General features: G+C 37.1%; 5 protein-coding genes, 1 long non-coding RNA gene and 1 pseudogene across 19 annotated transcripts in view; 5 read left to right on the forward strand and 2 right to left on the reverse strand.

Annotated features, from left to right (window-relative positions):
• The window catches only part of LOC130214947 (uncharacterized), a 10,690-nt gene extending 2,668 nt beyond the window's left edge, over nucleotides 1–8,022 (forward strand). Inside the window, exons 2-6 of the long non-coding RNA XR_008835645.1 lie at nucleotides 1,964–2,017; nucleotides 2,363–2,411; nucleotides 2,671–2,736; nucleotides 4,681–4,751; nucleotides 7,997–8,022. This is a non-coding gene — a long non-coding RNA (uncharacterized LOC130214947). The remainder of the gene's footprint in view (nucleotides 1–1,963; nucleotides 2,018–2,362; nucleotides 2,412–2,670; nucleotides 2,737–4,680; nucleotides 4,752–7,996) is intronic.
• A 1,947-nt stretch (nucleotides 8,023–9,969) lies between these two features.
• Nucleotides 9,970–18,536, reverse strand: LOC130214835 (uncharacterized; annotated as a pseudogene).
• A 5,615-nt stretch (nucleotides 18,537–24,151) lies between these two features.
• Nucleotides 24,152–81,914, forward strand: mark2a (MAP/microtubule affinity-regulating kinase 2a). Of its 11 annotated transcripts, none has more exons than XM_056446197.1 (19): nucleotides 24,152–25,283; nucleotides 46,192–46,347; nucleotides 50,968–51,021; nucleotides 51,367–51,415; nucleotides 51,675–51,740; nucleotides 53,687–53,757; nucleotides 57,010–57,066; nucleotides 57,170–57,406; nucleotides 58,209–58,328; nucleotides 61,711–61,849; nucleotides 62,449–62,561; nucleotides 64,830–64,950; nucleotides 65,039–65,163; nucleotides 65,248–65,336; nucleotides 69,847–69,984; nucleotides 73,234–73,494; nucleotides 75,057–75,083; nucleotides 79,094–79,132; nucleotides 80,440–81,914. In XM_056446197.1, the coding sequence occupies exons 1-19, from the start codon at nucleotides 25,233–25,235 to the stop codon at nucleotides 80,873–80,875; spliced, it is 2,349 nt and encodes a 782-aa protein (XP_056302172.1). In that variant the 5' UTR covers nucleotides 24,152–25,232; the 3' UTR covers nucleotides 80,876–81,914. The 11 variants fall into 11 exon arrangements, with proteins under 11 accessions (XP_056302172.1, XP_056302174.1, XP_056302175.1 ...); XM_056446199.1 differs by having other exon boundaries at nucleotides 79,097–79,132; XM_056446201.1 differs by having other exon boundaries at nucleotides 24,153–25,283; nucleotides 61,711–61,813.
• A 1,966-nt stretch (nucleotides 81,915–83,880) lies between these two features.
• Nucleotides 83,881–87,666, forward strand: zgc:77262 (uncharacterized protein LOC402952 homolog). 2 transcript variants are annotated; one of them, XM_056446169.1, is made up of 3 exons: nucleotides 83,881–83,966; nucleotides 84,164–84,264; nucleotides 85,062–87,666. In XM_056446169.1, the coding sequence occupies exon 3, from the start codon at nucleotides 85,143–85,145 to the stop codon at nucleotides 86,136–86,138; it is 996 nt and encodes a 331-aa protein (XP_056302144.1). In that variant the 5' UTR covers nucleotides 83,881–83,966; nucleotides 84,164–84,264; nucleotides 85,062–85,142; the 3' UTR covers nucleotides 86,139–87,666. The 2 variants fall into 2 exon arrangements, with proteins under 2 accessions (XP_056302144.1, XP_056302143.1); XM_056446168.1 differs by lacking the exon at nucleotides 84,164–84,264.
• A 2,679-nt stretch (nucleotides 87,667–90,345) lies between these two features.
• zgc:110782 (uncharacterized protein LOC541358 homolog) lies at nucleotides 90,346–93,771 on the forward strand. The gene is given in 3 exon segments (XM_056446170.1): nucleotides 90,346–90,419; nucleotides 92,636–93,476; nucleotides 93,479–93,771. Coding segments are annotated over 2 exon segments (861 nt in total). The 5' UTR covers nucleotides 90,346–90,419; nucleotides 92,636–92,809; the 3' UTR covers nucleotides 93,673–93,771.
• Nucleotides 93,772–95,825: 2,054 nt separating this feature from the next.
• bada (BCL2 associated agonist of cell death a) lies at nucleotides 95,826–98,050 on the reverse strand. 2 transcript variants are annotated; one of them, XM_056446134.1, is made up of 4 exons: nucleotides 97,641–98,050; nucleotides 97,363–97,499; nucleotides 97,051–97,265; nucleotides 95,826–96,965 (listed from the first exon to the last, which is right to left on the reverse strand). In XM_056446134.1, exons 2-4 carry the CDS (start codon nucleotides 97,493–97,495, stop codon nucleotides 96,879–96,881), a joined length of 435 nt encoding a protein of 144 aa, XP_056302109.1. In that variant the 5' UTR covers nucleotides 97,496–97,499; nucleotides 97,641–98,050; the 3' UTR covers nucleotides 95,826–96,878. The 2 variants fall into 2 exon arrangements, with proteins under 2 accessions (XP_056302109.1, XP_056302108.1); XM_056446133.1 differs by having other exon boundaries at nucleotides 95,826–96,968; nucleotides 97,641–98,047.
• A 4,027-nt stretch (nucleotides 98,051–102,077) lies between these two features.
• The window catches only part of slc8a4a (solute carrier family 8 member 4a), a 125,052-nt gene continuing 112,364 nt past the window's right edge, over nucleotides 102,078–114,765 (forward strand). The window contains exons 1-2 of one of the 2 annotated variants that reach the window (XM_056447095.1): nucleotides 102,078–102,506; nucleotides 102,738–102,829. The gene's annotated coding sequence lies outside the window, so the exon portion shown is untranslated. The remainder of the gene's footprint in view (nucleotides 102,507–102,737; nucleotides 102,830–114,765) is intronic. The other variant, XM_056447096.1, reaches the window with a different exon arrangement.

Genomic DNA, 114,765 nt, shown 5'->3' on the forward strand with positions numbered 1-114,765 from the left:
AAACATCGCGATGGATGATGGCATCGTTGTGATAGGCGTCGGTTAATTAATTATTCATGAATAATTAATTAATTCATAACAAATTAATTATTTGTAGCCTACCGTTTCAACTACCTGACCCGCATGGTCTTTGTTTTACCCATAACCAAATCCTAAATAAATAAAGATAAGTGACACACAAATTACCGCCTGTCAATCACTTTTCCGAGGGACTCTGGCATGAATAGGCAGAGTGATCTGTGTTGTTATAATGGCGTTGACAAACTTGGTTGCTAAAAAAGGTGCACAACCAACCAACAGTATCTGAGGTTTTCACTAAGATTAATTAGTACAAGCATGAAAGCGAAAGATTAAAACTGTGTTCTGACGCTGTGACATGTTACCTGATAGACTCAAAAGACCGAAGAGTCGTTGGATAGAGACAAGATTAATTAAATATCATGTTTAACAACTATAGTGAGATGCGATCCAGCAGTACATCCTTAATAAACTGTCTGACGTGCAGTGCTCAAAGCATCCGCTAAGCTGGAGCTCAGACGAGCGCATGGCTGTGTGTGTGTGTGTGCGTGCGTTTGGATGGAGGGCTGTTCAGAAATGCTAGATGAAACGCCAGTGTGAATATGAATCGTTTTTGTTCTAAAATGGCATTTTAAAACTAAGATGTATTAGTGTAAAGGGGCCTGAGTGTGTATTTTTCACAAACGGGTTTGCGAAAGGGGGCGGAGGATCGCGATGCTGGCTCAGCATCGTGGCGTCTATCGGCCATCGGCGATGGACGATGGCATTGTCTATCGACCCAACCCTACATCCTCACATACTTTTTAATTTACAATCTTCTCACTGGTGCTATACGGCACTCATTGTTCGCATGTGTTGTTATTTTGACCTGAAGTGGCAAGCGTGAGCGTGTGGTTTTCTTGATTATTACAATGGGCTTTGCGCTCACACTCCCCTGGCGTCTCTTGTAACTAAGCGACTATCAATCGTTTTCTCAGAGGATGACAAGTTAATGGAGAAAAGTAAAATGCACTGCAGTGTTTTGCTGCGCTGTGTTTGTTTGAGGTAATTAGTCTGCCGTTATTACGGAAATGTGTATATTTCATACTAAATGTGAAGCAGATTGGTGAGTTCTACATGCATGAATCACAGTGTGCTTGCCGAAATTGGAAAAGTTCAGATGTTTTCAACTAGGTGCGCCAGGAAAATGCATGTCATATGTGTCGCTTGCACAACATGTGCACGTTGCTGGCATTTGCGCGTCATGCAAGTCGCGCGCCTCTATTGGAAATTACAAACTACACCCTAAGCTTATTAGCATTGTTTCCAAGGTGCACGCTCGGCAGCCACATTTTAGTAAAACTATAACGCTTCATAGCAAAACTACATACCTAATCTTTTTTTTTCGATAATAACAATGGTGATCGTTCTGTAAATAACGATACCGATTTTATTGCCCAGCCCTACTAATTTGCATGTAATTTATGGGAAATTGCCAGCTGTGAATGCAAGCAAATGCCATTCAAGTTCAATTCACCCATACATGTACACTGCGTTGTAAATGAGCTGTTCTTGGGACATTTTCCAATGTAGTTTTCATTCAGTCTCTGATTGCTGCAGCGCACTTAACATTCAGCCAGGCTTGTTTTTGGATCTCTGTGCCTGCAAATATGAGACTGCCTGGTGTCTGAGACACCGATAAGACACCATGTGACTCTTGGCCAAAGAGGTTTAATACCGATAGAGAAAAGGGGGCGAAGGTGAAACTCTTGGTTGGTGTATGTGTGTGCGCGTTCGCCACAGGAGCAGCTCACTTTAATCTCCTCAATGCAGCGCTGTGAATTGTTTCCTGATGATGTGAGATTGTGATCAGTATGAAGGCAGAGCGAGGCTGTTGTGTGTGCCTGCCGCCTCGGGGCTTTTCCCAAGCGTTTACCCTAACCGAACTCTTCACCCTCTCCTTCAGGTGGCAGTGAAAATCATAGACAAGACTCAGCTCAACTCCTCCAGTCTTCAAAAGGTGAGCGGGACCCGTCCTCCTCTGGTTCACTGGGGTCAGATTGCAATTTCAGAAGTTATCGTTTGTTTTCTTTCAACTCTCCCACCCCGGTTAAGTTGTGTCTCTTCCTGTTGCTTCATGACTTTCAAGACGCAAAACGTTTTCTCTGTAGAGCCCACAGCAGCTAATTATAGGAAATTAGACTCAAATACTTCCTGAAATGAAGAGTCTGTTGGTTGGGGGGCCGGTGGGGAAGTTTATAACCACATCTTACTCATGTGTTCACAAGCCTGAAATATTTACTCTGTGAAGGAAAAACACATCATCTGTTTGCCACACATTGACATCTTCTGTCTCCATTTTCAGCTATTTCGGGAAGTGAGGATCATGAAGCTCTTGAATCACCCAAATATCGGTGAGCTTAGCAGACAGACAAATCGCCCTTAAGTCTCTCAGCTTGAATCTCCAGGTTTCCCCTTTTTATTTGGGTTCATTAATCCTTGTCCAAATGTCAGTGTTTTTTTGTGCAACTGGATTTGGTGAGCGTGAAACCTCTTGAGAATAACTCTAATACAATATATTTTTTTAGAGTTTATCCAACAATGCTGATTTGTACATTTAAATAAAGGAAGATGTCACATTTTCACATTCTTTTCCCTCTTGTTCTCATGCAGTGAAGTTATTTGAAGTGATTGAGACTGAGAAGACCCTCTACTTGGTGATGGAATATGCCAGCGGAGGTCAGAGCTCGTCCAAACTCATTCTAACCTCCTTTTGTCCACCCCCTCCACAAGCAATAATGTTTCTTTCTCACTATGCAGGGATGTTCAGCTGTTCTGTAAACACCTCGACAGTTTACAATAAACAGGATGTGACTATAGTTCTGATCACTGTCCCTGTTAAATATCAAATTTAGCTTCTTTTTTTTTACTCAAATCAAAATGCACTGTGAAATGAAGAGCAAATATTACTGCAAATGAATGCATGAGATTCTTTAAAAGATCAATCTAAATCAAATCCATCTGGAATGTTTAACCAAAAAGTATAAGGATAGTCTTCTCAGAAATGGTCATTTACACCACACAAGCTTTTTTCAGTCTTGTGCAGAAAATGTGGTAACTAATTGTTTTGGTTCCCATTTACGTTTTTTTAGTTCCATTCATGCAATGCAAGTTATTGTGAATTGAAACCAACCTGCTTTGTTACCAACATTTCTCACAACATTCCTTTTACAGATTTAGACATGCATACAGTTTTGGAACAACATCTATAAATCCAGGGTGACTGCAGGGTCTTAAAGTCTTAAAATATCTTAAATATCAAAAACTACATTTTAGGCCTTTAAAGAGTCTTAAATTGACTGAAATATTGGGCTGCAGGTCTTAAATCATTTTAAACGGGTCATAATTTTGCTTTGTCCAAATAAAGCTACTCAATCTATCCAATGATCAGCAATACATCTCAATAAAAGTTTTAATGTTCACAACAGCTTTTGGACGTTTTACAGCAAAATCCCCAAACAAAATTCCCTAATCAGGGAAAGGAAACTAAAAATGATTACACGATTACTCATGATAATAACGGGCCATTAGATAAAAAATGCTTAGTGTTTAACGCTGTGTAAGTCTAAAATTTCATTCTTAAGCCCTGCTCACACTGTGAGATTTCAGCCACGATTTAGTCATCTGAGACAAGTTTGGGAAATCCTAAAAGATTCCTGAAATCTTAGGCTAAAATCTGTGATCTTTGAACGTTGGTTTGACATGGTCACAGACAGCCGCTTGGTGCCCGTTTGACAACAGCTGCGATGAGCGTCAATCCTAGAACCAATTGGAGCTCAGAATTATGTGACGCAGACCATGCGACATTTTCAAACGACTGCAGGGAAATGTCAAAACAGTTTTTTCTTCCTGGTTTTATTATTGAGACACTCCATGTGCAAAAATGCCACTACAGATTGTTTACGTTTGCTGTGAGGAATCATTTCACAGCGCAGGATAGTGAACGTGTCACGGGTGGATGACATCAAACTTTAGGGGCGTTTTCTTTTGTCTTTGGCGCATCTTCATTGTCGTTCAGTCTGACTTTATGACAGCTGAGATCAGTGTGACATGGGAGCCATGTTTGTGCAGTCTGACATGCTACAATCATTCATGATTATAAAAAAAATGCACAGTTTGAGGCGGCCTTTAATGGTCTTAAAAGGGTCTTAAAAAGTCTTAAATTTGCAGAAACCCTGAAACCAAATAAGTGATATAATACATATTTTGGGGTGGGATATCTGTAAGAATATCTAAAATTTATTCTATTTGTGTGGTTCTATTAGCTCTAAATGTTTTTGTTTTCTTTACACGAACATTGAGAGGATCTTTAGGGAACAGCTGCAAAAACATCCTGCTTCAGAGACAGCATTTCATTGGAAACTCAGAGACTCTATTTTGTATGTCATGTAAATACAGTTCAGAGTCCAATACTTTGAATTTGACAACTGTAAGTTTGTTGCGTCAGTCACCTAAGGCTGTTTATTTGTTTTTCAAGTTCATAGTAAAGTACTGCTCATAGTAAAGCTTAAAGTAAAGTAATATGGGCTTGGATCATGCTAGAGCCAGACCTTTGCTTACTTTTCTTAGTTTGTGCAGCTGTTTCTTTTCTAACCGTGACTTGTTCCTCATCTTGGTTTGCAGGTGAGGTGTTTGATTACCTCGTAGCCCACGGCAGAATGAAAGAGAAAGAGGCCCGAGCCAAATTCAGACAGGTGAGATGCTGTGCATTTGGATTTTTATTCGCTCGCTTGTGCATATTTGATATTACTGTTGCATGAGAACAAAGCACCATAAGGCACTATAAACACATCAGCGGTCTAGTTTTAATATTTAATGCTGATATAGTGGATGTATATGCATGGTATAGTTGGTCTGATCACAGCTAAATGTAGTTCAAACAAGATGTAATAGTCTGAGAGTTCATACTTCTTTTTTCAACCAATAACTTAGTCATGCCAATAAGTTGTAATCGTTTGGGTTTTTGTTTTGGCAAATTGAGTGCTAATGAGAGACTGATGTTTTAAAGGCACATAAAACAATGTTGGACGATATTAAAGGACAACTTTTTGTTGAAAAAAGTTATTTCGGTTAAACAGCTTAGTTGAAAAACCTTTTACAAACTGCTCATTCATTGTATGCAAGAAAAATTGGTCTGCATTGGTATAGCGAACAGGTTACACATTGAGGTTACTGATTTAAAATGTAGCCTATTGATTTCTTCATATAAAGCAGTGATTCTTAACCTGGGGGGTTGAGAATTATTTCAAGGGCTCGCGAGAGTGCTTTAAAAATTGTGCAATGTTCAGTGATTTTAATATATATTTTTCAGTATTACAAGTAACAGCTAATATTTTCTGATTTTTTTAAAAAATATATTACTGATGAATTCATAAAGTATTTAGGACACATTCAGGCAGAATGCATCTTTGCACTTGAAACGCAGTACTCAGGAACAGTTTAAAACTGTTGTCATGTCAACTTGTTGCAGTAAACAAAGCCCACAACGTTTGCCCCGCTCTTCTTATTGGCCCACTGCTCTAGAACTGAACGCGAATGGATTGGTTAAAATCAGTTGTCAATCACTCAGTCAACGCCTCCTGCCTTCAGATGATAGGAACTACAACCGCAAAAATGTAAAGCACAGAAGATGCAAATGAAAACAACTCTGACAGATTAAGTTTTAGAAACCACCTAAAGCTACAAATAATGGCACATCTGATTACTGATCATGTGCTGAATGTTAATCCACCATCTACACTTATTGAAGAGTGGATAAAAGACTTCCATTGGCTTCAAGTCCGCTATGAAATAACTAAAGCATTCACTGTAAAGTCTGTGGGACGGAAATTTCAGGTAACTGTTTGCCACATCTACACATTTTAAGCACAAGAGGTTCTGTTTAATCCTTCATTTAATTGCCAGATGCTGTCAGCCTTGAAAGTGGCAGTTATAGATAAATTTTAATACCACGTACACCATCGCAAAACGGCTTGCACTGACTAAGATTAAACTAATATTGCAGCTCATGAAAAGAGCGGTATTGCTATTAAAATTACGTATGCAAATAAGGTATATGTCAAAAGCATCTGTGCAATATCAGACACCACCCGTGAGAACAGCACACTATCGTTAACAGATTCATTCATGTCAAGCTGTGCGTGCAGGGCCGGTGAGCGGTCCGTGTATCTTTTGGTCACTCAATTATGTTATAAAAATGTATTTTCTTGTGGTAACAGGATTTCGTTAAGACATAGTTTCCTCATGCATGCATATATTTTTTGCTTGTTAGTTTTGATTATTGATTTCAAATGCAATAAATCTGTTTATAAAACTTGTAGTAACGGTGCGACAAAATTTTGGCTGGTGCGTCTACATTTAAAAAGTTAGGAGCACCAGTGCTACCAAGCCAAAATGTTAATTTCGAGCCCTGTAATGTATAGTAAATATAGTTAAAATATTGGGAACAGCTTAAAGTTACTTTTATTGTTTGTCTATGCTTTGGTATTAGGGGGTCACGAGTTCTTGACGATCTTACATTGGGGGTCGCTGGCTTAAAAGTTTGAGAATCACTGATATGAAGGAACACTTCTTTCCAGTCCTATAATGGCCTATTTCCACTGAGAGGTACAGTACGGTATGGGTCGATACGGGTCACCTTTATCAGGCTTGTTTTTACTGCCAAAGGGTACCCTTTTAGTGGGTGTGGTGTATGACAGAAAGTTTCAGACAATGTCATTTTTACTTGAAGAAATGTCACAGTAAAGCCGTACGGGTCGTTCACATATCATATAAGAAGCACTTCTCACAAAACAGATGCTTTATACACATAAATGCATATATATTTTATATAACAAGCTGTCTGTATAAACACACACACATAGACACACAGCCCACAGCACCACGCTCTCTCTCATTCACACACATACACACACACATAGACAGCACCAAGCCAACGATGCACATCATCACGCTCTCTTTCTTAGGGATGACCCGCATGTGAACGCACCCATCCATAATATAAAACCACAGAAAATCTCTGGTAATAACTCGATATGAAATGTATTTTATAACCTCTCATCTGTGTCTTTAATCTTCAGCAGCACATGTAACTCTGTCAGAGAGTAATTCCATCATTCTGAGTTCATAATAGTCCAAAAGGCTATGATAATAGTTAAACATGGCAGTTTGTTAATGTTTTATCTTGCAGAAAGCATCTTCTGCTGCAGTTTTTTTCCGGCTTCTCCTTTGTTTTTTCGCACTTCACTCTCGCGTATGTCCCTTTCTAAAAGAATCGGATGTCAGAAACGCTTCAATAATCACCTTAATAATATGAGCTTAAGAAGTTTATTTGAAATATAGATGTGCGGCGAGCTCTCTGGAGATCGTGAAACCGCTCGCAACAACAGAACACGGCATATTTTGTTCTTTTTGGCTTTGTGGCTGTTCATCAGGATGACGACAAGGTTTGTTTGAGCTCGGGTTGACCATAGCTTGTTATTATATGTATATAGTATTACGATGTAATGTCACGGCTGTGTTTTTAAAAATGCTGCTTCCTTTGTTTTCATTCTCCTGCTTCTGTGAGTGACGTATCTCTGTAAACCAATAGCATTTAGCTGCGTGTCTAGCTTCGCCTTTTGGTACCCTTTTTACCGTGGCAGTTACCCTTTGCAAGTGGTGACCAAAAAGTAGTATGGTGCGGTTTTCTTTTAGGTAGCCTTTAACAGTGGAAACGACCATAAATGTGCAACGAACCATACCATACTGTACCACTCAGTGGAAATGGCCCATAATTCCCTTGTCTCTATTTCCAATTCAAAGCTCTGCATTTAAATGGCACCAAAATCTGCTGGTACGGTAGGTTACACTGGATTTCAGTATCAAACTCTAGCTTGAGCTATTCGCTTTAGAAGTCCGCTTGTGTGCAGTAATCCTTTGTCTGTGCTTGTGTGTTCAGATTGTATCAGCCGTGCAGTACTGTCAGTTGCCTTAACTTATTGGGTTTTACAGTACTCAATTGGTTTTAGTTCTCTTCATTTATTGGGTTTTACTGTCCTCAAATTGCCTCATTTACTCAAATGGATTAAGTTCACAGAACTCATTAGGATTTTTAGTGAACTTAAATGGTTTATTTCAATCAGTTTGCACAATGGTTTGAGTTACCTTAACTTTTTGGGTTTTACAGTGTGAGTAAATAAAGACAGAATTTTCATTTTTGGGTCAACTATCCTTTTGAGCAGCGAACAGAATATAAAATGGTAGCAAACCTCAATGCTTTAAGCTACACCTGCACACTTTCACTTGTCATGCAAAGTTTGCATGAACTACACATATCTACCTATCAACTTGATGTGCAAGTCTAAATGTAAATCCAAACAAATCTGAAGAGAGAGAGAGAGGGTCATGACGATGACTTGGCTTGGACGGCTCCAATCACAGTAATTCGCACAGTAATAACAGTGTAGATATTCCATATTACACCAATTTGAAACAGCTTGCTATTTGAATCCACACATCCTTCTCCTCCTAATTCCTTAACATCATATGCAGCTAAAAAGCAATCCCAGCCAACAACTTTGTGTTTAATAGACATCTAATAGAGCTTGGCTAATACAGCTTGGCTAAAACAAGGCTGAACTTGGGCTGTCAGTGAAATCTAATAGACATCTAAGATAGCCCAAAACTAGACTAGTAGAAAACTAGAAAACTTAATAGTCAAATAGACAGATTAGACAGACTTAATAGTGTAGTCATTCATTTCTGTTTATTTGACGACTAGTTTAGTTTTGGCCTTCTTAGACGTCTATTAGATTTGACAGCTCAAGTTTGGCCTTGTTTTGGCCAAGAGGACTATGTTTAGACGTCTATTAGACATCTTTTAAAAACAAAAAATGCTTGCTGGGATAAATCATACAGAAAGCACACAAAAATAATCTGTGTAAATGTAAGCCATTGCACTGCTTGCACAAAGTAAAATCACAGTAATAAAAAGAATATAAACAAATTGTACTGTTTTCTCTATTTGCTCTAAAATGTTTTTTCATAGCACAGTGCTTAGTACAAACTGCCCTCTGTCCGATTTCACAAGCAAATAATACAAAAAAAAGGGTTTTTGGATTTCATTTGCCATAAATGGCTGGTTCATGCCCCATGAAAAATATGTCCATTAGTAAAACTTAGTCTGTGCAAATATAAATGAAATCACTTCCACTTCTACATCAACATTATCATCAGTCTCTATTGCAACATCCCACACAAAGACGCCAAAGATAAAGGATGCGAGATGTAAATCAAGTAACAAAATAGCTGTATCAAAAAAATTCAAAGGCAAAGAATTTCATGTCATTGGAGAATTTTATAAATAGTTGGCAGCTAATGCGAAGGTAACCCAAAAAAGCACTTTGAACTGATCACCGAAATCAAATATACTCTGTCTAGAAAAGTTCTGTGCACAGTGGAAAAGGAGTTTGAAGTTTGCTACAGCTTTTGGGTCTCAAATGCGATGCATGTCACAGTTCTGAGAGTCTCAAAACATTGGATCTTCTTCTGCGCTTGACAGCCAGAGAGTTCTTTGATTGCAGTTGTTTTTTCTCCAAATACCTTTGACAACTTTTGTGTTTAGCCAAGCTTCATAATAGTAATACTAATTTAAGCAAATCAGGATATTATTGTGGATTAAAACTTGACATATCATTAGCAGATTAGAAGAGTTGGTTGCCAACTGTCTGTAAGTGCTATTTATATGAAACCGAAAGACTTAAGAGTGGATATAATTTAATTAAATTGACTACGTTCCGTTATTTCGTTGAGACTCTTTTGTTATTTCTACCATCTCTCTCTATGTCTTCAATCTCAAACTGCTTTTATATTTAATCTCACTCTCATCTAATCCATTATTACCTTCACTAATTTATCTTTTTTAATTTGTCTTCCATGCTCCACAGTTTTAAACTTGTGTTTCCAGGCCACTCAGTTTGGGGGTGAGGATTCGAGGTGTTACCCCAGAGTTGAGGTCCCTCTCGAACTCTAGCAGCTGGCCCATGAAGTTGAGGTTGGGTGACACTATTGGTCGGCGGCCCCGCACATACTTATAGGCATCAGTCATGGTCATGAGTGTGTGCTTCATCAGGTAAGCAATGACAATAGTTGCTGAGCGGGACACACCTGCTTGGCAGTGAACAAGAACACCCCGTCCACACTGGTGAGCTTCCTCTGAAATAAAATAGGGAAAATAATGAATTCCTATTAGCTATAAAGATGTTCTGATATTTATTAACATTATTTTCCAGAACACAAACCTACAGTCTTGATGACTCATCTTGCACTACACAAATTGTCATCCAATCAAATGCTATCTATGCCAAATCAAATGCCCTACTTCCATAGTACCACCTGTACTGGACTAGCCCAAACATGTCCAAAACTCTTCCTGGTGGGTGGATGTCCAGCAGAGTTTACAACCAACACTAACAAGCCTGAATCTGCTAATCATGGCCTTCAGACTTACTAAAACTTTCAGGTACATGTGTTGGAGCTAAATCTGCAAAATTATGTCCCATCAGGAGCAGCATTGGACACCCCTGAACTAAAAATCATTGTTCCATTGCCAAAGGCTATTAACAGTTTTAAAAAAGAAAGAGACGTGCATTTTGATACACTTTATCCATACCAGGACATTGTAATTTGGTCTGGTAATGTTTAAAATACAAAAGAGTTGACAAGTTCTCTTACCGATAAACTCAAAAACCTCTTCGAAATACTGTCGCAGGTTCTGCTTGCTGTTGTCAGTAGCGGGGAGCCTTTTGTAACGCACCAAGCCTGTGTCCAGATGATAGAGGGGAAGATGGGTGGTGACATTGACCACAAAACCAATATTGAGATGAAGAAGTAGATCCAGATCCTGTGCACTCTCTCGTTGCCCAGAAAAAGGAAAGGTAGGATGGGACTAATCACAGCATTCTCCACATCAGGGTCATCACACTCTCCTCAGACAGTGATGCTGGGAGTGAAGAGGAAAGAGGGAGCGAAAGGTGCACTGGCAAAACAAATAATAAAACACAACGTTGCTTAAATTATTTGTATAATGAGGTAAGGATGTAAGGTTTTTTAGACTCTTTTCAATGGTTTAGATATGGCACAGGTTAAAATGCAGCTAAAACATGATGTCATAGAGCCCTTATGTAAGAAATCGAATAGTTCTACTAATTTTAATCCCTCCTCCTTATCTTCCTGTTTGAAGTCTCTTTGCCATAGAATGGCTATTATCCTTTAGTTCTTTCAAAAAAAACAACTTAAAACCTGCAGACTGAACTTAGTTATATAAATACATCATCAAGGGTAATGTAACTCTAGCAATCTTTGGAAGCTAGGCTAACAAGGATTATGCACCCAACAGATTAACAGAATAATTTTAATTTGAATACTATCAGTGCATAAAGCCATACAGCCTAATGGAAGATGAGAAAATGAAATCAGGGTCAGTATATTCATGTGGGATTGACAATGTGGAGAGACTGTGCGCGTCTTTCTGAGCAGTAAATCGTTAAAACCACATTATATAGATTTCATTCAACCTGATGTATACTTGTACATTAGTGTCTTTACCTCTTCCATTTTCCTCATCTTGTTCTCGGTTGAGTGAGTTCAGGACCAAGTGGAGCGACTGTGTGGAGGGTAAGGTGTGTCCTCCTTCCCGCTCTCTCTGTTTGGGCTTAGGCTTGATAAGTGTGGTAGGAGCAGAGGGTGGGGGCGAGAAGGATGGAGGCGAATCTGGAGAAGGAGAGCGCAGGGATGGGGATTGTGGAAGCACTTCATCATCAAACCCGTTGCCATCCCCCATGCAAGCATCTGCTCCTTTGTTCCATAGCCTCTTGAGGGAATCTCTGCCCTGGTCCCCACTACTCCCTGATCCAATAAAGTCTAAAACTGCCATCTTGCCTTGCTGGAGCCTTCTTCTTCCTGCTTGATCTGTTAACTGGGAACGAGTGAACTCCATAAGATTCCGGCAGTCAAGGATTACAGGATTGCCACCATTGCCACTATTTTGGTTGTGGCCCATGCAGGTCCTCCCTGAGCCCATCCCTGAATTGTGGTGGATAGGTTGGGTTTTCGAACGAGTCATCTTCTTTGCTAGTTCCTCTGGCCAAATTGTGCGTACACTGTAATCGTCATCATCAGGCTGATATCCTCCCATGGTGTGTGCACCAATATTGTGGCCCATGTTAGGAGGATTCCCTCTGTGTGGGTTAAAGGTAACTACAATGGGGTCACTACTGCAGTAGCTGCATGTGGAGCTGCCAGTTTGACTTGCTTTAGGATTGCACCCACTGACGCAACTCTGGAGCGCTCGAAGAGGTGCAGATGAGGACAAGGGGGCACAGGGTAAACAACCCCCAACCAGTTTCTTACGGAAAGCAGCAGGGCTCTCAAAGCCTCCCGCCTCCCCAGAACAGGATGCACAACCTAAAGGTCTAAGCAGTCCTGTACGACAATCTGAGACAGTGCTGTTGGAAGAGGAGGTGTTGGTGGTGGAAGCAGTTGATAGACACCCTCCTAAAGTCTTCAGTCCCATGGTTCCGCCACCTCCGTTGGTAGCACTTGTTCCTTGGGCGTGGGAAAATGAAGACGATGGGCTTGTATTATGACTGTGGCAGCCAGCCGTGTGACCTCTACCTCTTCTACAACGCACCAACCTCCAACAGCCACAGGGGTGGGAAAAGTCAATCGTACATGTATGGTCAGGACTGGGGAAGCCTCCCCGGGAAGATGTAGGTGAGAGAGGCAAGGCGTGAAGAATTTGTGGCCGATGTTCTCTAATTCGTGACGAACGGGGCTGACTGATGGCTGGTAGGAGGAAGGGGCTCTGGAAGGGAGTGAGGGTGGGACAGCAGGGTACTGAGGGTTTAGGATGGCAGCATGAGGTAACGGGGCTGAACTGTGGTGACGGGATAGGCTGTGGGTGTGGGCAGCTGGTGGCCGGGTCCCAGTTTGGAGTTTTCTTTGTTTCCAATAGATGATGCGTCCCTCTCACTATGCAATGGGTAGCTGGCAGTTGCAGAGCAAGACTTTAAAGACAAATCTCTCTCTCTTGTAGGTTTGGATTTTAACTGCTGTCTTTGAGCTGGTACAAACTCCAATATTCCTCCAGGATACTGTAAGTTGGTTCGTAAGATGGCTACTGTGCGGAGTCCTGTTTTGACTCTGATGATGGTTCTGATGCTTCTCCACTAACTCGGAAGACTTTCCTTTACATTTTCTGTCGCCTTGCCCAGAATCCAAGTGCAGGGACACCCTTTTAGTTCTGCTCCCTTTGATGCTTCCACTTCGGGTAAGACTACTGCTGCGACCTTTTTCTATGTAAGATCCACCTCTTCCACCTTTGTCCAAAGACACTTTAATGTCAATGGTATGTGTGTGTGAGGTCTGGGACCTAAAGTTACAGTCCCATTGCTGTGACAATGACTAGCATTGTGGTCGCTCTCCTCAAAGAGAGCACCTCGTTCCCCTTTATCTCTCTGAACATGGGACGCTGCCTGCGCTTGCATTCTAGAGACAGGTAGTTGGAACCTGGATAGGAACGGGGTGGTGGGGGTTGGGGTTGTGGTAAGCGGGGTGGAGGCTCGTTGTGAGTGCCTGGGCGGTGTGAGGAAGACTGTGATGTGGTTGGAGGAGAGGCCACACGCAAGGCCAAACTTTTAGGGCGCTGAATAACCACAATGCGCTCGTCAAGAGGGAGTGGAGGCATCTGGGGCTGAGCAAAGCTGTGTGATTTGGAAAAGGGAGAAAAAAGACAAATGGATCTTACAGTGCCCATTATTTTTGTACTCATATAATTATAGAAATATGCACATAAAAGACATATTTGTTACTTGACTACTGCACACACAGTTAATTTTAGTCACAGCACACAAAATTACATAAACAATTGTGATGAGTTCGACACAGAAGGCAATCTTCTGTTTTCAGTCATTCACAACCTTTCTTGTAATTAAACACTGCGAAACAATAAAGAACAGCACACAGGGTACATCACAAACTTGTCAAATCCTGATATAACAAGAAAACCCATTACCCTTTTAAGATCTATTAAAAGCATAAAGTAGGACATTCATTACGACCAACACATGCAAACCATGTGAAAAAAGTATAAATTAGGGGACAGCTTCGTAATGATGTTGCATCAGGAAAACACTGACATAATTTGATATAAAATTCTGTAGTTTATATTATCACCATTGTCTTGATATGAATTTATACAGTTTATCTTGAAAACATGTTAAAACATGTTCAAACTTGTAATGGAATGGGTTATTGTTATACTATGTCTAATAATAGATACATTCTGGTGCTCTAATAACCCCTCTGCAAAGCAGAGCACTTCAGCTCATTATTCTAAATGATGACCATTTGAAACATTACCATTCAACATTATGGAATGTCAATGGAAAGTCCATGAGAATGTTAAAGTAATATATCAGTCACCATTTACTCCCCTCCAAACCCATAAACCTTTCTATCCTCACTGAAACAGAAGAGGTCTTTTCTGAGCAACTGCAATAAATGGAGTCTTAATAATGATGTAATTACATGAATTTGACATGAAATATAATGTACAAGTCATATTAACCACTCTAATAATGCTTTAGTGTCCTTTATGAAAGTGTGAAAAACAGGCTTGACTTTTCTCAGTGTGTATTCTATGGAAGAAAGAAAGCAATTTAGGTTTGGAATGGCAGGAGAATGAATGACAAGCGTTTTCAATTTTATTCCTTTAGGAATAAGTACCAACGGATAAAATCCAAAAGAGAGAACAAAGAAAATGTGTACGTAAAGAAAAACAAAGCAGCACAGAGAGAACGGTTACATGATGTGACATGGCTGGATCATCCATTGACCTCATGTATGAGGGAGGCATGCACAACAGTACTTCAGACATATACCCACCACAACACACCCACACACACACATAGACCCCAGGACAGAGCCAGCACATGCATACATTCACGCACAGAGCCTGATGATGGTATCCTCATCCTCTTTGCTTTTTTCAGTCTTGCCTTTTGTAGCCTGTGGTGGTGAAGGGGGTGGGTGGTTACATTGACCCAGATTTGTCATATTGCAAGTCAACATCACTCCAATCACTTTAAATCACATGAAACACCTTATCAGCAGTATTTCACACACAGACCCCATGTGTAATGTTTTTTTAAGTGAATCACGTTTGAGCAGAAACAGCATCACATGCTTGAGCGTCAGCCTCTGTCAGAGATGTACAGCATCAGCATTGATGAGCTCAGGTATCGGCTGAGTACCAACTACAAACAATGATTAGGTTTCACTGATATCACCACAAAGAACAGTGTGTGCGTGCTTGTACAAATACAGCAATGTTGCAACAAAATGATAGCTGATGAATGAAAACAAACATGATCTGATTTGGTGTGTGATATTACAGAAAGGCAGTCGTGGCTAAATGTGTCCCTTCCATTTTATAATATCATCCATGACTGATGTAAACAGAGAAATGGAGAGAAAGTTTCATATTTGGCAAAGCATAGAAGTTCATATATGAATATGTTCATTTTTTGAATTAGTAAAAGGGTAGTTAATTTACTCTTCTTCAAGGCATCCGAGCTGTGAATCCTTTTTTTCTTCAGTAGAACATTAAAGAAGATTTTTAGAATATACACTACCTGACAAAAGTCTTGTCGCCTGTTTAAGTTTTAGAAACACCAAATAATAACTTGACTTCTAGATGATCATTTGGTATAAGAAGTGGCTTATATGAAAGGCAAAAGCCTCTAGAATATGCTGATTTTAACAAATAAAAATATGATAATGCCTTGATTTTTTATTATTTAATTATGACAGGAAGGTCTGACTTTGCTAAGACAAAAGTCTTGTCACTTAACAGAAATAATGTACAGTATAGAATAAAGTCATAGTGCAGTGGAAAATTAATATTGTGTTGACTCCCATAAGCATGACGACTGCATCCATTTATTCTTGCAGGACTTCTAGAGCTCATCTTACCCATTACATGCTCAATAATATTCATGTCTGGTGACTGGGCTGGCCAATCCCGGAGCACCTTGACTTTCTTTGCTTTCAGGAACTTTGATGTGGAGGCTGAAGTATAAGGAGTGCTATCCTGCTGAAATATTTGCCCTCTCCTGTGGTTTATAATGTAATGGGCAGCACAAATGTCTTGATACCTCAGGCTGTTGATGTTGCCATCCACTCTGCAGATCTCTCGCACGCCCCCATACTAAATGTAACCCCAAATCATGATTTTTCCTTCACCAAACTTAACTGATTTCTGTGAGAATCTTGGGTCCATGCGGGTTCCAATAGGTCTTCTGCAGTATTTGTGATGATTGAGATGCAGTTCAACAGATGATTCATCTGAAAAATCTATCTTCTGCTACTTTTCCAAATGATCAACTAAAAGTCAGGTTATTATTTGTTGCTCTCACTACTGGGATCAATGACTAGACTTTTGTCAGGTCGTGTATTATGCAAGTCAAAAATTATCAGCATTTTGAAATGAAAAGGTTAAAACAATACAGAAAAAACAAAACTAATGCCTGCTGATACATTGAGGTCTTATGAAGTAAAAATTATCATTACATTCAATAAACTGAACATCTTTAACCCGTTTTCAAGCAGTCCTGAGAGTGTTCATGACAGTCTGAAGCACAAGCTTCATGATGCATGATGGCATAAGCCCATTTGAAATGCTGGGAATCTGTGAAGCATCAGTCTTCCTGAATGTAAGCATACATGCATAGGCTGCAGCATCCCAGATAAAGACAAGCATACTTGACAAGCAAGTTTTCTTCTTCTCCATTGAATGCTAATATCATCAGTTCACAAACTGTCATAAGCATGCTCAAGATCATGAGGTGAGGCTGTGGATTAAAAGTAGTCATGTTATAAATTATGTTCAGTTTCTTGCAATGATCGATCGTTTTGCTCAACAATTCACCAAGGAGTGATGGGTTTTTATTTTACGTTTGTCAGTAAATATACATATATTATATATCTATATATAATATATATATATATATATATATATATATATATGTTTTTTATTTATTTATTTATTTATTTTTTTACTGTTAAAGTGCCAGTAGCCATTGACTTAAATTTTAGGAATTGCCAAAGGATGTTTTTGCCACAGTTTTTGCTAAACATCTACTGAAGAAAAATCGGCAACTACATCTCAGATTGTTGAAGATTGTCTGAAGGTGAGTAAATTAACATAACATTGTCCTCACTGGCTTCACTGTCCATTTTAAAGCTATATTAGGACAAATTAAAAATGACAATATGTCACATGAGTTCACGTGAATTAGTCAACTAGAATGACCTCACACCCAAATCAATGTGTAATTACAATTTTAGTGTTTTGTCAAATACTGATTGTTAATTTGGCCTATTTCAACGTGTAAGCAAGCTTCATACAACAAAGTGCCAGAAAGCCCAGATAGGCTACTAACGATAAAATTAACGTCTTAAATCTGCACACACATTCACGTGGATCATTTCCAGGCATGTTTTACATTGAAGTCTGCGACAGAAGAATCTAGGCCCGCTAACTATTCGCCTAATTAAATGGCTGCTCTTTTAATCCATTATAAAATTGTGGAAAGAGGTAAACATGATAAGGAGGTGAAATCCAGCGGAATGATTTCGCGCATCGTCACACGTCATTACGTTCATTGCCCCTAAATTTACAAATTCTCTCACTTGAAAGCAGAATCACAGCAGTCAACACGAGCCTTTGTTTCTCCAAGCAAAATTGCCCCTAATACGACACCTAAAAATACGCTTATACAGACGGTTCACAAAATAAGTATTACTCATAGAACAATGTCATCTAAGCCGAACTACTCACTGAAATAGAATACAAGAGCGTCAGCCACATAATTCCAACTGTATCGACTGTCACTTTGTTAGGCCATACTGAAGCTGTCGCGCAATTTCGGATACGCTATTAACGTAACTCAGTGTATTTCCACATCTGGGCTCAATTTTACCACCATTTAAATTTGTATTGCTAAGATAAATCATGCTAATTATATTACCGATGGAGCTGCGTTATAATTATAACGATTTGCTAAACATTTTGGTGCGTTATTTGCTTTATAGCTAGACAAGGTCTAGGATTTCCGTTGTATTTTATTATAATTCATTATTAATAAAAACAATAGCTGCATATGTTTCCCCTTAACGACATTTTGTTGAAAACAATAACAAATAAACACAAAATAAGTAGCCATTAAGCATTCTTTATAACCAGGAAACACAAAGCATATAAGGCCTAAAAAAAATAAAAATAATAAACGACTTACGTTATAATCTGTACGTCCGCTGTATCGTCATTGTTTGTGATAAATTAGGTCCTTGTGTTTCTCAATTCCGCTCCAGTGCCGCGAGACATTTACATAGCTGCAGTTATCTATGGTCTGCCTTAATGTGCGGGTTACGTTTTAAAAATCCAGCGATGACCATCAGCGTATGACATGGCAGTTTATCCTCATAATGCTCAAAGCGCTTGTAATGATCAGTTTGCACAGTTAACACAATAACAATGTGTACGACAGCGCAATGCAACGTGCGCTTCTGTGTACTGTGCGTGTGCATGAGACAGCGCGCTGTGTGGGGGACGGGGGCGGGGTTTCTGTGTAGATGACATCATTCTAGGCCAATGACAAACTAAATGTGATGAAATGATGCCTGGTTAACGTAGCTGCTTTAAAATATTTAATTAATTAAAACATTTTTACCACATAACTATTTTTCTTGTTTTTTAAAAACATAAGTATGAAATTTAGAATTAAAAATAATTTATAAAATAATAATAAAATCAATAGACATTAATAGATATTCGTATGCTTCTCAAATAAATTCTTGAAAGCATGTTTGAAAAAAAGATTATTACTATTATTATTATTATTATTATTATTAACAATATTGAAATTAATTAGAATAATAATAGTCAGTAAGGCGGTAAATTAATAAAAAAAACAACATTTCTTCTTCTTATTACTGTCATTATAATCATAATAATTATTACTATTTGTTATTGTTGTTGTTAACAAATTAACAACATATTATAGATATTAATAATAATTGTCAGTAAGACAATAAATGGACAAATAAATAATCATTGTTATTGCTGATATTATTATTATGCTATTAATAATAATATTAATAATAACAACAAGATGAAGGAGGATAAGTATGGCAAAAATGTATAATAACAATAGAAATAGTAAAGTAGCCTATTATTTGGATATTATATTATATTATCTCATCTTATCTCATTTTCATCTGCTTTTCCGGGGCTGGGTTGCGGGGGGCAGCAGTCTTAGGAGAGAACCCCAGGACTTCACTCTCCCCAGACACTTCCTCCAGCTCCTCCGCGGGATTCCAAGGCGTTCCCAGGCCAGCAGAGAAACATGTCCTGGGTCTGCCCAGAGGCCTACTCCCGGTGGACATGCCTGGAACACCTCCCTAGGTCCAAGAGGCATCCGAAACAGATGGCCCGATCCACCTCAGTTGACTTCTCTCGATGTGGAGGAGCAGCGGCTCTACTCCGAGCTCCTCCCGGGGTGACCAGCTCCTCACCTTATCAATAAGGGTGTGCCCCGCCACCCTGCGAAGGACACTCATTTCGGGCCACTTGTATCTGAGATCTTGTCCTTTCAGTCATGACCCAAATCTCATGCATCATAGGTGAGAGCAGAAACGTAGATTGACCAGTAAATCGAGAGCTTTGACTTTTGGCTTAGCTCCTTCTTTACCACAACGGACCGATACATCGACCAAATACTGCTGCCGCTGCACCAACCGCCTGTTAATCTCACGTTCTATCCTTCCCTCACTCATGAACAAAATATTATATTATATTAGCCTATTATTATATTATTTGGATAATTTTTTTGTTATTTGGGCCTTCTGCTAAAGTAAAAATAGCAAGGTGTCTTGGCACCAGGGGTTGTGGGGAATTACAGAGAGCCTCTAAAGACTGTGTAGAATCTTAAAACATTAACCTGGCCTTGTCCAAATGGGTTCCTCAATGGAAAAAAAAACACTAAGGAATATTTTCTTTTGCTTTCCATCTTAGTTTATTCCCCCAAACGCCTAGAGATGGCAGCAAAGTATTCAGTCTTTCATTCACTGTCCAATAAAAGCAATGATTAGATACTGTGTTCTTGAATGGCATAGAGCTGAGCTACAACACATAATATACATGACAGAAAATGTGTGTGTAATGTATCTAGTTTAGTACAACTGTTTAATCTCTTAATATCTCGGTTGCAGTAAAGCAATAGTCAATCCAAGTCAGTCAGACTTCGGAACAGCTTCAATCTCCAGACACTGCAGGTAAGACTGCTAAACTGCATATACTGCAGTCACCTTTAGTAAACACTCTGACCATATAGGCTGAATGATCATTACAGACTGATTCATTGGCTTGCATTTAGCATGAGTTATGACATATTCCTCCGGAGATCTGAGAAACGATGCAGTTTACCCACAATTGTGCATTTTGTTTGCAATTACTGTGCATTTGACTTTACTGAATAAGACAACACGTTGAAGTGGATGTATTCACCTGCTAGAGTTGTTCATTTTAGAGTAGATTGCTTAGGCAGTGTTCTTATTTCCTAATAGACACATAAATCCACTCTCTGTGTGTCAGATGTGAATGATGTGCATCTTTTGGCTGTAATCCTAATGAGTTTTCCCCCTTTTTCTCATTTTACATTCCACTGGCTCATATGACAGTAGGATTTTACATGCTGCTGTGGCAGGAGAATCACAAAAATGCAAACAGAATGCAAAAAATCTATTCACAGGTGTATTTGTCATTCATGATTTTTTTTACAGCGGGGAAAATAAGTATTAAACATGTCATGTTTTTCCATGGGAATAATATTTCTAAAGGAGCTGTTGACATGGAATGGAGCCAGATTTAGGTAAAAACCCAAACAATACAAACATTAAAATAAAACAAAAAAAATCTGAAAAATTAGTTAAAACATTATTATGTTTAAATTATTGTTATTATGTGAAAAAAATATTTATGTGTAATAACAATGAAATGACACAAGGAGAAAGTACTGAAGTACTGAAACGTATTTAATACTTTATATAAAAGGCTTTTTTGGTGATGGCAGCTTAAAGATGCCTCTCATTTGGAGAATGAAGTCACATCAATTGCTCAGGTGTGAGTTTTTCACAGACTTCATCAAAGTGTAAAAATCTTGATGGTTCTGTGGCTCTCGTTTAGTTTGTATTTTATATTGGATTCAAGCCAGGTGATTGGCTGGGCCATTCTACAGCTTTATTTTCTTTCTCTAAAGCATTTGAGAGTTTCCTTGGCTGTGTTTTGGATCATTGTTTTGCTGAAATGTCCACCCTGGTTTCATCTTCATTATCCTGGTTATGTAGATGTTGGACTGAAGCAGCTAATATTAATTCACAAAGAGGAAGAGCAGATGGTTGCTGAAGAACTAGGTACTAAGAGATTTCGGGTGCTGTCGGGCTGTTGGGCTTTCACTGCCTTTCTACACCTCCATTTCTTCATGTGTTCAATACTTTGAGTCATTTAATTTTATTATGCATTACTTAATTCGTAAAATTAATTGTTATTTTCTTCTTTGCATATATGGATTTCTTTGGTTGTTACCAACATCTGGGGAAAAATTCAAGTCGACGGCACCTTTAGAAATAAGTTTTCTGAGAAAAATGGTGACATGTTCAATACTTATTTTCCCTACTAGTGTTCTAAACTTGATGGCCACAAAGAAAGAATACATTTCATCAAGAATAAAACTGCTTAATTAGTACTGATCTGACACATCTGAATCCATGTGGAAGTTAATAACTGACTTAAATATTTGAAACAAAAAAGTATGTTGCACTGCAAAAGATGAAAAAATTGCAGTGCATGAAAAGTTCTTTCATTTAATGTGTTCAGGGTTTCATTTAGCATTTTTGGACATAAATTCCGCATTGTTATATGTATTAAGGTCATTATTATACATTCAGTAAATAATATTCACCCTCCGGAAGTGTAAATGAAAGAAAGTAACTATTCATAGTGTGGCGGAAGTAAATTATTGAAAGAATTTGTAACAAAAAAGGGAACTTTATTCTGCATGATTGTACAGTATTAAGCAGTAAACATTTTCATTGAAAGGTGGCACGGTGACTCAGTGGTTGCACTGTCGCCTCACAGCAAGAAGGTTGCTGGCTTGAGTCTCTGCTGAGCCAGATGGCATTTCTGTGTGGAGTTTGCATGTTTTCCCTGTGTTTGCGTAGGTTTCCTTCAGGTCCTCCGGTTTCCCCCCACAGTCTAAAGACATGCGTTATAGGTGAATTGAATAAACAAAATTGGCTGTAGTGTATGAGTATGTGTGTGAATGTGAGAGCGGATGGGTGTTTGCCAGTATTGGGTTGCAGCTGGAAGGGCATCCGCTATGGCGACCTCTGAAATGGAGACTAAACTGAAGGAAAATTAATGAATAAATCAATATTCACCCTCCTCTACAAAATATTATATATGTCTAAAACTGATAATCTGAAAATTTATGGCACAATTTTGGCTACACAATTTTAGTGACAAAATTTTGGCAGAATATATAAAATTTCACATTAAAACTGAATTAGAGACCCACTAAGCCACACAGTTTAATAAACCCCTGAGTACTGTATGACTACAATCTGCACATTTGTCCTTGGAACAATTTTTCTTTTTTACATGGGCCGATTACTACAAAATAGATTTGTCTGTGTTTTAATGTTGTAATTCCTCTAAAGTCACACTTAAATGTTAAAATGTTGTTTATCCAAAAATAAAAAACTCTGTTATTAATTACTCTCATGTCATTCCAATCCCTTGAGACTTTCATGTATCATAGGAACACAAATAAAGAGGTTTTAGATTAAATGTGAGAACTCCCTCATCCTCCATTGACAGCAAGGTTTCCGACACGTTTAAAGTTCTCAAAGTTCAAAGATACCAAAAACATCATCAAAACGAACCATATGCATTCAGTGGTTCAATTGAAAATAATCATACATTTGTGCACACATGAACAAAAATAACAACTTTATTCTACAGTTTATTTTTCTCAATGTCAGTATAGAGTTCGCAATCACAAGAGCGTTTGACTGAACCTCTGATGGATACCTTGGATGCACCTGTGCTCTTTTTTTTCAGTTATCTGGCAGTATACATCATGACATAGTGCACCGGAATGTGGAGAAAATACTAACAATGAGCAGAAGAAACGGTTAAATAAAGTAATTTATTTATTTTTGTTTTTATTTTTTAACCAGTCTGGAACCTTGCTGTCTATGAAGGATGAGCTCTCAGATTTCACCTGAAATATCTTAATTTGTATTCTGAAAGTGAATGAAGGTATTTGGAACAACATGAGTGTGATTAATTAATGAATTGGGTGTGAATATTTTTATATAATATTACATATTGGGTGTAATAATGATATCAAAAGTTCACACAGACAGAAGGTTTTGGTGACTTGTGTAGATTTTCCAAAGACCTCTGTTGTTTCTATAATGACGAAACAATATTTTCTATCGTTGAACCCAAACGTAGAACTATTGTATACAGAAAACCTGTATGTTTTTTTTTTTTTTTACTTAAAGTTAATTCTTTTAGTATGTGTAATATTTTTTCTCTCTTCGGTAACAACGACTGGTTTTTACTGTGTCAGTCTGGGCATTGTAGAGATTTGCACTTTTTTTAAAATCAAGTTATCGGGTTATTTAAAGTATGCAAAGCACTACATTTAAATTAAACACGATTTGATAATTCTTTAAATTAGTTGCCATAAAGTGAAAATACTTGGTTCTCATAGGAATATCCTAACAAGTACAGACACACACACCGATGTTAAACTCTTATTTTTTTAAGAGGTGTCCTAAAACTTCATAATAATAAAATTCTTATTTTAAATGTCGAACATACAAACAAACAAGACTTTAATAGTAAAAGTGCGTGTGAATGAGAGACTTTTATTTTAAAGCGCTGAGTCTGAGGCAGAGGAAGTCGCTCCTCAACCTGGTCTGGTTTCACATTTCTCTTGAACGCAAACAACACTGGCGTCCGGGCGCTGCTGCTGCTGCGGTACCAGTCGTGACCGCCCGACTGCTCGGCTTTTCACGGCTCACAGATGTAATTCGTCGCCTACCACCGACTGGAACCGACCAATTTACAGCCATTCACAGCCTGGCTACGGTTAGGACAGATTCTTACTATCACACTGTCTAAATATCAGCGACTTTTTCGAAGTCACCCGGCCAGCTAACGCGCGTTAGCAGGTTAGACGTGATTTTCAGAGGCGCATAGAGCCAGTATACGAGCATCTCTCATGGTTCTGGGCTTGGATTGTTTAGTTTGTTATCTCGAGACGACATCTGGAGTTTAATCTGCTTTAAAAACGGACATGTTGACACCTGTGTGACGGACATTACTGCGAGTAACGCCGATCTGAACGCTGCTGAGTTGGCTAACTTAAAGGAGCAGCTCGATAACTTGCCCTGAAGTTTTTCTCGTGTGTGTGCTAAGCAGGACTTTTCATATGCGTTTCCTGGAACTTCGACAGAAGAAAACAGGAGCTAACTTTTGAGATTACAGATGCACATCTATTTAAAGCCGAACATTAATAGTTACGGCTGAATTTGGGACCCTTTGCCTACCGGCCTAATAAAACTTGTGAGTCCTCGGACTCGATTTTGCACAATTGTGCTGGGGGCAATTCTGTTGATTTTATTCACTAGTAGACGGGTTTAGATTGTTTAATACTGTAATTTCCCAGCAAATTCGTTAGTTTAACCGAAGAAAAATCACATAGGAAGTTCACATTTAATGTTGACTACCGACTATAGTGTTCGTCGATTTTTGTTTCAAATTAAACTCGTGTTCCTGCCGAAAATAGTAAACAAACTATGACTTAATGTCAGCATTTAACGTAATTTAAAACCTACTCTGTACTGGTTTTGGGGTCTCACAAAGAGCTCAGGGGGCTCTTTACAACTTGGACTTTGGATACTTCTCATTGTGCTCTGTCCATGTCACATCTGATTGAATTGTGAGACCTGTGAAGACGTTCAGTTTCTGATTATAAACTGTCTAATTCATCCTCAAAACGATGTCGACCAGGATACCACTTTTAGCCATCCATGACCACTCCTCTGGCCAGGTGAGTCGAATTTAGGCGTTTAAAAACATTTGTAAACATATTGAGGTCAAGTTGGTTTAATATTCACACATTCAGACTTTCTCCTTAATAATATAAATTTAGAAAAATATTATTTGCAAATTCTAAATAGTGAAATCATATTCTCAGCCAATGACTATGAAAGTACAACATTGTCCAGTCAAAGAAATAGTTCTAATGTGGTGTTGAAGTTATACTTGCATGTGATTTCAGACCGAATATTCACAGTACCATAGTAAACAATATAGAGAGCATGTCACATCAAGTTGTCACTGAACGAATGTGCGAATGTGAAACCAACTTTACCTCAATTATTAACATCTATGATCAATTTCCTTCTCTCTTTTACTCTGTGCAGCAGGCCATGTCTTAGTTCATTAACATCTTTAGCTGCTTATTTTCTCTGCAAAAACTGAGTAATGCAAAAATGCTGTTTAGATTTGTTGTGTAAACCGGAAACAGTGCAATAGTGTTGGCTAATAGCTCTCCTCTTTACCACAAACTGAAGAGACGTCCGTTGTCAAATATAGTTTTGAGATGTCAGGTATTCACGATTTGTATTTGCCATATTGACTACATTGTGATTTCTTTAGTGTCTGATGATAAGATAGAAATCCCTTAGTTTACTTAAAGTAATCTTTCAAGTTCAAGTGGTCGGGAAGATTCCGTAAAAAAAATTAGTTGATTAAAGTACAAGTCTGTCATATTAGTGTAGTGCTATTAATAAGACACATTGCTTCAAATCAGTGGCTGGTTATTAATAATATTAACTATTATAAAATGCATGCTCCCATTCTTCTTTTGCTGCACTTTATTGACTTTTTTTCCCAACAGTAAATGTTTGAAAGTGCTAGTTTACACCAAGGTAACAGTTCTGGCATAGTTTGAATGACATTATATGTAAACATGTCATTCCAAATCCTGTAAGACTTTTGCTGAACACAAATTAAGATTTTAAAAAATCTGGTAGATTATTTTTTTTTAGGTTATAAGTTTTAGTTTAGGCTTGTATTTATGTTCAGACAATCAGATTTACAGAAACTAAATCACTTTATTTTACATTAATGTGAACAACAAAGTAGGGCTGAACAGTATATCGTTTGAGCATCGATATCGCAATGTGTGTATCTGCAATAATCACATTTCAGGATTAGATTATTTATTAAAAATTGAAATATAAAGGTTTTATTAAATATTATTATTTTAAAAATGATGTATACAATGATGACCAGGTTATTTTTTTACGTTTGATTGTTCAATTTCTGTACATTATTACTGTTAGATTCTCCAGAAAACCATAAAGCACTGTTTATTTATAAATTTTAATTTTTTTTTAATTATATGCACAATATAGAAATAGACTTTATCATCTCAGTTGATCTAAATAAATGAAATCTTTTCAAATAGAGCTATTCAAATCAACTGGTGAAATTATATTCATATCGGGATTTATATCGCAGCAGAACAAAATATGGCAAATTGTCCAAATTTTCCAATATTGTGCAGCCTTACAATAAAGCATTTGAGATTACATGGTGGATCGCCCTGTTAATTTGTGTGTGACTTTGGATCAAGCATGTAAAAAAAAAGCTACAATTGTACTTTTTTGACATTGTTTTAGGCACTTGTTGAGGTCAAATTGATGCTTGGCGTTGGAGTAATTTTGTAGCTTTGCACACTTGGGATCAAATCTTGAAATTTTTTTGGTTCTTTAGTTCTCTAAAATCATGGAAGGAACCTCAAAAGCTCTCTCTAAAATAAATAATGGTGGGTAGCTTGTTTCTGTGGTTGGTTTTAACCAAAAAAGACTGATCCTCTTTCAGTGACTCACTGGCAGAATAGTACCAACACTAAGCAGCTTGCAGTTGAAATCTCATGGGACTGATTTTGAGTCAGTTTGAGTGTGTGGTTTGTTTATAGTGAAGATGAAATGTTTGCTAAAATGTCTCTGTTGCCAAGTTGTACCCTGTCTTACTGTGCTTTTCAGTCTGAAAAGGTTGGTCAGCATTTTTTTCTCTCAAAAACTTCATGTGGTTTAAGGGAATCATATATAATCTGTTTGGCCTGATGTTGTTTAAAAAGTTTTAATCATCCCGGGATGCTATCCATGTAGATTTCTTTTTCAAATCAGATATTGTTTTATTTACTCTGCAAGCATTGATAGGAGTTGTGGTGTAATGATTCTGGAGATTTGTGATCCACAACCATGTCAATCTGGACTGGCATTTCCAGTCGGGCATGATTTGAGGAGTGTCATTAGAAGAGGTGTTTATATTTTAAATGTTAATCTTTGTGCGCAATGCTTTGCAAACTTTAAACAGATACTGCTGTGATGGGTGAAAATCACAGTTTTGTGTACATATTCCTTAAAAAAAGTCATGATTTTTGTCTTTTTCCAGTTGTTGTTTTAACCACTTTATTACACATTCACACACATTTCTTACAGTCATCCATACACATCTATACACATTCCTTACAAAATAGTCATGATTTTTGCCATTTTCCAGTTGTTGTCCTAACCGCTATATTACACATATTCACACTTGTGTTGTCACGATTAGGCATTGACTGCTGTCTTCATTTGATTCAAAAACACAGATTACAATTTAAAACGACATCTTTGGACATATTTTTCGCTGGAGAAACTGTTGTCCTAAAAAACAAAGCGTAAAAAAATCGAACCGTTAGAATGGTAAATAAGAACGGTATAGCAGAAAAAAAAAGGTTTTAAAACCTTAACTTTTCCAAACTACTGTATATCTTAAAAACGGTTATCGTCCCATGTCTATGGGCCGGTAAAAGATTCTGACGGTATGAGAACCTTGGATAAAAATATCACGGTTTCACGGTATTGGGATTACTGCTCTAAAATATATTTTTTAAATGTTTGAGGTAAATACAAAAACATTTTTTCTTTTTGAACACTATATATTTTATTTTGAGAAACATTTAGAATATTTTGGAAGAGTAAACATGTCAGGCTGAATGAATTATAGACTTCTGCTGCCTTCATTTGTTTCAAAAAAAGATTTTTTTAACAGGTTAAAATGGCATCTTTGGATATCTTTTCTGCTGAAGAGACTGTTGTCCTAAAATAACATAAATAAAACAATCTTACACATACCTTAGGAATGGTATTGCAGAAAATTTTTAAAACCTTGTCTTTTCCAAGCCGCTGTGTATCTTAAAAACGATTATACCAATGCATCATCAAGATACTGGAATTCGGTACCTATTGGTACTGAAATTTTAAACGCATCCATTTCCGGCTAACATTTGAGTGCTGTTGAGCACATTCACTGCTTTAGAGCACTTCAGTGTGTTTACACTCAGCTGTGAATTTGTGAGTGAGTGCGTGCAGCAGTGAGTTTGGTGAACTGATGACCTTCATGGCTAATCACAGTAATTTCTGTTGAGCACATGAACACAATGGCAAATCAGCGCTGTTTAAGAATGTGCTTAAATGTTCAGCGATCAAATGTTAGTGGGAAATGGACGTTTTTAAAATGTCAGTACTGATTGGTGCCAAATTCCAGTACCGTGCCAACACTAATTTGCATACATTCCTTACATACACATATTCATCCATACACATATTCATCTTTACACGTCCACACACATATTCCTTACATAGTAGTCATTATTTTTGTTGTTTTCCAGTTGTTGTCTTAACCACTGGGAAAAAATTGTTCTCATTTGATTAGAAGTTTATAATCTACAACTAGAATAGGCCATAATCATGTCTTGAACGTTGAGGGGGACCCATTAGTTTATGTTTTGTTTAAAACGCAAAATGTATTTCACACAAACTATTAATCACATAAAGTATACCATTGTTAAAATTCAGATGGTGAAATTTGAAGGAAAAGAAGTCAGTGTTTTCAGTGTTACTTCGTTTGTCTTCAAAAGAAAAATGAACCCAAACTGGTTTGAATGAAGTGAAAAGTGAGTAAATGTTCATTTTTGGGTGAACTATCCTCTTAAAAGTACACATTGTGCTGGCATTTGTGCTCTACTGTAATCTCTGCCTACTAATGCGATTGGCCATTTCTATGATTTTGAGGAAAAGAGCACTGTTAGACTGATGCAGACCACATGTAACTTAGCTCTTTGTGTCATCTTAACAGCAGAGGGTGGGTACAATTTGGCCATTTGTAACTACTGTGGTAAATTGTCTCATTTCTGGTGGTTACAGGCATGTTTCTAGCAGATCACCTGTGGTTTGAGCTTCACATGCTCACAGTCTCTCTGAGGCTGGAGTGTCGTAGTCTTTCACCAATGGGGGGGGATGTTCAGCTGGCGTCTATTTGTGTACTGGCTGCTGCCTCCCTCCTCTTGAAATAGTCATGTTGTGATAAAAATACTGATAAATGACAAGCTGGCTCACACCCCTCCTTTATTCCCCCTCCCCCGTGTGCCAGCGTACCCCGCTGTTTTCCCCCAGCGTCTCAGACAGTTGGCCCTCAAGTGGAGCCTCTGCTTCTCCATGACCTTCTAGTCCACGAACCATCCATGTTGAACACGGTTGTGATCTATTGCTCAGCAAAATTCCCGCATTCGGGATCCTCTTTTGGGTGTGTTTTGTTGCGTCTTCAGGGTGGGTTTTGTATCCTTGTCAGATATTAGTCATTCACATGGACCTGAATGTCTTCCTTTAAGACTCTGTAATTAAAAACCAGCAATTCAATGGGATGTGTGCACCATGTGTAGTTGCTCCTCAACCAATAGCACCTCATTGACACTACTGTGACAAAGTTGTCTCCCAGCCAGCTTGTTGAGTTCTGTTTACAAATAGGGGAGAGTAGGGCAAGATGTGCTACTTGTTTTTTTTTAACCAAATGTTTTCTCTGTGAAAGAGGAATGAGATTTAGGTTTTCATTGTATTAACTGAAATTAGATTAAGCAGTTTTGTGCATGGCTAGAAATGTGCCTAAAAATATGATGTAACTAGGATATATTCCAAGCATGCTTAGGTTGTTTATCCAAATTTAGCCAAATCAGATGGATTGTTTGGTTTAGGGGCTTACTATCTTTATATCTGCCTCCCCAATAGGTATTGCTATTGGCTAGACCGACCCAAAGGTGAACCTAGAGCTTCAGAGCAGAGAGCTGAAAATAATTACTAATGGCAGAGTAGAGACAAGGAAAATAAAGGAATAAGAATCTGCATATTTGCTGAGGTTTTCATGCAGTGTTTTGAAGTCAATGTTTGTACCTTAAAATCTTTTTATCTTGATTCTGAATGATATTTACTTTTAGGTTATTACTTGAGGTTATTTTCCCTGTTTATTTTAGGACGATCTTCACTTAAATAAATAAACAATCTAACTAAATATGTAGCTAGATATTTAAATTCATTCATTCATTTTCCTTCAGCTTAGTCCCTTTATTAATCAGTGGTCGTTATAGCAGAACAAACCACCAACGTTTTCAGCATATGTTTTACACAGCAGATGCCCTTCCAACGGTAACCCAGTACCGGGAAACACCCATACACACTTATTCACACACATACACTACCAATTTAGTTTATTCAATTCACCTATAGCTCATGTTTTTGGACTGTGGGGGAAACTGGAACACCCAGAGGAAACTCACTCGAACACGAGGGGAACATGCAAACTCCACACAGAAATGCCAGCTGACTTAGCCAGGACTCGAACCATCTTCCTGCTGTGAGGCGGCAGTGCTAATCACTAAGCCACCTTAAGTGTCACCCTAGATATTTAAGTAATATTTTAAAAGCATTTCATTAGGGAAATGTATCACAAGAAATATGATGATGATGATGCAATACTCAGCAGCAGTACTGCATATTTTACCAGTATCGTGCAGCCCTAGAACAAACAGAGCTGTGTCGTAATCTTGTGTTTATTAAATGAAATAATCAGTGAATTTGTTAGTGGTTTATATATATTACATACTAAGTTCATACGTGAGAGGAAAGAACTTATAAAATGCTCACAATCCCATTCAACTTATTTTTACATCAAGTACATATGATTGAATCTTCTGTTTATGTTGCTGATCATTGTTTATATGTGAATAAATGGCAAAATGTATATGTTCAACTTATAAAGTGATGGCGCCTCTTCTAAAGACATGATTAAACGGCTCTGTTCATTTGGATTTTTATTGTGTTATCAACATGTCAAAAGAGTTGAACAGACATTTAATAGAGGAACTAAAATGGCTCCGATTTTTGTATTTTTTATTTATATATATATATATATCACAAACACACAATAATTATGTATAATTACACAATTGTTTAGTAATATTTGTAATGTTGTACTCTTCAAATGCTGGAATTACTGTCACTTTTAGTTGCTGTAGTAGCAGAGCTCATTTATACATGTCTACATGTGTATAATATATTTCACCAGTTTCATGCATTACATATATATTAGTATCTGTGTGTGTGTATATATACAGTGCTTTCCACACATAGATTTTACTTGGGCGGGCTGTACAGGTATATTAATGTCCGCCCAAGTATATTTGGTGACATTTTATATTTTTATTAATATCATCCTTTTACACTTTTTTTTTTTTTGGCATCTGCCCAATATCCAAACATCCGCGATCTATTAACTAGTGGAAAATCTCCTCTCACCCTGCACGTTTCCTACTTCTCGTTGTGTGTGCGCAAGATCAATACTTCCACAGACAATATCATGTGCTCTGCAGAGACCCACAAAGACGTGCCTTTTTGCGACTTAAAAATGCATCCGTCCTGGGTTTCTAAATCTCCTAAAATGTCCAGGATTCTGCTTTTGCTTTCATTTCTAAGCTGTTGTCATTTTTATTTTAAGTCTGATTTACTTTCAATTGGCTACGCAGCTGACAGCGCATGCACAGCCGCGAGATTGAGAGAAACATTATAATTAATTATTTAATCTAAACGACTCTGATAAACTTTTCTCTATACTCAGAGAGGACGAAATAACATCTAAACTGGCTGCAAAATATATGCACACTGTTAGAAAAGATTAATCAACTCAATTGCCTTAAGTAATCTACTATTTTTTTCTTGTTATTATTATACTTTTTAGATTTCCTTTCTGTCATTTATTTCTCATTTTTTATGTATATTTTTTATTTGATGTTGATATATTACATATTTTATACATATATAATATGTTTGGCAATACTGTACAAAATGTCAGCAGCAGATTTTACCTGTCAGTGGGTGCACAATTGCTCCTGAATAGAATAAAAGTAAAACAAATAGTGGATTTTTAAATAAATTAAAAAAATTCTACCCATTGAAAAGAAACAGTGTTTAATAAATAAAAATATTGTTAAAAATCACTTGTTTTTGTCGTGTAGGTAACCATGTGCTGCGGGTTAGGTATGTTTCAATCCGGCTACCACCACAAGTATATTTCAAACCTGTGGGAAGCACTGTGTATTAGGGATGTAACGGTTCTCTGTAAACTTTTGTTGTCCACTCACAGTTCAGTGTGATCCGTGGTTCAGAATATGCATTATTAATATTGGTTTGTCCAATCAACCATGTCCAATCACCTCTTAGTATGTAAATCTGTTTTTTGAATATATTTTCTGAAAAGTCTGAAAGTACTGTTAAGATGTGTTGACAGTTATTATCTGCATAATTGGTTGAGACTGCTGAGTCAAGATGTAAAACAGAAAAGAGGGGAAGCTTTTTATTTTTCTTAAGCATTTTATTTCAACATACAATTTTTAAAATGCCCTATTTTTATTTAATAAATGAGAGAACATGCAAATCTAGTCATGTGTGAAGGCTGTTGTCAGGTATTTGTTTTTCAATAAATATCTATATTGTTTTTTTGTGTGTTCTTTTTTTAAAATAATTTTTCAGAAAAGCTATTTTTTTCTTAACATGGCACATTCTGTACCATACAAAAACCATGACCCTAAAACCGTTATACATACCGAACCGTGTGTGGTTTGAACCGTTGCACCCCTACTGTGTATATATATATATATAAAATAATTGAAGCAAGTCATGCACAATTTGTTTTAAGTAGATGATACTAGCTTACGCTGTCACATTTTAAACTGCTTTTTCTCGAGTATGTTTGGAAAGTCAGATATCATGTTGAACTGCAGGTCTCTTCAGGTAGACATTGAAGACTGAGGTGAGCATGTATTATTTTGAGCTACAGGTCTCCATAGCAACACAAAGCTTCATAGTTGTACCATGAAGGTGAATGCAGTCTGATCATAGTAACTCTACCATGACCTCATTTTCTGAAATATAATGGCTTTTAGCTAGTTTGCACACATTACCGTCCCAATAAAACAAACCTCTCCTGGATGTTTGTCAGCTCTGACGTCTGTGACCGGGCCCTAAACGTCAGCAGCGACAAGCGATGAAACCAATCTTGCTCAAAACACTCTGATTGTTCAGCGAGGAGTCGGAGAACTCCAACCGGTTTGACCGATGACATAATGAGGAGTCTCAAGTCCATGTGAACTACATTATTAGTCTAGTTAGCTGAATGGCCTAAATGAAGGGTTTTGTGTTGGAGATGTGGAGCAGGATCATCTGGTTGGTTTTCCTATTGGTTCTAGGTTACAGGAAATAAAGGTGTTGGGCGAAACTGGTTTTTCTAGGAGACAGGTAAAGCTAGTTGATCTGTAGCTCAGGAAAGCGCACTGTTTATATACTGCTTGCTTTCTTTGGGTTGTAAAGATGGTTAAATTGATAACCGTCTGTCCGTTTCATAGTGTTTGATTTGTCTTTGAGTGATCAGTAATCTGTGGCACATGTAATGGCTGTTTAATGTTTACTGACGGGTGTGGTGCTTCAACTGTAAACGCCACTGATTTGGGCAGATGTTGTGAAATCACTGCTGAACTCATTGCGTTTGTCTTGTTATAACACATCAGATGTTGTCAGTTGCTGTCTTTCAGAGATCCCAGAAAAAAAAGCCCACGCACATGGACCATGTGTCGAAGATACAGTTTGTTCTGTCAGCTCGGTTGAGGTGGCTAAAGGAAATTGGTTGGAAATTGTAAATATTCATGTTAAAGTTGTTGTCCTGGCGAAATCATGTTCGATCCTGGGTTTAAAAGGATTACTCTACTCATGGGTGACTCACAAAATTTCCTCTGTTGCACCGTGGTAATATTTGGAGAGTACAGAAGAGTCAATATATATATATATATACATGTCTGATCTCATAACATGCTCAGTATTTTTGTCTGATCTCATAACATGCTCCATTTAAATATCACAGAAGAATTAATTTGCGTGAAAATGAGTCCTGGATAGGGCCAGACAGAATCTGCGGACATTTTTTTGCCATTTCTGCGCAGAATTTTGTAAAAAATCTGTGGATTTATGCGGAATGATTTTAGGAGTAACATAACTAAAACCTTAGTATATAAAATAAAAAAATAATAGCTTTTTAACTTATTTAATGTTTACTATCCAAATCCAATTAGATCCACTTTATTTGGTAAACAAAGCAAGTCTCTTATATAATATCTCTACTAAAAGACAGAAAAACATTACAAACTGTATTGTAAATAAATCATATGAATATTTTCATATTAGTCAATAATATTACTGAAATAAATAAAAAAACTGAATAAATATAAATTTACATGATTTACACAAGTAAATAAACAGAATCAATGATGGGCTATAAATCTGCATAATTCTGCATGCGCAGATTCCGTGTGGGCCAAGTCATGGAATAAAAAATGATTGCTTCTATTGTTATTATTAGGATATTATTAGTAGGATTATTGTTAGTAGGAATTGAGGCAGGAGTGAATGAGTTCAAATTAAAGTGACTTTCACTGTCTAAGTTGAACTATTTTATATTAATAGGTCAAGAGAAAATGAAAATGTCTTTTTAAAATCTAATTTTAGCTAGTTCTAGGCTATTGTACAGCTTTTTACTGTTGAATTGTTTTTGATAGACTTAAGTAATGAATGGTCAAATAAAATAATAACGAAACAATTAATTGTAGGTAATTTTGAGGTCTTTTTCTTTAGTCTAGAAGTTTAAAAGAGCATTTCAGTAATTACTCATTTAAATGTGTTTATTTATAGGTTTTAAAATGTATTTGTAGGTTATTATTAATAATTAGACAATTATTAAAAATTATAAACAATTAGTTTTATTTAAAATGGGGGTAACACTTTACAACAAGGTTCACTAGTAAACTGATGTTTATTAAATACTTTATTAAAATCCAATGTGGTAATTGTTCATGTTAAAATGAATGTTAACTAAAATGAATGCCTTCCTGTAGTTAGTTTCCTGTAGTGTAGTTAACCAATGTTAAAAAAATGAAGCCTTATGGCTAGGGTTAGGTGGATAGGCGATGCTAGCATGCATTGCAATCCTCCGCCCGCCCCCGTCGCAGCAGCAACCCGCTCACGAAAGATACACACTTAGGCCCCCTTTACACTAATACGTCTTAGTTTTAAAATGACATTTTAGAACGAAAACGATTCACGTCAACGTTGGCATTTCACCTAACATTTCTGAAAAGCCCTCTGTCTACAATATACCACTGAAAATGCACATCACGTGACCACACACACACACACACACACACATACACTCTCTGTCATGTGCTCTAACATATGCACACATCTGAGCTCCAGCAGTCAGCAGTTGCTTTGAGCACAAAACCCCAGAGAGCAGTGCACGTCGGACAATTTATCAAGGATGCACCGCTGGATCACGTCTCACTATAGTTGTTAAATGTATTTAATTAATCCTGTCTCTATCTAAGGACTTTTCAGTCTTTTGAGTCTATCAGGTAATGTGTCACAGTGTCAGTACACCGCTTCAATCTTTTGCTTTCACGCTTGTACTTAGTCATTTTAGCGAAAACCTGTTGGTTGGTTGCTGTTGGTTGTGCACCTTTTTACCAACCAAGTTTGTCGACGCCACTAACGACACCGATCACTCTGCCTATTCATGCCAGAGTCATTTGTTTTTGATTTGGTTATGGGTAAAAAATGACCATGTGGCAGAGGTAGTCGAAACCGTAGGCTACAAATAATGAATTCGTTAGAAATTAATTATTCATAAGTAATTAATTCACCGCTGCCTACGACGCCATCTATCACGATGTTTCACATTAGACATCGTACAATGCCAAATTGGTCGACATCGCCCAACCCTACTTGTGGCTGAATTATACTTCTGCATTGAGTGATCGCCGTAACTCAGTGCATGCCTTGCACGTAGCATTTATATTTTTGCGTTCTGTTTGTGTTGCTCTGACAGCAACACTTCTAAAACACTAGATGGAATTGGGCTTTCTATGTTCTTCTATGTTGAGTTTTGTTTACACTGGAAATACCTGTAATGCTAACTTATTGTTCAAGTAGCCTATAGCCAGGAACTATGCTTTTAAGTACAGCTTTAGAGGTGTAGTTGCAAGTATACAAGTTTGCGATGCAGTTTGTGAATGTTTGTTGGAACAACGGATTTGGTAAATGCCAAATCAATGAACTATGTAGCGATGGAACTTGTGACCTTACTTGGCTAACGATGGTTTTCGGAAACGCACCTCTGATTGGCGAGTACCGATCAAGTCATTAAATGTGATTATCGGCGAGATACCGATCTTTAGCCGATTGATTGGAGCATCCCTGTCAGGTAGTTTAAAATATTAAGCCAAAATATACTTTCTTAGTTTTTCTTTTTTTCACAATACATATACTTGTCAGCAATCAGTAGGGTAATTTTGTTGCAGACCAATATAATTCTGCAGTCTTACTGGTTAATGTAGTTTCTCCTTCATTAGACATGTATTTCCCCCCCCTAATGCTCTTCATTTAGTCTCAGATAATTGCATATGACATCCACTTTTAATTACGGTAAGCTCCTTAATCCCTTCAATTCCTCTAAAACGCAGCTCCACTTCTACGCAATGATGACATCATTGGCGTGTCATTCTTGTATCCTTGCCTCAGTGCTCGAGGATCAGATGAACTGTGGAAACCTTCAGAAGGGCTCAGTCTGTAGTTTGTCTTCTCTCACTCCGTCCCATTGTCTTGTTTCCCAGCTGTCCGGGCATGTCAGCTCTCGTTTCCAGAGAGATTCTTGAAGGCTTCTTTTCGCTCCAGCAGCCACTCCTCCTGACAAACCCAGACACGTCGCTTCCTGTACACCAACTGAAACCCAAACCATTTTGGCTCTTTTCTTTCCTTTCGTGTGTCTCTCACTCTCCTCTATCACTGTACTTCTGGGAATTAGCTCAACTTCCTGTTGTGCTACGGTTTGTGAGGAAGCTGCTTTTCCCAGCTTGGCTCCCCTGGGGTGGTCAGCATGTGGATCTTATTTTAGGCTGAGACCTCCTGGCCCCTGAAGCCTTCCTCAGGGTTATTCGTCTATGGCTATCAACGCTTGGCTTTTGTTTTGAAACAGTCCTGGAGTATCTGTCTTCACCTCTGTCACGAGCCTTAGAAGAGATTAAACTCTTCACGGCGGGTATTTTTATGGACCCCGACATCTAAAACTAGAGGTACATTTGTGTTTTTAATGATTTAGTCATTTAGTTTAGTGGTTTAGTTTTGCATTTTAACAAGGTGAAATAATATCGACGGTGAAATTTAACTGCAGTTCATTTAGTATGTTCTGTGTTTTTGTTTTATTACGTTTATATACAAACTGACACATGAGACTCTTTGGTTTTACGCCGTGCTGGTATGACCCAGAAAGAGTTATATCCAAGTGTTTTAGCCAAGTTAGCATGTCTTGTCATTTTGTGAGGATTTTTTTCCAAGATTTATGCCCGGTTTTATGTTGTATTTAGACATTTTTTCTGGATTAACTACTACAAGTACTTCTATTTATATATTCTCTTTAGTTTTCAGCCATGAACACAAGCAAAGTCATGACATCCTTGTATGAATTGGAAGGAGGGGATGTTCAAATGACATGTTCTCTCCTGTTTATTTCATTCTTGGTCTATTTCTGGCTTTTTTACACCATATATTTTCTCTTTTTATTTTCTAAGTAAGTCAAAAACAAACGCAATATAGCTGCATGACAAACTAAGTTGTTTTTGAACTATTTGTTTCCGAAGATGTCAATACTGGCATATTTAGAGTCAGATTAGAAATGGAAATTCACTGTATAATGGATGACCAGCGGAGGATTTTGAGTGGAAACTTTACAGATACATTGTGCTGATACCTGAGAGTTGCATTACATTTTGGAAAAGTGATTAAAAAAAAGGTTACATGCTAAAAGTAGTCTAATGCTTAACAAATCTCTTGTGACTTTACATTTTTAAGATTGTCTTTTAGTTGTGTCTGAATGCTAGAGCACATCTTATGTTTAAAATTTTTTTTAATAATTATTTCTTAGGGGTTTTCACCTTTATTGGGATAGGACAGTGGAGATTGTACTGACAAGAAAGTGTGGGGAGGAGAGATTGGGGAAGGATCGACAAAGGACCTCAAGCCGGGAATCGAACTCGGGTCGCCGTGAACACCTTGGTGCTATGTGTTGACACATTAACCACCAGGCTATTGACACAGACTACCACATCTTTTTTTCAAAAATGCAATCTCGATAATTTTTTCCATATTGAACGGTTAGAATATATATATTTCGATATAAGTGCTTCCAGTTTTAAGAGTATCTCAACAATGGCTGAAGCCACAAAGACTAGCCGCTACATTAAATAACAATTTAAAGTATTGTTTATTAACAAAACCGGTTTACACATTACTCAGATTTTTTTTGGATATTTCATTTTTCTGTAATATAAAATTAAATATTGTGAGGAACTGCAACTGAAAGCATATATACAGTACACAAACAAAAATATACTTATTAGGGCTGCACGATTAATCGAAAAAAGATCATCTCGATTCCACCCTACACACAATCTTAATGAATCTTTTCTACGATTCAGCCAATTATATTTTCAAGCTCAGAAGAGAAGCATAAAGGGTGTCGCACAAGTCTTCACATTGTTTTACATACCATTCTCAGCAACATGGACACCTCCAAATGGTGTTAAAAGTGTCACATACTGTATAATTCACCAGAAATGTCATTTCTGTCTTAATGTAATGATGTATCCGCGGTCGCAAAATCGTCAAGCACAGTTTGTTTACTACCTAGATGACGCGCAAATGCCTGCCATGTTTACTTTAGTGAAGAGAACCGGCTGTGAATAACAGGTAATAATGTTGCAAATAACGTTCAGTTTGTTGCAAAATGAACTCCAAAATGATGGCAACCATGACATGAACAGCATTCTGCACATCATTTACTTGATCATTTAGAGTTATTATTATTACAAGTATTTGATGTTATTTTCTTTCATAGCAAACACAAAGTGTTGTGCATGAAAAGAAGTGTTTACTGGGTCAGTTTGACTTCTCTAGCCTATATAATATTGAATCTAATTCATGGGGGAATCTGAAAATGACAAATGCCTCATTTTACCAGTGGAAAAAAATGGTCTAATAATGTTGTCAATGACAGATTGCAAGCACATTTCTCAAACATAATAATTCAACTTTATTATTATGTTCAGTTGTATACTGATGTCATCACTTTATTGTGAATTAACAACCAGGACATATTTAAAGTCTGTTCAAGTCCACCGTTCCAAGACTATATAAAATTTAGCATTTTAAACCAACAGTAGACCTACATATAGGCCTAATATTATTTTTGTTGTTTTACTGTATGTTTGAGAATTAACAATAATAATAGCCTACTTATATTAACTTTTATTTTACATCTACAGTGTCATGAGAAAATCGTGATCTTGATTTCAAGCAAAATAAATCGTGATTCTTATTTTAGCCAGAATGGTGCAGCCCTATTACTTATTGCGTTTAAAAAATATATACAATTACAGAAACATTTTAAAATTAATGTTTTACTTCATTAAAAATCGTAAAATTTGTCATTTAAAATAAAGAACAGTTAACAGCACATGCTGCTGGTGGGAAAGTGAATCGAGCTCGCTAAATAATATTGGGTCATGCAGCATCTCTAATTTCAACACAACTACAGATTCCTGTTGTTGCGCATGTCTGCTGTGTGATTGGCTCTTAGATCAATATCAAGTAAAAATGTCCAAAGCTTATCATCGTTATCGACATAAATTTTATCGCGATTCGATATGATATCGTTTATCGGCCCAGCCCTACGTTATATTCAGATATCTGCTTTGGATTAGGATCTATTGTTAGTATGTATTGAATATTGTTATTTGAAGTGCTGGATTCTATTATTATTATGATTATTATTATTATTATTAATATTATCATCATCATCATCATTTTGTTATGTATAGTAGTTGTTAAAGGAATAGTTCACATCAAATATATTTTTGCCCTCACCGCTATGTCAGTCTTGGTGGTTTGAAAAAATGGCCTCTTTGAACAAGGAAAATTAGGTCAAAAGAAATACTGGGCTCTATTGAAAGAGGGAAGGTCATGTTTGGGTGACACGAGGGCGATTGTATTATAAATAAACTACTATGTAAAGTCAATTTCAAGCTTCCAAAAGATTGTTCTGTGTTAAATGTTTTTTCACATTGGTTGGCGAGTTGTCGATGTTTTTCTAAATTCATTCTGGGGGCCTCTTAAAATGCCCGAAGTGTGTTGCTTATTTACCTCTATTGTTATTAGCTTCTGAGAGGAAGGCAGGTCTCTTCCTGTCGTGTGTGTGTTGTTGCGTCTAGCCATTTCTCTCATAGGTGTTAAATGTGCAAAATTTATGCACTAAGATTCATGTTGGCTTTTCCTGTGCTGCATGTGCTATGAAGGGTTTTCTAGATTTGGTGATGTGAATCTGTGTGTAAAATCGGTGGTCTGAGCAGCAGTGCCGGCTGTTCTGAAGGGTCAGAGCTGTGTTGTGTGTGTGTGGTGTGTTCAGTGTCACTGCAGACCTCGCAGCACACATCAGCTCAATGTGACGTACTCCTCTGCAGGATCATTACACTTCCCTTTTGTCATGAAAGAGGAAAACTTGCTTGTGTGAAGCGGGTGATTGTCTGTATGTGGGTCATATTTCACCATGGAAAAAAAACTTTAATTATTGTTTACATGTAATTAAGATTGATTGAGAATTATGGATCTTTGCATCTTGCTAATGTTTGAGTTACAATACGTAATTGTTTTATTGACTGTTAAACAGATTTATGTCATTCTAATGTTTTAACAGTTAACCATAGTTTTTAATCTCAACAAGTGAAAACGTTTGTTACTCTTCAGTTGTTAAAGGAATACTCTGATATAGGGAAATAGGCTCATTTTACAACAAGGAAAATAAAAGTGTTTTTTTTTGTGATCATTAACCACAAAACCAGTCGTAAGTGTCATTTTTGTGGTTGTGATGTCAAAAATGAAGTCCTCAGCAGTGCATATTAGTACTAAATGGAAATTGTTTAAATGTACACTGATTTAAAACCAAATAAACCTATATATTTTTTCCTCAACAAACTCCATAATGTGGATGAAACATTCTGCACCGTCCAAGGCACCCACGGTAGTTTCCAAAAGACAGAGGATGATGCGAACCATTGCACAAAAAGTTGGACTTCCTGGACATGCTAAAGGAAGGTAGAAGTTACAACGAGTGTTTAAACGAGAGAAAAAAACGTGAAAATGTCTGAGAAAACAATCTAGATTGCAATCTAACAATTAGATTTACAATCTAAATCTAAAGTCACATCTGACCTTAAACCACCCCGACTCCTGTTCCTGGTTAACACAGCTCACTATTTTCGTAGATAAGCTATTAAGGAATTTTTGTGACAGACTTACTGAACTTGAGACAGTTTTAACCACTCAACCTGCTCCAATTCAAAATCTTTAGGGAAAACTTTGTATTCCAGTCATAGTGGTCTAACTATTGATCAATTTTGCCATCTTCAGGGCATCATCCTATACAAAGATGGTCTCTGGATTTTCTGTATCATCCTTTAAATGATTTTCTATAAATTAATTTAGGCTTGTAAGTTATTGGGGTCATTAGCATTTAAATTTAGCAATAATCCATGGATTGTTTACACTGTCAACAGCCAATCAGAGCTACTGTAACTGGCTGTTGCTAAGAGGAAACTAGTTTTGTTGATGCAAGATGGGTTTGTTTTATGCCTCTCTATTGGCTTACCACTGTAATGACATTGTGGAGAATAGCTAGCCTGAAAGGGGAATTCCCAGCTTTACATAGATCCCAAACTTGAGTGGGTAATTCGCAAAGTGCGGGTATCAGAACGCTTTTGTCCTATTTTTGTTTGTGATTTTTGCAGGATCCTCTTACACAATTGTTTTTAATTGGAAATGTTTAAATGGGACCTATTATACAAAACCCCTTTTATAAGGGGTTTAAGCACACATATGTGACAACAGTCTGTAAATATAACCAGCTTCTAATGATAATTGTTCATTTTGTTATAATCACACTTCATAAAAACAGTCTGCAGCAACACTTTGATTGACATACTCCCATTGTACATGTAATCAGAAGGGGAAAGCCATGCCCATTAGTGACGATCTCTCTCTCACTTGCATAGGATCTTAGTCTTGTTCTTCAGTCTGCCACTATGCTGACACACAGGCATTTGGTAGCTCCGCCCTCTATTGAAAAAGTGCTAGGGCACAATCTTATTTAAATTTAAAGCGATAGTCACCAAAAGGGTATCTAAGCCTAAAATTGGCAGTTTCAAATAGTTATAAAAAATTATTTGTTTGGTAGTTTGAGCTGAAACCTCACACACACAAACCAGGGATATCAGAGACTTATTTTACATCTGAAAAAGTGCCCTCTTTAAGAATAAAACTTGCAAAATGTCTTTATAAAACATGATTCTTAATATACTAATGATTTTTAGCTTAATAACAGAATTGATAATTGTGACCCATACATGCCGTTTTTGACTTGTGCTGTAAATTTAAGTACTTTTTGCTTAGCTTATCTTTGCATAGATCATTGAATCAGATTAGACCATTAGCATCTAGCTCTAAATGGTTAAAGGTTTTGATAATTTTCCTATTTAAAGCTTGACACTGTGTACTAAGACTGATGGAAATGATTAGGTAAGGTAAAAGTCATTCAGGATGATTAAAAAAAAAATCTCTATCAATTAATTTTCTATTGGTAATACATATATTATTCGATGATCACTATAAGATAGCAGAGAGGTATTTGTTATGTATATGTACATTGTGTAATATTTAAATAGCACTTTTATAGCTGTTTTCGTAGTACCCTATGGCTGAATCACTGGTAATGGGTGTGTTGAACAATAGTGAAGTAGCTTCATCCGCCTCCATGAGGGTGTTGTGAGAAAGATGCGTCAAAACTAAATCTCAGACATCACCCAATGCATTTTAAGTGCCTTGAAATTGAGTTTTTTAAAAAGATATTGCTGTCCATAGACAAAAGGCACCTTAAGCACACTGACGTTCAGACGCAGACATGTCACATGGTCTAATGTGAACATGGTGGCATTAACCTTGTCGTGAACATGTGCAACGATCCAGACAATAGAGTATCTGTTTGGAATGATGTGCTCACCTCGCCGGTCAACAAGCTGTCCTCATACTGCAGCTCTAATGTGAGTGCACACACACAGGCACAGGCCACAATTGATGCTCTGTTTCCCATCAACACAGAAAGAACCGAGTGTACCTCGCTCAGAGAAATCCCCACTGTTAAACACACTCTCGCTCTCCCATCAGCTTTTTTTTTTTCTTCCCATGGACTAGCGGTCTGTTTTGTCTGTATTTTGACCAGTGCAATCCTGCATTATTTCAATCTTTTTTCTCTCTCTCGCTCAATATGTGTATATATATCAGCTGGGGATGCACTCAAAGTGAAGTTAATTTTAAACTAGCCTTTGTTTGGAATGACTGAAATTGTCCTGCATTATTTTTCACTGACATTAATGAATATTTAAGGTTGCTGGAGGCTGTTATTGTAGTGAAGTACCATGTAGGTGTGAAAACAGTATAATTATTGAAGTGTTGTTCATAGAAATATTGATCTTAGCCTCTATTCTAAATAAGGGCAGCTTTAGTGCATGGCAGCTGTCATACCCGCTTTCCCAGTAAATCCAGTGGATTCTGAAATCGTAGAATCCAATCATAAAAATTATCAAAGAAATTAGGTGTATAATATGGAATGTGACACAATTTGTTACATTTTTTATATTAATAATTCAAAGGCAATGCAGTACACTTAATTACAACTCATAGGCAGTTTTCTATTAATATTAAATGCTACAAGACTCTATTTAAAGGGATAGTTTCACCTAAAACTAAAAATTCTGTCATCATTAGCTCATATTAATTTGAAGAAAGCTGAAAAAACCGTTATCATTGACCTCCTCTATGCAAGACTATGGTTTTCAGGTTTCCACAAAATATTTGTTTGTGTTCAACTAAAGAAATAACTCAAAATGGTTAGGGAACCAGTTCATGGTGAGTAAATAGTCATTTTTGGATGAACTATCTCTTTAATAAGAAGTCTGTGTGTTCCTCTGTGAATGAATGGCACAGTTTGTCGTGCCCATAAATTAGGGTATCTGCAGGGTCTTAAAAACTATTAAAATTTCTTAATTAAAAAAAAACAAAACAAATGTTTAGGCCTTAAAGTCTTAAAATCACTGACATATTGTGTTGTAGGTCTTAAATAATTTTAAACGGGTCTTAATTTTTCTATGTCCATGTGAAGCTACCCATTGGGGCCAGCACCCACTAACATTCCATCTCAATAAACGTTTACTTTTATTAACTCTGTTACCAATATGGTTTGATAATCTTCCTTACATTAAAAAAGCCACTAGTTAACCTTGTAATGTAATTCATAATGGTCTTAAAAAGGTCTAAAGTCTTAAATTTGACTTGATGAATGCTTAGATTAAATATGTTTTATGATTTCAAATTATCTGGACTTGCTGTTTGTTTAGTAACTTATGTTTTAGCTAATAAAATGAGTCCAGAAAACTTTAAAATGGGGAAAATAGGAAATGGATCTCCCAGGACTCTGTTGACTCTTTATAATATTTTGAAGGATCATGTAAGCCTGGAGTAATGGCTGCTCAAAATTCAGCTTTGTCAACTTTTTAACTGACCCAGAAGGTTTGAATGTGGTGTAGAATGTCATCCAGAATAGTAGAAAGTCATACTTTTGTGTAGAAATGTTTGTATACACAGATGCTTCTCTCCCTTCTCATATGAAAGATGACTCCTCTTCTGACGTGCCAGATAAGATGTGCTAAATTGTCATTGGAAAATTCTCTTTAATAATAATTAATGTGCTAGTAATACCAAAAGGTTGAGTAGTGTGTGTTAGTTGCCATTCGGACACAGTTAAGATGTAATATAAACTGGATTGTTAAATATAAAGAATACTCATGCATTCATGTTTAATAGATTAACTGTAGAGGATTTTACACATTATGCTCGTCTGAGGAGGTGTGCATGTCTAAACGACATGAAATTTGTCTGTGCACTTGAACCAGACCTGAAGCATTTTATATTTATTATTTGTCAAAGTGTTTTCTGTTCTCATTTTTGGCCAAGATTTCTATTTTCTCTTTCAGTCAAAAACCAAGTCATTTTCAGCTGAAATTGTGGTGCATCCTTAATCTCCGCTCTTTTTCACAGCCTCTTCCCTTTTCTACCTCACTCTTCATCTCTGCCTCCCTCTGCATGTCTGCTTAGTGTGAGAATCAGATGGCGACTGGCGACAGTCCTATCCAATCAGAATTACCCGAACTCTGATAAGGATATTATTACAGCAGTGCTCTGCAAACCTCCCCATCTGTGCATTTAGGTTCAGCCATCATAACTGTTCCCAGGTGAAGAGCTGTGGTCTGGAATAGTCGGAAAAAACAAACACGGGCCTAAACTGTTTTTCTTTCTCTCTCTCTCCTTTTGCAGTCTCACTCGGACTCAAAGCCCGGTGGGCGCAGCACTATGCCCCACTCCACAGCAGACGAGCAGCCACACATCGGCTGCTACAGGCTCCTCAAAACCATCGGCAAAGGCAACTTCGCCAAGGTCAAACTGGCCAAACACATCCTCACCGGCAGAGAGGTGAGGACTGCATTGAGCCCTGAAGAAAAATGCTACTAATTACACTGTTTAAAAGGCATGTTGTTTATCTGCTGGGTGGAATGTGCTTGAATCATTTTTCTGATCTCCATAATGCAAAATAGAAACCAACATGCTGTTCAGTTAGCTCATGTCTGATGCCTATTAGATCTGAAAGCAACAGCAGCAGCGCCACCTGAGCCCTCTCAGGAAAAAAATAAATAAATAAAAATAACTAAAACAGGCTGCCTCTGCTGTACACTGAATGTGATGATGACATTGACCTAACTCTTGCTTTGGCTGTTGCTCAGGTTACTAAGAATGCTCTGGTTATCAGGTATCTGTCAGGTGTCAAATAAATCATGTGCACATAATTGTTTGGGGTGTAACAGTAAGTCACCTTTTCTGTACATTATTATTAGGCTCAGACCGGATCTGCGAACATTGTTTTGCTATTTCTGCAGAGAATTTTTTTTAAAAATCTGAGGATTTATGCGGAATGATTTTTGGAGTATCATAACTAAAAAGTGAATATTTGAAATAAAAAATAATAGATTTTTAACTTGTATTTAATGTTTACAGTGCAAATCCAATTAGATCCACTTATTTGGTAAACAAGGCAAGTCTCTGGAATAATATATCTACTAAAAGACAGGAAATATTACTTTACAAACTGCATTGTACATAAATCATAGTAAATTTTTTATGATTATATCATAATAATATTAGTGAAATTAATTTAAATAAATATAATAATTGAATAAATATAAATGTAAACATATTTACACAAGTAAATACATAGACTCAATGATGGGCTAAAAATCTGCAGAAATCTGCAGATTTCTGCATGCACAGATTCCATGTGGACCTAATTAATATTAAAGCCTACAGCAGATTCTAAATCTATAATATGTTAATTTCTTTTTTTTATTAACACCCTAAATGAGGAAATGAGACATGAAATAACAGGAAAAAGGGTAATGCTAAGCTTCATGAACAAATAATTATTCATGGATTGATTTCACAATTAGGGGGAAATTAAAGGAATTTGTTTGGGGGATTTGTCAATTTATTTCAATTTTATCTCTTATAAATGCATATTATTGATCTTATTATGATTTATACATAAGTGCATTTAATTTTTGTAAAAATCATTCTATCTTGTGACAGTTTATAGCCAATCAGTTTTTATCAGTTCTGAATCTCCAATCAACAAGTATTATCCTTTCATTACTTTACATTGTTAATTTTTTATTTAAACATTGTCATACAAGTTGATAAAGATTTAATTTTTCGGTTTGGCAAAAAAAATACAAAAATAAAAAAACATTTTTATAATCTAGATCAAAATTATTTAATACACTTTGAAAGAAAATAGAAATAAATAATACTAATATTAAATAATACAGCAATAACCTATTTGTCTAATCTATATACTTTCAATGCCCATCAGTTCAAGAGAAGAGTCACCATCTAGATTCTCCAAAAAATCATAGAATATTTTTCAAATAGACCAAAATATATGAATTTTCTTTTTTTAAAAATAGGTTCTTTTCTAAAGCAAGGCAAGGTTTCATTCTCTTTATCCACTGAGATACACCAGGAGTCGTTTTTTTTTCATGCAATTTAAGGTGCTTTGTTACTCTACTTCTCATCATCGAATAGATCAGCTGATTTGCTGAACATTGTGCAAAAAATGTGGTACAAATTTGAAGGGCTGGGTGATATTGCACAAAAAAAATCACCATATCATGTTTCATATCATTCGATATCGATAATTCTTAAAACCTTTTACCAATACATTTAGGAATATTAAGATTTTTTGTTATTTAAGCACTTAATTTTAATTTACCAACATTACTAAGGCAAATAGTTTTATTAGTCAAAAACAAAAATATTTAAACAAAATATCTGATCTGTTTGTAATAAAATAAACATAAGCGTTAAAGAGACTCTTAAACTGGATACATAAAATCTGTAAAGGTGTGAATAATGATACGGTAAATCTCAAACTCTATAAATTACTCTATTACAAAACAAATGATAATCAAATCTGAGCTTGGGTGACGCAGTGGTGCAGTAGGTAGTGCTGTCGCCTCACAGCAAGAAAGTTGCTGGTTCAAGCCTTGGCTGGGTCAGTTGGCATTTCTGTGTGGAGTTTGCATGTTCTCCCTGTGTTCTGCGTGGGTTTCCTCCGGGTGCTCCAGTTTCCCCCACAGTCCAAAGACATGGTACAGGTGAATTGGGTAGGCTAAATTGTCCGTAGTGTATGAGGTATGAGTGTGTATGGATGTTTCCCAGAGATGGGCTGCAGCCGGAAGGGCATTTGCTGCGTAAAACATATGATGGATAAGATGGTGGTTCATTCTGCTGTGGCATCCACAGATTAATAAAGTGACTAAGCTGAAAATAAAATAAAAAAGAATGAATGAAATCTGAGCTTTCAAGTAAAGGAACCAGCCATCATTATTCAATACATACTGAACATTAAAAATTGAGAAGTTGGATGACTATATTATTACCCCCTATGCTAAAAACTCTTCAGATGGGGACCTAGTCTCTGGGATGCACAATAAAAGAAACCAAAAAGCCACTCTGGGGACATCCTTATAGGGTTGGGCGATGTCGATCAATTTGGCATCATGCAATGTCTAATGTGAAACATCGCGATGGATGATGGCATCGTTGTGATAGGCGTCGGTTAATTAATTATTCATGAATAATTAATTAATTCATAACAAATTAATTATTTGTAGCCTACCGTTTCAACTACCTGACCCGCATGGTCTTTGTTTTACCCATAACCAAATCCTAAATAAATAAAGATAAGTGACACACAAATTACCGCCTGTCAATCACTTTTTCCGAGGGACTCTGGCATGAATAGGCAGAGTGATCTGTGTTGTTATAATGGCGTTGACAAACTTGGTTGCTAAAAAAGGTGCACAACCAACCAACAGTATCTGAGGTTTTCACTAAGATTAATTAGTACAAGCATGAAAGCGAAAGATTAAAAACTGTGTTCTGACGCTGTGACATGTTACCTGATAGACTCAAAAGACCGAAGAGTCGTTGGATAGAGACAAGATTAATTAAATATCATGTTTAACAACTATAGTGAGATGCGATCCAGCAGTACATCCTTAATAAACTGTCTGACGTGCAGTGCTCAAAGCATCCGCTAAGCTGGAGCTCAGACGAGCGCATGGCTGTGTGTGTGTGTGTGCGTGCGTTGGATGGAGGGCTGTTCAGAAATGCTAGATGAAACGCCAGTGTGAATATGAATCGTTTTTGTTCTAAAATGGCATTTTAAAACTAAGATGTATTAGTGTAAAGGGGCCTGAGTGTGTATTTTCACAAACGGGTTTGCGAAAGGGGGCGGAGGATCGCGATGCTGGCTCAGCATCGTGGCGTCTATCGGCCATCGGCGATGGACGATGGCATTGTCTATCGACCCAACCCTACATCCTCACATACTTTTTAATTTACAATCTTCTCACTGGTGCTATACGGCACTCATTGTTCGCATGTGTTGTTATTTGACCTGAAGTGGCAAGCGTGAGCGTGTGGTTTTCTTGATTATTACAATGGGCTTTGCGCTCACACTCCCCTGGCGTCTCTTGTAACTAAGCGACTATCAATCGTTTTCTCAGAGGATGACAAGTTAATGGAGAAAAGTAAAATGCACTGCAGTGTTTTGCTGCGCTGTGTTTGTTTGAGGTAATTAGTCTGCCGTTATTACGGAAATGTGTATATTTCATACTAAATGTGAAGCAGATTGGTGAGTTCTACATGCATGAATCACAGTGTGCTTGCCGAAATTGGAAAAGTTCAGATGTTTTCAACTAGGTGCGCCAGGAAAATGCATGTCATATGTGTCGCTTGCACAACATGTGCACGTTGCTGGCATTTGCGCGTCATGCAAGTCGCGCGCCTCTATTGGAAATTACAAACTACACCCTAAGCTTATTAGCATTGTTTCCAAGGTGCACGCTCGGCAGCCACATTTTAGTAAAACTATAACGCTTCATAGCAAAACTACATACCTAATCTTTTTTTTTCGATAATAACAATGGTGATCGTTCTGTAAATAACGATACCGATTTTATTGCCCAGCCCTACTAATTTGCATGTAATTTATGGGAAATTGCCAGCTGTGAATGCAAGCAAATGCCATTCAAGTTCAATTCACCCATACATGTACACTGCGTTGTAAATGAGCTGTTCTTGGGACATTTTCCAATGTAGTTTTCATTCAGTCTCTGATTGCTGCAGCGCACTTAACATTCAGCCAGGCTTGTTTTTGGATCTCTGTGCCTGCAAATATGAGACTGCCTGGTGTCTGAGACACCGATAAGACACCATGTGACTCTTGGCCAAAGAGAGGTTTAATACCGATAGAGAAAAGGGGGCGAAGGTGAAACTCTTGGTTGGTGTATGTGTGTGCGCGTTCGCCACAGGAGCAGCTCACTTTAATCTCCTCAATGCAGCGCTGTGAATTGTTTCCTGATGATGTGAGATTGTGATCAGTATGAAGGCAGAGCGAGGCTGTTGTGTGTGCCTGCCGCCTCGGGGCTTTTCCCAAGCGTTTACCCTAACCGAACTCTTCACCCTCTCCTTCAGGTGGCAGTGAAAATCATAGACAAGACTCAGCTCAACTCCTCCAGTCTTCAAAAGGTGAGCGGGACCCGTCCTCCTCTGGTTCACTGGGGTCAGATTGCAATTTCAGAAGTTATCGTTTGTTTTCTTTCAACTCTCCCACCCCGGTTAAGTTGTGTCTCTTCCTGTTGCTTCATGACTTTCAAGACGCAAAACGTTTTCTCTGTAGAGCCCACAGCAGCTAATTATAGGAAATTAGACTCAAATACTTCCTGAAATGAAGAGTCTGTTGGTTGGGGGGCCGGTGGGGAAGTTTATAACCACATCTTACTCATGTGTTCACAAGCCTGAAATATTTACTCTGTGAAGGACAAACACATCATCTGTTTGCCACACATTGACATCTTCTGTCTCCATTTTCAGCTATTTCGGGAAGTGAGGATCATGAAGCTCTTGAATCACCCAAATATCGGTGAGCTTAGCAGACAGACAAATCGCCCTTAAGTCTCTCAGCTTGAATCTCCAGGTTTCCCCTTTTTATTTGGGTTCATTAATCCTTGTCCAAATGTCAGTGTTTTTTTGTGCAACTGGATTTGGTGAGCGTGAAACCTCTTGAGAATAACTCTAATACAATATATTTTTTTAGAGTTTATCCAACAATGCTGATTTGTACATTTAAATAAAGGAAGATGTCACATTTTCACATTCTTTTCCCTCTTGTTCTCATGCAGTGAAGTTATTTGAAGTGATTGAGACTGAGAAGACCCTCTACTTGGTGATGGAATATGCCAGCGGAGGTCAGAGCTCGTCCAAACTCATTCTAACCTCCTTTTGTCCACCCCCTCCACAAGCAATAATGTTTCTTTCTCACTATGCAGGGATGTTCAGCTGTTCTGTAAACACCTCGACAGTTTACAATAAACAGGATGTGACTATAGTTCTGATCACTGTCCCTGTTAAATATCAAATTTAGCTTCTTTTTTTTTACTCAAATCAAAATGCACTGTGAAATGAAGAGCAAATATTACTGCAAATGAATGCATGAGATTCTTTAAAAGATCAATCTAAATCAAATCCATCTGGAATGTTTAACCAAAAAGTATAAGGATAGTCTTCTCAGAAATGGTCATTTACACCACACAAGCTTTTTTCAGTCTTGTGCAGAAAATGTGGTAACTAATTGTTTTGGTTCCCATTTACGTTTTTTTAGTTCCATTCATGCAATGCAAGTTATTGTGAATTGAAACCAACCTGCTTTGTTACCAACATTTCTCACAACATTCCTTTTACAGATTTAGACATGCATACAGTTTTGGAACAACATCTATAAATCCAGGGTGACTGCAGGGTCTTAAAGTCTTAAAATATCTTAAATATCAAAAACTACATTTTAGGCCTTTAAAGAGTCTTAAATTGACTGAAATATTGGGCTGCAGGTCTTAAATCATTTTAAACGGGTCATAATTTTGCTTTGTCCAAATAAAGCTACTCAATCTATCCAATGATCAGCAATACATCTCAATAAAACAGTTTTAATGTTCACAACAGCTTTTGGACGTTTTACAGCAAAATCCCCAAACAAAATTCCCTAATCAGGGAAAGGAAACTAAAAATGATTACACGATTACTCATGATAATAACGGGCCATTAGATAAAAAAATGCTTAGTGTTTAACGCTGTGTAAGTCTAAAATTTCATTCTTAAGCCCTGCTCACACTGTGAGATTTCAGCCACGATTTAGTCATCTGAGACAAGTTTGGGAAATCCTAAAAGATTCCTGAAATCTTAGGCTAAAATCTGTGATCTTTGAACGTTGGTTTGACATGGTCACAGACAGCCGCTTGGTGCCCGTTTGACAACAGCTGCGATGAGCGTCAATCCTAGAACCAATTGGAGCTCAGAATTATGTGACGCAGACCATGCGACATTTTCAAACGACTGCAGGGAAATGTCAAAACAGTTTTTTCTTCCTGGTTTTATTATTGAGACACTCCATGTGCAAAAATGCCACTACAGATTGTTTACGTTTGCTGTGAGGAATCATTTCACAGCGCAGGATAGTGAACGTGTCACGGGTGGATGACATCAAACTTTAGGGGCGTTTTCTTTTGTCTTTGGCGCATCTTCATTGTCGTTCAGTCTGACTTTATGACAGCTGAGATCAGTGTGACATGGGAGCCATGTTTGTGCAGTCTGACATGCTACAATCATTCATGATTATAAAAAAAATGCACAGTTTGAGGCGGCCTTTAATGGTCTTAAAAGGGTCTTAAAAAGTCTTAAATTTGCAGAAACCCTGAAACCAAATAAGTGATATAATACATATTTTGGGGTGGGATATCTGTAAGAATATCTAAAATTTATTCTATTTGTGTGGTTCTATTAGCTCTAAATGTTTTTGTTTTCTTTACACGAACATTGAGAGGATCTTTAGGGAACAGCTGCAAAAACATCCTGCTTCAGAGACAGCATTTCATTGGAAACTCAGAGACTCTATTTGTATGTCATGTAAATACAGTTCAGAGTCCAATACTTTGAATTTGACAACTGTAAGTTTGTTGCGTCAGTCACCTAAGGCTGTTTATTTGTTTTTCAAGTTCATAGTAAAGTACTGCTCATAGTAAAGCTTAAAGTAAAGTAATATGGGCTTGGATCATGCTAGAGCCAGACCTTTGCTTACTTTTCTTAGTTTGTGCAGCTGTTTCTTTTCTAACCGTGACTTGTTCCTCATCTTGGTTTGCAGGTGAGGTGTTTGATTACCTCGTAGCCCACGGCAGAATGAAAGAGAAAGAGGCCCGAGCCAAATTCAGACAGGTGAGATGCTGTGCATTTGGATTTTTATTCGCTCGCTTGTGCATATTTGATATTACTGTTGCATGAGAACAAAGCACCATAAGGCACTATAAACACATCAGCGGTCTAGTTTTAATATTTAATGCTGATATAGTGGATGTATATGCATGGTATAGTTGGTCTGATCACAGCTAAATGTAGTTCAAACAAGATGTAATAGTCTGAGAGTTCATACTTCTTTTTCAACCAATAACTTAGTCATGCCAATAAGTTGTAATCGTTTGGGTTTTGTTTTGGCAAATTGAGTGCTAATGAGAGACTGATGTTTTAAAGGCACATAAAACAATGTTGGACGATATTAAAGGACAACTTTTTGTTGAAAAAGTTATTTCGGTTAAACAGCTTAGTTGAAAAACCTTTTACAAACTGCTCATTCATTGTATGCAAGAAAAATTGGTCTGCATTGGTATAGCGAACAGGTTACACATTGAGGTTACTGATTTAAAATGTAGCCTATTGATTTCTTCATATAAAGCAGTGATTCTTAACCTGGGGGGTTGAGAATTATTTCAAGGGCTCGCGAGAGTGCTTTAAAAATTGTGCAATGTTCAGTGATTTTAATATATATTTTTCAGTATTACAAGTAACAGCTAATATTTTCTGATTTTTTTAAAAAATATATTACTGATGAATTCATAAAGTATTTAGGACACATTCAGGCAGAATGCATCTTTGCACTTGAAACGCAGTACTCAGGAACAGTTTAAAACTGTTGTCATGTCAACTTGTTGCAGTAAACAAAGCCCACAACGTTTGCCCCGCTCTTCTTATTGGCCCACTGCTCTAGAACTGAACGCGAATGGATTGGTTAAAATCAGTTGTCAATCACTCAGTCAACGCCTCCTGCCTTCAGATGATAGGAACTACAACCGCAAAAATGTAAAGCACAGAAGATGCAAATGAAAACAACTCTGACAGATTAAGTTTTAGAAACCACCTAAAGCTACAAATAATGGCACATCTGATTACTGATCATGTGCTGAATGTTAATCCACCATCTACACTTATTGAAGAGTGGATAAAAGACTTCCATTGGCTTCAAGTCCGCTATGAAAATAACTAAAGCATTCACTGTAAAGTCTGTGGGACGGAAATTTCAGGTAACTGTTTGCCACATCTACACATTTTAAGCACAAGAGGTTCTGTTTAATCCTTCATTTAATTGCCAGATGCTGTCAGCCTTGAAAGTGGCAGTTATAGATAAATTTTAATACCACGTACACCATCGCAAAACGGCTTGCACTGACTAAGATTAAACTAATATTGCAGCTCATGAAAAGAGCGGTATTGCTATTAAAATTACGTATGCAAATAATAAGGTATATGTCAAAAGCATCTGTGCAATATCAGACACCACCCGTGAGAACAGCACACTATCGTTAACAGATTCATTCATGTCAAGCTGTGCGTGCAGGGCCGGTGAGCGGTCCGTGTATCTTTTGGTCACTCAATTATGTTATAAAAATGTATTTTCTTGTGGTAACAGGATTTCGTTAAGACATAGTTTCCTCATGCATGCATATATTTTTTGCTTGTTAGTTTTGATTATTGATTTCAAATGCAATAAATCTGTTTATAAAACTTGTAGTAACGGTGCGACAAAATTTTGGCTGGTGCGTCTACATTTAAAAAGTTAGGAGCACCAGTGCTACCAAGCCAAAATGTTAATTTCGAGCCCTGTAATGTATAGTAAATATAGTTAAAATATTGGGAACAGCTTAAAGTTACTTTTATTGTTTGTCTATGCTTTGGTATTAGGGGGTCACGAGTTCTTGACGATCTTACATTGGGGGTCGCTGGCTTAAAAGTTTGAGAATCACTGATATGAAGGAACACTTCTTTCCAGTCCTATAATGGCCTATTTCCACTGAGAGGTACAGTACGGTATGGGTCGATACGGGTCACCTTTATCAGGCTTGTTTTTACTGCCAAAGGGTACCCTTTTAGTGGGTGTGGTGTATGACAGAAAGTTTCAGACAATGTCATTTTTACTTGAAGAAATGTCACAGTAAAGCCGTACGGGTCGTTCACATATCATATAAGAAGCACTTCTCACAAAACAGATGCTTTATACACATAAATGCATATATATTTTATATATAACAAGCTGTCTGTATAAACACACACACACATAGACACACAGCCCACAGCACCACGCTCTCTCTCATTCACACACATACATACACACACATAGACAGCACCAAGCCAACGATGCACATCATCACGCTCTCTTTCTTAGGGATGACCCGCATGTGAACGCACCCATCCATAATATAAAACCACAGAAAATCTCTGGTAATAACTCGATATGAAATGTATTTTATAACCTCTCATCTGTGTCTTTAATCTTCAGCAGCACATGTAACTCTGTCAGAGAGTAATTCCATCATTCTGAGTTCATAATAGTCCAAAAGGCTATGATAATAGTTAAACATGGCAGTTTGTTAATGTTTTATCTTGCAGAAAGCATCTTCTGCTGCAGTTTTTTTCCGGCTTCTCCTTTGTTTTTTCGCACTTCACTCTCGCGTATGTCCCTTTCTAAAAGAATCGGATGTCAGAAACGCTTCAATAATCACCTTAATAATATGAGCTTAAGAAGTTTATTTGAAATATAGATGTGCGGCGAGCTCTCTGGAGATCGTGAAACCGCTCGCAACAACAGAACACGGCATATTTTGTTCTTTTTGGCTTTGTGGCTGTTCATCAGGATGACGACAAGGTTTGTTTGAGCTCGGGTTGACCATAGCTTGTTATTATATGTATATAGTATTACGATGTAATGTCACGGCTGTGTTTTTAAAAATGCTGCTTCCTTTGTTTTCATTCTCCTGCTTCTGTGAGTGACGTATCTCTGTAAACCAATAGCATTTAGCTGCGTGTCTAGCTTCGCCTTTTGGTACCCTTTTTACCGTGGCAGTTACCCTTTGCAAGTGGTGACCAAAAAGTAGTATGGTGCGGTTTTCTTTTAGGTAGCCTTTAACAGTGGAAACGACCATAAATGTGCAACGAACCATACCATACTGTACCACTCAGTGGAAATGGCCCATAATTCCCTTGTCTCTATTTCCAATTCAAAGCTCTGCATTTAAATGGCACCAAAATCTGCTGGTACGGTAGGTTACACTGGATTTCAGTATCAAACTCTAGCTTGAGCTATTCGCTTTAGAAGTCCGCTTGTGTGCAGTAATCCTTTGTCTGTGCTTGTGTGTTCAGATTGTATCAGCCGTGCAGTACTGTCACCAGAAGTGCATTGTTCACAGAGACCTCAAGGTACACGTGATATATTTTTCACCTTTCAGAGTCTTCTGTGCTAATTTGTTATTTGATTTCACCCCTAAGTACATAATCACTAAAAATCCTCTCTCGCTCACAGGCAGAGAACCTGCTTCTGGATGCAGACATGAACATCAAAATTGCAGACTTTGGCTTTAGTAATGAGTTCACACTGGGCAACAAGCTGGATACTTTTTGCGGCAGTCCTCCTTATGCTGCCCCCGAGCTCTTTCAGGGGAAGAAGTACGACGGGCCGGAGGTGGACGTCTGGAGCCTTGGGGTCATACTGTACACACTGGTCAGTGGTTCTTTGCCGTTCGATGGACAGAACCTAAAGGTGAGCACAGAGAAATGGGAGTGTATGTCAGTATTTTTGAATTTTTTATTGATTTATTTTGACATTGACATCACAATTACACTGGACAACTAAATGCATTTATTTTAAGGGTTTTAGCACATGTCCACGGGAGGCTTGATATAAAATGAAAATAAAATAGATCCATATACACAACATTCTAATTACCTAAAATTGCATAAAAAGGCGGCAGGATCAAACAAACTAATAGTAGGCTCTTTGTGTAAACACTGCTGTTTTATTTTTAACCACTTTTTAAGTACACTACTAAAAATATTTATATTACTTTCTAATTTTAGGCTAACAGGTAAATCATTCCACAATTTGGTTTCCTTAACAGAGAAAACAGATTGACCAAAAGAAGTCTTACACTTTAGTATAGGGCTGTCACAATTAGCAATTGCTTGTGTGACGCTGTGAGAGGTTTGATGCCTACTGATTGGATCAGAAAACAGCATTGGAACATCATTTAAACATTTAAAAAACAAATTAAGATAATGAAATTTATTAAAACAATCAAAACTAAAATGGTTATGTTTACATAAAACCTCACAATGATACCATCGCATAGGCTTTAAGTCCATATTTTTAACTGCTTGTTTATATGTCGAATCAATAGGCTTCAATGTTGTTAAAGAGGCTTGTGACCATGATGTAATGCAATATGACTAGTGTGAGAATATCATTGTGTGCATGTGTAATCTTGCAGTTTGATATGTTAAATATCTTCTTCTAATAAAATGAAACAATTCAGCAATGAGTGATTGTGTTGGGGTCATCTTAGGAACTTCGAGAACGGGTTTTGAGGGGCAAGTACAGGATTCCCTTCTATATGTCGACCGACTGTGAGAACTTACTGAAGAAATTCCTCGTTCTCAACCCATTCAAGCGAGGGAGCCTTGAGGTTTGTTTATGAGTAAATACTTAATGCAAGCTTGTGTTTTGAGGTTTGGTGTAGAGTCTATTTGTGTTGAGTTTGGACTACAATCAGCCAATTCTCACCAAGAACATAATGGTTTTCCTTGGATTTTCATCACTTTTAGTTTGAGGTCTTGCTCATGGACTAAATATTAGATACACAAGGCACCAAAAATTTAAAGCATTTGTTTCAAAGTCATCCTACTAATGGTTGATTTTTGCAGGATTTCAGCGACAAATGATGCATTATTTAAAATAGCTTGCCTGGAAACAAAGCAGAAGTACAATGAAACTGCTATCATGTTTGCAAACATGGTGCAGCCCGACAGAATTTACTTCCAACACTGCCCCAGTTACCTGTAGGTTTCAAACAAGCCTAAAGGACGCAGGTAGTTTGATTAGGTGTGTTTAATTAGTGTCAAAGCTAAACTGTGCAGTGCTGCGGCTCTCCAGGAACTGAGTTTGACACCTGTGGCTTATAAATAAATAACGTGAACTAAATAACCTGTTTCAAAAGTATGACACTTTTGTTTGCTAGTATATACACTTAAAAGCTAAGTTCACTCCCACAACAAAAATGTAAAGATCATTTAATCACTTCCTTGTCATCCAAGACTTAAGTTTTTCTTTAAGTCATAAAGAAATTATGGTTTTTGACCAAAATATTCCAGTATTCTTCTCTATATAGTGGAATTCAATTGGGCTCCTTCCAAAATGCAGTTTATAAGGGTTTCGCAAAGCAAAATGATCAGTCATGTTCTAAAGAAATTTACAGTTTGTTTATTGCCAGTTGCTATGTTGTAGTCCAGCACTGCCTTACTGTGTGCGGGCATTGCTGGTGTCCCCTCTGGGTTTCTGCCAGATCTGCATCTTGGTCTTTCAAATCTGTACAAGCTGAAATGACAGGATTTTATACATCCCATATATGTTACATTGAGAGATTGGTTGATAACACCTTGACTTACTAAACCGAACAAACACCACAGACTTGCGCAGACTGTAATTTGAAATGGTCTGTTATTGTGCGTTGAAAACAACTTATGAATACAATGGTGGTTCCGCATATGTGACCAAAGGTGTTTCCGCGTAATTCATGTATTATTCATGCTTAGTATTGGATCCCAGAGCTTATGCGAGATGAGAGTTTGTGATTAAAAGGTATATTTGTTTATTTTTTTTCAAGAAAAAACAAGAAAACTATTGATCGTTTCACTAGGTGATGTACTTATTACTCAGCTTGAATTATTTAGATCCTTTTGAAGGCATATTTAATATACATTTTGGAAGTTCAAACTAGGCATCTCTAAGTCAAAAATGAAGTGAAAATTCCTGAGTCGTTCTCCTCCAAAGACATTTATTTTTCCATTTAATATAGCATGAAATGATCATCTGATTGCATGGTATCCGTTATTGTAAGGACAATGATTTTTTTCAACATGATGCTTAGTCAATTGGCTTGTGGTCTCGTCTTGGCTAATGAAAGCTGCAAAGGAAGTCTAGACATTTTGCTGTCAGTAGGGAATGCTGGCTATTCAAGATTAAGTCACCTTTATTATTCAGGGTTTAAACATTAAGACTTAAAGTCTTACACTGAAGTTAGAAATTTTCGTATGCAAATTTTTCGTATTCATATGCGAAAAAGCTGTAACGTAAACAAACCTTGCAAACCGAGTCTGAAGCGTATTAATTTATCTACTACGAAAAAACGCAAAACATTTCAGAGTCAGTTCAAGCAGAGATACTTTGTTCTCTCTTCTCCAAAGTAGGAATATTCTACATAACGTGTTCATTTAATACTGCATAGAGAGGAAGGAGAGTTCAACTCATTATTAAAGAGCTGTGCTATGATTATCTCTAAATGAAAGTTTGTTTCAGGAAATCAGTGGAATTTTGATACATTGCTTGTGATACACACATTCACGTACGTAAACAAATCTTCAACAGAGACAGTACCTATTGACCTTATTCTACAATACGGAAGTGCGCTCTTTTTTGCGATTGTTTTAGAATTTCCGATTCAGTTGCCTATGGGAGAAATGACTAGAAATAATAAACGGCAGAAAACGATCAAACTACTCGCTCTACAAACAAGTGTTTGCATGACTATACATAAAAAGTAGAATAATATAATATGAAAAGATCAGTTTGCAACATCAAGCAGCAGAACGAGATGTTTTTAACCTCTAAAAATGAATGGAAGTGATTAAGACTGGAAGTTTCGAGCCAAAAAGATTCAAATGGCTGCGCCCGCTCATACGCGGAGAATAAGGTGAATTGACGTTATAATAGATAGTGGTCACGTTGATGTGTCCAAGCAACAGACCAAAAGCGGACCATGCTTTCTATTATAGTATCAAATGTATGGACATACACGCACACATACATATGCCAATCATTGAATCCAGCATATAGGGGTTTTCAACTGTCCACCACAGTTTGTCTTTCTTTTATGCACTGTGTTTGTCAAAGTTATCTGTAGCTCAAATGACGGATTTCTGTATTTAGCTTTTTGCTTGTATGGTGACTCTGAACTGTAAAAAAAAAACCCTCTTAAGCACTTTTCGGATGCGAGAAGTGTGAAAAATTGAATCTGGTTTGAGTTTTTTTTTTTTTTTTTTTTTCGGGGGCAGTGTGTTGATACGATTCACACAATGTGAGGACGAATTTATTTTTTAACGTGCGAAAATTAGGGACAAATTTCGGATTCAGTGTGCAATAACCTTTATTGTGTTTCTTTGTTTTACCATTCTCTTAAAATACTGAACTCTGTCATAAGCAACATTTATAACATTTAAACAAATAGATTCAAATCTGTTATTTAAAAAATATGTGATGAATTTTTTTTTATTGTGGGAAAACTTCCAAACAGATATAATTAAAACGTTATTATATAACTATGATTCCCGCAAAAAATACTATTAATGAATTGACCTTTTGAGCATCTTATGTATGATTCAATGTAGTGCTCAAACTATTGCAAATCTAGTGTTTAGTTCTTCCTGTGTAGCCACCTGGTGAACGCAGTTGACAGATTTAAACCTTGATTCCTGGAAATTACATAAAAGCCAGCCGATCAGATCTGGTGGTTTCAGGCAGCTTTTGCTATTTTTGTGTTCAATATGCATCAGACTGTTCATGGGCAATCTGTAGGCGTACAGTCTAAGGCTTAGACTCTGCACAAGCAACTGTTTGCAGATTGATGTGTTTTCTGATTGAGTGATTCAGCTTTTCACCATTGTTTTTGTTGTTGTTGAATAAGTTTTGATTATATGCGCTTTTCTTTGATAACCAACTGTTTTTGCATCACACTACTATTTACCTCATCTGACATTTATTACCTTGTATCTTTTCTCTGTGCTTCTACTCAGCAGCAGATCATGAAGGACCGATGGATGAATGTGGGCCACGAGGACGAGGAGTTGAAGCCCTACATCGAACCCCAGCCTGACTACAAAGACCCTAAGAGGACAGGTCAGCACCCCAGCAGTACAGGGGTTTGGAGAAGAGGTGGGGTAGATGCGGCCGAGGGCTTTGGTGATGGTGGTGGGTGGGGTCTAAGACAGAGATTGGTTTTGATTGGGTAATAAGTCTTGGTTATGGGACTGGATCTGAATTCAACCGAGAGTCTTATAAATATATAAAGTTATAAATAATTTTCCTGCTTTCTAACAAATCTCTTGTTTCTTTTCTCTCTGTCGTGTGTGTGTGAGGTTTGTGCATGATTAAGGTTTTCTTTTATTATGGTTGTAGCTACTTACAAAATGATTGTTTAGTTTTATTACATATACTTGGGATTAGGGATGGTAATCTCCAATTTTAAGTATTAAAATTTGGTGTATTTCAAATTACAGTATTTGCACTGCAGATATGCACGATGCACTAAATTATATTACATTTTAAGCAAGCAGAGTTTTTTTTATAGCTGCTGGATAGCAATATAGGATATATTTAGGATAAGTAAGGAAATCGTCCACCAAAACTCCTTACAATGCACATGAACTACCAATGAAACCCCAGATGTTTGGTGACGGGCTATGTAAATATAAAACACTGTTGTTAATCTTGTAAGCTGTTTTCTTATTGAACTCTTTGGTCTGTCGTCTTAGATATTATGATACGGATGGGATACTCTCTAGATGAGATACAAGACTCCCTTATCAACCAAAAATATAATGATGTCATGGCAACTTACTTATTACTGGACTATAGGAACTCAGAGGTATGTTATTCTACAGATCATGTGATTATCTGTTTGTGCATGCAGTTTTAATGGATGCTATAGATTTTTGCTTTTGTTTTATTGTTCTGTATTTTCTTGTTTTGCTTTTGATTTCTGTAGTTTTGATCTACTTTTTGTTCTATTTAATTTCATTTGTTTATTTCCTCTTTTTTTATTTATTTTTATTTTTATTTTACTGTTCTAATTTTAGATCCTTTTCCACTGTACGGAACGGCACTGTTTGTTTTTTTATGGCTTTCTTATAGGGGCTTTTCCACTGCGCACCATACTTACCACCTGCTCCTTTTTTTAAATTGGAACCTCATCCGAGGTTGTACTAAGCTGTATTATTACCAAAGCATGATGTATACACACTTCAGATCACCCTCAGAGAGAATAGTAACTACTAGCTTCAGTGGATTTGAGACCTCAAACCTGATGTATGAAACAGTCAGCCACAACCACTGCTGAATTGTTGGTTTACACAACTAAAACATTTTATACCATGATAAGAAAAAGCTGAAGTAGCAGCCTCATGATTAACTTTTTGGTAGCCAAGAGCTGGATGGGATGACCTGGAAAATTTTTCAAGAAGTCACTGCAGTAGAGGTGGCACTACTCTAGCAGTAATCCCACCCACTTTAACATGTACTAAATTACAGTGGTAATGCAAACCAAAGTGAGCTGAGCTATGCCAAATCATACTGTTGGAGCCATTTGTACTTTTTATATTATTTAATATTTTGCCTGGTATGATTAGTATAAATAAATACGATTAATTATAATGTTATGTTGTCATTGTCACGTATCTTTGGTGATATGGGTTTCACAGCTCCACCTAATTTTCCTATCTGCTAACCTAAGTGCATAATTACACATAGGTGAGGGGGAAATCAGCTTGCAGGAGTAGTAGGGATACCATTTTTTTTTGCCCGGGTCTTTTTGGGGATATTTTGAAGACAGTATAAATATTTTGTTCAATAAAAGATTTTGGCGCATCATTAAACAGTACTGGTCCTGTCAAAGTGGGTCTGTATAAAACAAACCATGTTAGAGACCACAACACATACCATACCATGAATTGGAAAAATGGCTTCAGTCACTTGGTTCTTTTTGTATAATTGTTTTTTTTTAAAATTATTATTATTACTGTAACTAAAATTTTACCAAGTGATAAGGACAGGGTGATTAAAAATACCAGATTTTTTTCTCAAATAAAAAATAGATTTACGATTTAAATAAATAAAAATAAATAATTCATTAAATTAATTAAAACATAAAAAATGCTTGGAGTTGAAGGTAATTAACCTATACAACCTTATCATAATTATAATTAATAATAGGATATAAAAATGTTAAAGAAAAAAGCAGTCATTTAAAGATCAAATTGAATAGCCTCTATTTCTAATCGCAAACAAGACTTATATAATAATATCATTTCATTTCCATTTAATTACTGTGAAAGAAAGCTCATGATTGTTAAAATGAGACCTTTCTTAAGATGATTTATTTTATAAATTTTTTCAATGAAGATGCATTCAGAGCTTTGTTCGTTTTTATTGTGTGTTATATCAGTTCATATAAATTAGCCATATTAGGCTAGTGGTTTGCATGTTATTCCATTTATTTGCGTCAGGTTGCTGGATCTGGTAGATAAGTCTAGTGCACGGAGCGAGTTTTGTCAGTGTTGATATTAACAGTAATGAACGTCAATACGACTGGGTCACATCATTTATCCGGAAACGGCATCGTTGATTCCAAGAGCAGATCGGTAACAGTTTCTTTCATATCCACGTTTTCTTCATTACTTCTTACCGTGCATGTGCAGGTTCAAATGCGCATGTTTGATGGTGAATACCTGACTGAGAGCCCTGAAGTAGGCCTTTTTTTGGCAGGCTTGCTTGTGTTCTGTTTAATTTTAAAGAACGCAACATTTCTCAGAGTTCTTCCCAGCTCGCTTGCCTGTTGTTTGTGTATTTTTGTGGCAAATGCACAGGGAACTACAGGAACCTAGAGGGGATTTTCATTCAAACAAATCGATGTAAACTACACACTCGAGTTATTCTATAAAAAGTTACTTATCGTCTAGCCCTAAAACTGATACTTCAAATTTTCATATTTAGACTTCATTTTTAGATACTTTATGGATTTGCATACCAAACTGTAAGGTTCCAAATTTATTTCTGATCATTTTAAGATTTGAAATGCCTATCGCATGTTAATTACTTGTTTCCCTGAAACTATTTCCCCCCGTTCTCTCTTTTCTAGCTGGATGAACTCTCAATAAAGGCTCGTCCTGGCACTGACCTCACAAACAACGCCCAATCACCTTCTCACAAGGGACAACGCAGTACCTCCAACCTGAAGTCCCGCAGATCCACAGACCAAAGTAAACCATCATTCCTTTACACCATATCAACCAAGCACCGGATGGACATAAATCTCACATGTTTTTTTTTTCCGTCTCTGCACCACAGGCTCCGTTTCCAGCAAGCGTCCTCAGGGCGACAGTAAGCACATAGGCAGTTCAGGCAGCTCCAGCAAAGTCCCTCCCAGTCCTCTGATCTCCGGAGACCACAAGAAAACACCCACCCCTTCCACTGTGAGTTAAGAGACTCTTGAGGAGCTGATGAGTGATCTGCAGCATGTCACTGATCTCTGTGTGCTTTTTCAATATGCCCTATAGAACAGCATTCTGTCCTCAGGCACAGGCCGCAGCAGGAACTCTCCAATCACTGAGAGAGCCACTCTGGGTGTACAGAACGGCAAGGACAGGTACTGCCTTTTTTTCCCTCTATTCATGCAACGAATCACATGGAAGAACTCCTCAAACTCATTTCTGCACTGGTGTTAAAAGTAGTGTATGCGTGTATGTGTATATTTAGACTCGTTTGGAAAGCCGCTCTGCTCTCGTCTCATTCTGTCAGGCTGTTGCCCTGCCAGCATGGGAAACATAATCCTGTTATGCACACACATACATTCACACATTGACAATCGCACACATTCAAGAACACATTGGAGCACAACGCAAAGTTGAAATCTGTTCAGCAAGATTTGCAACGCCTTCGGGAACTTGGAATAAGTACTAGGATTTAAAAGGAGTGATTAAAAAGCTTGTCAGCTTGAGTTTCTTTAAATACAATAAAATTATAAAGTTATTTCTAAAGTAATGTCTGACAGTGGCTTTTAACATGGTGTCCGCGGGGTCTTAAATCTCAAAAATAGAATTTTAGGGCTTAAAAAGGCTTACATTTACTCAAATATTGTAAGGTAGGTCTTAAATCTTTTTATCAGGTCTTAATTTTCCTTTGTTCATGTATAGTTACTCAATCTGGCCATTAACACCCATACAATCAACAATCCATCCTAATAAAGCTTTTAACTTTTTATTTAAAAATGTCATTTTTAAAAATTTCATCATAATTATATAATTATTTTCCTAATAATAATATTTATTTAAAAGTTCCCCATGCATTTACCGCAGAGGACACCGACCTGGAGAGACTGTTGTGCATACGTTTAGTTTATTTTAGTTTTTCAAGCTTTTAAAACATTTGTCCGTTTTTTTTTTATTTTTTATTTTTTTATTTTATGTTGAAAACAAAGTGTATGTTTACAACTAGAGCTTGCTTGAGCTGACACAATATTTAAAATATTTTGCTAAGTAATATTTAAAATATTAAAAATTGTATTATTAAATGTATTCAATTATAATAATTTTTTGATATGGCAAATATAGATAGTTTCCATCTGGACCATTTGAAAAACTCTTTAGCGTTGAGTTTAAAATATGATTCATAATAGTTTTAAATTTAACTTAAATTCAACTGTTTTAAGCAAATTGCACTGGGAAGCTGTAAAATGTAAAGCTGTATGATTACAATTGCAGCACATTGGATAAAGCTTTACAATGAGAATATTTTAGACTCTAGCATTTTAAAATTGGCGAATGGTTGGATTTTTGTGCATTTATTTTTTTCATTGTTAAAGAGTTTAATTAGACTGCTTTTTTCATCCAAATTGGAGTAAAAGCAGATGTATAATTTAAAATGAATGTATTAAAAGTGATACTTTTAAAATGAACGTGTTGAATAAATGAACTCTTTAACTGCCCCACCAAGAAAAAATGTTGGATTGCTTTTCTTAACTTCTAATGTTGCTAGTTAACACACTCAATGCATTTTTTCCAACACATCCGACTTAAAAATTTGCCTCTACTAAATGGTTGATATGTGGGTTTATGGTAAAACTACCGGAATTATTACATTTACTATGAAAAATCTGAAATTATGAAGTGTAACACCCATTTATTTAAAAAAAAATATTCAAAATTGATTACTAAATCATCTTTATTTTTTTAAGTATGCCATCAAATATTTCAGATTCTCATTTAACATGATTTTGGGTTTATTGTAAAGAAAACCAGAAAACAAGTGTAGTAGTGCAATGGGATTTGTTTGAGATATATATTATTTGTAGACCAGCAATATTGTGCGTGTAAACCATTATTTAAAACAGTCATTCTAGGTGAAATGACTTTAACAGTCATCATTTAAAACAGTGAAATATGGTCAACCATTTGGTAGGGCAGGCAGATAAAGGGTTATTTATAAGCATTAATACTCTTTCGGTTTTCTGATTTGATGCTCAAAGATATTTATTACAGACATTCAAAACATTTAGTGGGAACTGAAATGCATTTTTTTCCAGGAACCTTTGAATATAAAAAATGCATTTATTTCAAACAAATCTTACATTATAAATATTTTTCTGATATTTTTGACTAGTTTAAAGTGTCTTGCTTAATAAAAATATTAAAAACTAAAATAATCCCCAATCTTTTGAAAGTGTGTTAACGCAAGTCTAATGTGGCACATTTGGTTTTCAGACAGTGCCTGTCCGAAGTTGGATGCTGGCATCTTTTAATTCATATTATGACCAGCTAAATGATAATCTGGTTATTTTCTCAGCAAACAGAAACAGAAGTTTTGCAGACTCTGTAACAGGAATTTTGATTCTCTTTGAAAAATAGTTCCACCCCATAAAGATGATCTGGATAACTGCACAATTTAAGCAGACAACTGTAAGTGTTTTTTACAGAAATGTGATCTGCAAATGTCCCCTTAAACCGTCTGGGCTTCGTGCCAACTACTGTAACTGCGTTAGTTCACTTTTTTTACAAACTCGGGGACAAGTGGAAATTATTGTCTGTGGTTATCGACAGAATGCCATGGATACAGTCGATAAAGCCTACATTGTAAATTGCCTGGAACATTGATCTAATGGTTCCTGTAAAGGGTCCCATAAATATTTTCTGTGATGAATTCCTGCTATTAGACCACTGCAGATTAGGCTTTTATTTAAGTGTCACGTAGATACTAAAGCAAAGGTATGTGTCAGATTAAAATATCTAGTCATGCTTGTGTGCATAATGGTTAATGTTTATGACAACAGTATAGCTTAGTGGATCGAAATGAGAGCATTCACTACTGTCATTGATTACTCACTTTGGAAGTCGTTGACGGCTTGCTTTGAATTTATTGACAGCTAATGTACAGAATTACAAGTGAATTTAACATGTTAATGTCAATGTTATGTAAAACCTGCTTGTGCTGAGCAATTGCATAACTGTTCCATTCATCAAAGTGGTAAATCAGTTGAATTTATTGTTAAAAATTCATAAAAATAAGTTCAATTATTTAATATTTTGTCTAATTTGGCTCAGATCTCGAATATTACAAATGAGTGAGTAAAACTTGGCTACAGATAAAGATTTGGGCACTTGCTGACTTTTAACCTTTTTTTTCTTTCAGATATAATTATATTTATTTAATTTGATGTCCTTACAATTTTAATCTACTCTTTTTGCTTAAACTTTTTTTTACTTCTTGTCTGCTTTGAAATGAGAACAAGAGGAAGTCTGCTTCAAAGCATTTAAGATTTACTACAGTATGTTGCAAATTACATTTAAAGGTTTGTGCTTAAAAATGGTAATAAATGGATTAGAACTACTACATAAATGTAACTTATTACAAAATCACCCAACAAAAAATATATTAAATGAAGAAAATGTGTGTTTGTGTCAGGCATCGGACGATTACCATTTTCAAGGTATACCGTGGTTTGGAAAATCAAGGTTTTAAAACCATCAAAATTGTCAGCTATACCGTTCCTAAGGTATATGTACGATATTTTATTTACATATTTTTTTTTTTTTTAGGACAGCAGTATCTTGAGCAGGCAAGATATCTAAAGATGCCATTTTAAATCTGTTTTTGAAACAAATGAAGAAAGCAGAAGTCAATAATTCATTTAGCCTAACATGTTTACTCTTTCAAAATGTTTTAAATGTTTCTCAAAATAAAATATATTATGTTCAAAAAGGAAAAAAGTTTTAGTTTTTTACCCAGACATTTAAAAATAACTCATTTTAGAGCAGTAATCATAATACCGTCATACCATGAATCCAAGGTTATCATACTGCCAGAATCTCATATCGGCCCATGCCTAGTTTGTGTATATGTATTTGTTTACATATGCATACGTACTTACAAACATATTTCAACTACTGAATTGAATGCCTTTAGTTAAAACTAATTGATTAATTTGAAGTGAAACTCCTTCCTTAATAATTTTGCCTGACCCCGTTAATCAGATTACACAGAAACTAATGCGACAAACCACAAAACAGTACACAAATTATATGGATGTTTAACTTTGCTTAAGGTGGCAGTCAGAACGCTGACTCAGAAAAACTTGTATATGTGTGTGTGCAAGGTCATGCAAATAAAAAAAGCCATTATGACAGCAGATCACCCCTCACAGATGTCGTCCATCTGCTTTTATCGAATGCACAATGATGAGTTGATGAACTGTACCTATTTAATAATTGAGATGCGAGTCGCTTTTTAAATGCACATCATGCCCATGAGGCTTATGCTGTCAGATGCTTTTGATCATCACAGCATCTCGTTTCAAATTCTCCCTCAGTACACAGAGGCAGAGCGAGCTTTCCAGCGATAATGCAAGATTAATCCCACTTTGACAAGCTTTGATCTTTTATAAATAGAACCAAAACTTGCATTATCGAAATGCAGAGTTGTATTTTTATCTCTTGCTGTGTGCGTGTGTGTGTGTGCTTTTTGTGCTCTTCCATCACTTTCTCAAGCATCCCTCCATCATTGCTGACTCTAACCTGTCTGCTTTACACCTCACCCACATCTCCCTCCACTCTGTACGTGGGGGTGTCCATGCGTGGGGGTTGTTATTCATCTTCCCCCCCCAGCCTGCACACTCCAGGGTCCCGTGCCTCCACTGCCTCAGCGGCCGCAGTCCTTGCCGCCTCATCCCGCACCCGACACCACAAGTCCCTGTCCACATCCGCCCACCCCAGTCCCCCTGACCTCCATGCACATCGGCCAAGGCAAGTGGCAGTCGAAACAACTTTTTCCGATTGGGGGATTCGACTTCCAAAGATGAGCTGTTTGATGTTTATTTTAGGGAGATGATTAGAGAGAGATGCGAGATTTGTTGGATGGAGTACCGAAAAAATATACAAACCTATTTTTATTTATTTTTTTAACAACCCTGCCTACTTTTCTCTCACTCGTGTTCCGTCAAACTAATAATGCTCCGTCTCACACCGCCGTCCCACTTTCCCCTTCGTAAAAACACATGGTCTCCGTCACATATCTGACAAATCCATTCTTTTCTAACCCATAATGCACATGCATGCTTTAAAGGGACACTTCACCCAATAAGAACATTCACCTTCAAGTGCTAACTTTTATGACTCGTATATTGACAAATGTTGGGAACTGGTAGCCATTGACATCCATATGAATATGCTATTTGAATCATTAGATCCCAGTTTTCAACCTTCAAAGTATCTTTTGTAATCATGTTGAAAGAAAAAAAAAATAGTGAACAAGTTTCTATTTTTAGGTGAACTGTACCTTTAATTCTGTGTTTTTTGTCTCTTCATTTCTGCATGCGTTTTGTGTGATGTTGCTTTCTGTCGTTTGGCAGTCTTTAGGTCTGTGCCTGTCTCTCTCCACCCTTTCTTGTCTGCTGAAAGACTACACAGTGCAAATAATATCTTCTAAAACCTGTCTCACCACTTAAGTATCTTTTATAAAGATGTTTGTGCCACCCTGGAACGTTAAAAGCTTGTTTCACAGATGATTGTGTGCATGCTAACAATGGTTTTGTCTCTCTCCCTGAAGATTTCCTTCAGTTCATAAGGTTTCTGTTGTTTGTTTTCGATGTATGTTGTTGCATTATAGCTGGTAATGGTGATATGTGTAATTTTAGACTCTGTCTTGGCAGATTTCGCTAGCAAAAACAGCCAATAATAAACTAAAATTTAAATGTAAATAAAATAAGCCACATAAATTTTGCAACCCATCAACATCATCTTTATTAAATCATTGAGCTGAATGGCTGAATTCAAAAGACACTTAAAATGTGTCACTTATGGTATTAAATGGAGGATCATGACATTGCTGTGATTACAGCGGCCTTCTCATTGCAAATTCAGGAGTGATTCATGCTCTGTACACACTTGGCATAATAATTTGGAGGAGTTACTCCTGAATTTAAATGCGAGCGTCACTCCTGAAATGTTACAGAGGATATATTGATATTACTTCAAATAATGGTTTTGTCTGTTAATAATTGAAAAGAGGAGTTTTATGTTTATAAAATAAATAATATATCAAATGTGACCTGTTTGTCTAGATGAGGGGTGTCTAAAGTTTTTTTCTATAAAGGGCTAAAAACCAAACCTGATTGACGGTTGTGGGCTGAATTTATAGCGAACCGTATTACAATATATCTGCCAAGGAGAATTTGCTATTTTTTTCCCCATAATATTATTAAGCAAACTAGAAAATGTTGCTTTAAATCATATTAACTAACCCAGTATCATTTTTAACATTTTTTAATGAACTTATAACTGTAAAAACATAATTCCATTTATAACACAACGGAGTTCAATCAATCAAGCTTTTAGCATTTATATAGCATTTTGCTAAAGTGCTTTACACAAGTAAAAACAAATTATACAGCACAGCAAAAGAGCAGACAATGCAAGAAATATCAATAAAACGCAACGAACATTAAAACATAAAGAAGTGTCAGTGCCATGCATTAAAAGCTAATTTAAACAAGTGGGTCTTAAGCTTGGCTCTGAACAGTGGCAGGTGAGTGATTGCATGAAGCTCAGTGGAAGGGTACTCCAAAGTTTAGAACCTGCCACTGCAAAAGAGCGATCACCCCACTGCTTGTGTCTTGACTGAAGGACTTCAAGCAGATGTTGGTCAGCAGACCGCAAAGCTCTGCTGGGTTTGTGAATGTGCAAGATTTTGCACAAGTAGGAGCAAGGCCATTGATGGTATTAAAATGCTGAATGCACTAGTCGAGCTTCTCCTCCTTGATTTGCTCATGGATGACTTGTGCATTGTCCTCTATCTGTCAAGTGAAAGTATTTACATTTTTAAAAGTCTGATTCATTTACAACATTTAATTGAATCATTTCATTTCAAAGAAACAAAAGGTTATGTTAAATTTGAAATGACGTACTCTGCCAAAGGCAATCGCCTTAACCACCTCCCCATCATTCTCCCTCTCTTTTCAGATGGGATGGTGGGCCAAATCAAAGGTTTCCATGGGACAACTTTGGGCATCTCTGGGCTAGTTAGATGTTGTAACATTTTCATATCATGAAAAGCATTCATTTTTAAGTTTGTTAAAGATTACAGTTAACTGTGATGTTTAGTTAGGGTATTGGAGATTAAGGGAGTTTTTGGATTACTACAAATGTGCCGAACCCTTAACTATCCCATATTGGCTGAATAATAAGAAGATCTGAAACATGCCTATATTTAATGAATTGTGAAGATTATTCTGGAAAGTAATTTTACCTTAACCTGTTTGGTCGCACAATATGGTTAAGTAGAAACGATTCAATTCTTCTTTATTTCTATTGCGCTTTTACAATGTGAATTGTCAAAGCAGATTAGCATAGAAGTTCTAGTAAATTGAAACGGTGTCAATCCAGTTTTCAGAGTTTAGACTCAGTTTAGTTCAGTGTGGTTTATATTTCACTGCTGAAAGTCCAAACACCGAAGAGCAGCAAATCCATTTATTACACATTCACCATTGACTGCTATGTTACAATTAACATTAACTTATTTGGGTATGTATGGTTTTGTATGTGTGTTTATTTATATATATATATATATATATATATATATATATATATATATATATATATATATATATATATATATATATGTATATATAAAAACAATGTGGTTCTCATGTGATTTAAGCCTGCAGCTAGTCACATGCCTTGCATGATGCAGGACCAGCGAATGGTGGAATTATTCTTGGATTTCACACACTACTGCATGCTTGGGTTTTATTCCATCACATTTGAAAATCAATCTCAAATTAAATGCCCTTGTCCACTAGGATTATTTATCTGCCATCAACAACGCATTAGCAGCAAGAGCTACAGTTGTGATCATAATGAAATGGCCTGTTCATGCTTTTGTGCTTGATTATTGTAGCTGCATGTTTTAATATTACTGATGCAATTTTAAAGGCAGCTTAACTGAACTTGAATAAATGAGCTAACTTTCTTTTCACCTTTAAAAAACCACTACAGCACAGCCAACCAGAGAGCACCAGTGGTGTCCCCCTCGGCTCAGAACATCAACATTTCCTCAATGGCCGACCGCACCAACTTCTCCAGAGGGGTGACGAGCAGAAGCACTTTCCACGCAGGCCAGCAGAGAGCTACACGAGACCAGCAAGCGTCAGCATACAATGACCCCTCCGCCTCCCCATCCCTTTCTCATGGCAACAGCCAGGTGCGCCGTCCCGGGACGGGCATCTTCAGCAAGTTTACTTCCAAATTTGTACGCAGGTGAGATTCCGATCCATCCACAAGGCGACACTATTAGGAGAGCTATTAGTTGAGGTTTACACATGCTCGCATTCACCAGTGCTCCCTCTTTCAGGACGAGATGGTTTGGACTGGCACTGTTTATAATCGCTAAGATCATGAACTCTGAAACTGAGGGCTGCTGGAGCAGAGATGGTTTTAAGTGTGAGAGATGTAAACTGACTGATAACTAACATCTCGAATCCAGGGTTCCCATAGTTAGGGAATACCTAGAAATATTAGGAAGTGATTTCCATGCCTAGGATAGTCATGGAAATTAACTGCATTTGCATAGATATTGCCGTTTTTCTATACAATTTTAAAAAATCTGAATATCACAAAGGAAGTGTGGGAACCCTGCAAACCGGACACTAACATCCATCATTCATGCAATGCATTTACAATTCACAGATTCTTCAGCAATCCCAAGTGTAACTCATAAAGACTATTAATTCTTTAATCTGACTACAAATGCTTTCCAGCCCCCACAGCTAACAAAAATACTTTTAAAAGACCGTTCGTAGGTTTCTAAGGGTGTTTTCACACTTGCCTTATTTAGTTCAGTTGAATCGCACTAGAGTTTGTTTTCCCTCTTGGTCCAGTTCGTTTGGGCAGGTGTGAATGTAGCAATCGCACTCGAGTGCGCGCCAATAGCGAACCAAAAAAGCATAGGTCTCTGTACACTTTCAAACAAACCCTGGAGCTGTTCGTTTGTGGTGAGAACATGATCCGAACTAGAACATACCCAACTGCAAAAAGTACTGTGCTATAGTCCAACTAGTCCAGCTGCCATACTCTGATGCGCAGTGCATTATGGGCTGTGGAGAAAAAATATTTGTTGACAGCGCTTTACCAACTGTTTTAAACCGAGAGAAAGGAAGGGTAAAACATTATTTGACCGATCGTTAGTAATATTTCTGGAAGATGACCATGTCACTGTTTAGCAAAATTAATTCAGGCCTCCTCCTGAAGTCACTTGTGATGTGCCTTCGCCATTTGCAATGCATTAAAACATTGTTTTCCAGCCGCATTCGCGCTCCATTCACAAAATGTATAGTTTGTCTAAAGTGATGTATACAAGCTAAATAGTATACCATGACCAGGGATACAATCAGCCAGTGCAGTTGTCCCTTTATAGTAAAAAGCAACATTTTTGTGTCTGCTGGAGTTTCATTGGCATTTTCCCGCACGTTAATTCTGACCAATCGAAAAGAAGTTTAGGAAATGCGTTCAATAACATCTGGCCAATGAGTGATGTGGATTTTGTCACATGACGGCATTTTGGTTCTTTTCAACTGGTTCGGACCAAATCAGTCAGTGTGGTGTGAAAATGACCCAAAAACGACAGAAAAATGCTACATTTGTTGCGATTGGTCCGCACCATATGAACCGAACCACAGATGTGAAAGCACCCTAAAAGTACTGTTTTTAACCTCTATACCTGTCATCCCAACAGGAAGTATATCCTTATTTTTGAGAGATTTTGAAATGGTTCATGCATTTGTAAGAAGAAACACCATTTTCTTTAATCTTTTTTTTTTTAGAAATCTCTCATTCAGATTTCCCAGAAGGTAGGCAATAACGCTATCCTTGTGTTTTTTTTCAAGACAGTGTCTTTTTTTTCCTCCTGTGCTTTATATTCTTTCTGTGGTGTCTTGTGTCTGAAACCGACATCTATATTTTTGTTGTACATGCATATCTTTTCATGGTATTGTTCTTTACTAATGCTCTGCGTACATTGCCTGACTCACTCCTCCGCCAGCCCTCTCTTCTTCCTCCTCCTCCTCCCTCGGTGAATAACACATCCCTCAATTGCATCACATCCCTGCTTCTTTCTCATATGAACTCATGGAGTCCGGTCTTGTACATTGTGCTGCAGATCTTGTGAATGGTCTTCCTGCGCCCTCGTCTGTGCTGTCATCATGCAACATGACTACATTCCTACAATGCAGTTAAACAATAGCGTGATACATTCTCCAAACCGCCACTTTTCATCGATTATCACATCAGACTAATGTATAAGTATTGAAAAACTCATGGTGAACCTTTTAAGCACCTAAATTCTATAAGCAAGTTTTTTTTTATAATGGAAGGTTCTATTTAACAGTTTGTGCATATCCAGTGAAATACTAAAGGAAAATCTACTATACCAAAAACAGCAGTCTAAATTTAATGTATTATAGAGGGAGAGAGTGTGCTGCTATAAATAGACATGTAAAAACTATTTCTGTTGATATGTCCACAACCAACAAAATTTGTGACGTGGTATAATTTGTGAACAAAAGATTATTGAACTGCTTCTTTTAAAGAGCCCCTATTTTGCATTTTAAAAGGTCATATTTTGGTTTTGGGGGTTTTACCAACAGGCTGATATGCATGCAAAATCAAAAACGCTTTCATTGTCTTGTAATATGCATTTATTTTTACCTAATTATCCTAATTATGATTCGTTCAGCGATTCATTTGTTCCCAAAATCTTCCTTTGCATCAGGCTAATCTGCTGTAATTAGTCCGATGACGCAATCTGTTGTGGTTGGTCGACTGGGTTCAGTGTGAGACAGAGAGAAATGCCCACCACGGCTTTGAAGTAGCACAGAGTATGCGAGAGCCCAATGCAGGAATTCTATAAAGCAATGCAGTTAAACAGCAGCATATTACTGTACTCTTAACCCTAACTCAACCTAATATTAACGACACACTTTCAGTATTAATCCACACAGTGGCAAAAGTTGAACTATTTAGAAAATTGACTGCGCCGCGTGTGTAGGAACAGCTGATGGTGGCCATAGCAAAGACAAATGGCAGAGGATTGCGACCTCAGAAATGCATTTAAATCAGTAAAGGAAGACATGCGTCGTGTTTTAATGTGGTTTTGGATGCAAACCCATAGATTAACCTCAGAGATATATTACAAGTACTGATCTATAAAAGATAAATGATTACAAGCCGTGCGGAGCGATTAAAAGTTACACAATTAAACACACAATTAAATACATATTTTGCAAACTATACAACACGAAGCAACAATTTTAATCAACAATTTTAATACGGAGAAAGAAGAAACTGGTCAATATGAACTGTAACAGTTACTGACAAAGTCCCTGTTAAAGTCTGACAAAGTCCCATACACAATAGTCTCTGCTGCTCCTTTAATAGCAAACCACCGGCAAATCCCACGTTACAACGTGGGTTATTGTATCTAAAATCTTAAAAAATGACAGAAAAAAACACAGCACTTGGTTGGCTATGACGTGGTATTGTTGTGAAAATCAACTTTAACCATTTATTGCCTGCAGCTGAATCTCTGTTTGTAAATGATCCTCATCTTTACGTCATGACCAGTCCCGTGATCCCCCGTGCTCCGCTAGTGTCAAAAAGGTGCGTTCACGTTTTACCGGATACGGTACTACATGTACCGTGTCGACATCGATGCTTTCAGGGGACGATCCAAACCCAACACGATTCATTTATTAGATTATTTCGTTAAAGAATCAGTAGTTTTAATCACAGTGCACGTTCAGATTTAAACCTGGATGTTTTCATTCACTTTAATGCTGTTTAACACACTGCATGGAAGGTCATTTTCAAAAACCTATAATAGGGGCTCTTTAATGAATCAGAATGAATCATCTTAAATGACTCCAAAGTAACATTTTGGGTCAGTTGGACCAATAATTATGCACTTCAAACCCATATTATGTTGTTTCATCTTTGGAACACAGGTGAATATATTTCTAATGAATTCCTACAACATTTCACTCTCTCCACCTAAAGTCTGTTTCGCCAAAACTTTAAAGCTTTAAACAGTTCATAAATATGAAGACAAAATATGACGCAGTATATGATTTTTGCAGACACTTTTAGTGGAGACAGAGAAATGTATAACGTTTACTTTGGAAAATTGTCAATTCTTAAGAATTTGTAACATATGGGTTGAAGATTTTTGTTTTTTGGTAACTGTTGAAGGCATGAAAGACTTTAATCATTGTGATTTGTAGCTAAATTGAGAGAGTGTTTAAAACTAGTGTGGTTTTTAAGTGGTTTCTTGATACTTTAATGTCGTTAACAAATGTTTAATAGGATCATCGCATCAGATTGTTTTAATATTTCTGTTTAACAAAGTGGAATTGGAAAAAGGAATTGTTCAATCCTCTTATTCTCAGCCATTTCATAGAGCCTCTTGAACAGAATATGACAAAAATCATATCTAAGAGTATATAGAAATGTCAGACAAACGATTCTTTGTGTTTGTATTCTGTTGATGGGAACTAAACACTCGCCCAAAGGAAACATTTGATTTTGCTATGGGTTGGGTAGGTTCACAGTTGGCAGATTGAAGCACAGAGGCTGGTAAAGTGAATTGAGGACGTCAGTCGTGTTTTCATGGTGAGGGTTTTAAAGGGTGACTCCTGCTTCTCTCCTCTTACGGTCTACTGCTTATTCCTAAATGGCTGCACTAAAACAGACGTGCTGCTTTTGTCCCTTCGTCCTCGTGCTGGAGGTGGCTGGTCTCCCCGTCCGACTGCATCAGTCAGCACACACTCCACTCAAGTCACTTGTCACAAAATTCCCACGAGTAGGCAAAATTATAAACTGCCTGCACCAGAAGCACATTTTTTTGCTTCATCTTTGACAGACAAGATTTTAATTTTAGTAAATAGGAATTAGGACAGTTGGTAGTCTTGATTTAGATACTATACAATGAGCTTTTATTAAGTTTTTAATACATATTGTTTGGGGGGTCATTTTTAATAGTAACGTCAGAACATAAAACATGTCTGTCTCAGATATAAACAGATTTCCACATACAGTTGAAGTCAGGATTATTAGCCCCCCGTAGAATTAATTTTTTCTTTTTTTTAAATATTTCCCAAATTATGTTTAGGAAGGTAATTTTTGCTGTCTGATAATATATTTTCTTCTGGAGAAAGTCTTATTTGTTATTTCGGCTAGAATAAAAGCAGTTTTTTAATTTAAAAAAAAAAAACCTTTTAAGGATAAAAATTGTTATCCCCTTTATGATATAGTTTTTCGATAGTCTAGAAAACAAACCATAATTATACAATAACTTGCCTAATTACCCTGACCTGCCTAGTTAATCTAATTAACCTAGTTAACCTAGTTAAATCTTGAGAAATATCTACTCAAATATTATTTACTGTCATCATGGCAAAGATAAAAGACCTTAGAAATGCGTTATTAAGACTATTATGTTTAGAAATGTGTTGGAAAAAAATCTTCTCTCCGTTAAACAGATATTAGGGAAAAAAATAAACAGGGGGTTAATAATTCTGACTTCAACTGTATTTCTAGAGCACTTGTCTGTTCGTTTGTTAATTCCAAATAAGAGAGTGGCTTATGTGAGTGTGTGTTGATGCTAAAGTTCAGAATTTAAGGAAACTTGACCAGAAGTTGGTGAAGGCAGTTTGCTTATGCTAAAGTTTTTTTGCCATTCTACTGATGGAATGGGATATGATTAAGACGTAATTAAACAGTTACTGATACTAAAAATGAACAGGACAGATATTTAGATATTAAGATAACTTGAATTGAGGGACTAAACTTGTTGGTTTTCTTTGAGGAGTCCGTATGAGGGAGAGGGTCGAGATGAGGCCAGCAGGTGAGGACAACAACTAATAAAATTGTCCAAACGTGTACTGCTCAAATCACTGAATCATTACTTAATTACTGACAGATTTTTAAATTGAATGATCTCTGTTCTGTTGAAGCTCAAAATGAGTATGACAAGACCATCAAATGTACACTACTGCTCAAATGTTAAGGGTCTGTAAGATAAGAAAATTGAGTTGCCTGCTATGCTTAACAAGGCAGCATTTATTTAAGAAAAATACTAATATTGCCATGTTGTGAAATGATGATTGAGACACTAAATCTATGTATAAAATGTTTTTGAGCTTGTCCACTTTCTACCATTTCTATAGGTAGTTTAAAACACATTTGACTGGACTGCTTTCAGGGTAGACCAGGGGTGCCCAAACTAGATTCTTGAGGGTCAGTGCCCTGCATTATTTAGCTCCAACTTCCTTCAACACGCCTGCCTAGAAGTTTTTGTATACCTAGAAAAGAGCTGGTTCTGGTGTGTTTAATTGAAGTTGGAACTAAAATATGCAGGACACTGGCCCTCCAGGACCGAGTTTGGGCACCCCTGGTGTAGACACTGAATTAGTCACGTGTTACTGACAGCAAACTTTTGAACAGTAGTGTTTTCTTTTGTTAATTATACAAACTAGTATTCAAGAACTTCACATTGTTTGATTATAGGTGCTTGATTACTTCTCTTAACCCAGATAGATTTTAATTTATATGGATATATTTAACCCCCGCCAAGCATCTTACAGATGTCTGATTAGATGCCTTTATTTTGACTGCATTGTAGTCTCACCATGGCACCACATTGGTGTTTTGTGTTGATGATGATAAAAAAAACATTTAATCATCATGATTTAAGATATCAAAACAAAATATCTAGTATGTAAGTCAACCAAGCCCAGCAATTTTGTGTTTAATAGACTTCTAATAGACAACCAAACGTAGACAACTTGGCTAAAACAAGGCTAAACTTGGGCTGTCTGTGAAAATCTAATAGAAATCTAAGAATAGACTGCTTTCAGTGTAGACCAGGGGTGCTAATCATCTGACAGACAGATTAGACAGACTTAATATGTGTAGTCATTCATTTCTGTTTATTTGATGACTAGTCTAGTTTTTCGCCTATTCTAAGATGTCAATTGGATTTTCACTCACAGCCCAAATTTAGCCTTGTTTTAGCCAAGACGACTATGTTTAGACGTCTGTTAGACATCTTTTAAAAACAAAGAATGCTTGGGAGCTTTTTGTGTGCATCCCTAGACTTCCTTATGTTCACCTTTTAATGTTCATATTTGTGCCTCTCTCCCCTCACCAAAGACCCATGTTGAGCACAGCAGACAAGATGGAGAAAGGTACCCAGGGAAACCCCAGCGACGAAAACAAGGACTCCTTTTCCTCCTCTTCTCAAGCGTCCAGCATACCCTCCTCCACCCAGGCCTCCAAGGATACCAAGCCACGCTCTCTGCGCTTCACCTGGAGCATGAAGACCACCTCCTCCATGGAGCCCAATGAAATGATGAAGGAGATCCGGAAGGTCCTGGACTCCAACAGCTGCGAGTACGAGTTGCGCGAACGCTTCATGCTCCTCTGCATGTCGGGAAACCCAGCGCATGACGACTTCGTCCAGTGGGAGATGGAGGTGTGCAAGCTACCTCGCCTCTCCCTCAATGGGGTGCGCTTTAAGAGGATCTCCGGGACCTCCTTCGCCTTCAAGAACATCGCTTCGAAGATCGCAAATGAGCTTAAACTGTGAGGAAGACGACGGCTTCTGCGGAAGATATCTTGAGCCCTTGTTTTGGGAATGAGGAGGCACTGTGAGGAGAGTCTACGGCAGCAATGAAGAGTCTCGAGGCTGTAAAGGGGGAAAAGGTGTAAGACAGGTTCATGGGGGACATTTGTGCATATAGACATTTTTCAGGGGGTTTCTTTTTTGGGGGAGGTGTTCTGTCTTGGTTTGGGTTTTCTGTTCCTTTCTCAGCTCCCCCCCTCGAAAACTTTGTTGTTGTCTTTATTTGTGGCAATTTCGTTCAAATGTTGTGGTTTTTCTTGGAACTCACAATTGTCCTCAATTCTGACAGCGACAAGAGGTTGGTGTTGATAAACTGGAAATGTTTGCCAGTGGTTTCTTTTTTCTATGAACGTAAGCCAGCTACTGTCTTGGAAACTACCCCACCCCCCATACCCTGGTCCTTATTCCTCGTTCATCCCAAACCACAAACAATGGTAAACCCCACCACATTACTTGATCTTACTTCCAGATCCAGGTTAGCTGTGATGAGCAGAGATTGGCGGTTGAATTGACGGTCTGAATGTACTACACAAAATCACGACCCAAATGGCTAGGCACATTCAGTAGAGCTGTAATTCTGAAAGCTCTGATTGGTTCTGATCTAGCCAGTGATATGGTAGCTAATCTGTATACTCTGCCCCATTTTTACATTACAGTACAGTGTCTTATTTGAGCTGAAATGGAATTGTTGACTTGAACCCTCGGTGCACTGGAGGTGAATCACCTCTTCGCACCCCTACGCCCAGACAATTAGTTTATTTTGTTGTTGTTGTTTGTTTGTTTTTCCTCTACTGCAGGGGTTATATATCAGAAACTAATTAAGGGCCAATTAAGTAATTATTGGTGGATTGTAGTGTAATTAAGAATTGCTGGTTGGATCCAATCTGCTGCACTGGAATGAGTCTGTGTTTCGTTGCCTTTCTCTGGAGAAGATAATTATTAATATTATTATATGAATAAACCAGACATTGGATGATTTGTGTTCAACTGTTTATGAACATTATTATTTTTAGTGTACTGTTTTAGTTCTTTTTGTTTCGTCTTAAAGAAACTTTTAAAGTGCTTTTGTTCTTTAATTGATTTAAAGAGCATGCAATAAAAAATAAAACTATTTACTTTCTAAACCATTTCCTTCTGAGAGCATTTGGAAACTTAGTAGTAATGTAAGCTTTTGTTGCTTTAATTTTAGGGTAAGAGTATATCATTATGAAGAATTTTAAGATGATAAATGTACATTTATATGGTAACATGCTAAATATAATGTAATCCTATATTTTTAAACATTTGTAACCTTTATTCTCAGTCCTCTGTCTAAATTGTAAGAAATAGTTTGCTCTGATCTGCATCTTAAATACTAATATTACTATTTAATACGGAATATAAATACAATCTGACCACCTTTATACAGGTCGGTAGCCAGGGGTGGTTCCCCTGTGGTGGTTCCAATCTGATGCAAGTGAAGTCATCTTTCACTACTGACCTACTGTGTTGTTATAGAGGAAACATTTAAAGTCACAGGTAACTTTTTATTCTAAATCTTGGGCCAAAAAAGTTACCACTAAAAAGGCATGAAGCACCAAAAACGGCCTATATTAAAGTTCATTTTAATACTAATTAGGCTTTTGTTGTTATCTATGAATTTTCAAATGTACCCTTTTACAAGAGGCTAGAAAACTTATTCATTAGTATTTTGTTTTTATTTTTCAAATTACCATTTTCGGACATGTTTTCCTAGCTAGTTTTATTTGCGTAAGAGATAACAATAGGCTTTTTTTTTACTGTCCCATTTTTACTTAAAAGCTTTAGCAGATTTTACATTGTTCTAATAATATATAATGTAATGTTCATTTTAAAAAAGGTACGTTTTATTTTTTAGTATTTCTTTGACCAAAAATAATTCCAAAAAATGTGGTTATGATCACTCTCCGACAAGCTAATCCAAAAATAGATGCAGTATTTAAAACTCGCAGTTAAATTGAAAATTTCTAAAAGAAAAGAACCACCCCTTTTACCCGGCTGGCTACTGGCGTGTTATAATCGATTACACCATTGTGAATGCAAATTCGCCTAATTAATCTAAGCCGATAGACTTGGTAAATCCACAAAACACTTTTCTTGTAAAATACGTGTTTGTTTCTACATATAGCCTAAATGTAAAGTAAAATTAGATGTATAGTTTGGCCTACAGGAACCTCTGAAATGGCTAATCACAGGATATTGTGTCAAATTACACAAACTATCCCTATAAATATATTATAAAAAATATTATAAATATACTGCATTAATAGGTGTCATTTAATTTCACTGAAGCATGTATCACATAAAATAACATTACCGAAAAAATTCACTCCCCTGATTGTCGATATATAATTCACACCCTGTCTGTCCTGTCCCATGAGGCCACTCAAGAGGGTTTTGAATGGCAGTGAAGTGATGCAGCTGCTGGTTGGTCACGTTGTACATTGTTGTTTAATGCGTCATCCGATTTTATTCATACTACACACATTCATAATTAGATTTTTTTTAGCTTTAGCATCCGAAGTACTTCTTCAAAATAAGCACTTTTGTATATGTGGGTTGTGTTTGTTTAAATAATTCAACATTTTGCTCTAAATTAAGCTCAACAATGTGGAAGTGGTGGAAGAAGTGACACCGGAAGCAACCTCTGTTGTGGACATCTGCTGTAGTGATGAATCATTCCGAGTCGGCTAACAAAATTTGACTCGCTGCGAGTCAATATGGTAATAAATAACTACAAATAAAATACAAATAAGCATGTTTGCTTCATTATAAACCACACAACAGCATGTTAAATTGGCTTTTCGTGGAATTAATTATGTATCGACGAAATTACGTAAATAGAACAATCGATTTTACATGATTCTTCGAAATGAACTGAGCCAGGTTTTGGGGTTGGCCGGCAGGAGGCGCTCACTCCCAGACTGCTCGCGGCGCATATGACCCTCCCCCACCCCTCCGACGAGCCATCGACGCCGCCGTCATCGTATATTGTCAAAAAGCGAACCCATGTCTGCGCTATAGCAGCAATTTTGAGGTGAGTTTTAAAAATTACACTTTTAAGAGAGTTTAAATAAGATTCGTTTCACAAGTCAAGAACATTATAAGTACGGCGCGAGTGTTTGAATCAGCATAGTACTGAAATCCCATCGGCTGCGCTGTCTGATCAAATGCAGAGTATTGTTCTCACATGAACCGCTAAAATCGTAATTGAAATGTTCTGATTTATTTTAGAATGTAAGATGACTATAACAATTGTTATTGGCCCACAAATATCTGCAAAGTCTTTCCGCTGTGGATTTTTTCCAGACACTTCCTTAATCTGAGGCTAACAGGTACAAGCATAGCATGCTAAGCTTTAGTCATTGTGTGATTGAGATGAGATGCTTAGATCAGTGTGACTAAATAAGATAGTCAGAATATATAGTATTTTCGTCGGAGATTGTGCCCATTTAACATAACCAAGTAAAGAAATCAAATCAGACAATGAACCGTGTTTGAACTTTATACGTTATAACCTGAAAGTGAAACCACGCTGATCATTATTACGCACTTAAGCGGCATTCTCATTGGTCAGTCGCGTTCAGCGTCAAACTCTACTGTGTCTCAGATGAAACTTATATTTTATGTGTACTTTAACTCCACTTAAGTCACTGTTCAGTATTTCATTTGGTCTGTCATTATAGAAAATAAGTTTCTCCAAGTATTAAGTGTTGTTTTATATAATGACTGACCAAATAAAGTAATGAATATACACAGTGACTTTGATATATCACTGTTTACTAAATTGTAGCCCTGATTTTTGTTTCCCAGTTTTAACCAAATTAGTCTAAAAGGATAAATAATTAGCACACTATTAGTACATTAATGTGTCTTTGGATTAAATTCATAATTTGTTTCCACGACTAACAAGGTTTCTGTATAAACAAACATCTATATATAATTATAGAAGCTCCCGCTGAGTTTTGAGGATTATATTAATAAAATAATGTATATTGAAATAAATGATTAAATACACCAACTTAAAAACACTTGGTGGCAGCAGGGAAATTGTGGGAGGTTGTATTTCTCTCTTAAACTAAAGTTGATTTGCATATATTTTGCCTGACCATGTGTTTTTATTCCCCTTCAGGAAGAAGCTTGTTTGAAACCTTACATGTGCAAATCAACCAAAGACTGATTCCAAAACACACCGCTGTTCTTCTCATTCAAAATGGTGAAGATATTTGTTGGCAATGTAGCTTCAGCGACCACTGAAGATGAGCTCCGTGCTTTATTTGAGAAGTATGGTGCTGTATCCGACTGTGACATTCTGAAAAATTATGGCTTCGTGCACATGGATGAAGAAGAGGCTGCGCAGAAGGCCGTCTCAGCTTTGCACAAGCATGAGGTCAACGGCTCGCGCATCACCGTTGAGTACGCCACCACCAAGGTACGCAATGCCACCAAGATCTACGTGGGCAATGTCCCCGAAGGCGTTGCCGCTGCCAAAATTAAGGAGCTCTTCCAGCCATTCGGCAAGGTGGTGGAATGTGATATTGTGAAGAATTATGCATTCGTTCACATGCAGAGGGAAAATGAGGCTCTGGATGCCATTGCAAAGCTTAACCACTCCAAAGTGGATGGCCAAAAGATCTTTGTGTCCCTTTCGCGCAGTAACCCATCCAGAAACGGCCGAGGGGAGGACTATTATCCTCCTCCTCCACCTCACTATCCACCCCACCCGCACCACCATCCTCACTTTCTCCCCCCTCGCCCGCCACCTCGTGACTACTATCCGCCTCGTGGCCGAATTCCACCGCCTCCTCCTCTCCCACCGCCACCGCCCCGCTCCTACTACGAGCGTGATCCGTACGAAAGGAGCCTCCGCCATGACCCATACGCCACTCCATCCCCTCGTTTTTACGATCGGGATCCTTATGACCGGCGCCTTCCGCCTCCTCAGCGGCCGGTCACGCCTCCTGTCGCCAGTCGCTACTACCGAGAACGCAGCCCTATCGGTGGTCGCCGCTCTCTCCTGCCTCCGCCTCCCCCTCCTCCACCTCCTGCGGGCTTTGCCCGCAGTTTCGCCCGCAATGGTGCTAGCTCGGCCCCCCCTCCTCCTAGCGCTCCTTCCTCCCACTATCAGCGCTACCCTGTTGGCTCAGGCTTTGATAAGGATGATTATATGGAGGACAAGTACAGCAATGGCTTCGGCCGTAGCTACTAAGCATTGAAGTCTGTCCGTCCCTTTTTATTGTGGAGAGCCGAGTAAACTAAGAGGGGCATACCATCAGGGAGTTAGGGGTGGATATTTTTTTGTAATTTTCTGTGATGGTTGTAGCTATTTTAGATAACGGGTCAATCAGCTAATACTGTACTCATCTAACTAATAGATTTACCTCCACCCAATGAAGAAACAGCAAATAGGAAGTTAAATACATCTGTGTTTCGGAGTTTTATAGCATGTTACGATGTACTATATTTGCCAGTCTTATCGTTTTTTTTTGTTTGGTTTAAGCAAATGACATTTTCATTCATTTTACTCTGGCATGTATTTCTAAAATACAAAAGATCGCTTGAAAATATATATAAATGCACATATTTTTTGCATAACATAGAATAGCATAGTCTGCTCAACAGGAAATTGGTCGTAATGAATGTTAACCTGTTTATTTCTGTTTGATCTTTGGAGTATTTAAGTGTTGTCAGAGTCTCTTGCGTTAGTCCATGGTTCTCAAACTCAATTCCTGGAGGGCCACAGCTCTGCACAGTTTTGCTCCAAACTTAATCAAACACAGTTGATTCAAATAATCAAGTTGTTCAAAAAGGTCTCGAACACCTTGATTAGTTGGATCAGCTGTGTTTGATTAGGGTTGGAGCAAAACTGTGCAGAGCTGTGGCCCTCCAGGAATTGAATTTGAGACCCATGCGTTAGTCAGTTAATTTTGGGATAATTTGAATTTTTTCTATTGGTCTCTATAACCAAATTCTATTCAAATTATCAATTTTTTCCATTTATTTCGATGATTTTTAAAATTTTTATTTTTTTATGAATCTGTTCTCTGGATTACCTAGATGTAGGCAAATGATCTTGCTATTGTGTTGTTAGAAGTAATGTTGAGGATGTAAGACCAGTGGGAAGGAACAGAGAGGAAATGGGTAAAGAGGTGGTTGTGGGCGGAGTTGTATGCTAACTGACTGATCAACCAATCACATCTTACCGGCTAACCGATCACACCGCATCCACCAGCCGTTCAACGTTCGGATCCGCAGCCGCATCCTAGGAAAAGCACCACCGGTCAAAGGAAGCGAACGACAACCTGCCGCCTAATAAATTAAAAACAACGTTGAATCTTTAGTGCAATTCTTACACTGTATTTCGAGATCTCGTTGTATTCGACAAATAGTTGATTTGCCGACTCCGCAGAAAGTTTTTAAAGACTTATTTTGGCATCACATTAACAATGGACGTGCTTGTTATTGAAAATATTACTGAACACTCAACAGTTGTTTCCTGTTCTACTTGTACTACTGCTGTTTGCCTATTGTTTGCGTACACTTCTGTTTAAAATGTACGTTTGTAAAAAAAAAAAAGAAAAAAAAAAGCCTGTTTTCTCGACTGTTTATCCGAAACCGCTCTCATTCTCATACTGTCCACTCGAGCAAGTTCGTTGCTTGTTTTGATTAAAAAACTATGTTCTACCAGTCGCTGTCATCTTGCCGCCTGAATAAAATTTCGACTGATTTAGACGCAACGTTTTTCATGTCGAGTCTCTGTAATTTCTACCTCATGTCTCACTCGCTCACGTCATCAATCGTATAATACAAATGTCCTTTGACTTGATCACTCATGTGTAATGTAAAGTGCCAAATAGATTCGATTTAAAACTGCACTTTCCGCTTGAACCTTTCACATACAAAAGGCCAGGGGATTTAGTAAAATCCAGTCTTCGTTTTGTTCCACCATGACTCTTGGCCCAGATGAATGAATGTTTGATACTTTCTTTTTTCCCCAATGACTGTAGCTGCTTTGTGTGTCTCATCAAGATGGGTGAGTTAAAAGTGAAGGTAAGTAGTATTTCACCTTGGATTTTGTTGCTCTTTTTATATTGCACTTGGTTGGGTTTTAGTTTTCTGATTTCAGAGATGAAATTCAGTTTAGTTCTGTTCAGAGTGGTTTAATTTTCACTGCTCTGTCCAAACACTGAAGAGCAAATCTATCAATGCGCAGCTCCATGAGTCCCAAACTATGCAAGCAGTGGCTACTCGACCAACTAGTAAAGCCACATTCACACAAGTGTAATCTGTCCGGTTTTACATTTCACATTTTTTAAAAAGATTTTAGTCCCTTCTAGGTTATGTTCTTCACATTTTATAATTATGTTAGGTTCTGTTATTAAATAAGTCTATTGTAGACATTTTCTCAAGTGAAAACAAAATAAATCTTGCTATAAGCTGAACTTGAACTTGAAAATTATCCAATAAACCATTTATAACCTCTGAATCCGGGGTACTTAAACTTTTTTGTATGAAGGGCCAAAAACCAAATATCACTGATAGCCATGGGCCGAAGATAAATATATCAAACTATTTTACTTTAAGGTTACCATGGGTAATTTACTCATTTATTTCATAATATTAAAAAATGAATAGAACTAATTACTTTAAATTGTATTAACTAATGCAGTATCTCCTCATTTTAATGCGAAGTCTCTTTGTTGTCCTCTGTCATATGTACATTTTAAGGTAAATATCATAAATTTAAACCATTTAATGTGACACATTTAATTTCAGAGAGTTTTTTTGTAGCTTAACAATAAAACAAACAAATTAAAGGTTACATTAAAGTTGAAATGATAATCTTTAAACCATTCTCAGATGTGATTCCGTAGTTTGGCCATCTCTAAATGAAAGAGCTTCTGATTAAAATCTCAAAAAAATGCCGTTTTCTGTTCGTTCAAACTATTAATTTAAAATGAGCTGAAACAACACCATTCTTGATTGTTTGGTACAACTTATTTATTTTATGTTCAATCCACTTAAATTTGTAAAAACTAATAAGGTAACTTAATTCATGTTTTCCCAACACAAATCGATTATGTAGAACCCAGCATTTTTTACAGTGTAGTATGGGACCGATTAACAGCGTTGTCCATTATTGGTGTTAACCCATCTATTATTGTTAGGATGCTATAGCTATAACATTTGTAAATTACTGTTTAAAAAACAATGCAATAAAATCTTATTAGTTCAAGATATAAAAAGTTGGATCGTGCTTTTCAGGGTCATTTTCAGGAAACTAATTATTGTGCCAAGTTTGTCCTTCTGATTGAATATAGGTATATATAGCTTTTGAAATGGGTCATGTGTAATAGTGACTCTCTTCATCACCACAATATTTTAAATGAGTTGCATAGAAAAAGATTATTTGATATCAAATATAAAGCTTTTTATTTTGCTGTAGAATTTTTAAATGTTAACCCTGATAACACACGAGGCTCTAACATGATGTTTGGGCTTTTTTGGGTTAGGTATGTATAGAGCAACTCTTAAGTGTTAAAATACTTTTCGTTTATGAAAGTACAATACAAAATACTAAATGTTCTTATTGTATTTGTATTTATAATTGTTTTGAACAATGAGTTAAATTAAGTAATTTAAGAGAGTTTACACTAATTCTCAAACTATATGTTCTTATAAATTTTAGACGACTTTTGATAATGACTGTTTTTATAAATTGACATTTTTCCAGGTACAAATGGCTCCAGATGTATTATGGGAGAAACCACTTATCTGAGTATTTTTGATAAGTCTATCCTCTTATGGAGGTCTTAAAAATATATGTATGGAAAAAAATATATATTTAAAGTTTCATGCAAATTAGGCATACTCAGCCCTCATGACACAGCTAGCTTTTTTCTGACAATGACACAAAAAGTATTATTAGTTTACCTGGCATATTATATCCTATTACAGTGGATGAACTGAATCATGAAGGCAGGGAGTTATACGTTTGAGGATTCAGAACTACTATAGACAATCATATATGACATAATAAAAGTAAGAACTGCAGTTTGGTCTAGCTATTGACTGGGTGTCATTTTCTCAAGATTAGATGGTTGTTCAGAATGATATATGTAATGCAATTTGATTTATTCAAGATTTAATATGTTGCTTAATTGCTCATTCCCATGTATGTTTCACATATCTGTTGGTGAATAAAGGCAACATGATGGCTATATAATCATTTTACTGTGTCCTGGATTTGTTTACCTCATCATTGCTCAGCTATTTCCTGCCGTCCTGTAATGTTCCCTACCCCATACACACTCGCAAAAGAACAACTGACCATACAAATTATCACAGCGTCGATAAACGCGCCCTCCGCTGCCCGAAAACAAACCCTGCATCACAGGGAACTGCTTCAGCGGATGTGACGTTATGGCGTGGTGGAGGAGCACGCGGGATTGAATGAACACTTTGACGTTGCTGTCAACTTCTTACGCTTGTGAGTATGAACCTCAAACTAGCCTGATCACACAAAACTTTATGAATGGCATTAGTTATTATCAAACAAGTTATACAGCTGTAGATATTCGTAGTGACTTTTGTCGGTTGTACTTTAGTATACTGCTAAGATTATATTGTACTTTTATGACTTTAAAGTTGGCCTTTTGAAAGTATGCTAATCTTAACTTTGATAAACATGTCCAGGGATTGTATGATAAGATAATAATCTTATATCGACTACAATTATTAATCTGTCATATTCAATCTTGTAGCTAGATTAAGATTAGCTTCCTACGAGTAGAGCTAATACCCTGGATTTTTTGGTTTCCATTTTACATGGGTGTGTTTCACAATAGAAAGCAGGTGCTTGTCCAATTTTTTTTTTTTTTTTTGGTCCATTCTTTTTCCTGTATACATCTTCAAATAAGCTGCTAAAGTCATAAACCAAAACAACCAAAAGCGAAGCAAATCAGCATTACAAACTTTGATTTAAAGCAAACATGTCTATGAAATTTAGATAAAAAGAAATCTGTGATGACATTTCAGCTAGTTCTTATTATCTTTAATACAGTAAAGAGCTAACCAACAGCAATCTAAACTATATTAATGTTATTGCAAAATGTATTTTTCCAGCTGAAAATCAACTGTTATGTTTTGCTATAGAAGCTGAATTGATGTAAACAGAAGGCTTAAACATAAGTTAATACAAACAGCCTGAGTTCATAGCAGATTTGCCTTTAAAACAGACAGAAAAAAAGACCTGTACTTCTTATGACATGATTTAAAAGTCTGTTTGAAATCAAAATTTGCAATATTTATTTTGCTAGTGCACGATATTATTCTTTAGGTGAACAATTAATCCAATGCAAATTAATCCACTGACTTTTTTGTTTTGTTTTGTTAATCTTTAATCAAAGTCTGACCTTTTGCTTTGCATTAGGAGTGGCAGTTCTGCTCTGTTGACATCAGTTTTGACATCTATTGTCAGAATATTCTTAACCACGTCTACCATTACTTCGCTACAAGGAAATGTTGTAAAAAAAGAAACGCCGTGCCCCCTACTCAATATTCTATTTTAGTTGGAATTAAATCAAAATACTAAAATAAGTCTCAGCAACTTCCAGGGGTCCGTTCTTCGTACATGGATTACTCAATTAGCTGGATTTGGATACTGATGATTTGACACGGTCCCGGATCGTTTAGTTCTTCAAAACTCATCTGAGACTTGTTGTCATAGCAGCAGTTCTGTTAGCTCAAACCTGCTCGGAAGCAGGCTCATTTCATATAAACAGGATTAGATCGGGTCAGTTCGAACTAAGGTAATACTAAAAGTATGTACCGAATTCTGATATTTACTTAAAAGTAGTTAGAAATATACACTTGGGAAAATAGTAAATATATATTTTTAACCATATACAAAAAGTAAAAAAATATGTTAATAAAACATGCAATCTCCACTCCGAAATAAAAGTAAAAAGACTGCCACCTGGTGGTTCAAAGAGAACATTTATTGATATGAACTTTTTAGATACAAACTCTGATACACAATATTCAACTTTTTTTAAAAAAGGATAATAATTTATGCAGTCATGCACGTGTTTTGACCACAAATATGACGGTGATTTGATGATTTGCAAAAGTTGCAGACTCCTTTACCGATATTAGAATGCTTTTTTGATACACAATTAATTTATAGTAATTCCTTACGCCAATTAAAAAAACTTGAGTAGGCCTAGGCTACTATAATAAAGAAAGTCTTCTCTAAATGTAGAACTACATTGATATGCATTGAAATACATGATGAATACTCGACACATGAACGTGTAAAGCCTGCAGCTCACAACAAATTTTGCTCGCATGGATAATTGAATATTAATCAGATGATGTCATTACGCTGCTGTGCCGTCAGCCAATCATTGCATTGCTGATCATGAGATCGAGGATCGATAGATCTGTCCTTCACAACACACGCAGCGATCTCAGATCAGTTTATCCAGACATTTTAATCTGATTCATGAACTTGTTTGAAGAACCAAATTAGCCAGAGATTAGTTATCAAGATTAAAAGATCCAGGATCTGCCAAATCATCTTAGATCATTTAAGCGAGGTATGAAGAAAGGACCTAAGATCATTAATAATTTGTTGAAACATGAATTCCCAAAAAGTTTCCAGAAAAAAAATGACCTATTTTCTGTTTGTTTATTTCTTTTTAGGTCTGAGTTGTTTGCAACTCCATACATTATTTCTTTTTCTTCTATAATAATCTGCACTTCTCTGTTGTGCATCACTATACAAAAGAAAAGATTTGTCATTCCATCAGCAACATTGCAACTTTAATGTTGTGTTTACCAAGCAATTAAAAAGTTGTTGCTGTTAATTGTACCAAAATGATGGTACCATCAGTAAGATTGATGTCAGGAGTACAGATGCCACTTTTGGGTTTGGGCACATACAAGCTACAGGACCATGAGCAACTAAAACAATCAGTCAGTTGTGCTCTTCAAGCAGGATACCGAGTCTTTGATACAGCTGCAGTCTATGGAAATGAAGCACATCTAGGGCAAATTCTTAAAGAGCTGTTGCCCAAATACAGCTTAATCCGAGAAGATGTGTTCATCATCAGCAAGCTTGCCCCATCCGACCATGGCCCGAGGGCAAAGGAAGGCTGCCTGAGGAGTCTGGAGCAACTAGACTGTGAATACATCGACCTCTATCTGATTCACTGGCCAGGGATTGAGGGTCTTGACCCAGAGGATTCTCGCCATTCAGAATATCGGGCACAGAGCTGGGTGTCTCTAGAGGAGTTTCATGCCAGCGGTCAATTCAAGGCCATAGGGGTTTCAAATTACACTGCAAAGCACATTAGGGAGCTGCTCGCTAGTTGCCGTGTTCCCCCAGCGGTCCTTCAGATAGAATGTCAACCAAAGCTGATCCAGAGGGAACTGAGGGATTTATGTGTGGAGACTGGCATTCACTTTCAGGCCTACTCCTCTCTGGGTAAAGGAGCTCTCCTGAGGGAGCCGGAGGTTATGGAAATAGTGAGACACTGTGGTCGGACCCCTCCCAGGTTCTTCTGAGGTGGGCTGTGCAGCAAGGCATTTCCGTATTGCCTCGGTCTTCAAAGCCAAGCAGAGTGCTGGAAAATGCACAGGTGTTTGACTTCAAGCTAAATGAGACTGATATGAAGAGACTGGATGGCATGAATTGTGGAACATGCTTTTGTAAACGAGACTCCAGCAGAATAGCTTAAGCCTTAAGATTTTATGCCAAATTCTGTATTGATCCATGTCCAAAATAAATGATTACATATGAATTTTTGGCATCCAAATAAAGATTGTCTTTGTAAATAGTTAATGATGTTATGCATATTATTGTATATCATAGCACTTTTCTTCCCATAGACTTCCATTCATACACACGCGAATGCATCAGACTGAAAACGCAGGGTCATGTGTCAAGTTTTGCTGTTCGCTGCGTAGGAAAGTTCAAGCTTGGTGAACTCTGATCTGCGAAATCGCATCACATGATGATGCAAGACCAATTGAGGTTCAAAACATGACATTTCTGGACAGAAATTTAAAATATGGACCAATCGCGCGCTTTTTTAAACGCCTAATCATCTTGTTCAATCCCGCCCATTTTAGCAGTGCCAAACAACAGAATTTCGCATGCTCAAACTCTAGTGTGACCACAGCTTTAAGATGCGGTCACACTGGGCTTTTCCTCTCATAGACTTCCATTCATATGCACGCGAATGCGTCAGACCGGAAACATAGGGTCATGCGTTAAGTTTCGCAGTTGGCTGCGGTGCAAAGTTTAAGCTTGGTGAACTCTGACCTGCGAAATCGCATCACTTGACTGTGAGACCAATCGAGGATCAAAACAGGACATCTCTGGACAGAAATTTAAAACATGGAGCAATCGCTCGCTTTTTTAATGTCTAATCATCTTGTTCAATCCCGCCCCTTATTGCAGCGCCGTACGACAGAATTTCGCACAGACAAAGCCCAGTGTGACCGCAGCTTTACTTGTAGGTTTCAAACAAGCCTGAAGGACTCAATTAGTTTGATCAGGTGTGTTTAATTAGGGTTAAAACTAAACTGTACAGTGCTGCGGCCCTCCAGGAACTGGCTTTGACACCTGTGGTCTAAGGTGTATTTTACACCAAACTAGTCACAAGTTCCAGTGATCTTGGAGCTCCATACTAAATACAGTAGAATAGTTCTCCATGTCAAGACATTCAACTTGTAATTTCAGTGAGACGCCATTTGATGTTGTTTCCAAGATGGTAGTGGTGTAAAAAGCATAGAGATCAGATTGGTTGTGTAACTTTTGTATTTGTTGCACAAAGTGAAATAATGATTGTATATAGATGAATGACTATGTCAGGAGTGCTCAACCCTGTTCCTGGAGATCTACCTTCCTACAGAGTTTAGCTCCAACCCTCATCAATCACACCTGAACCAATTAATTAGAACCTGAACGGCACATAATAACTACAAGCAGGTGTGTTTAATAAAGGTATCTGATAACTGATATCTGGAGAAAGGTAGACCTCCAGGAACCGGGTTGGTCACCCCTGCTCTACGTTATCATTTTCTTTGCTTTGTCTAGCTCAGGGGTGCCCAATCCTATTCATGGAGATTTACCTTTCTAAAGAGTTCAGCTGCAACCTTGATCAAACGCACCTGTCTTTAATTACCAAGTGCTCCTTTAGGTACTACTTAAGCTGCGGTCACACTGGCCTTTTCTCCCCATAGACTTCCATTCATACAAACACGCGAATGCATCAGACCGGAAACGCAGGGTCGTGCTTCAAGTTTCGCAGTTCGCTGCATTGAAAAGTTCAAGCTTGGTGAACTCTGATATGCAAAATCACATCACTTGACTGCTTGAGACCAACCAAGGATCAAAACATGACCTCTCTATACAGAAATTTAAAATATGGACCAATCACTCGCTTTTTTAAATGTGTAATCATCTTGTTTAATCCTGCCCCTTTACACAGAGCCGTACTACAGAATTTCAAGTGATGTAATTTCGCAGGTCAGAGTTCACCAAGCTTGAACTTTCCAATGCAGCTATCTGCACGAACTTGCGTTTCCGGTCTGACGCATTCACGTGCGTATGAATGTGAGTCTATGGGGAGAAAAGTGCAGTGTGACCACAGCTTTAGTTGGTTTAGTTGCTTTTGATCAGGGTTGGAGCTAAGCTCTGCAAGGTAGATCTCCAGGAACAGAATTGGGCACCCCAGGTCTAGCCTTAACGTCTGGAACTACATACTATTGACATTACAGTTTAAAGTTTATTGAATGATTGATGGTATTTTTAAATCATTCTTATAACTTGATTGACTGTGGTTGTAAACGTTGCATGTTCAAATCTTGACCCAATAACACCATCTTCAGCCATAAAATGTTTATTTTGACAACAAAATTATAGAAAAAAGATAAAAACTTGATTGGTTTAAAAAGTATTTAAACAGTTCATCCAATACTCAATCTATGTTAACAAGTATAAATATGTACAAAGAGTGTAAAAAAGGAACGAAGCACATAAACCATCTGCAAGGCTGCATGTACAGAAACGGCACTTGTGTTGTCCATCTGCACATATTTGCTTTCCCACATTTTGGCAGAAATTTAATGTTGTTTTACATACAAGACCAGCAGATGGGCTATAAAAGAGAAAAAAAAATCCAATAGAGACAACAGGCAACTTTACAATTTAAAAAAATATGTACAAGAAAGGCAGTGATGAATTACAAAAGCTATGAAAGTATCAATTAAAACGTTCAGTTTTCTCTGTGGCATATCCAAGTATAGTCACTGTAAAAGACATAGCAGAACAACTGATTTCATTCACTCTTACTAGTAATTCACCACAACAGTTTGGCATTAACAAACAAACCTGAGATGTAGAATGAACTGAAATTACCCGTATTATTGTTACCGTCACTAACCTGTACTTAGTTTACGACTTACTTTACCCAAATTCACAGTCCTTGAAATATATTTACAATTTGCAAACAACCGCTCCAGCCTTTTAGCACAACAAAAACGCACATCTATATATCCATCTATAAAATACATCATATAACACATTTCTTTGCCAAATATTAACTTAATAAATATCAATAAATAGTTTTTAAATAGAGAATTCTTTTTTTTTGTTTCTGTATTTTAAAAGATTGTCCAATGAATTGTTACTTTTTAGGAGAGATTGTCCATTTTAAGATTGTCAAATTGAAATAACACTGACAATTCCTTTAATTAAACGTACGTTATTGCAGTGGTAAATTAAGATACGACACTTTTACCACTCTCTCAGATTGGTTTTATGCAATAGCTTGAGCACATTGATTACAAAAAGGCCATGATGGTGATCAGACCAGCCTTCATCTGAGAGCAGCTTCTCTCTACTAACTGTTATCCTGGTGCTTAAAGCAGGACTTCTTCATTCTCTGCCCTCTTCTTCTTTGGGACTCCAGAGGAACGAAAACCATCCTCGGTAGGTCTGTTTCTGGCTGTTCGCTCTCTTGACCTCCTAAAAAAAATAAAGCAACTTAATATTTGATATTAATACAACTAGTGAGCAATGAAATTTCATTCTGCATGTCTTGCCTCACCCCTTTATCGAGCCAAGTGTCAAATTCATCGCTCATTCTCCTCAACTGACGGCCATACTTTTTTGCTTTCCACAGTGCAGCAGGAGCTGATTGAGAACGACCTCTGAATGGAAGTCCATCTCCGTTCTCCTCTGCCGATGCTCCATCCTGGGGCTCCGCGTCCTGCCAGCGACTGACTGTATACACTTGAGATTCCGAATAGAGCCGCACACGCCCTGCAAAAGCATGTGACAACAAAAATTTCTAGGTCAATCTATGATACATTACCCAACACTGACCTATTTATTGGTTCGTGTAGTGTTAAGTTCTCACCTTGAGGAGAAATGTTGGCTGATGTTTGATCCTGATGTTGTCCATGGTTCTTGATTGTCTCTTCCAGATGTGATCTCTCTTTTTCATCCAAGGTGCTGGAATCATCTTGATAGTCATGCGAGGTGTTCTCCATTGTGCTGGTATTAAGGGAGTAGTAAGAGAATGTTGACATTGGGACTCAAATAATCAATAACCAGATACTTTTTGTATCACATGGTCAAAATTTAGTCAATTAAAAACAAATTACACTACTTAACGATGTTTTCCACAATACATACCTGTAGATCGAGACGAATTCCAGGACAAAAGATGTGAATGCTCGTCTCTCGACTCTTATTTGTAGTGGCAACTAGATGTTATTCCGTCTTATCTCCTGTACGATTACGAGTTGCTTCTCCAGTTCTCAACATGTATTGATTGCCTCATGGCATGTGACACACCCAAACATCAACAATAGCTGTAATTGCCACTTCATATAACTTTCATATTTCTAAGGTTGAGTCACGCGAGTCATCAGAAAACGGCCAGAAATAATGGAAAAATGATCCCGTTTTTCGTGACATTTAGTCGGAGTGATTGTCGTCTCGCCGCAAGCAGTAGCGTGCCAAATTTCCAGTCCGGTTGTTGTTATCACTACGGTGCGTATGATCTCATTTCGGCTCGGATATTGTTGTTGTCCGTCGCCGTTTACAGTAGCGGCCGGCTCTCAGCCAATCAGACGGCGTTCGGCTTCTTCCATCAGCCAATCAGAGCCCGCTGCTAGGGTGTTTTGGGCGCTTTGTGATGTAACGTCACTGTTGCGATAGGGCTTCGCGAGTCTTGGCTGTCCCGTGACTTGTTTACCTCATCCGGGCTCCAGTCTCGCGGAAGCATGTGAAGATATATACGGCGCGCGCATTTGGGACACCGCAAATGTACGAAATAAACACATGACTTGATTTCAAAACAGCGTCGTTTATTTAAGTGTTGCTCTGCGTACAATATCAATCGTATCCTGTTATTTTTCCCCCCATTAGGTCAACTACGATTTAGTGTTTTTAAAATATCTTTTATTTATCTTTGTCTCCAAATAATTAGCTCTATAACAAGCCAATTTGATGCCAACACTATTAGTTGATATGTTTGCTTAGGTAATGTGGGCACATTAGGTGCAACTTCACCGATTGAACTGTAGATGGCAGGAGAGATCTGCGTTGATACTTATATTATGACTCATGCCTGCCGAATATATAGGTTAATAGAACCTATTAGTGTGTATGTGTTAGCATCTTTTAACAGTACCAAGTGTCTGTACGTTTGTATATTTGATCCTGTACTATTTATTTGAACAAAGAACAAAATTGAGAGATAGAAAATTTTTGAGATTATCTGTTATAAACAGGTTTATAACAGATGTTCAGATGTTGTTATTACTAGTATATTAACATATGAATTAGCAACTCTAAATATAAGAGAAGACCTATGGCTCTTTTAAAACAAACGCATAGATCTAAATAAACATTTTGTTGTATGTGAATAGGGGAAATTGGGAATGCAATGTTGCATTGAATGACTTTTTCTAAGGTGTATTTACTGTAGAATATTTATATGAAGAACATAGTTAAAACGTGTGTATGTTTGGTATACATTATATTTGGAGTATGTTTAGTATAGTCTAAATATAATATACTTTATACTTTATAAACATGCACTCACCGGCCACTTTATTAGGTACACCTTACTAGTACTGGTTTGGACCCCCTTTTGCCTTCAGAACTGCCTTAATCCTTCGTGGCATAGATTCAACAAGGTACTGGAAATATTCCTCAGAGATTTTGGTCCATATTAACATGATAGCATCATGTATTTATTGCAGATTTGTCGGCTGCACATCCATGATGTGAATCACCTGTTTCACCACATCCCAAAGGTGCTCTATTGGATTGGAATCTGGTGACTGCGGAGGCCATTTTAGTATAGTGAACTCCTTGTCATGTTCTAGAAGCTAGTCTGAGATGATTTGTGCTTTATGACATGGATATCCTGCTGGAAGTAGCCTTCAGATGATGGGTACACTGTGGTCATAAAGGGATGGACACAGTCAGCAACAATGCTCAGGTAGGCTGTGGCATTGACACAATGCTCAACTGTTACTAATGGGCCCAAAGTGTGCCAAGAAAATATCCACCACATCATTACACCACCATCCCCAGTTTGAACAGTTGATACAAGGCAGGATGGATTCATGCTTTTTATGTTGTTGATGCCAAATTCTGACTCTACCATCCGATTGCCACAGCAGAAATCAAGATTCATCAGACCAGGCAACGTTTTTCCAAACATCTATTGTACAATTTTGGTGAGCCTGTGCAAACTGTAGCCTCGGTTTCCTGTTTTTAACTGACTGGAGTGGCACCCGGTGTGGTCTTCTGCTGTAGCCAATCCGCCACAAGGTTGGACGTGTTGTGCGTTCAGAGATGCTCTTCTGCATAGCTCGGTTGTAATGAGTGGTCATTTGAGTTACTGTTGCCATTCTATCAACTCAAACCTGTCTGGCCATTTTCCTCTGACCTCTGGCGTCAACAAGGCATTTGTGCCAACAGAACAGCCGCTCACTGGATATTTTCTTTTTTTTTTTAATTATTCTCTGTAAACCCTAGAGATGGTTGTGTGTTAAAATCCCAGTAAATCAACAGTTTTTAAAATACTCAGACCAGCCCGTCTGGCACCAACAACCATGCCACATTTAAAGTCACTTAAATCACCTTTCTTCCCCATTCTAATGCTCGGTGTAAACTGCAGCAGATCATCTTGACCATGTCTAAATGCATTGAGTGACTGCCATGTGATTGGCTGATTAGAAATTTGCGTTAATGAGCAGTTGTACAGGTGTCCTAATAAAGTAGCCGGCGAGTTTTTAGACCAAAAATGTGTAGACATTTTTTAAAGGTATTCAGTATAGATTTACTTATAGCACCATGGTCCCAAGGCACTTATTTTACCATTGTAATTCTCAAAATATAGTGGAAGGATAATAAACATGACTTGATAAAAAGAGTTGGATAAAGTTTTTAAACAGTTCCTCATTGACAGCATCAATACCAAAGGGTTTGGGGTCATACATGAATATAAATGTTTGATATGAAATAAATGTTTTAATACTGATTAATTATATAGATTTTCTTTTATTTATTGTATTTTTTTATTTATTTTTTTACTTCATGCAATATAATAATGCATAAAATGCAGATCTTGCGACGCGGTGGCGCAGTAGGTAGTGCTGTCGCCTCACAGAAAGAAGGTTGCTGGTTCGAGCCTCGGCTGGGTCAGTTGCCGTTTCTGTGTGGAGTTTGCATGTTCTCACCACGTTCTCGTGGGTTTCCTCCGGGTGCTCCTGTTTCCCCCACAGTCCAAAGACATGCGGTACAGTTGAATTGGGTAGGCTAAATTGTCCACAGTGTATGTGTGTGAATATGTGTGTATGGATGTTTCCCAGAGATGGGTTGCAGCTGGAAGGGCATCCGCTGCGTAAAACATTTGCTGGATAAATTGGCGATTCATTCCGCTGTGGCGACCCCAGACTAAGCCGAAAAGAAAATGATTGAAAATGCAGATCTATGGATGGAATAAAGTTTCCTAAACACATTTAGAGATTGAGGTAATATAGGTTTAACTATAAAATGATGTTAGAAATCCCTGCATCATGATCGTAATGCTATTAAATCTATTAAGTCCAATAGCTTTAATTAGGCAGCTTATCGTCCCATTTCACAATCTACATCTCTCATTTGAATCAAGATTATGCTGAATATAATTTATTTATTGACATTTTACTCTTTACATTCATGTTGGTGGCATGTGTTAATACACATTTTGCCTTGAAAATGAAAGTTAGATTGAAAGAAAAGTTGAAAAGTGCCATAAATGCTCAAAAATCAGCCATGAGTTCCACCCAAAATCAAACCAGTTTATGGTTGTAATTTATTTATTTATTTATTTTTCAGTAGAGAAATTGAAGTCCTCAACCAATAGGAACTTACGTTTTAGAAATGTAAAATTTACCTTTAAGTTGTCAGGTTTTTTTGCAAAGTACCAGTGGACTAATTCAATAGAGCTTTCAAATAATCACTCTTCAGCATATTAAAGATTACAGATTATCGAACGTTTTCATGGCAACATTATTAATTAAAACATAAGTCATCAAGAGAAAGTCTGCTAACTAGTTAACAAAATATTCAATAAAATGCTGTTCACCTTTAGACCACTACTGTTTGCTAAGTGTCATTATTGAATCAGTGTCATGGTCGCCAGTAGAGGGGTCAGAGCAGTGTACAAAATTGATTTAGTCTCTCAGACGTGCACGTGTTTTTACACTCTAGCCAAGATAATTAGCATGTCTAATATGTCTGTGCAACCAACATCAGTGCCAATTTGATAAATTATCGCCCGGTTTTGCTCTCAGCCTGCCAGCCACACTCCGGCAAACCTGCACGCGCTGTATACAAAAATGTCCCCTCCCCTCTTTCTGCAGTCCACACCGCTGGAAAAAATACAGATTTTCGCACCCGTCTTGGTTTTCTGCACAATCCCATTCGCCAAAATCAGAACCAGCGTGCTCATTTCCATATTACCTTTCCCAACATACTCCGCCCGTCTCCTCCATCCTCATGGCGAGGCTGATGCTGATGCGAGTGTATAGTTAGCATCTTCTCATTCACTCCCTCTGGCTCCACACGTCCATGTGCGGCTCTCATCAATCTTTTTATACGCTTTCCTTGTTTCTCTATTAAATCTGTAAATCTTTATAACGCTATTTTCAGCATTTATTTTTTCCTCTGCGAAAATTCCATTGCTGGAAGCAGGCATTTTTTCTAGTGTTTGGGATTATATGAATGAGCTAATTCAGGTACCTTCTTAAAGACGGGACGGGCTTGTTAAATCAACTTCGCCTCAAGTCTACAACTCTATTGGATTGTCCGTGTTTTTGTCAGTTGTTTGTATTGTTTGAACTGTCAAATCAAGAACGGCGCCGCTGCACAGCTCGCGCGCATCACCGCTGCTCCATGGAGACATAAGCCGCGCGCGCTGCGCTCATTCACTGTGAATTAAACCCAACTACAGCAAGTCAACAGCCGAGTGTCCACCGGAATCCACACACCTTCATTGTAAGTACCCATTTACTCTCTACAACACATTGCAATGCAAGGATTACAATATTATTGACCGAAAGAAAGCGAATTGATTGCAACAAACGAGTAATAAGACCGCAGCCTCCATGTTTTCACGTTATTTGCTGTCTGTCGATTTTATGAAACGAAACTTCCACGTTCACATATCACGCATTCCTTCAAGAAAATATAGATATTCTTAATTTAATTCCACATTATTGTTTTCAGGTACAAACTTGCTTGTCAAATTTCTCACAGCCCATACAGGAGCTACCCAACACAATGAACCTCTGTTAACGTACGTCTGTCTGTCAGAGCAGGTAAGATTGATTCTACTCTTGTAGTAATGGGTCGATTTAGTTAGTGTTCGGTACTTATGCAGATCTTAAATGTTTTGTTCTGGACCTGCATAACTAGTAGTAAGCGCCACATAGTTTTCATACTGGCTATGAATACTTAGCAGTCACAGTTCTCATGGAAACGCTCTCCTACTCTTCACTACAGAGGCAGCCCACCTGTTTCAGATAAACATAGAATGTGATACGCCAGTATCCTGTGCTATGTAAGCCAGGAAGTCCTCAGCTTCCAGATGCATTGACTTGGGATCAAAAAAGTCCTATCTCCATAGAAATCCTCTTCAAAGAATTGTGCCATGCAAATATATTTTACTCCTTTGCATTGTGAAGATTTGTCACTCCCACGGCGACGTAGAAGAAATGTATGCCTATATTTCTGTATTTTAGACATGCTGAAGACTTTTTAGAATTGGACGTTTTTTTAATTATTACATGTCTAAGGTGTTGGGCTTATAACTCTGTTAAGTGCATGGTTGCATTTGATTGAAAAGCTTTTACAATTTGAATTTTTGGTCACATTTAAAGACTTGTGTTACAGCTCGAGAAAACCCCAGACTTTTGATGCTGTTTAATTATTTTAATTATGTTGGTCTGTCAGTCAGAGTGACAAAATCGATAGAGCTTACATTGGTTGAACTTTTCAAATGATGTTGGAAATCACTGCGTCTTGATTACGATGCATCCAGCAGAAGTCCATTAGTCGTTTCCAAGCAACGTATGTAATTCTTCGGGGATTTTAAGCGTGTTGTTTTGTTATGGGATGCTGAGACCACCTGTTCTAAATATAAATATGCAATCTACTATGGTTTTCTAATATTTGTTCGAGGTTATAAGTAGGCCCACACGGAATCTGCGCACATAGAAATTGACAGATTTTTAGCCAATCATTGAGTCTATTTAATTGTGTAAATGTGTGCAAATTTATATTTATTCAGTTTTTAAATTAATTTCAGTAATATTATTGACTAATATGAAAATGTTCATATGATTTTTTTTGACTTATTACTTTTTGTAGAGTAATTTTTTTAAATCTTTCAGTAGATCTATTATATGAGAGACTTGCTTTGTTTGCCAAATAAGTGGATCTAATTGGATTTGTATTGTAAACATTAAATAAAAATTTAAAATGTATTTTTTAATTTCATATATTAAATTTTTAGTTACGATATTCTCCCAAAATCCTTCCGCATAAATCCAAAGATTTTTTACAAAAATAGCAAAAAATGTCAGCAGATTATGTCTGGCCCTAGTTATAAGCCCAAAAAAAAACCCAGTGCAAAACTCCTAAGTGTATTTGTGTAAATACAAACACTCAAATATGTATTATTTAGTATTTTTCTAGTTCAGAAGTTTTCATTGATAAATGACAATTTGATCTGTAACGTGTTTTTAAAAATAACATTTTCAAGAACAGAATAATTTTTTTATGCCACAAAATGGAGCACCTCTGATAATTAATCAAAATTTAAAGCACTTGTTAGTTTGCACTGCAGCCAGTCAGTTTTCAGTTGACTCAAAATAAAAATTCAGTTATCAGTTATTCAGCCTAATTCTGTTCCATACCTCTATATGTTTCACATTTTCTCTGCAGAATGTGCGTGTATATGCATGTGTGTGTATATATATATATACTCCAAGTGTTCCTCTTTATTTTTTGAGCAGTATATTGTATATTATTGTATTGAGGTTTTTGTTTTCTTTGCTCCACTTTCATTATGTAGACAAATCAGCCTATATTTCAGTTTGGGATGACGTTAAGTAAGCGAGCTATGACAGAATTTTATTTTATTTTTTGGTCTACAATCATATTATCATATAAGAGCATTTCCAGCGGTATAGATGTGACATTTGCAGTTAAAACTCAAGGCATAAATTCATAGAGAAAGTATTTTGTTAAAGTTATATTGAAACATCTGTTTATATTTTCCAAAACAGCTAACCTCCAAGTTAAGGGATCAGAAAAATATCAATCTGTAAACATTTTTATGCTTTAAGTGAGGAAAATAAGCATGCGTTAGGAATGTGACCAAAAAAGTCTGCAATTTTACAGCATACAGCATACTTTGTAGAAATTCTGTGAATTAAACTGCAGAACCCAAAAGAAATAATGCTCTATAGAACAAAAATGATTGATTTTATTTTGTTTTAGATTTTTGTATTTATAAGGAAAAAAGCTTCCCTATGGATGTGACATCTCTCCGTTATGGATGTGACGAATATGAAATTGCCACTTGTGTGATTTCGGTAGATAATAATTGTTTAAGAACATTGATAGAGATATTTTTGAGTATTTTTACAGTACTATAAAATACAAGCCTACACAAAAAACTTAGAAAGGGTTTCACTATTTTGGTAAAAACTAAATTTTTTTTATGGCAAGGTTGACATATGCATGGAATTGCTCATAAGCAAACATAACAGATTGTCATATTCACCAACAGGCAGTGAAAACTATCTGATAGACCTGCGCTTGTATGATGCACAAAATGCCATATGCCTTCACCAGGGAAATCAATTACGCCTTCAATTTCCTTTGTTATATAATTACAATGCAACAAAACCGACTGTAGGCAAATGATACTCCTACAGCCTGAATTTCAAATCAGCCCTGTCCATTTCCACTTAGGCTGATGGCATGAAATAGTCTGAAATCTCTATTTTTAAGCCTGGATATTATAGTATATATGCAATGCCTGTAGTGCATCATGCAATCATTAGTGGCGCATATATCATCTTTTTCTTCTGCTGAAGGCTTGATTTAGTTTGGTTCCCACAATTCATACAGTCTAGTCTGGCTGATGCTCTCTAGTTGTAAATCTCTACGTGTTCTCCTTTTGGAGCTCTTGGTTTCACTGGCATTATTTCCCTTTGCCTAATGCCTGGAACCATTACTCACAGCTTGAGCTAATCTTAATGTTTCTGGCGAGCTGAAAATAATCCCGTTCTCGCTATAGGCATAATTCAGAAAGTGGTTTGTTTCCACATGCTGCTGCTTCTTTCATTATGCGGCGTGTCTGAATATTTGTACATCCTTTGCTCTGAAAGCTCCGGAAGACACAAATTATGTCGGCCAAGATTTAGAAGCTCAATTTTGTTCCAGGCGAGAGTTTCCATTGGATTGTAAAACCTGCAAGGCTGTCCAGAGCACTCTGAATGTGGCATAAGAATTATGTGTATAATTGTGTGCAAAACATCCAGAAAATTGGAGGTTTAAATCTTTTTTTGAGCAGCTTTAAAGTTGTGCTTTTAAATCGGTACACTTGTGTTTATGTCTGCGGCTCATCTACAAGTGATCCCTTTAGTATCACCCTCCTCAGCGAGAATCCAAAGCCCCCAAATGGCATTCTTCTCAGCTCGACTAGCATTATTAACACTGAGCCAGGAGCCCAGCACTAAAGCCTTCATATTTCACCCCCCCCCCCCGGTCCACTGATAGCCCTTACAAATGGTTAGCACTGTAAAATCCAGCCAAGCGAACCATTAAAATATCTTGCCCTTCTCGGGTCTCTGCGCAATTGAGGTAAGCAAGCTCTGTCAAGCCGGGTTATAGATAATATAAAAATGTAGCCTTAATAAGAGATATTTTTGTCTGTAACATTTCCCCCTGTCCATTCAGAGCTTTTTTAGCTTTCATGCTATGAGGATCATTTGTTTGCCTAAAGCTCTGTTCCAAAATGAGCTACTGTCTGCCTACACACTGATAAAAATAAAGGCTTTTTATTGGCATCCATGAGGAACCTTTAACATCCGTGGAACCTTTCCACAAACAAAAAGTTCTTTATAGTGAATCACAATCGTTGCCTAACGATTTGTTGTCTAAGAGAGAACAGGCTGCAGCTCTCGAAACGCCTGCTATTAGGATCCAATCACAAGCAGATGATGATAAAAACGGGTGTAAAAAAGGTCTGAAACATTTCTGGATTGTGCACTTCCAAAGGTAGCTAGGTGAAAACACATTTAATTAGATTTCCATCATAGTATAATTGCTCATATGGTCAAGTTCATTCAAATAGCCACAAAAGAGCAGCTATTTACCACCTACTGACCTAAAATGTAATTGTTCAGAGAAAGGGAATCAAAACGATGATTTAAAGGTGCAGTAGGTGATCTGCCAAAATGCTATCTTTTAGCATAATATCTTTGAAACACAGTTGGTCCCATGCCGTCCAAAGCTATGCCTCCTGAAATCATGAATGCCCACCTTAAAGATGACAGTAGACAGTGGGTTACTAGATCATGTCAGTTGCCAGTTAGAAAACTTTATAGTACTTTATAATACTACAATTACCAATGAAAAGCTGTATTACATTGAGCTCATCTTCAGTTTTGTAGCAAGCTAAACTTGTCATAATGTGCAATATTTCATGCATTGGTCTCACTCTCTCATGCGCTTTGTCCTAAAGCGACTATGGTGCTTGGTCGATAGGGTACAGGAATTAAATTTATCACTAAGCCATACTTACATGCTATTTCAGACCGAATGTTCAGAGTAGCATGGTAAACAATATAGGGAGCGGACCACGTCACAGGTTGTCATTGTTCAAAAATGAACCAATGTGAATATAGAACCAACTTCACCCCCAGTAAAGCAGGCTAGGCGGAATAGCGTAGTTGTTAAACTAAATAAAATCTACATTATCGATGCTGTAAAAGAACCTTATGAAATTGAAAGTAGTCACATCAATCTTTCACCGGAAGATTTCAGTGGCTAAACAACACTTCCTGTATAACCCATTCGCAAAACAACTACATCTACATAAGCTTTGTGTGACTAAAGGAGTTTTAAAACAGAACAAAACCTGTCTAAAAGAAATACTTCAGCCATGGTGTGATCCTTCTTCCAGCATGCAAAAGTAACTCCAATATTGATTCAGAATTTTTAAAAGTTTTGTGTTCTGCATGAACGGGTGCACAGATGTACAAATCTACATGTGTTGACAGACAGTTCGGGCTACTTATCAGAATTATGGGAATTGTCGGCCCTACAAATTTTAATTGGATGAAATTTTTTTTACTTTTATGCTTTAGCCAGAATATAAAAACACATATAAATAATGAAGACAATCACCTACTAGTTTTGTTGCATTGTACCAAAACAGTGCAGTCTAAATTGTGTTTGCTTTCATTTTCGTTCTCAAATATACTTGAGTGCAAACTGAATCAACATTTTTGTGCTCTGAACTGCATATTATATAATTCACATTTATAATAAATGCACTTAGTTGATATTGAGTGCTTTTGGACCCACTCAAGACCTTCTTGGGTCTTGAAATATGGTTAAAGTTTACTGCTGAATGTAAACTAAAATAAACCTGAATGGTATTTATATTGTACTTACACATTTGTTATAAACGATTAAAATTGAGATATTAATAATGAATACTGGACAAAAAGTGGCAGAGGAAATGCTACAAAGCTGACGACAATATCCTACAATCAAATTATAACTGGAGCTTTGCATTTGCTGTAGTATAGACAACAAAGTATAGACACTTTGAAATTATAGTGTAGTTCTCATGCATGACAAAAGATTATTAAAACCTAATGATTTATTTAGGTAACATTTTATTGTGACAGTGACTACGTTTACATGGACATCAATGATTGAATTATTTGCCTTAATCTGAATAAGACAGTAATATGATTAAGGTGTTTACATGAATTGCTTTTTGAACGTTCCTTTCATAATCCTGTTTTACATGTTATAGCACATAATTCGATTAACATCATTGTGCTATCCACGTTTCCTCCAGAGTTTCATGTAATTTCGGGTGATTCATTTTTAATATGTCGTCTTTAACTGCAGTTTGGCACTTTCACTTTCATTCAGGAACATTTCATGCGTGTCCCCATGACAAACGAGATATTGGATGCGAGTATGAACTGCTGGAAGAGTGTAGTTTTAATGGAATTTGACACCACACGCCATATGGGAAAAAAACCTCTGCATTTTGCGATGCATGTGTCTGTGGTGCTTCACTGACTTGGTAGGTGCAGAGAATAGTGTCAAACAGCCGTGTGTATATAGACTATCTTGGCACAAAATGCAGTGAAAATCCTACACGACGGTAATGGTTTGATTACGGTGTTTACATGTCTGAAGTGCACTTCAATAATGCGACTAAAATCGGCATACTCCATATGTCTTAATTCCATTTCTGTTTAGATCAATTATGACATTCATTGGATTACATTAATCAAAAATCGCTGTTTACATGGTAGACTCTTGATCAGAGTATTGTCTTAATCATTTTAAAATCAGAATATTGGTGTCCATGTAAACATAGTGTTATGAGGTGCCCTTAATGCATCTTTGCATAATTAAGATTAATATTCATGTCACTCGGCCATGTCCTAAATTACATTCTCTGCAGGCATCTCAGCAGGATTTGGAACAGTGTTTATGTGTTATTTGGGCATATGGCAAGAAGATTCCAGACGGTTCAGTGTTCCCTATGTTCGTTCCCTATAAAAATGCATGCCAAATATGCTCCTTTCACTATTCAGGTGTGCCTCTTCATAGGACTCTTGCAGGGATCAAAAGAAATGTGTGAGAACCCTAGAGAGCTGATGCTGAAGAAGCTGTGAAGTGCATAACTCTCCTTACAACTTGTGGCCAGGTAGAAAATGTGTACTTGAAGATAACAGAACACTATTCCCTCTGTCCTAGTAAAATCATTACAACAGCAATCCTTAAAGAGGCTGTGAAACAGTGTGAATGAGTATGCTCATGTTTCTACAAAGATTGTATCAATCTTTTACCTTTACTAAGGAGCTGCATGAGACAGAGTTGACCTGGGAAAAAAAGAAAACCACAGCTCTCCAAATGCATATTATCAAACTGCCAAAATAGTGGGCAGAAACAAAATGCTGAGTTCCAACTAAGCATCTCATCCCAGTCACGTACCACAGACATGAATGTACCAAATGGGGCTTCTAGTTTTTATGATTCTGGCAGTTTATGATTATTTAGATGACACTGAATTATTATATGAACTTTTAGGGACCCCCTCGAAAATGAGATGATTCATCTCAAGGGGCTATCCCATTTAATAAATAAGTAAAAAAAAAATTATGGATTTCTCCAGGATTTAGCAAAGAATAACAGGGCGTCTTTCTGAAGCTTCAAACGTAGAAAATATGTTAATCGCAGTTTCACAGACATTAATGTTAGTCATGGACAAAATTGCATGTTTGAGCTGTCTTTTATTTTATCTTTTATTTGAAAATATTTTATCTAGTTTTACCTCGAGTGCTGAAACTGTGTTTTAAAAGTCGGCTAAGAGAGCAGCTCGGTGGTTCTCTAAAAGTTTTGCGATAGCCGACATGCTAACTTCCTTGTCCTTGTCTCAGTTCGCCTCCGTTTACTGCTCTTTTTTGCACGGTTTGGCTGATTTTGTTGCCAATATTCGCAGTTTAGTTGTGAACTGTAAATATATTGTCCACTTGGAAGCAAAGGTAGAGTAAAATGTGGGGTTTAAAGTAAATGAGACTTGAAATAGTGTAGGAGCGAGCCTAAATGCGTGTCTACTCCATCCCTCCTCCGTCGGAAGTCAGGGATATATTTTAAAATATGTCAGAGGCATTGCTTTGTCTCACGATGCACACAAGTAATGGCTTTTTATAAATCATTTTTATAAGCTTAAATAGCCTAATTTAACTAAGGCCTAGTCTTGACTTATGTCTTGTCTGTGAAACCAGGCTATGAGGTTTAACACTAGAACTACAGAAACAGTCATTTTGAATGTTTTAAAACGTTGTCATGTAATAACTTTGTTAAAACGAAACCAATATAGCTATAGTACCCTGACGTTTACTAAATTTGTGAATATTTCAGTCTAACTTTGTTGTTTTATTGAAATTACAAAACATAAGTGTTATGAGTATTCGCTTGTTAAGTCATGATCTATGAGAGACTGTTTCTGAGTCCGGAAGCCGCTATCCATTTGAATTGAAAAAATATTCGCTTTTGACCACATTTTAGTCTTATCACACATTCAAGTGAATATTATATAAAATCATGGTGTACACAACAGTCTCTGCATCACTGACACAAATATTTTAACAATTTATAAGAAAAGTTAAATACTTTTCGTGTCATCAGATATTAATATTAGGCATGATTTAGATTTCCGATTGTATTACATCACTTTGTAAACATTTATTATCACTATTTGTTGAGCCTCCTCATGCTGTTTGACATAGCGCTTGGACCCAGAAGCCGCTTTGCGTGACGTCACACTTAACAAGTGGATGAGTATACTTTAAATACTTGTGCCTCTGTTGCCTAGCAACTTTCTGCTAACAAAAGCATAACATTCTGATAGCAGTAACATAACTTCAGACGTGTATTTGAAAACAACATTTTCACTGCAGTGAAAAAACTTTTCCACTTGCTGGACAAAGTGAAGTATAAAATTTTGCATGTGGTCTAGTAACTTGTATACATTAATAGGCTATATTATAAAATAAATAATATTTTCAGGGTGACATTAATCAATTCATAAAATATGATGGCAAATATTCAAAACTTAATTCTAAAGCAACACGCTAGAACCTTTTAATGTACATATGACATGACAAGTTTTATCTTATATGAAAGGTCTATTAGTTTTAGAATTCAAATAGTTCCAGTGTTAAATAAAATTAAGGTACATAATTTGTACCCACATTTCTCAGTTAAATTAAATAATTTCAAAAACAAACAAAAGGAACTCAGCTTTTAACTGTTTAGCTGTGCCTTTAATGAATGAGTGCTGTGCTACATCTGACAGATCGCACTATTATGCTGTTCTTTTCTTTTTATTCTTTCAAAACCCGTTTAACAGATTTTAATCTGGTTTTATCTGTTTTAATCATTTTTAAAACATGTAAAGCACTTTGAATTAGCATTGTGTATTTCCTTGCCTTGCCTAAATATATACAAGGAACACTTAGGAAACAAGAAACGTGTGTGCAACTCAATCAGAAATCGTAGTAACAAACAATGGTTTGTTATATAATGAAATGGGAACATGACATGACGATAAAACACAGTGGTTAAATTATAATCATCCACTTTACGTTTGCTGTATATGCGTACTTGAATCACTAATTGAATCATTCATTCATTTTCTTTTGGCTTAGTCCCTTTAGTTGCCACAGCGGAATGAACCACCAGCTAAATGAACCAGAATTACAAAATGTCAGAAAACTTAAAGTCGAACTATATAATTTCTACACCAAAACAACAACATTTAAATATAATAATAAAATAATAATAAATACTGTATCTTTCAGCTCACATTTTAGACTAAAAACAGGTATAATGATAATATCACATGTGCTCTTATACTCATTTAAACAGTAAGTGAATATGATTTATATTTATCATTTCTTTAATATAAACATGTATCTCCACTGAAACTCTCAGCATCGGTTCAGCCTTATACAGCCATTAAGACCTGCATCGGTATTAATAAGGGCTGTTTGTAAGTGTCTCTGTTATGTAGAAAGATGGTTCTGGATGTGAGGAGAAAAAGCCTTTGATCCACCTCTTTGTTTTCAGGGTTGCAGCCCTCACACAGGAACTTCAGTTCAGATTTAATATCAGCTCTGTGTTTTGCTTCCAGCACTTGTGATGCAGGGAATGGGTTTGTAGGGTGTCTCGACAGAGTCACAGATGATGGCTCCTCTGGGTTTCAGCTATTTATTTGCATTTTGTAGTTGCTTCATGAGGCTTATGCACTCGCTTCCTTTCTCTCCTGCCTATTCCTTCCTTCCTTCCTTCCTTTAGTTATAGATTCTTAGATATAGATTTTTTAAGCAAACCTTTTTTATTGCTTGACTGTGATGTTTGTGTTTGTACATTCTGTAATGAATGCCGAATCTGGGTAATTATACAATAACATTAATCAAATATAGCTCAGACTTATTGGGACTTTGACCAAAACAAACCTTCATGAGAGCGATCCAATAACTGTGGACTAGTTATTGCACCGCATTCATCAAAGACTCAATAGCCAATTGGAATTTGTTCTCTTTTAGTTTTAACACGATTAATACCTACTGCTTATATACTTTTATAATGTTTCAAATACTTTTTCAGTCTCATGTATACAGTATTGGCCAGTACAGCAGTTCTATATATTATATACTCAGAGAACAGAAAGTCCTACTGTATATATCAAAATGTTCCTGCTGCATGAGATCCACTATTCTAGAGTAAGATTTGCATTTATTAGCATATTGCAGAGTATTGAATGTTTTGTGATATGCAATAATGGCAAACAGTAAGAAGATCTGGCCCTCAAGTTGCTGTCCAGGGTGCTGAATCTACAATAAAGGCTTTGTTTAACCCAATAAAAATACACACTCACTTTCCTTTGGCTTATTCCCTGGTTTATCAGGAGTTTACACAGCAGAAAGATCTGCCAATTGCACTGGCATATGTTTCACAGGTGAATTCCCTTTCACCCGCAACCCTGAGCGTCCAACTCCTAGTGCTGGGAAACACCCACACTCACACTCTCATTCACACACATTCACAAACTGCGGCCAATTTTACTTTATCCAATTAACCTACACCGCATGTCTTTGGACTGTAAGAAAACCTGCACTCTTCACACAGACAGTCCACCTGGTCCAGTCGGGACTTGTAACAACTATGCCTTACCCAATAAGAATAATCAGCCTGATCTCACGAGAAAACGTAAGTATTTTACATTTTGTCAGTTTAGTGGCTAATTTGTACGAATTCTTACGAGTTCAGTCGTACGAAATTGTACGATTTTAAAAAAGAGACGTGGCACATAATCCCACCCCTAAACCCAACCGTTGTTTGGTTTATTAAATTGTACGAATTTGTAAATTGTATGAATTGTACGAATTCATACGAATTAGCCACTAAATAAAAAAGTTACGAATTGCCGTGAGATTGTGTTGGAATAATCCGTCCTTATTTACTGACCCTCAGCGGAGCCTGAGTGGAACTACAGATGCCTGCTAGCATTTTGCTTAGACAGGCTTTTCTTTGAGAGAAACGCTTAATACTTCATTACCTGCGATTCGTTTGTGTTCTGACCACATGTGCTTGGTTGTATACTATATAAAAGTGTTTAGACTTTAATAACACTGTTGTAATACACTGAGCCACTAAAGCATTGCTTTTTATGATGTTTTTTACTGGAAGAAAACGCGAATTACTTCAAATATAGTCTGTGTTAGTAAATGCCAGGCTATTTATGAAATCCAGGTATAACACTAAATGACAACATTACAGATGACTGTTCTAGAGCCTACAGCTAATCAATCTGTCAGATTCTGGAGTGCTTTACAGCTCTAAAGAAAATTATAAATGATTAATGATCTTAAATGAAACATACATTTATATATGGTATATAAGTATATAAGAATTTCACTCACCTGGGAAATGGAGGCCATGTGAATGGTTTGTGAGCACTATTAAGAGCACAGCATGCCATATTATTTGATAATTGTAAGAAATAGTTCCAAAAGGCAATTGACTGTGTAATAAAACAAATAAATAAATAAAACAAAACAAAATTACTATGTAGATGCAGAAGTCAGTGGCTAATCAGCTGGAATCTGGAATCACCAGCGAGATCTAGCTGTCACTCAATTGGCCACGCTCTTAATTATGCAGACTTAATATAACTTAATATAAACTAAACAAATGAGTTATAAAAAAATCACCCCCTCACAGTTGTCATAAAGTGTAATATTAGCTTTATGATCTTTTTTTTTGTACCAGGCTCTAAACTTTTTTTCCTGTTGTGAAGTCGGCCATTTAAACATGGGGTCATCAGAAATGTGCTCTATTATGGAGCCAGGCCTAGCAGAATTTTGATGAATTTCAGTTTTAGTTACTTCCGTATTAGCTTCACAAGGGAGAGCGGGAG

Source organism: Danio aesculapii, chromosome 21 (assembly GCF_903798145.1).
Source record: "Danio aesculapii chromosome 21, fDanAes4.1, whole genome shotgun sequence".
Classification (NCBI taxonomy): domain Eukaryota; kingdom Metazoa; phylum Chordata; class Actinopteri; order Cypriniformes; family Danionidae; genus Danio; species Danio aesculapii.

Bases quoted from the DNA above. Each gene is read 5' to 3' on its own strand.
- mark2a (XM_056446197.1), top strand. From the start codon at position 25,233: ATGTCGACCAGGATACCACTTTTAGCCATCCATGACCACTCCTCTGGC. The intron at 51,022-51,366 runs GTGAGCGGGACC...CTCCATTTTCAG, and splicing joins ACTCCTCCAGTCTTCAAAAG to CTATTTCGGGAAGTGAGGAT. The intron at 65,337-69,846 runs GTACTGCCTTTT...TTCCCCCCCCAG, and splicing joins GTACAGAACGGCAAGGACAG to CCTGCACACTCCAGGGTCCC.
- zgc:77262 (XM_056446169.1), top strand. From the start codon at position 85,143: ATGGTGAAGATATTTGTTGGCAATGTAGCTTCAGCGACCACTGAAGAT.
- bada (XM_056446133.1), bottom strand. From the start codon at position 97,495: ATGGAGAACACCTCGCATGACTATCAAGATGATTCCAGCACCTTGGAT. The intron at 97,266-97,362 runs GTGAGAACTTAA...ATGCTTTTGCAG, and splicing joins AGCCAACATTTCTCCTCAAG to GGCGTGTGCGGCTCTATTCG. The intron at 96,969-97,050 runs GTGAGGCAAGAC...TATTTTTTTTAG, and splicing joins ACACTTGGCTCGATAAAGGG to GAGGTCAAGAGAGCGAACAG.